This window comes from Castor canadensis, chromosome 3, assembly GCF_047511655.1.
Source record: "Castor canadensis chromosome 3, mCasCan1.hap1v2, whole genome shotgun sequence".
NCBI lineage: Eukaryota > Metazoa > Chordata > Mammalia > Rodentia > Castoridae > Castor > Castor canadensis.
Window position 1 is genome coordinate 7,146,897 of NC_133388.1, and position 135,656 is coordinate 7,282,552.

At 41.1% G+C, this 135,656-nt stretch overlaps 1 protein-coding gene and 2 non-coding genes across 14 annotated transcripts; 1 reads left to right on the top strand and 2 right to left on the bottom strand.

The window, feature by feature from the left end:
* Nucleotides 1-1,221: 1,221 nt before the first annotated feature.
* On the bottom strand, nucleotides 1,222-120,799 carry Mark3 (microtubule affinity regulating kinase 3). 12 transcript variants are annotated; one of them, XM_074067085.1, is made up of 19 exons: nucleotides 91,911-92,569; nucleotides 71,685-71,876; nucleotides 56,702-56,755; nucleotides 44,143-44,191; nucleotides 40,919-40,984; nucleotides 34,749-34,819; nucleotides 29,807-29,863; nucleotides 26,987-27,223; nucleotides 26,684-26,803; nucleotides 25,099-25,198; nucleotides 24,689-24,801; nucleotides 23,979-24,132; nucleotides 21,767-21,984; nucleotides 17,096-17,199; nucleotides 10,951-11,112; nucleotides 10,056-10,313; nucleotides 5,994-6,020; nucleotides 4,363-4,407; nucleotides 1,222-2,156 (listed from the first exon to the last, which is right to left on the bottom strand). In XM_074067085.1, exons 1-19 carry the CDS (start codon nucleotides 91,959-91,961, stop codon nucleotides 1,811-1,813), a joined length of 2,424 nt encoding a protein of 807 aa, XP_073923186.1. In that variant the 5' UTR covers nucleotides 91,962-92,569; the 3' UTR covers nucleotides 1,222-1,810. The 12 variants fall into 12 exon arrangements, with proteins under 12 accessions (XP_073923186.1, XP_073923194.1, XP_073923188.1 ...); XM_074067093.1 differs by lacking the exon at nucleotides 91,911-92,569 and adding an exon at nucleotides 61,573-61,629 and having other exon boundaries at nucleotides 71,685-71,819; XM_074067087.1 differs by lacking the exons at nucleotides 10,951-11,112; nucleotides 91,911-92,569 and adding an exon at nucleotides 120,637-120,799.
* LOC141421971 (U6 spliceosomal RNA) lies at nucleotides 98,741-98,847 on the top strand. Its single transcript, XR_012446640.1, has one exon. It is a non-coding gene; the product is annotated as a U6 spliceosomal RNA (small nuclear RNA).
* Trnav-aac (transfer RNA valine (anticodon AAC)) lies at nucleotides 117,041-117,113 on the bottom strand. The gene has a single exon. It is a non-coding gene; the product is annotated as a tRNA-Val (tRNA).
* Nucleotides 120,800-135,656: the final 14,857 nt, after the last annotated feature.

A 135,656-nucleotide genomic window follows, 5' to 3' on the forward strand; every position in this document is an offset into this window, starting at 1 on the left:
AATCAGAGGGCATAAGTGGTTGTCTTTTATTTCAAAATATATCCAGAACCCAACCAGTCTCTGTAGGGGGCGCACCCTCACTTAGCCAGCACAGTCTCTTGCCTGTTACTAAGAGCCTTTGCTGGGCTTTCCTGGCTCCTCAGTGCTCTTTTACAATAAGTTTCAAACATAGATGCCAGAGTGACCCTTTGACAACCTGAGACGTGCCACTCTTGTTGGAACCCCCAGCAGTTCCCAAGTAAGAGTGTCGACAACAGCCTGCAAGGCCTGGTGAGCTACCATCATCACATCCCAACCCTGCTCTAGGCTTCAGGGGCTCCAGCCTCTGGCCTCTACAAGTACTTTTTAGCAGTTACCTGTGGATTCTTCCTCCTAGACAAGCACCCGTCTCCACCAATGGAGCTATTTAACAGTTTCCCGAACCTTTTACCCTCTAGAATCCTTAACCTGCTCTGCAATTTTTTCCCTTTGTAGTAGTGGTGATTGAACCAGTGTCTCACACATGCTAGATAACCGCTCTACCACTGAGCTCATTCCTACCCTATGAGCCCTTTCCCTGCCAACTTTTTTGGAGACAGGGTTTTGCTATGTAGCCCAGGCTGGCCTCGAACTTGCAACCTTCCTGCTTCTGCCTCCCAAGTACTGTGATTACAGATGTAGGTCACCACGCCCAGATTCTGCAATTTCTTTCATAGCTTTTCTCACCAGTGTCATACCAGGTAATTTACCATTTCCAGTTTACTGACCACCTGTTGGAATGTAAGTTGCAAGGAGACCGGGATTTGTGTTTTGTTCACTCGTGTGTCTTACATTAAGTGTTTCTTGTGATTGACATTAAAGCATCAAAGAGTGTTAAGTTCATTATCCCCTCTACATAACTATGTAGGTGTTGGAAAAAAGCTAAATGTCTGATTGTGTGTGGATCATAAAGGAGGAGAGAGGAACACTGCACGAAAAGCTCAACCCACAAGTGTCAAGGCCTGGCAAGTGCGGTTCCTGGCTTGAGCCACCTGATGCTCTCCCTCCTCAGGGCAACAGAACGGCTGGGAAGAAAAGATGCTGGTGATCCAAAAGGCTGGAATTCACGCAGAGGACCAAGTGGCTCTGAGTTTACAAACACATGCCTTTGCTTCTGTTCAGCTTGATGATGGAGGTAACCAACATGCCTTAGGAGCTACCTTAGGCTACGTTTTAAACACAGCATTAGGAGACAATGCAAGATTTACTGAGAAAAAGTGAATTTTTAATTATCTGTGAATCTACTTAGAAAAACACACAAGCAATGTTCACAACTATAAATTTAAACCTTTTGCACTAAAAAAACACGAAACAACACAAAACCACAGGCATGAACTGTAAACCTGTATCATCAGCTAGTCATAAGGTTAATTCTTAGCAGTAATTCAATATTTTCTTCCTTGGCAATTTTTTAATGTTTTAGCACCAAATGATCTCCCAGAGAGGTACTAGTAACAATGCTGGCTGCCAGTGTCAGGAGATGGTTCAGCACACACTACTTCCCACACACACCGTCCACTCACACCACACACAGGAGGCACGTGCAGATGGTGCCATGCGCTGACTCCCAGGGCAATGGAAACAAGACAGAGGCAAGGGTCACACGACTTTAATGTAGTGCATTCGTAGAAAAGGCCAGCTTTCGCTCCCAGGTGTGCTCTCGTCCTCAGGCTTTAAATGTCATGATTTAGAAGATGCAGACCGTTATTGCCTAAATATTACTCTATACATTTCCATCAGTGTTTAGGAAAACACTTTAAATTGCTACTTAATTTACACCATAATTACTGGATTACAGCTTTAGCTCATTGGCAATTTTGGAAGCAATATTTTTGAAAGCTATGGATGTCCCTGATATCCGTTTAAACCGGACTCCGTTCAGAGACAGTCTTGGCAGCTTACAGACTTCCATTTCCCACTGCACCAGGTTCTCCGCATGTCCGTCGCCGTGGACGCAGAAGAGCAGGAAGCGCTCCCTCTGCTCGTAGTCGCAGTTGTTGGCGTCTAGCACTTTGCGGATTTCCCGCATCATGTCACTGGGATCCATGGAACTAGTGGTTTTCATGCTCCAGGTGAAGCGCAGAGAGCGAGGTTTCGCTTCTTTGTTTTCATCCTTTTGCTCAGAAGATACATTGCGACTGAAACGCACAGTGGTGGGTTTATTTTTAATTGCACAGGAAAATGAACTTTTTCCACTTTATCAAGTTCATCAGCATCTCCAGCACATAGCTGACAAGTGACCTCCACATTTTCTCCATGCAGATTCATATTTACTAAGAGGTGTTCATGTGTAATCCCACCCCCAGCAGAAGCCATGAGCACAAAAATCCACCTGGCTGCAAAATCTTCACCAGACACCTGTACCAACTAAAATTAAGAAAACAGTTTGCTCTGGGTGCTGGTAACTCATGCCTACAATCCTAGCTACTTAGGAGGGAGGGATCAAGAAGATCATGGTTGGAGGCTAGCCCAGAAATGATTCCAGAGACCCCATCTCAAAACTAACCAACACAAAAAAGGGCTGGTGAAGCACAAGCATGAGGCCCTGAGTTCAAACCCCAGTATAGACAACTGTCCCTTCCCCCGCCCCCCAGAAAAAAAAGGAAAAAAAAATCTGTTACACATTATTCTTGGAAATCAGGCAAAGTAGACAAACATTCTTGCACTTGGATTGTCAGCCACCTGCCTCCTGTTCTGTTCACTGCGTAGTTTCTCTGCTAGTCATGTCCTGACACTGTGACTGCCACAGATATTGGCACTTAGGATGACTGGGGCCTCAATGTTCACAGCTTAAAGTTGCTCTTCCCAGCAAACAGCACACCGAGTGCATGACCAGGTCAGCCATTTTCTCACTCACCTCTACCCACCTCACTGTTTTTCCTTCTATTTTGTTAAATTCCCAGTTTCATAGTATATATATGAAAAATTTTGGTGGTGTGGTCCTATAGTGCCAGCTACTCGGGAGGCTGGAGCAGGAGGGTTGCTGAAGTCCAGGAGTTCAAGGCTAGCCTGGGCAATAGTGAGACCTTATATCCCACCACCCTCAAAAACAAACAAACCAAAACAACTCAGATGACAATCATACTAGTGAACAGATGGAGAAATGGAATGTTATGGTTCATTTGCAGAGAACCGGAATGACTGGTCTGTATGTCAGGTAGATTCAGAGCACAAGCTAAACTGCTGATACTCAATAGGTTAAAAAAATGAGCAAAACCACTCTACCATTTTTGGGATGGAGAAATCTGAGGTGAAGAAACAGTGTCAGCACAGGGAAGGTAGGCATCTGCTGCAGGGTCAGGGGTGGGGAGCCACCCAGGGAAGAGAATGAGGAAGGTGGACAAGGACGAATGGCCTCCTGAAGAGACCACTCCCCCCCCAGCATTTCAGTAACAGACATCGGAGCCAGGGAAGTACGCAATGGGCTGAGGGCACAACTGAGTACATGGGACGAATAGAGGGGCAGAGTGGCACCCCCAATACCTGCTGGTCCTTACTGAGCACTTCCCACAGCAGGCCTTGTCTTGTTCCACACTAGAAAGCATGTTCCATCATCGCCTTCCTGTTGTGGGTAGGACAACAGATTTGGACAGCCTGCTCTAGGCTAGGGCAGGCCTGGAAGGGAGGCTGCCTGGTGCTCACCCCAATTCCGCCTCAGCAGTGCAGCCTACATAGCACTCAGGGCCTCCTTTGCAGAGGCCAATGAAAGTTTTTACTGAGAACAGCCATGTCATCAGAGACTGTGTTGGACAGATCAGAGGAGTGCAAAGGGGTTAGCGAGGCCCTGAAATAGCCTGGTCATGACTGTTGTTAAAGAAGCCAAGTGGAGACCTAGCACTACAGTCTTGAGCTTATATGTGATCCCACAGCCACATATCAATGGTTACCCAAAACAGAAAGGCAAAAAATACAACTTTTAAAAATCACCTTGGAAGAAAACATATCTAGATTGAAATATGAAAATTCTACTAAACGTCTTCCAATTGTACCTAGAGAACAGAACCAAGTGAGGAATCAGGGACAGCAAGGTCCATGAGCATCATACTGGCTCTAGCCCGCCCAATCTCATTCAAGGAGTTTATTATATAAACACATGAAAAAGGCTCAGCAAGGCGCTCATGGCATGCTGTCGCCCTCATGTGGCCACTGGGGTGCATGCAGCCTCCTCACCAGGCCAGTAGGAGGCAGCAGCAACAGGAACAGAATCAGAACCTCTGCTGTGCACCAGATCCACTACATAACATATCCTACAGGAACAACAGTATTATGGTGCAGAAAATTCAGAACACAGAATTCCCCCTGCCACAAAAATGAGGTAAGTAAAGAAAAAATCATTTCCCTCACCTTGAGCCCTCATATCTCCCGTTCCTCTCATATTCAGTTGGAAGCCTCAGTGAACAGAATGGAGAAGCAGAGAAAGTGGGAAAGAGAGAAGAAATCTTACACACTGGTATGTAACCACCCACGAATAAGCATGCACATCACACAGTGAACTAAGCACTCTTGGACACCACTGTGCTATGAAAACTCTTCCTCCTCCCAATGTGACTCAGCTGGTGCTGTGCTCTCCTTCGTGAGGACACAGGAGCGTGCAGGGACAGGCTGCACATCTACTTGGGGCAGGTGTTCAGGCCGGCTCTTCCAGCTGTGCACATCCGTGGCCTTGGACTGGAGCTGTTCTGGCTTTTTAGCACTCTCCACAGTATAAGGGTTTTGAATTAAAAGGAGACGAGGCTACGTTGTTCAACTGTAACATTTTCTGTTCAGGAAAAAATTTGACAACTGGGAAGATCAATTGAAAAATGATCAAGGAGTGGAATTTCCAACAGGAAGAAGTACTTTTCCCATAGATTCTGACACAGAGCTCACATGTAACAGAGCCCTGAAGTGACCCACTGGTCTCATAAACACAAAAACTCAGAGCCTGGCCTTCCAGTGACAGGACAGACATAGGCATTCTGTGGTTTTTTTTTTTTTTTTTTTTTTGGTGGAATTGGAGTTGAACCCAGGGCTTCATGCTTGCAAAGCAGGTGCTCTACCACTAGAGCCACACCTCCAGCCCATTTTGCTTTGGTTATTTTGGAGAAGGGGGACTCTCCGAGCTGTTTGCCAGGGCTGGCCTCAAACCATGATCCTGCTGATCTGAGTCTCTCAAGTAGCTAGGATTACAGGTGTGAGCCACCGCCACCTGGCCCATTCTGTGGTTCTTAATGGCAGATTTCCTGCCTCATACGTGTGCATTCCAAGGACAACAGTATTTTTGGTCCTTTGACTGTTTTCCCTAAAAATATTAATAAAATTGAAATACCACTTACTGCTGTGTTTTAGTAAAAACAGTGAGACATGCTTTCTTCAGTAGGTGGTGTAAAGTGGCTTTTAGATAGAATACTATTTACTCTTCAACACTCCAAAAATACTAAAACATTTCTGCTATGCAATTGCTCACATATGAATTTCTGAAAAAGCCAAACCAAATGTGGCTGGAGGTTGGAATTTTATGCTTGTCTCCAATATCAGAATATTAGCTAATTTCTGTCATTTAAAAGCCTTTGCCAATTTAATCCTCAGTAAAATAAAATGAAGACCACCACAATTACCACTTACCTTTTGCATGCTTGTAGCTGATCATTAATTGTGTGTTAATGTTATTACATCTCACTCTTCAAACAGGAGCATGCTAAGTGTTATTAGTATGAAGACAGAATTATTTGGATGCTAAATAATTCTCCCAAAGAAAGAAAATGCATAGAGCATGCATAGGCCTTTTGTTGCATGGGTGCCACAGTTCCTTTACAATGCCTGACAGAGTTAATCTATCCTTTTCCAGTTTCCTTTCAAGGAAACAAGTATTTAGTTCTCAGCAGAAAGCTTAGTTTTTAAGGAAAAAAAACAGGGCCAGAAAGCCAAACCTGATGTTAATTGCAGGAGCCATTGGGGGTGAGGATATAAAATAAATGTGTATATATAAATCCTACCTTTTGATAAACCTGAATGACATGTTTCTAAAAGAAATTAAGCCAAAAAAAAAAAAAGTTAACAAAAGGGATTGGCACAAATTAAATAGAATATCTAATCAATTATAGAGAGAAATGAAAAAAGACAAACAGGGCTCCTCTTCTGGCCAACAGTCTATAAAACACTGACATTTGTTGAAAATGTAAAATTACAGATAATTAAATGAGTGATCTTTTAATTAGAAATTTTAAAATTCTGTACTTGTAAGAAAAAGTTTAGCAGTAATTACTGATTAGCTATACCAAAATTCATTTAAAGTTCTTCAGATGGATAAACTTTTAAAATTCAGTGTCTTATTGTTAAAGAAACAGTAAGTCATTTGAATGTGCTAGTAATAAATAACATTTCTCAATTTTCTTCTGAGTATGAATAAAAATCTTTCCTTTTTCTACATGAACATGAAAAATGTCATTCTCATTTCAAAATACTTAACCATTAAAAGGATTATTACTGATTTTAAAAAGATGATTTCAACAACAGAATTCTGTTACAGTGGTATGATATAAACCACTTTAAGGAAAAAAAGTTATTGGGATTTAAACTGAAGTAAACTTTTCAGTTTTAAATCTCAAAATGAATGAAAAACAAGTACCAAGACAACAATATGGATCTTATATTTATGTAGTAAACTGGAATAACTCTATTTTAAGAGGGAAGTATGACCACCAAAAGAAAAAAAATTAAGAGCCGGGCTCATGGCTCATGTCTGTAATCCTAGCTACTCAGGAGGCAGAGATCAGGAGGATCATGGTTCAAAGCCAGCCCTAGGCAAACAGTTCTCAAGACCCTATTTTGAAAAAAACCCTTCACAAAAAAAGGGCTGGCGGAGTGGCTTAAGGGGTAGGCCCTGAGTTCAAACTCTAGTATCACAAAAAAAAAAAGAAAAAAATTAAGGCAACACAAGGGTTGTGCTGAACAGAACCTGACAGATCTTTCAAATTGTAGAAAAGGTTTTTATGATTAGCTTCCCTAGGAAAGTGAAGGCTGGTAAAGCCCTATGTTCACTGAATGACTGCACTAATGAAATCCTTGGATTTTTTAATTACCTAATTTGGGGTTAACTTTGACATTGTTTTAGATAATAACTGAAAAATTTAAAAATTACCTACTATATACAGCTGCCACCACTTCATACAGATCAAATGTAGTACATAGCAGATAATATACCATACAGAAGATTGTGCATGTGAAATATTTTATTTTAAATATTAGGGCTGAGAATGTGGCTCAAGTGCTAGAGAAAGTGTGAGGTCCTGAGCTCAAACCCCAGTACTACCAAACCAAAACATTACATTAATATAAGGTGGTATTATTTGAAAAATTATTTTTTAATGGAAAAAAATGACTGCAAGGTCTTTTTCTTTTCTTTTCCTTTCCTTTCTTTCTTTTTTTTGTGGGGCTGAAGATCAAACTCCCAGGCAGGGTCTTGTGCATGCTAGGCAAGTGCTCTACCAGCAAGCTACATTCCCAGCCCACAACGGCTTTTTTTTTTTTTTTTTTGGTGGGACTGGGGTTTGAACTCAGGGCTTCCCACTTGCAAAGCAGGTGCTCTACCAATTGACCTACACCTATAGTCCATTTTTGCTCTGGTTTTTTTGGAGATGGGGTGTTGTGAAGTATTTGCCTGGAAGTAGCTAAGATTACAGCTCTTATAAGTCTTTAAAATACATTTTCACCTGGGGGTGTGGCTCAAGAGGTAGAGCACCTCCCTAGTAAGCATGAGGTCCTGGGTTCAATCCCTAGTACCACCCTAAAACAAAACAAAACAAAAATCTTAAAAGTAAAAATACATTTTCATGTTCTAGCTTTTCTCCCTGGAAGTCACAGTTACTGTCAAATACTATGGAAGCACGTTTCTTAACTTTTCCTCCCTCAAATCCCCTAAGGTATCATGAGGAGGGAGGACAATGAAGGAAAGAAGACTTGCTCCCTGTCCAGGGCTATACAGACACCTGCACCTGGGCTGGGGCTATTTCTCCCTTGAGGGTTGGGAGATTCTAAAGCATTCTGAGCAGGCCAAGCCTGAACCAGGAGAGAATGTCTGCACTCTCTTCTGACTATAGAGGGCCCTCAAGCCTTCCCTTGTAGCTTCTAAGTGCCAACATCTTAGCCTTTCAGGCACCACAACTATAATCCTCACAATTACTGCTAAAGGGAGGAAAGGAGGTTTAAGTTGCAGTGGGAAGGATTTAGATTATTTTTAAGAACAAACTATAATTGAAGATGACAGACCTCAGTTTGTAAATTTTCACAAAAATGGAATAAAAGAGTTAAGACTGAGAGTAGTAATTTGTCAAAAAAAAAAAAAAAAAAAAAAGAGCCAGTGGCTCACACCTGTAATCCTAGCTACCTGGAAGGCTGAGATTGGGAGGATAATGGTTTAAGGCCAGCCTGGGGAAATAATATGTGAGACCCATTTCCAAAATAACCAGAGCAAAATGGGCTTGGAGCGGGGCTCAAACACTAGCGCACCTGCTTTACAAGTGTAAAAGCACTGAGTTCAAACTCCAGTCCCACCAGAAAACAAACAACTGCCCCCCACAAGAGAAAAAACATTGAGGGTAGAAGGCTGGATGGGGTGTATATGCCAGCACAAGGCAGGCTAGGAGCTCAAGACCAGCCTATGCTATATAGCAAGACACCCGCCTCAACAAACAATTCACCTGGGAGATACAAATAGCCTGGAAATTGTAAAATAAGATGACTGCCTTTACTATCTATCTTTCACAAGAAATCTCAGGTATCAATTTTAATTCAAACACTAAATGCATGAAGTAAATTTAAGTAGAAAATGAGAGCAAAGGACTTGTGCCCACAGCAGCCCTTACTAAGTTTTCTGTGGGGGGCACAGGCAAGGGCTTGAAGGGTCTCTTCTGGAGCCAGGCAGACCTGGGTCTTCTGAATCTGAACATGTGCTTCAATCTCTCTGAAGCACACCTTAGTTTCTTCTATGGAATGGGGAACATCACTCCACAGGGTGGATTGGAGGGATGAAATATGAGACAGAGAAAGGGGCAGGGAATATATCATCCATGTAACTATACTTTTGTACAGAAATATTTGTATATGTTATTATGTACAGGTAATAGTCATATAAATGTGCAAGTAATATAAACATGCACATAATGTACATACATTTATGTGTGGAAGATGAGTTATACGTATTTCCACAGACATCTATCTGTATGTCTTAGCACACAGTAAGAATTCACATAATGACTAGTTGATATTTTTATGAATGATATTCTAAGGATGTCAAAAAGCACAAAGGAGGTAATTAAATAAACGAGGATTTTAATGATGTGCCAAGTCTTAAGCAGCCCATTACAGAACAAAGTGTGTGTATAGTTACAGCTACCTGTTCTGAGCTTGACAAACCTGACTGCCACACATTATTCCTGCTAGGGCTCAGAGGGTATCCCGAGACCCATTCCTTTTTATTTTTAAAGAAAGTTTCTTAACTGGGGTTTGAACCCAATGCTTTGAGCTTTCGAGGTGGAGTGTCCTCAGCTCAAACTCCAGTCCCACCAAAAAAGGTAAAGCTGAAGCACTTAAGAATGTTACCTTGCTCCAAAGGTAACTTACTGAGACCAAGAGGGAGAAGATTTCAAGATTTAGACTCTGAGATCCTTAACATCCATTACTGAATGACAATCAAGAGAAGAGGAAATGTTTTTCTCTTCTGAAAGATCATTCCTTGGTGATTGCTATGGTGCACCAGGTCCCTGCTAAACTGCAGTGAACATGTGTCATAGATAGATGTGTGATCAACAGACAAAGCAATTAAAGACTAACAAAAACCACCCAAGTGCTAGGCAATTTTTAGGGCTGCACTCTGTATTTTGAAGATTGTAAAGACTTTGTGTGTGTGTGTGTGTGTGTGTGTGTGTGTGTGTGTGTGTGCGCGCGTGCATGCATACTAGAAACAAGCTAAGAGCAGAATAAAAAGCATCCAGGTAGTAGGTTTACACAATAGGAAAGACATTTCTCCCTTAGTACAACCAGCATCACCAGGCACTTACCTCCTTGTGAGTTTTGAAGTTAATTTACTAAAAAGATTAGTGGAGCCTCGGCTTCGAGTCTGGGACAATGGTGTGGCTTCGTGGGACAGGCTGGGCGAAGCAGGCGGGCCATTATATGTTGCAGTTCGCCGCTCCCGGGGCTGGCCATGGAAAGTGCTACGACTGGCTGTGCCTCTTGGGAAGCGGATGCGATCAGGGGTAGTCGCACTACTAATACTGTGGGTGGAAGCAACTGGAGTTCTCTGATCAGGAATAGTGCTAGGGAAGCAAAAAATAAGAGATGTCTTTGTTCAAAAAATCATGGCACATAGAATTTACAATCATAATACACAGTGGAGAAAATCTGGTATAATGAATCCAAATCCAAGGAACATTTTAAAGGACACAGGAGCAAAAATAAGTTAAGAGGAAAAGGGTACTAAAGGAACAGGACATGAGACAAAGCCTCACAGAGCTTAAGGGCATAGTACATGTATATTTTCAAGGACAAGACTAATGCAGGGAAATTCTAGGACAGAGAGTGGCTAACTTGAGCTTTCCCTCTCAAACTGCTTACACGCAGAGAACCGTGCCAAAAGGAAAGAAAGAACTGCAGGTGTAATTGAACAGGCAACCAAAAAATTTTGGAAGCACAAAAATGGTATGAGTGTAAAATTCCACATGCTGAAAGCAACTTGGGGCAAGAAAGGGTATCTTACACCCTCTGTAGATAAAGGCATGAAGACACAAAGACAACCACAGACATCATGAGACAGGGTGTATTTAACCAAAACCACATGGAAGAAGGACACCTTGTGGACAACTTTAACAAAATCTTGGACTATAAAATCCACAGCACAAAATTAAGCAGCAGTGGGTACACATTAGTTTCACAAGGAATGTGCATTTTTCTTACATAGCCTTGAAGTTATCTCCTTCACTGTCTATTGGAGGTAACATCATCTTGGGGTGCCCAGAGGCTGACATGGACATCGACTTCTGATGTCTCAGCCGACAGGTAGAAGATGTGGCACAGACTGAGGCAGGGCTAGCTGCATAAGCGAACACTTCTGTCAGGCTGGGAGGGGGTTTGGGTTCAGGCAGAGGCAGAAACAACAGTGTGATGGAGCAGAGACCAAACAGCAGCCTGCTGTCTAAAGCACACAGCTTCCTCCCCAGATCCCCTCATATTGCCAGAAAATAAGAAGCTCTTAAACTTGTCTCTGGGATTCTAGGGCAAATGTTAGACTGCAGCTACTTTTTTCAAATAGCCATTTAAAAAGTTTATCACCTTAAAGGAAATGGCAGCCTAAAATGTTTGAATTATTTGTGTATGTGAGAGGGATAGTTTTAAGCTCTGCCTAAATAAGGTCCGTTCTAAAAGTGATGTCTCAACACAAATCTAGGTGGTAAAACAAGTATGGACACAAGCAGACTGCTCTCAACCTGTTCCCAAAACACACTGACATTTTAAATGGATGGGATGACATCATGGGTATAGAAGCTAGTTGTTATACATCAGAGAATCCTATGTGGTTTAAACAATATTGTTTAGAACCTCTCTACTCAAAGGACATTTGTACCTTCATAAAGACCAGTCAACATTTCAAATGGGTCAACAGAGCCCCTTTTTGAAGATGAGAAAACTCAGACCCCTGAGTAGTTTACAGAAAGCCAGCGACAGGGTGGTGGAGGCCTGCAGTTTCACCTGGTATGGACAGCTCCAGGCAAAACTACCCTGTAGGTCATGAGAACCACATGCTTCTTCATTTCCAGCTCCGACCTCATGTCCATGGGAATTCTGAACGGCAGCTTTCCTTTAAGGACGGCAGAGGCTAGGACTCTGATCAGTGTCTTCCTGCAGGCATTCTTCTTGAGCTTGAATCCTGGAAACTGGCAGTGCTTCCTTTACCCTCTTCCTTCCATCTCCTGGTCACTGGGACATCTTGCTGGTGTCAATTTTCAGGCAGGTATTCAGAGGCTCCTCTACTCCACCTCTAACTACACCTCCAGGGTTAGTGCAGGCTTCACCCTCCTCTTTACTTGTGTCCCTTGTCTTGCCTCCATATCTCCAATCTAGGTACTACTCAGCTGGGAACTTTGTAAGACACAAACTTAACCTTGTCACTTCCCTGCTCATACCATTTCTAAAGGGTCATCAGAAAGAAGCTCAGACCCTCATTCTGGCAGGCACGTGCTACAGTCTGGCCCCTGCCATCTCTCCAGGCTTTACACTTCTCTTGTTCCCTCCCGGACCTCGACCTTCTGGCTCTCCTGACTATGTGTAGTCCCTTTGTCAACCATTGGGTGGGAGCTATTCTCTCTGCCTGGAGAACTGGCATCTTTCCAACCCCTCTTCAAACTTCAGCTCCAAGGTTGCCTACTCCATATAGTCTTCCCCGATGTACTCACCAAGAGTATAGTCACTTCTTGTCTTTAGCTTATGCTCACACACTGCACTGTAATGGAGTGGCCTTTCCCTGCTGGAGTACCATGCAAGCATGACCTATGTGTCATCAGTGTGTCCCTAGTGTCACCAGAAGGCCTCAGGAGCAGGTGCTTCACACATGTTCTCCTGAAAGGCTAATCCATTAGCCACAGCAGTTGTGACAGCCCCAGTAGGCCATCACATCACCTTTGAAATGAACTGGTCAGAAGAGCTGCTGTCCCTGAACTTTGGTTTGACAATTTCCCACTCTGCCTTGGGAGAGTGGCAATATGTAGGCAGAGAAGGAAATACATTCTTCTCTAAAAAGAATAATTTATTCAGTGTCCTCCCCACCCAATCCATTCTCTTCCAATGGAAGCAATATCTACAATTTTGCTTTGAGGGAAGCATCTCTAGGCACCTGGGGTCCAGATGATGCTGACCCAACCCCACACTTTCCTAGCTACCTCAGCCAGCAGAGGCAGACCCCACAGATTGAAACCTTCTCCATCAGAGTAGAGTGCATGTGGGAAGACGTCAGGTCTGTAGCTGTGCATCCCGTCATTGAACCACTAAAGAGGAGGCAGAACTAAGGAGGTGAACCTGATTCTAGCCTGGAATTTTATATATATACATATATATATATATATATATATATATATAATATTTTTTTTTTTTGGTGGTACTGGAGATCGAACTCAGAGCCTTATGCTTGCTAGGCAGGCACTCCACCATTTTTTTTTTCCCGGTACTGGGACTTGAACTCAGGGCCTACACCTTGAGCCACTCCATCAGCCCTTTTTTGTGAAGGGATTTTTCAAGATAGGGTCTCACAGAACTATCTGCCTGGGATGGCTTCTGATCTCCTGGTCCTCCTGATCTTGGCATCCTGAGTATAGAGGATTCCAAGTGTGAGCCACTGGCGCCCAGCCTTCCCATTCCTTCTGAATAGCTTATTATTAGTAACAAAAGCTACAGTTTGTGGGCACTATGTGTCAATGTCTGTGCTGAGTGATTTCTTGAGAGAATCAAATCATACTACTCCTAATGAGTTCATGCCAACTGCTGAAACTGGGAGACCATCATTAGAAGGTGGAGTGATTCCCAGGAACACTACAGCAGAGTAGGCAGGCTGTCACCATACCTGGCTTCAAAATGAGGCTCCCTGAAAACAAGAATGAGTGCTCATTCCAGAGCAACAATCTGTCAAAAGCCACACTATCCCATAGACTCCAAGGATTAATTTCATTTTTCACACAAGAAAGCTGATAAAAGAGTGTACTAATAAAAACAGTACATAAAGCTAATTTTGAAAAGAAAATACCTATATATTAAAAATCAATTACTCTTCCCTGTGGCAAAAGGACAAAATCCATATTTGGTCAGCCTTTAAAACAGTACCCCATGTTCACAGTAGGTTTCGAAGGTAGTTAGGGCTTGTTAAGACATGTACAGCCTTTGGTTTAAACCTTCAAAGCTTCACAGTTTTTATCAGCCATGATCCTTCTTATGTTGGAATTCTGTATAAATAGTTGCATAAGGAAGAGAGTCCAACATATTTAAGGCTAAAAATGGAACAATGTGCTTATTTCAGAAGTTAACAGGCCTAGGCATTATATAGCTCACTTGTATCTTAACTTAGTGAAGGACTAAGATATGCAGGTGGGAAAGGAGAGAAAAAAGCAGCAATCTCTCTAATAAATCACCTGTGCAGAGAGAAAGTTCACCGAGGACTTAAGCATCAATTTTTTTTTGTTTTTTGAGGTACTAGGGCTTGAACTCAGGGCCTTCACCTTGAGCCTCTCCACCAGCCCTTTTTTTTTTTTTTTGTGAAAGGTTATTTTCAAGGTAGGGCCTTGCAAACCATTTGCCTGGATGGCTTCAAACCCTGATCCTCCTTGACCTCTGCCTCCTGAGTAGCTAGGGTTACAGGCGTGAGCCTCCAGCTCACGGCACTCAAGCACCAACTTTAAGGGACAGAAAATTTTCACATTTAGTACCTTAAGTGAAAGTAAAAATATGACCACCAGGTCAGTCCTCAAATCCAATACTTTTTCAGTTTTTCTCATTAGTTTTCAATGCAGAAAGAAAAATAAAATGCAGGTATTATTAAAACTACAGGCCCTGTCTTATAGGGTGTGGGCACTGAGGCTCTCTCTGACTAAAGATAAAGACAACATCTTCAAAAAACAAAGTATTTCAATGACTGATGCTGAGAGAAGCAACACACACAGTCAAAGTAGGAGAATGGGGAAATCAGCCCCAACAAGGAAGGTGTCTTCAGGGAGAATGCAGAAAGGAAATGACTCCAAAGGAATTCAAGAAGTCTTCAAACTATTTCCAAAGACAAATCAAATGATAAAAGGTGAATTAGAAGACCAGGGCATGTGCATGTTTTTGCACGCACACATGCACTTAATGCACGCCACTGGTATGCAGACACAGGGGGGAAAAGACCGTGTCTGAATGCCAAGGTCTACATTCTACAAATAAACTCCAGAAGAAGCCTGACAGAGTACTTCAACAATGTAGAAGCATTTCTAAAAAAGGAGGAGGCCATGAAACAAGTTTTCTAGTCCAGTAGAAACTTCAGGTAATCTGTTAGTTTTTATTAAGCCACTTACAAACTAGAACAAATCTGATAAGAGTTTAGAATGGAACTGTAAGAAAATCTACTAGACAATAGACTATTAAGAAATAAATATACCAATCATTACCTGTGAACTACTTAGCCCTGTTGCTATACTCAATTATGTTCTAAATAGTTTTGTTTTTTTTTTTTGTGGCAGTACTAGAGGTTGAACTCAGGGACTCCCACTTCATAGGCAGATGCTCTACTTCTTGAGCCTTGCCCCCTACTCTTTTTGCTTTATTATTCTTTCTTTTCTTTTTTTTTTCTGGTTGTTACTAGGGTTTGAACTCAGGGCTTCATGTTTGCAAAGCAGGTACTACGTGAGCCAGTGTGTCAATTTTTGCTCTGGTTATTTTGTAGAGGGGTCTCACGAACTATTTGCCCAGGCTGGCCTTGGACCTCGACCTTCCTTACCTCAGCCTCCCAAGTAGTTAGGATTACAGGCACAAGCCACCAGCACTTGGCTGCTTTATTTTTCAAATAGGGTCTCACGTTTATGCCTTGGCTAGACTGGACTTTGATCCTACTTTGCTTTCAGTGTAGATGGGATGACAAGCACACACTATCACATCCAGCTTTTTACTGGTTGAAATGGGTTCTCACTAACCTTTTCTGCCCTAACTAGCCTCGATCTGTGATACTCCTGATCACTGCCTCCCAAGTGGGATTATAGCTATGAGCCACCAAACTCAGCCCAACTGTTTTTAGGACCAGGAGTCAGAAAAGAGAATACCAGAGTATAAATAGTTCTAAAAATTCATAAAAAATATTCATTAAACATTCACTAAAAATTCAGTTTTACATTACAAGCTTAGTCTCACATTAGTTCAACCCTAAGTGACCTCTGGAACAGTGACATGCCACATAGGGTTTAACAAGGGAAGGATCTTTCTCAAGAAGTCACAGAGATTACTGGTTATGCATGTTGCCTAACTAATAGGATTTAGTGGAGACAGACCTTCAAAACAGTTTCAGAACGTTAATATGACAAGAAAAAAAAAGAAACCACTTTTATGCTACACATGGGTAGACAATGCTCAAGCTGGAAGTCCAGGGGACAAAATAAAGATGGTATGAATTCATTTCATGGATTGCTACTCCAGGACTCACTTTGATCTTTACCTCCTTACTCAGAATTTAGTTTGTATATTACTCTTCCAAAAATAAAGATGAAAAATCCGTATCAGTCTAAGAAATATGTTCTGTATGGAATACATGTTTAACTACTTTATTCTACCAAATAAACTTCTCTCTTTTTCTTTCCCCTCAAATTAACAGTACCTCATGGTCTCTGGATCTACTTTTCTGACTATTGTTTCTTATTCCATAATCCCAAGAAAGTTGTTATGATGCTTTCCATACAGACATATGACCTTGTTAGTATTTTAAACCATCGATAATGTTGGCTTCTCTATTTCTGCTTCTCAAGAATCTCTGATGTAGAGGTACACCACAACTCTACACTCTACACCTTTGTAGCAAACTGTTTACCTTTCACAGAACATTCAGAGCCCTACATTATGCTCATATCTAGAAGTGTGGCTCCTTGCCTCAGCCCTCCATTGCACCCCTCCACTTTTCATTTCTGTTCAAGTTGTTATTATTTTTGCAGAGCTGGAGATGAAACCCAGGGCCATGTGTATGCTAATGTGGCAGCATTCTGCCACTGAACTACACCCCAGCCCCTGTGCAAGTTATTAATGTGCACAAAATCACCACCGTTTCCGTACTTACTCTTCTACAGTCCACCATCTAATCCTGAAGTAAAATCCCCTGGTTTAACTCAATCCTTTTCTCATCATACACAGCAAGCCAGGAATAGAATGCTCTGGACAACAAGAATTAGGAATCCTTGCTTAAAATTAGTATTCAATGTTAACTTACCTTCAGAGAAGACTTATTATTATTTGAATTTTAATTATAAATACTAATAAGTAAATAACATTACTTATCATTTCTCTTGGAAAAAATTTTTTCTTGTTGACAAGTAAAATTTCATACCTGTTTTCTTTGCCATTCTGAATCACTGAATGTCTGTCGGCTGTAGTTCTCTCACTGCAAACGTAAGTATTTCGGCGCGTCATTCCACCAGATGCTGTGTTACTCTGTAAGAAAAGGGCATTTTTGTCTTAAATTATTTGGTAACTACAGTCCAATGAGGAAAAATAGCTTATCTATATAAACATGGATACTCAATCTTTAAATAAAATTATGCTAAAATATCAATAGCAATGGCCAAAAGATTGAAAATGGGTGAGAGCTGAGTGCTAGTGACTTGCGCTTATTATCCTAGCTATTTGGGAGGCTGAGATTGGGAAGACAGTGCTTTGTAGGCAACCTGAGCAAATAGCTCCTGAAACTCACATCTCCAAAATAATCAGAGCAAAAAATAAGTGGTAGAGCACCTGCTTTGCAAGTATGAGGCACTGAGTTCAAACCCCAGGCCCACCAAAAAAAAAAAAAAAAAAAAGCCATCAGGGTGACCCACTATTTTAAAAGCAAATACTTTCAAAATTAAAAGGCAGGATTATAAGATAAATATATACACAAATAAAATAAGAAAATTAAGACATAAATAGCTGCACAATGCTGTATTTGACAATGGATTCATAAACACGACACCAAAAGCATGAACAAACAAGAAAAAATAAAGTGGACTTTATTTTGGGCAAAAGACATTAAGTAAGTGAAAAGAAAACCTTCACAATGAGAGAAAATATATGCAAATTCCTATATCTGACCATATTCTAATACTTAGAATACATAAAGCTGGTATGGTGGCATATTCCTGTAAATGCAGCTACTGAAGAGGCAGAGATAGGAGGATTGCCACTTGAGGCTAGGCTGGACAAAATTAGTGCAAGACCCTATCTGAGAAACAAACTAAAAGCAAAAGGAAGCTGGGTACTGGTGGCTCACGCCTGTAATCCTAGCTACTCAGGAGGTAGCGATTAGGAGGATCGTGGTTAGAACTCAGCCTGGGTAAATAGTTCATGAGACCCTATCTCTAAAACAACTCTTCACAAAAAAGGGCTGGTGGAGTGGCTCAAGGTGTAGGCCTGAGTTCATGACCCAGTAATGCAAGGGAAAAAAAATCTAAAAACAAAAGGACTTGGGGACAGGAGGGGGCTGTGTGGCTCAAGTGCTAGAGCACTTGCTTGCCTTGCAAGTGTGAGGACCTGGGTTCAATCCCCAGGACTGCCAGTGAATAAATACATAAACAACTCCTACAATGCAACTACAAAATGACAACCCAACTTAAAAACAGATGACTCAGCTGGGCGTGGTGGCTCATGGCTACAATCCCAGCTACTTGGGAGGTTAAAGCACTGGTTCAAGGTCAGTTGAGGGGATGGGAGAGAAAGATAGTGAGACTTTTTTTTAACCAATAAAAAGTTAGGCATGGTATGCAAGAGGTATAAACAGGATCATGGTCCAGGCTGGGGGAAAACTAGAGACTCTTATTTTGGAAAAATAACAAAGCACTGGGCAGGAGGTGAGGCCTAAGCAGTAAGAGAGACTGCCTAAGCAGGAAGCCCAGAGCTCAAACCCCAGTACTGTCAAAAAAGAAAAAAAAAACACCTAAAAAAGACCCCAATAATTATCCCTAGATTGTAGACACTGGTGTGTATAGTCTTAATCTTTTATGATTTATACTGTAAAATGAAATACTTACAATAAAACTAATAATTGAATGTGGAAAGAAAGGAAAGGGGAAAGGGGAAAGGGGAAAGGGGAAAGGGAAGGAAAGGGAAGGAAGAAAAATAACCAAAACAGAGTGAGTTTGGGGGCATGGCTCAAGTGATAAGAGCACTTGCTTAGCAAGTGTGAAGCCCTGACTTCAAACTCCAGTCAATCTCTAGGATGCCACTTCAGACCAACTAGGAGATAGTTTAAATAACAAAAGAAGATGAGAAGTGTTCGGAAGCATGTGGAGAAACAGGAACTCTCATATACTGCTGGAAAGAATCTAAAATGATGCAGTTGCTGTCGAAAACAGTTTGGTGATTCCTCAAAAAGTTAAAACACAGAATTACAGCAAAACCCAGCAATTTTATCCCTAGGTATATATCCAAGAGAAATGAAAACCTAACCTAAATCCACACAAACCTGTACACAAACATTTGTAGAAATAACCTAAATGTCTATCAGTGAGTGATCAGATAAATTGTGGTCTGTACACACAACAGAATATTACTGAGCTTAAAAAGGACCAAAGAACTGCTACATGCTATAATTTGGATGAACTTTGAAATATTATACTGAATTAAAAGAAGTCTTACACAAGGGCTGATGGAGTGGCTCAAGTGTCAGAGCGCCTGCCTTAGCAAGCCTGAGGCCTGAGTTCAAACCTCAGTAACACACACACACAGAGTCATATATAAAATGTAGTCATACTGCATAATTCCATTTATATGAAACATTCAGAGCAGGCAAATTAGACAGATAAAAAACAGAGTAGTGGCTACCAGAACAGGAATGGGAAATGATTAATTAATTACTGAATGGATGTAGGGTGTTCTGCCATGTTGGAAAGTTCTGAAACTAGAGAAAGATGATGGTTGCACAACACTGTGAGTATACTAAACACCACCAAGTTGTATACTTGGTTAATTGTATGTCATGTGGATTTCATATCAATTTAACTTTCAAAATAAAAAACACTAAACTGCAAAGAGCAAAAATCATAATGAAGGATTTTATCAGATAATTGTTTTTATTACAATCTTTTTTTCATGGTGCTGGAGATGGAACCCAAGACCCTGTACATGATATGTAAGATCTCTGCAACTGAGTCCAAAGATAAAGTAGCCTTTAGTACAGCATGAGTGGATACTGTAGACTGAAACTCTGCACTAATGGGAGAAAATTACAGTAACGCTGTTGCTGTGCTTTGGACAAATGTCCCCCAAAAGTCCATATATTAAAGGCTTGGTTCCTAGGGTGCAGCTATCGGGAAGTTGTGGGACCTCTGAGGCCTAGTGGGAAGTTCTTAGGTTTTTTGGTGGCACTGGGGTTTAAACTTAGGGCCTCACACTTGCTAGGCAGGTGCTCTACTGCTAAAGCCACTCCACCAGCCCAGGTATTCTGTATTCTGTTATAGTAACTTCAAGCTAACTAGTACAGTTGCTGATTACTCCTCTCTCTTGTAAAAAGGCAAATATGGGTGACTGATAATGCTCAGGACATACTTTCAGAAGGGCAGCATACAGAAAAATAGGGATGGAATGTCAAAGGCAGAGAATGAAGTCCTTATCTTTTCTGATAACTGTCAAAAAGAGTTGGAGACTGAATTTAAATAGGGTTATGGAATGACAATTCCACTTTATGGTATTCAGAAGCCAAAATACAAATACAAATACAAATATTTTAAACACAGGGTTTATTCTGACTAGGCAAATAGACAAAACCCCTTGGGATCCTTTATGAACCCTTGGTCCCAGATGGACACAACCAAGGGCTCCCAAAGGGAGCAGCAGGCTTCCCAGGGGGCTCCTCTCTAGGGAGTGGAGGAAGGACTGTACAACTGTTGATTCTATAGTGAAAAAATGCTTACAAAACAACCTTAAGATTTGCTCACATCTCTGCAAATTCTTTCCAAAGTTACTTGTATAAGTACTATGAATAATAATTACTATATTAGGTCATATAGAAGCACTTTAATCTATGGAAAGGCTTCTTTGAATAGATTCAATTTAATTTAACAAGTACTATCTACTCACTGGGGACATTTTATTAAGGATAGGGATTAAGAGCTAGACTCAGGTCAGCTGTATGACTTCAGGCAATTATATAGCTTTCTTTCATTTTCTTTTCCTTACAGTTTACCAAGTTCATGGTCCTTGCCACACAGAAGGTTTCAGTGCAAACTCACTCTCCCTGGAACAACGTGGTCAACTTCCTGGAGTTGTGCACAACAGCTTTCTGCCTGTTGTCACCTGTTTGCATTGCCACTGTTTTTAGTGACTTCTGTCTCTCCATCTGTTAGTACTGACATGACCTGTATCAGTAGATGAATAACTACACAGAGCCCCTGACATGCAGAACCTGGCCATTCACTTAATTTGGGAGGTATACTGTAGTTTGCATGCTTGTGTCCTTCCAGAATTCATGGTGAAACTTAATACCCAATGTAACAGTATTAAGAACTGGGACTTTTATGGCATTATTAGTGCTTTATAAAATGCTTTATAAAAGGGTATGAGGGAGGGCTAAGGATGTGGTTTAGTGGTAGAGTGTGTGTTCAGCATGTGCAAGGTCTCAGGTTCAATTCCCAGCGCTGTCAGGGAGAAACTGCCCCCTGCTGTTTGAGGACACAGTGTTCCTTCCTCTGGAGGATGCAGCAACAGGGAAACAGCAGCCTCTGGAAGCAGAGAACAGCCATTATCACAGGGTAACCTGCTGATGCCTTGACCTTGGACTTCACAGCCTCTAGAACTGTGAAATAACAGCTGCAGGAAAGACCCCAGACAGAGAGGTCAACAAGAAATACAATGTAGCAAGCAGAAGTTGTATAGGCTGAGAATGGGCATGGTGGTCTAGTGGGAAGGGGATGCAGACAGAGAACAAAGAAGTGAAATGGATGGACTCCTGGAAAAACAGGTGACAACCGTTTCTAGTTGGTTCCAGCCCAACAACCCTAGGATTGCTCCACAGATCAGTAACACTTACACTGGGGACAGCAGGGCTCTTCTTGCGTTCAGGAATATCTGCCTTATTGGGATTACTTGCATTCCCAAGCATGGGACTGGCAGGAGCAATTCCTTTTCCTCCTACAGCACTGCCACTTGGTTTCCGGGAGGGAATTCCATCTTCTTTGAGGTCACTATCTGCGGTGCTGGTCTGACTCCTCTTTGGATATACCACAACTGAAGGTATAGCTGGTCCAGCTACAATAAAGAGTTCACTCTTGGGGGTGAATTCAAGTATGATACAGTTGATATATTGTAAGAACATTTGTAAAGGTCACAATGTACCCCCACCCAGCACAACAATAAAAAAAAAAACAAACATAGCACAAATAGCACCACAATGAAAACAAGAAAAAGAGTTTACTTTTTAAAAGACACAACAGTTTCACATTTTATTCTGTGAAAATGAACATATTTTGTAAGATGACCTAAGACAACTGTTCATCTAAAAAGTGTAGATCACCTAAGATGTTTTCTATTTAGATGTTTACCTTATACTATAAAATAAATCTAATATTGAAATTTTACTCATTCACTAAATTTCTACTTTTCTAAAAGATTTTTTTAAATAGTCACTAAGTCTAGAATTATCCTTTGGAAATAACTTAAGGGGGATGTCACTGTATAGCCATTGAAACTAACGAGATGCACACCCGGTACATCTGAGCATATTCCATCCTTTTTGAACAAGAGATGCCTTCACCTTCTAGAACAGAACAGTACAGATTTCCTGCATGATTTTTTTTTTTTTGGTGGGACTGGGGTTTGAACTCAAGGCTTCTAGCTTACAAAGCAGGTGCTCTATCGCTTGAGTTATACCTCCAGTTCATTTTGCTGTGGTTATTTTGGAGATAGGGTCTTGAGAACTACTTGTCTAGGCTGGCCTCAAACCGTGATTCTACTGATCTCAGTCTCCCAAGTAGCTAGGATGACAGGTAAAAGTCACTGGTGCCTGGCTTCATGGATCATTTCTTTTGCAATTTTATCTTACATTTAAAAAAAAAATTCACTCATATCTTCTACATAAAAGGGAATATTAGTAGACAGGGGAAGGTGGTAGAAGCAAAGAAAAACACCTTCCTCCTGCAAGCAACAAGGAGAAAGCAGGCAGAGGTTCCTGGTCATATCCAGGAGATTGCCCAGAGATGACCAGAGTAGACAATTTACTGGTGTCCTGCAGTAAGCCATCTGGAGACCCTGAATGGTATCACAGGATGTCTGGAGTTCAAAGAATTTGGAAAAGAACATGAAAGCTAGAGTATCAGATATGGTACCTAGCAGTAATCTTAAAAAATCAGCACCAAAGCCAACCGTGTTGATAGACACCTGTAATTCCAGCACTCAGGAGGCTGAAGTCAAAGGGAAAGGAGTTCAATGAGACCTTGTCTCAAAAAAAAAAAAAAAAAACACCAGCTGGGCACCAGTGGCTCATGCCTGTAATCCTAGCTACTTGGAAGGCAGAGATCAGGAGGATCTAGGTTCAAAGTCAGCCTAGGCAAATAGTTCATCAGTCCCTATCTCAAAAATAACCAACACAAAAAAGAGCTGAAGGAGTGGCTCAAGCAGCAGAGTGCCTGCCCAGCAAGTGTGAAGCCCTGAGTTCAAAACCCCAGTACCACAACAAAAAAGAGGGAGGGTAGCTTAACTACACCAACAGCAAGAATGTGGATATGAGTGACACAGTAAAAATTTGATCCTATTAAGGCAAAACTGGGGTACTACATATTCTCTAGGGCTACCCTGTTCAGTGATAGTAGCCACTGTCCACGTGTTTATCTTAATTGAAATTAAAAAAACCCTGCAAGTCACTTTCTCAGCTCAAATGCTCAATAGCCTCCTGTAGCTCTAAGTTATCATTCCAGACTGCACAGATAGAGAACACTGTCATCAGCACAAACAACTCCACTAACAGTGCTGCTGCAGACAGTGAACCCAAGGCACAGGTGAAGAGATGAGCAGAACTACAGACTGTGGTAGGGTGTCAGAGGATGAAGGGTGAGGTTTTCACTCTGCTGAGCCTTATCCAGCAAAAAGCCCACTGAATGTACCAAGAAGGTCAAAGCCTGAATCATGCCAGTACTGGTAGGAGTCCCTAGAAATGTTAGGAAGGAACATTGAGCTAACTTCCAACCTCCTAGGCCCTATGCAAGAAGACACTTTCAGAGAAGTTGTTGGAACAGTATTGGACCTACCATGGTCACTGTACCGTCTCTGCTTTTGGCTTGAAGAAACGCTTCTCTGTACTTTGTGGTGAGGAGACTGGCCAGTGCTATTGCTGAGGTCACTGCTTGGCCGCACTTTAGCAAGTGAAAGGTTGCTGCTAGAACTGGAGTCACTAGCGTCCAGCTATGGGAGAATGAGAAGAGTGGCAGGAGAACAAGAACAGCAGGCATATGGATCCCAGTGGTGTGTTAGGAACTCAACTTGTCAGGACACATACAACCTCTCATGAACATGATGTACAGAAGGACAACTCTAAACTCAGGCAAAAGTATTTTTCCAACTGCTAGGAAAACGCACAAAAGGTTATGTATTAATGATCTTGTTTCTAGGCTTTTTCAAATAACTAAAGATGCTCTGTTTATTTTGATACTTTATATCCTTTTCAAATTTTTAACAACTACATGTTAATTTATGAGTACTCAAGTTTTTGATAATATCAAGTTTTTGATAAAGGGTTATTATCTGGAAGTTAAAATACTAGCTCATAATGGCCAAAGGAGTCAGATTTGTTAATTGCAGGTAGATTTTTAAAAAGAGCTGGTGGAGTGGCTCATGTGGTATCATGCCTGCCTAGCAAGTGTGAGGCCCAAAGTTCAAACACTAATACCACCAAAAAAACCGAAAAATATCAAGTACGTTTGTATGTGTGTATATATTATACCTTTCTGATTCATCTTACCTCTGAAGATTTTCTTCCCAACAACAAATACGTAGCTGTGATTTCATCATATTTCATTTTACTAAGAGATTCTTGAATTTCTTCTTGTGAGTATCCCATTCCCACCATAATATCTAAAAGAAGAATAAAGTGAGATTTATATGGATATGAAATAATTGTGCTACAGGGTAAAATAATTTTATTTGACCTAAAAGATTATCCATTTACTAACATAAATGAACAGGTGACTATCTTTCTGAGCTACTGCATGTTGGTATAGGAAACTGCAGGTACTAAGCTCCCAAACACTATGAAAAAGAACAAATCTGCAAATTCTGTGCTTAACTTCCCTTCATTCCCATTTGCAAGATACACACAGGAGTCAAAACAAATACATTACTTACACAAACATGCAGATACAGAGTAATTACCTATTCTTTTCTGGTCTGAGATGTCTAGTTCTGGTTCGACGAATGGCTTAAGCTCATCTTCCTCATGCCCTGCATTGATCCATCTGTCCTTCATGATTTGCTGAAAAGGGGAGCTGTTCATTAGCAGCATAAAATAAAATGCCCCAATAATCACAATGTTTAGGAGAAATCATTTTAATCTCTGTCCTTGTATTTAAAAACTATGCAAGATTTGGAAACGAGACTGTACTAAACACTGGCCAAAGAATAATTGTCCATCCTATACCTTTTTTTTTTCTCTAACTGTTGTATTGGGTGGGGGTACATTGTGGCATTTACAAAAGTTCTTACAACGTTATGAAGTATATCGTACTTGAATTCACCCCTCTACCATTCTCCTTCATTCCTCCCCTCCCCATCCTATGCCTTTTGTCTGGTCACTCAGAAATATGTTATCAGCTATGACTGTTGTTTGTTGCCTCACATTATTTCTATCCATATATTTACCATAGCCTACATTCTCTTCCTCCTAGATTAGAGACCCCCTGTCACATATGGATATATCGCATTTCTTTTTTTTTTTTTTTTTGGTGGGGCTGGGGTTTGAATTCAGAGCTTCACACTTGCAAAGTAGGCACTCAACCACTTGGACCCCATCTCCAGTCCATTTTGGTCTTGTTATTTTAGAGATGGGTCTCATGAACTACTTTCCTGGACTGGCTTTGAACCATGATCCTTCTGATCTCAGCCTCCAAGTAGCTGGGATTACAGATGTGAGCCACCAGTTCCTAGCTGAAGATTTTCTTGTGGGACTGGGGTTTGAACTCATGCTTGCAAAGCAGGCACTCTACCACTTGAACCATACCTTCAGTGGATAAGTCACAGGTCAAAGGCCTGGTTGGAACACTGATATTCTGTGCCATGTTTTTGACTGGTAGCATCCATTTGGTATACTTTGCTGTACCCATACTTCATTTGCTGCTAGAGAAAATATTGTGACTGATTTTTTTCCTTCCACCTATCTCAAGACAGAGTCCTATTTGTCCATATAACTACATACGAGGTTAGAGTGCCTGCCTAGCAAGCATGAGGCCCTGAGTTCAAACCCCAGTGTCATTAAAAAAAAAAAAAAACCTCATTATTCAAGTAATTACATGATTCAGAGATCCAGAACCAAACTGCTGGCTATTTCAGAACATGTCTTACAAACTGATAAAGCACCTGTAATACAGATCCTCAAAACATGGCTTCTATTTTCTTTCTTACAGTGTCATCTTTAGTAGGATTTTTCACTGGGATGGGTGGGCATGCTTTCCTAAAGGTGGCACTCCTACCCAACAATGTAGGGCTGGGAAGAAACCCTGGCGTCTCCACATGCCATCTCCAGACCCAGGGTCGTGAGCATGCCACTCAGCATGTGACTAACGTACTTCCTTCTTCAGTAATACTTATTTTCAACATTTCATTGATTCTAGCTCAAAAGGTAACCTAAAAAAGTTGTTTTTGGTTTCACTTCCTGCTTCAAAAGCCCCAGGCAAGCCTTCTGTATGTCATGCAAACCAAGCAAAGTTCTGCAAATACTCTTCCTTCCCACTGGTGTGGGTACCTCCAGAGTGCCACGTTTAACAGGGTTCAGCACCAGGAAACGTTTGAGAAGGTTTTCACAGTCTGTGGACATGTAGAAAGGGATTCTGTATTTCCCTCGTAATACTCTCTCTCTCAGTTCCTTTGGGGATGTAGACAAGAAAGAAAACTAGTAAGTCAACCCCCTTCAGGCTTTAAAAAAAAAAAAAAAAAACCATGAGAGCCCACTGAAACCCCCATACTGATCAAACATTAAAAATATTAATCCATGCAATAAAAATCCTCTTAGTTTTATGAACATCATAGCTGCAACTGCTTCATATACCTTCAGGTTTTGCCCGTCAAAGGGAAGTGACCCACTGACAAGGGTGTACAGAATGACGCCAAGACTCCACACATCGACTTCTGGCCCGTCATACTTCTTGCCCTGGAAGAGCTCTGGGGCTGCATATGGAGGACTACCACAAAATGTGTCTAGTTTACTGCCAACAGTAAATTCATTGCTAAAACCAAAATCTGCTATTTTAATGTTCATATCCGCATCTAACAATAGATTTTCAGCCTAGAGGGAAAACATCAAGACAAAAATGAAACTTAACTAAAATACATTCATAACTATGATAGGATTAGGCATTTCATAAAAGTTTTTGCTACAACATAAAGCTATTGTCTCCTGATTAATGAGAAAACTCTTTCTAGAGAAAAAAACAGGAGATAAACTAGGACTACTAGTTTTGCAACACTAACAATCACAGACATTAAACACAGATCAATTATAACACAAATTTAAATATCAGATACCCCAAGGTAAAGAAAAACTAAGCCTTTTCACCTAGTAAGGAGCTTCCCTAAGTATTTGAGGAAAAAAAAGAAAAAGAGTAAGGGGCTTTTAAAAAATATAGGTATTTGCTTTAAGTGCAGAGAACATTTCATAAAAACTGTTAAATAGCTATAAAAATGGGTATTAACAGGGAGGGAGAATACCTAACCTCATTCAAGAGACAAATCAGAGACATCTTCATTTACCTTAACCAACAGGTACTAGGTGGCTTCCACAAAGCAGATGTTAGATGGATGTCTGGATGTACAATGATGAGTGAAACAGGGCTCTGCCCTCAGGAACTCACAGTGTAGAAGGGGAAAGGCAGAAAAATAAGCAGCTGCCCTGAAAGTCGAGCACTGTGACAAAGGAGTCACAAGCCATGGGCTAAGCACTATAAAAGACAGGGCAGCTTCCTAGAGTAAGTAAAGTTGAAGCCTGAGAAGGCGCAGCTGATTGCAAGGGATGTTTTCAGGCAGAATAAAGAGTTTAAAACCCAGAGTAGAAAGGGAGCACGTTTCTCTGAAGGACCTGAAAGAGAGAGATGGCTGGGGAGGCTGCCGGGACCAAACCAAAATAGACACTGAGTGAGCTGTGCTCAGAAGTTTGGGTTTTCATACTGAGGGCAAGAAGTCATTAAAGAGTTAAGCAGAAAAATAACAATCTCTCTCTTTATTTTTTTGTTATTTTGGTGGGATTCGTGTTTGAATTCAGGGTTTTACATTCGCAAAGCAGACGCTCTACTGCTTGAGTAACACCTCCAGTCCATTTTGCTCGAACTGTGATTTTTCTCAATATTAGCCTTTCAAGTAGCTAGGATTACAGGTGTTGGCCACAGGCACCTGGCTTCTTTTTTTTTTTTTTTTGTGGTACTGAGGTTTGAACTCAGGGTCTACACCTTGAACCACTGTGCCAGCCCTTTTTTTGTGATGGGTTTTTCTAGGTAGGGTCTGGCAAGCTATGTACCTGGGCTGGCTTCGAACCGTGATCCTCCTGCCTCCTGAGTAGCTACGATTACAGCTCCCAGCTTCATTTGTGTTTTTAAGGCAATTCTATAACACAGGAGGAAGAGGTAAAATTGGAAGCAGAGGCAAAACATTAGTGCTGTAATCAAGTATGAGGTGATAGTGGTCTGGCCTTGGAGAACAGGAACTGGGTAAAAGAGACATTTAAGAACAGTAGCAAAAGGATGGGGTGAATGAGTGGAATGTTAAGTAGAGGCCTCTGAGGAATATCAGTCACCAGAAAGAAATATGCACTTCAGTTTAGGTAGATGCTCTGGCTTTGAACTGGCTGTACCTAAGGTGCCCAAGGGACACTCAGTTCAAGATGCCCTCTTTTTTCTTTTTGTGGTAATGGGGTTTGAAGTCAGGGCCTCACACTTGCTAGGCAGGAGCTCTACCACTTGAGTTACTCCGCCCACCCTGAAGATGCCCACTTGCTAGGGTTTCTGGGTGAAGGAGAACTCTAGCTGCAGGAACGGAGTGGGGGCCATCAGCACACAGAAGGTCACTGTAGCTGCTAGAAAAAGCGTATGCGCTCATCACTGAGTGCTGAGAGGAGAAAGTGAGTGCACAGTAATCCCATGAGGAGAGCACAGAGGTTTAGAGAATGTGCTGTGAAGGTGGAAAAAGGGTGGGTCTGGAAGGGCTGGGCTGGAAAGGTTTTTTTTAAGAGACAAAAGATTTAAACAAATAGAACTGCCGCTGAGTAAAGGAAGAACTGTAGCAGATATACAGCAGATAGAGCGCAGGTCCAGAGGGAGCCAGGGGCCAGACACAGGGCAGGGGCAGCAGAGGTGTCTATGCTCCTATAACAAGAAGGAAGTGAGGAGGGGATGGGGGCAGGGGGGAGAAATGAACCAAGCCTTGTATGCACATATGAATAATAAAAGAAAAAGAAAAAGAAAAAAAAAAAAAAAGAAGGAAGTGAGGGCTTGCCTGTGGGTGCAGCTCACAGAGGGCCTGCTCTGTGAGCCCTACAACCTCCTCCACCTTTGAGGGGAGGCAGAAGTGTAGGCCAGGAATGCCTATGTGGGGACAGAAACAAGTGCCCACTACCCAGGTGTGCAGTACATTTCTGGGGGCCCTCCATCTATTTGGCTGTCAGAGATTAACTAACTAGTAGTCACCTTTACTGAACTATTAAATATTTTTAATGAACTTCATAATTCTTTATCTTTAATGCTCTTTACTATTTAATGTGATGAAAAGGATTCAATTATTTTAAGATTTATTTTTTCTTATTTAATAACACAATCAAATCTATGCCTCATTTGTGGAAAAGAGAACTGAACAATCACTTAGCAAATGCACTTGGACTCACCTTGAGGTCTCTGTGAACGATCCGCTTTTGGTGGCAATATTGTACTGCAGACACAATCTGGACAGAGGCAAGGGTTAGTCACCACTGGTGCAGATTCATAATTAAAATGAAAGACTTCATTAATGTTCCCACATGCAAAATACTCAGAAAGCACTTGAATGTGTGGATTTCTGTAAACAACTTTCTTATGCTTTGAATTTTTCAATCTGGAGAAATTTAAGGGTGAAAGCAATAAAGAGAGCAGTGAGGCCAGCCTACATAGTGAGACCCTCTCTCAAAAAATGAGACAAAACAAAACAAAACAAAAAAAGGAAAGTGAGGATTTCTTCCTGCTTTCTCTGGTTTTAACTGGAAGTCTCTTCTTGGATCCTACCTGCTGACATTCCATTTATTTTTCAGTGGTGCCAGGACCAAATGGCTCTGGGACAACTTTCTTTTCTTTTCTCTTTGCTTTCTTCCTCTCTTCCTTCCTTTTTGGTGGGACTGGAGTTTGAACGAAGGGCTTTGCACTTGCAGAGAAGATGGTTTACTGCTAGAACCACACCTCCAGTCCATTTCACTCTGGTTATTTTGGAGATGGGGGGGGGTCTCATGAACTATTTGCCTGAGGCTGGTTTCGAACCATGATCCCCCAATCTTGGTCTCCCAAATAGATAGGATTATAGGCATGAGACACTGCATCCCAGAATGGGGCAACTTTCAATGCCTGTGAAATCAACTCACAACCAAACCAGCAGTTACAGACTATCCAAGCTGCATTAGCTGATGTGGGTCTGAGGAAAGTACAAGTCACTTAACTTCTTGAGGGTCAGTTTTGTTCTCCTTAAAATGGACGAACTAATATTGTTCCTTATGTGAACTATAAACTTTAAAAACTACTATGCACATTCTTAATAAGGATTCCTTCTATTTTCAGCAAGTAATTTGCTTTTATTTAGACAATTTGCAATGATTTCTGTGATTTACATTGTTAAACAATTGTTTTATTGAAATTTCACAATTACTAGTAACAGAAAAGCCTCTTTTTCTATTTATAAAAGTTTTACATGCTCATTAGAGAAATTTTAAGGAAATGCAGAAAAGAATGTATAAGTATATGCCTGTATTACCACCAAGAAGAGATAACATCTCATGTTATTTTGTCCTATTTGGTCTAGTTTTTTCATTAGCATTTTGTGTGTGAATTTACATGGATATGACTATGACTATACAGACCCGGGGTACAATGAGAATATTGTTTGTTTTTTCCAAATCATCACCAGCCCTTAATCATAAACCATATGAACCCACCTACCCTGGTCATAAAAATCTCAGAGAGGTCTATTCTATATTTTGGTCGAAAATCAGCAGCAAGGAAAAGCTGGGCCAGGGTTAGAGTGGAATGATGCCCAAATCAGAGCTTTACCAAGCAGCTTCACTACTTTATTTAAAATGAATATTTAGAATATGAGACCCACTCATAATCAATTAAAGGCACAAAGATTCCAATGCCAAAATATGGGTTTTAGAGCATCTGTTACTTTAATACTACTACTGCTGCTGCTCGATTCTGTCAGTGTGAAAACAGAAAAAGTGAAATAGCTTTTGTTTTCCTAAAACAAAAATTTACCTAGGGCACAGGTAAATGCTACCTTGCTCTAATCATTTCTTCTTTTGCAGTCAGGACTGCTATGACTTTATCCCTCTGATTTTGTTTTCTAATATTAAGATTTCTCTTGTAGTTTATTTTCAAATTCTGGTTTTGGATCACATTTGCAAATTTCCCGAACTTTCCCAGATCATTTCTCTTCGTTTAGCAGTAAATATCTCAAAGCTAACCTGATGTCACAATAACCTGAAAATATTCACCTTAAAAATATTTTTGTGTGTGTATGTGTTCTGTCATTAAGCTAGGAGCAGTTACTTCTAAACAAGGTGGAGTCTGGATGTTTTTAGGTTAAAGAAAGAACACTAGCCTAATTCTCTCTTGGTCATCCAGAAAACAACAGAGGCATCATCATTATTAGTCCACCAAGACTGAGGCAATCAAAGAAGGTGGAGTCAGGAATCTGTTCTTTTTATTTAAAAAGAACAAGAGCTCAACCAAAAAAATTAAAATGGCATAAGCAGTAAGAAGGATGGGAATGATGAAGGAAGAAGAGAAAATGCTATGTGCTGATGAAAATGGAATAAAGGGCCCATTTGTGGCATAAATGGATCACAGTCAGTGAACTTTGTGTGCAGCATACTTTCCTCTTTGATATAAACAGGAAACCTTTTCTTTTTAAAAATCAGCGTGATGACTTATAAGCTCCTAGAAAGTATGGTATTACAAACAGAAAAGTGGAAACAATATTATGATTGATTCTTTCAGCCCTAAAGGAGCCTTCTCCACAAGCAAGGAGAACGGATAACAATTTTATTTATTTATTTTTCGGGTAGTACCGGGGTTTGAACTAAGGGACATGCCATTTGCTAGGGAGGCTCTCTACCTCTTGAGCTATGTCACCAGCCTGGGATGACATTAATTTTATGTATGACAAATCAAGTCATTAGTTGCAAGGGTGCACACACATAAACCATCTTTCCTGGTCCAACTAGTAGGTTCCTCGAATAAAGGCTTCACTATTTCTGCAGATCCTTACAATAAAGGATCTAAGTAATTTCCACAAGACTGACAAGTCTGAGCTAGGGGGATGGTGGAGGATGGGAATGTGTTCCAGTCCCTGAACTGCCATCTGGGGAGGGTTCAGGAGTGGCCTGCTCTCTCTGGCTGCCACCAGTCCTTTCCTCATGGTTTAACAGACCACATTCATGAAAACAGCTCCAAGTCAGATTCTTCTGGGGAAGAAATTTAAACTGCACAAGGCAAAATATTTTGGCTTTTAGATGGTCAATTTATAAAAATTAAGAATATTATAGGGGCTGGAGTTGCGGCTCAAGAGGTAGAGCACCTGCCTCATAAACAAAAAGTCCTGAGTTCAGACCCTAGTACTGCTCCCCACCTCCCAAAAGAATACAGTTATAGAAGAAGTAAAGCAGACGTATTTTCTAATAAGAATTTGAGTTTCCTTTCATGGACCATAGAATTAAATGATATTTGGAATGGAAAGAACTACAAAATTCATCAAGTGTAATTCCCTCTTTTTTACAGCTAAAACTTGGGGATCAGAGAAGTTAAATGACAGTTTCAACTTTGCTATTTAATAGATTTTTTTTAAAACTCAAAGTACTGTTAGTATTTAAGCATTTAGATTAAATCTAAGCAACAACAGTTAAACCGATAGATGAGTCCTTAATTATAAGTATCAAACTGAGATGATCGAGGGAGGTACACTGTTAAGAGAAAACTTAAAAATCAGCTGAAACTGCCTTTCCAAACATGTGAAACTATGTTTCTTGGTTATTTTGAGAGAAATGAGGCCATCGAAACGTACAACTTTGAGGCCAGGCACAATATGACTTATGGGCTAAGTTATACGTCTCTCTGTTCTTCCAAATCAAAAAAGGTTTTATTAGCATACCATCACATTCATTTGGGCAGTATTACCTGTCTTATGCTATAAGAGCAGAGATAAATAGCTGTGACAGAGACCATATGGCCCACAAAGCCTACAATATGAGCTGTCTGGTCCTTTTCAGAAAGAGCCTGGTAGCCGGTGCTGGTAGCTCATGCCTCTAATCCTACCTACTCGGAAGGCAGAGATCAGGTGAATGGCAGTTTGAAGCCAGTCAGGGCAAATAGTTCGTGAGACTCTATCTTGAAAATATTCAACACAAAACAGGGCTGGAAAAGTGACTCAAGTGGTAGAGTGCTTGCCTAGCAAGTGTGAGGCCCTGAGTTCAAATCCCAGTTACCCCGACACACCCATATACACACAAAGGAAACAGTCTGGTGATTCCTAGTCTGCATAACAGCACAATGCAATCATTAACAGATTTAATTTTCGAGTCAAAGCACCTAGGTCTCAATCTATGGCACACATGAAAGTTTGGGTAAGTTATTTAATCTTCCATACCCCAGTTTTCTATCTTTAGAAATAGGCTTAATACTCCTTAACCCCCAAGGCTGCTGTAAGATTTACATTAATATAAAGCACTTCTTCCAGTATCTGGCAAGTAATGATCAATCAATAATTATTAAGGACTGGTGGAGTGGTTCAGGTGGTAGAATGCCTGCCTAGCAAGTGGGAAGCCCCAAGTTCAAACCCTAGTACCACACACACAACAAAAAATAGTATTAATAAAGACAAAATTACATCACCTTTGTGCTTAAAACTAGCATATTAAAATGAGTCTTTTTAAACAATGGGTAAAGACTTTAAGTCAATAACAGATTAAATTATATTTGGTCTTGGCTTATGTAGGACAAATCTAAGTGAATTTTGGGACTGTAACACTCCTCTTGCTAAAAGCTCTGAAACTGTTTTTTTATGTGTGCATGTGAGACTGGGGTTTGAACTCAATGCTTTGTGCTTTGTCACAAAGCACGCACTCTACCACTTTAGCAAGGCCTCCAGTCCATTTTGCTCTGGTTATTTCTGGAGATAGCCTCAAGAAGTATTTGCCTAGACTGAATTCAAACTGAAATCCTCCAGATCTCAGCCTCCCAAGCAACTAGTATTAGAGGTAGGAGCCACTTGTGTCTAGCTGAAATGGTTTTAATTAATGCAATCACAGGTATCTTTGAAAGGCTCTAGATTTTTAACGTTCACCTATCAAAAGCCAAGGTTAAGAGTGAGACTGATGTCTCATTTACAATGCTTGAGGAGAGCCCATGGCTATCTGAAGCATAGTGCATAAGGCATGAAAGGTACTTAATAAATTTTTGTTGAACTGAGTAGCCAACCCAAGCTCCATCCAATGGACCTTATGAACATTCACAGAAGCAAACCCTTGTTTCCTTAAGAGTTTAGCAAGTAACTTTATTCAATTAACAAATTAAAGACATTTGAATTCATACCTGTCTAAATTTAGCTCTTGCTTCTTTTTCCTTCATTCGTCCATGTGCAACCAAATAGTCAAATACTTCACCTACAATTGAGAAAAATAAAAGTAAGCAGAAGTCCTACTTCTGAGCATTAGCCTTCTCTTAAATTGATAATGTTTCACTTTTAGCAATGATTTAATTTTTATTTTTTAATATAGATATGAAGTTAGTCAGGATTATGTGAAACAGGTTAAAGTTTAAAAGCATTTAAATTCACCAATATAATCTTTAAGCTGAGGAAAAGCCTTAAAATTTAAATTGTGGAGCTAGATGTAGCAGTACACACCTATAATTCCAGCACTCAGGAGGCTGAGGTAGGAGAATCTCAAGTTCAAGACCAGCCTGCGCTACACAGTAAGTTCAAGGCCAGCCAGGGGTATATGGTGAGACCAGTCTTTTAAAAAATTCGCCTATGCTTGTAAAGTTTTCATTTTAAAGGACATGTGTTTTCAATATGCTTCAACAAAAAATGAGCAATTTCATATTCTTTATTTGTGGAACCTAGACCTAAAGCAACGGTGATGATGATAATGGGACATGAATGTAAATGGGGTACTGTCTGGAGGGGGACAGCAGGAGAGGGAAAGGAAAGGATACTGAGGGGTGAACAAGATGGAAATATACTTTGTAAATGTACATAAAGACAGCATGATGAAACCCTCCAGACATTGTGTGGAAAAGGGAGGAGGAAGTTGAGTGCAGGAGACTCACGCCTGTAATCCTAGTTCCTTGGGAGACAGAGGTCAGGAAGATCATGGTTGGAGGCCACCCTGGGCAAACAGTTCATGCGACTCTATCTCGAAAACACCCAATATAAAAGAGGGCTGGTGGAGTGGCTCAAGTGGTAGAATGCCTGCCTAGCCAACTTAAGGCTCTGGTTTGAGCTCCAGTGCTCAAAAAAGTAAAGAGAGGAGGGAGAGGAGGAGTGGAAATATAATAGAGAGGGTAAACTTGTTCAAGGTACACTGTATGCAAGTAAGGAATTATCACAATGAAATAAACAGTTAAATAAATAAACAGGTAAAAAAAATCTTGAGCAATGAAATACAGTTACAATGGATTAAGTTATTTGTGTTAAGAGGATGTCTTTCCTGTAGGATTATGACCACATGGCATTTCCTAAGTACATTCATTCATTCAATAAGTATTTACTCAGTGCCTATTAACTGCCAGGCACTGTTCCTGGCTCTGGAAAAATGCAGCAGTGAACTCATCAAAGCCCTTTTCCCCATGGAGTTTGCCTTCTAGCAGGGGAGAAAGACAATGAACAAATATGCAGTATGTCAGGACTGTGGGCACTGTGCAGGAAAAGGGGGAAAAAAACCAGGAAGAATGTGTGTCAACCTGTTTACTTGCACTCTGCTGACTACCTAAAGGAGGGGACAATGTTGTTCAAATGGGAGTCTACAGTAAGTAAAAGAAAACAGCAAGGGAGCCATGGGGCTGGAGAGAGCAAGAGGCAGAGTGGCAGGCAAGGATATCCTGAAGAGTCCTGAAGGCTTTAGGAAGGGCTCTGGCTTTACTCTAAAGGAAATTAAGTAGAAAAGAGGAGGAGGCCAGGTGCTGGTGGCTCACACCTGTTACTTAGGAGGCAGAGATCAGGAGGACTGCAGTTTGAAGCCAGCCTGGGCAAATGGTTTTCAAGACCAAAAAAAAAAAAGGGCTGGTGGAGTGGCTCAATCAGTGGAGCACTGTCTAGCAAGTGGGTTACTGCCCCCCAAAAAAGGGAATGACTAACTTCTTGAAAGGATCACTGGCCACTAGAAGAGACAGTAGTTAGGATGAAGGAAAAGGATAGGGGGACCCACTAGGAGACCTGTGCAATAATTAATCAAGCATGCAAGTGACTGGGTCAAGTGTGGGATGCTCAATGGTAGTGAGCAGCGGGCTCAGGACAAGAAGCTGGTGATGCCAAAAGAAGTATGCTGATTCTAATTAACAATTCACACAGTATTGCCCAAAAAGAAAAGAGAAGGGACACCTAAGGGAATATAGTATTGGTGTGGCTGTTTATGAACTTAGAATAAAGAAACATCATCTCTGAAATTCACAGAAAACTATACTCATTTAGAGAATTAGATGGAAAATGTTTTTGGGAAAGAAACACATCTTTATACAAGTAAGAAATATGTATTCATCAGCTTAATGACAACATTAAACTGAAATATTCTGATACTTAAAAATTCATTCTGAATTACATATATCTATGAGTTTTACTAAACTTTTTTTTTTTTTTTGAGACAAGGTCTCACTATGTAGCCCAGGCTGGCCTCAAACCTGTGATCTTTCTGCCTCAGCCCACAAAGTGCTAAAATTTCAGGTGTGTCACCATGCCTGGCTCTGACTTTGAAACTTTTTTTTTTTTTTTTTTTTGTATTACTGAAGCTTGAACTCAGGCCCTCTTTGTGTGTGTGTGTGTGTGTGTGTGTGTGTGTGTCTTTTTTCAAGGTAAGGTCTTGTGAACTATTTGCCTAGACTGGCTTCGAACCTCAATCCTCATGATCTCTGCCTCCTGGGTAGCTAGGATTACAGGCATGAGCCACTGGTGCCCGACAAGACTTTTAAACCTTAACCCTAACTCTGAATAAATTTTTAAAAGTTTTTTAAACCTGCACTGTAAGCTATTTTGAATAAATAAATTTTAAGTAATGAATGGGCAAAAATATTTCCATGTATCACTTGATTGTACAAGAATCTTTAAAAACGCACTACACATGTTAATTTACCCTACATGGTACACTTAACTCTGATGAATTATGAGATAAACTGTCAGCTCAGTAAAGTGTTAGCCTTTTCTTTTAATTTTATTTAGAGACAGGGTCTTGCAATGTATTCGATGCTGGCCTCAAACTCTCAATAGTTCTGCCTCTACCTCCCAAGCACTAGGATTACAGGTGAGCACCACCACACCTGGCTTACTGTCAGCGTTTTCTAAGTGAATAACCATTCTACTGCAGGAAAGCAAGCAATGTAAAACAAGTGGTTAATAAGTGAAAACAACTAAAGATGTGTGCATATTTACAGAAAGTAGTTTGACTTGAAAAGCACTAGTGGATGTAAAGCCCATTTATTGTTGTAGAGAACATAGATAATGGTGTCAATCTCCCAACATAATTAAACTATTTTTATACATTCAAATGCAATATAAATCTCTTACAAGATGTGTGGGACCATAAAGCAACTCACAATTACTAAGTTATAAACCAGGAATCCAACTTATAAGCTAGGAATTCAACCCAGATTTCTCTCTTCTATTAAAAACATTAAAACTTAGATTAAGCAGCTAAACTGAAAACCCGTAAAGGTTACTAAGAGAAAAAAAAGAGCAGTCAGGGTTGAATGCAAGGGCAATTAGAAAGTACCTGGTTCTAGTTCAGGTCCTACAATCAACTGAGCCTTTGGCACATGACAACTTTTTTTGTGCTTTAATTTCATTTGTAAAAAATAGACAGCTGCCTTGGATAATTTCTAAGGAAGATTTGTTTGTAATTCTAAAATTCTACAACTATAGCAAGTCAAAAGGTACCTAGCTAGGAAGGAGGGTAATCAATTTAATGAAACTTTTGTCATTCCTATGTGCTGTAGATAGTATTTTGCTGAGCTGATTAAAACACACAGCCCATCCCAGGCAGTAAACCACCACCCCCATCCTTAAGTTATAATGCTGAGAGCTAGGTAAGCACACCCACTATAAAGCTCAGTCAGCCAAATATATTATTTGTCAGGTCACACAGCCAGTTAGGGCTAGCTGTATTCGCCCCATGTCTGTCTTTTCCAAATCTCATCTTCTTTCTACTAAATCTGGGTAATCCTTAGATGTTTTTGTGTTGCCCCTATGTAAGAGTAATCTCTAGGACTTGGTCCCCTAAAATAGATAGTAACAGAAAGCAGTGACAGACTGACAGATCAGAGGGGCTAGATGCTATCAGAAGGCTGGGCTCTATGACTGGCAGCTGTAGACCACTGTGAGTCTTCTTGGCCATTCATTCCCTCAAAAGTGCAAAAGCCACATAACAGAGACATTGTGAAGACCATGGAGGCTAGGCAGAGCAAGCACCTCAAACACTGGAGGCCACACAAACCAGGAGGTTATGAACAACTGTGTTGTTTGCCCATGGGATGACCAGAGTATTGGAACTCTGTGAAGATTTTGGTTCTGCATTAACCCTCAGCTCTTCCTACTGCTCCTTAAGTTTGAAAATCCCAACTAAATTTCCAAAGTAGACATTTAAAATATTAAACACACAACTAATGATCAATTAGGAGTATGAAAGAGTGGTGTCAGCGGTGTACATACTATAATACATTCTTTCCCATGACAGGCTTACAGCCTTTCAATGGTTAACTCACAACATGAGGTTTTGATTAAACTTTCTCCCTCCAGGTTTTGCAACCTGGATCAAAGAACTAATGATAAAACAAAACTAGATCCTGTAGAGTACAACAGCGTATGTCTCCAGGAGTTTATAACTTCACAAATGTAGTATAATTCGTATTTGTCGAGTGTCTGCTATGCACCCGCATGGTGCTAGAGGCAAGGAACATGAAAAGATGACCAGGAAAGCTTCTGTCCTCCACAGTAAGTGAGGTCCCAAACTAAAAGCCCAGCCACCCTCAACACTCAAGTGAGAATCTTTATGAAAGAGAGTAACAGCCAGGTACCAGTGACTCATATCTGTAATCCTAGTTACTCGGGAGGCTGAGATCAGGAGGATCACTGTTCAAGGCCAGCCCTGGCAAATAGCTTGAGAGACCCCATCTCCAAAATAACCACTGCAAAACTGACTGGAGGTAAGTACCTGTTTTGCAAGTACAAAATCTCGAGTTTAAACCTTAGTCACAACCTTAAAAAAGAAAAGCAGCTATACATGCACTTCAGAAAGTATCTAACCAAGTGGAATGGCTTTAGCCTATAATCCTGGCTACTCAGGAAGCAGAGATCAGGACAGCCAGGGTTTGAGACCAGCCAGGGCAAAAAAAAAGTTCACAAGCCCCTATATCAACCAATAAAAGTTGGGTGTGGTACCGCACTCCTGTCATCCCAGTTATACAGGAAGCATAAATAGGATTATAGTCCAGGCAGGTCTTCGCATACATTCTAGATCCTATTCCTAAAATACATAAAGCAGAAGGGCTGAAGATATGGCCCAAATGGCACAGTGCTTGCCTGGCTATCATAAGCCTCTGTGTTCAAACCCCAGTACCGCCCCTCCCACTTCCCAAAAAAAAAAAGAGAGGGAGAGAAAGAGAAAATATCTATATTTTAACAATCTTGTAGGCAAATAACTATTAGTTGTTAATCTTTGTTTCAAGGAAAATACAGTTACATGTGTTACAACACATCATTTTTGGCCTTTGGAAAGATGGACATCAATGACATTAAAATTTGATAAAGAAAAGCATCTAAAATGCAATACACATTTATTTTCAACACACTAAAACATTAATCTAAATACTTGGGATAAACAAAATATATACACACACACACAAATACATACAAACAATGGAATAACTTTGAAGATGTTATGCTAAGTGAAATAAGCTAGGCACAAAAGGACAAATACTCTATGATTCCATTATGTTTGGTATCTAAAGTAGTCAAATTCAGAGACAGAAAGTAGAATGGTGGTTGCCAGGAGCTAAGGAAGAGGGAACTGGGCAGTTAGGGTTTAATGGGTACATAGCTTCAGTTTAAGAAAATTTCTGGAGATGGATGGTGATGAGGGTTGCACAACAATGTGAATGTGCTTAATGCTACTAAACTGTATGCCTGAAAATATTTCAAATGGTAAGTTTTCTGTGATGTCTATTTTACCACAATGCAAAGAGCCAAATACTTAGGTATTTTCAGTTAATAATAACAACAGTGAAATACTACAACCCACAGAATTGCTAAGAATCAACTTTTCTGACTCTTACCTAGTGTATTATGACTCTGGATGTTAGGGATTTGTTTTTGCTTTTTGGTGATACTTGGGGTTGAACTCAGGGCCTCACACTTGCTAGGCAGGCACTGTGTCACTTGACACAGCCCTGACTATGGATGTTAAATGAAACCTTAACAATTATCCATATGGGTAATTTGGCTGTGCATTCTTCTGAAAGGAAAAAAAAAAAAACCCAATATAAATAAATGTGCTTACCTCCACTTGCATATTCCATGATTAAGTAGAGTGTTTTTTCAGTTTCAATGACTTCAAACAACTTCACTGGGAGAGCAGAAAGGATACAAGAAAAACAAGAAACAAATGTCTATGCACAAACTATGCACATAAAAACTCTATGAAAAGCAACTTTTTCTCTGTTAAAAACCTTTGAAGTGCTAGCCCTCCAAAAAATGTTTAGGGATTTTTTTTATAGTATCTTACAACAACAGAAAAGATTTTATAAAAGCAAAGAATTCCATAAAAATAAAGATTATTTCTTGGTGCTCAGCATGCTGTTTGCATTCTAGCCAAGTGTATTATGTTTTCACTTTCCCTATCCTTGCTACTGCCCTTGATGGTGTCTGTGTTGGCAAACTGCCCTCTCATCAGCTCACCGGTCTCTCACTTCTCTCAGCTGGCAGAGATGGTCCATATCTATACAAAGACTCCTGCAAGTACAAGCCCATTTACTCATCACCATAGCTTTAAGGGGGTGATTACCTGAGACCTTTGTTGTTTGGAGAACTTATTACAACTCTCAAAGAACAAGGTTCCTTTGTTACTATTCTGAGTGCAGAAATGGAAGGAATTAGAAAGGATTATATGGCAACTAGTTGGAAAGAATTTTTGTGTGTGGGACTGGAGTTTGAACTTGGGGCTTTGTACTTGCAAAGCAGACACTACTGCTTGAGCCACATCTCCAGTCCATTTTGCTCTGGTTATTTTGAAGATGGGGTCTTGTGAACTACTTGCCTAGGCTGGCCTAGATTCTCGATCCTTCCAATCTCAGCCTCCCAAGTGGCTAGGATTACAGGCATGAGCCACTGCCAACCAGTAAGAAATATGTATTTGATTTTAAAATGAAACTGAAGTGAATTTCTGAAGCTATCAAGTCGCCATTTTGGTTATCTATTTTATTTTGTTAATACTTCCTTTAAAATTAAGTTTACCCAGAAAAGGAAGGGGTTGCTAGTCCTTTACACTGTAGATGGTTTTCTAATGCTTTAGTAGAGTATTAGGTCAAACAAAGCACTTGGCACAGTAGTCAATAAATGTTTGTGATGAACTGGTAAATAAAATTCTCAGAGGATTCCTCAGACTCTATGTTCCTACTATCAAGAAAAGCTACTTAAGAAAGTTAAGGCATATGTGTTGGTAAACTAGCAACATAAAAATGAAATCCTTCTAATATTCCAGAGTAAATATTAGCTCTTCTAAGAAAAAATTTCAATGCAATATGATTTTTTATGTGCATGTGCAGTTCTGGGGTTTGAACTCAGGGCCTTTGCTTGCCAAGCAGGCACTCTACCACTTGAGCCATGCCCCAACCCCTTTTTGCTTTAGGTATTTTTCAAATAGGGTCTCTCATTTATTCCTGGGCCTCCAGACCTGAACTGAAATCCTATTTATGCTTCCAGCATAGCTGAGATGACAGATGCAAGTTGCCATGCCCAGCTTTTACTGACTGAGATGGGGGTCTCAAGAACTTTTTGCCCTGAGCCGACCTGAGACCAGTCTTCCCAATCTCCACTCTGCAATCTGGATTTTTAAAAATTTCAATCAATATTAAAAAAAAGACATTTATTAAGTATACAACTCTGAATCAGGGTACAATTGAAATAATTAAAAGATAAAAAAAATGTTTAGCTAGTTCTAGGGCTCAAGGTAAAGCATTTATCTAGCAGTCTTTGGTTCAAGCTCTGGCACTGCATTAAAACAAAAAAAGTTCTAGAGGCAGAGGTCAGGAGGATCATGGTTAAAAAAACAGCTCCAGCAAATAGCTCATGTGACCCTATCTCAAAAAAAAAACCAACAGGAAAAAAAAAAATAGAGCTGGCAAAAAACCCCAGCACTGCCAAAAAAATCAATCAATCAATCAATCTATCTAGGACTGGAGGCATGGCTCAGGCAGCAGAATCCCTGCCCTAGAAAGTGTGAAGCCCTGAATTTAAATCTGAGCACCATCCCCCCCCCAAACACAAAAATGAAAAAAATTCTAGAAAGTAGAGATAAAAAAAAGTATTTTTTGGGTGAAAAGTTGTTGGAACTCTAAAATCTAGAGTTGGCAGACTAACCTCAAAGGGCTGAAATGAAAAGTAAAGAAAGAAGGTTTTCTTCCATTACATTTCTTTTTTTTTTTTTATTGTTGTGCTGAGGGTACATTGTGGCATTTTCAAAAGTTCTTACAATATATCAAATATATCATAACTGAATTTACTACCCCTTCCATCATTCTCCTTTATCCCCCGACCCCCAATCATTATTATATTTCTTTTTGTCTATCTTTTCCTCCATTTTATTTAATATACCCTGATATCAGAATGATGGCTTGGTAGCATTTTTCTTCATACTCGTACATAAAACAATAATGTTTTTTAAATGATGGGATGAAATAGGGTATAAGCTCTATTTAAAAGCCTTTTCCCTCCTGTGGTTGCACATTATTCTTCTATTCTTGTCCCTGAAGAATACCCCTCTCATTTACTCTGGAAATAATATTTTCAGAATGCAGTAACTATTAACTATAACTTTATAAAAATGCAGTTATATTAAAGAGCCCTATTATATGTGAGATCATAAGTATTCATTTAGATAAATTACAACAGGGTCAGTATTAAGTAACTGATATTTCATCTTTGTCCTACAATTAGTGTAAGGGTAGGACCATGTCTCTTCCTCATCTTCAAACACCTAACACAAAGCTGTGCACACAGAGGACACATAAAACAAATCAAAACTTTAAATACAATTCCTATAAAAATTCAATTTGATAGCAAGTATCCTACCTTTTAAATGCTGCTTTGTACAAGTATTTCTTAGGAACACAGTCACAGCAAAAAGAAATATATCTTTGAAAATTTTAACTCTGACTGGGTATATAGTTCCATTCTTTGTATCTACTAATGAGATACAATTATATTTTCTAATACACTAAAAAATTAGAAAGTTATATTCAGTCTGATTGTAGATGTTTCTACGGCATTAAAACTTTAAGTTCAAATGCTTAATACCTAACCTTTTGACTGGGCTTCAGTAATTTCCGAAGGCTAACACAAATGATCAATAATGTGAGTGTACATGCACGTGTTTTATTAAAAGTGTACCTGGACTGGGGGAGGGAAGGAATATCCTTCTATCACCTCAAGAATACATATTTAACTTTATGACATACTTTCATGAATACATTTAGACCCCAAATTATTTAAGAAAGCAGAAAGTACCTATGTTTGGATGATTTAAAATCTTCATTATTCTTACTTCTCTGAAGAGCTAAAAAAAAAAAAAAAAAAAAAAAAAAAAAAAGACAATCCCCCCAACATAAGTTATTATACAATATACTCCACTGTTAACAACATAAATTAAAATTTTCTCTTAGATAACTGGTTCACTGCTAATGTTTATTATCCCATTTCTAAGAATAACATCAAAGTCTGTAGTAACTTTAAAGTAGGTTTATAACCTATTACCAAATAGTATTCCCAAAATGATTCCATTTACAGAAAACAGCAGTGGTTCCAAGGAGGAAAGTACTGCACTCTGAATTTTATGTTTTTTATCTTAAAAACATAGGCATGTGAAGAAACCTGTCTACACTCTTTAAGGATGAGAGATAGTATGCACAAAAGAGAGACCTGCTGTCCATGCCAATCCACCAGCTAATTCAGCTTTATTAGCCAACTCAGGTGAGACTTTAGGATGAAGGGCCCAACGAGGATAGGCAGAGTTGCCCAGCCACCCCACAGAGTAAGAGAAGAAGTAAAGTTCAGTGGCAGAAACACATGCTGGCACTTCAGAGGGGAAGATGTCTGTCATTACAGCCTGGGTTAACAGAACCCAGAAACCAGAGTTGTAGAGGTCATTTCATTCAGCCTCTTCCAAGGAAGTGCTATCTTTCTGGGGAAAATAAGCCAGAACCCAGTCTTTTAGCACCCTGGATACTACAGCATATAGGAAGCAAGAACTGTGAAAGGCTTAGAAGAGAATCAGTAGACACTGTGGAAAGGTAGTTGGTGAGAACTCCACAGGCATTTCACCACACCTATCCTGTTCTCTTGTCTAACCAAGAGTTGAATCAACAGCGAGGGCAGATGGCCATAGGCAGGTTTCGACATATAACCAAATCACAGAACTTAAAGAGACATAAATCTGAATACCCTGTCCTACCTAAAACGTTGTTGTTGTTTTTGATGGTACTGTGGTTCGAACTCAGGGCCTCACACTTGGTAGTCAGTTGCTCTACCACTTGACCCACTCCGTCAGCCCATTGTTTTTAAAGGCAGGTGCGCTTTCGTCTCCAGCGTAAGTACTTCCTGTTGTTACCGTGATTATTCTTACATTTTGTGTTTTGAATTGATAAGATGGCACCCACATCCCTGACAACCATTCAAGCTTGAGGGGTTTTTTTGGCTTTCCTCTGTCAAGTTAACATAGAAATGGCATTTTCCAATCCACTATAGTTGAATCTGTAGCTGTAATTTGGATCTCCCAATTGTTTTGACAGTGACTAAATTAGAAGGCCTCCAAGATGGACACCGTATCAATCCACTTTAGAAATCTCCACTAAGAATGAGGCCCTTACCATGGTCTGGAACCATGCAGCCTCTACTTGATCCCTCCAACATCAGCCAGGCACCTTTTCATTACAAAGACATTCTGAGTTCTTTTAGGTCTCTTCTTTTTATCCAAGTCTTAGACAGGTTTTCAGAAACAATCTAAGTAAATCTCTTTGTTTTATATCACACCTATCTCCTCACTTCTTCCATAGGAAGTCATTCAAGTAGTGTCAATATATTTTTGTGTACTTACTTATTATCACCCTGCCATCTACTGGACTTGAAACCAAGCCTGGCATACATAGGAAAACCATTGCTTGATGAATGCCTGCAGGAAAGTACTAAACTCCTACAAAGTATGGTTTGAGCTAACTTCCTTAGCATTCTAATTACCACAGCTGCTTCAATCAACTTGACAAATAGCTTGTGAGAGCTGAAGTTGTTCTGCTGGCAGGAAAGCAGGTCAAATGAAGGCAATCATTTAAAAAAATCCCTCCTAGCAGTGCAGTAGAACTGAAACAAAGTGAATTAAAGCCAACACCAGTAATATTATAGAATTCAAGGGAAGGCGAGCCCATTTCCCTCTAGGAACTTTCACAGAAACCTTAAAAATAAAAGGGGGGGGGGAATGTCTACTGTTAAACATGGGGTACATGCCCTGTGTATGTGAGCAAAAATGGAGAGTAGCAACCAGTGAAGGCATTTAAAGAAGACCAAGTTGACACATTCTAGATCAAGCAGTGTGTTTCTGGGTGGGGACTTTGGGCCACCTGCACCAGTCATCAGTGTTTGTGCAAAGTACAGGAACCTTGGTCCTACTTATCATCCTTTTTTTTTTTTTTTGTGGTACTGGGTTTGAATTCAGGGCCTACACCTTGAGCCACTCCACCAACATTTTGTATAAGTGTGTGTGTGAAGCATTTTTTTAAGATAGGGTCTCACAATCTATTTGCCTGGGCTGATTTCGAACCATGATCCTCCTGATCTCTGCCTCCTGAGTAGCTAGGATTATAGGTATGAGTCACCAGCACCCAGCTACTTTTCAATAAGCACCAGGTAATTAGTTTTTAAAAAATGTGTTCCCAAGTTTTTCCTCTTCAACAGAAGGCTGAGCTTCGTGACTTGCTCCTTACCAACAGAATATGCCAGAAATGATAACAGAGCCTTCAGAAGCCAATGAGGTTTTTAGATGGCACTGCATTCCCTCCTTGCTCTCAGATTACTCATGAGTGTCTTAAGGACATGGGAGCACTTCCATAGACAGGCCCGCGTGCAAGGCAGCAAAATCATATGCCCACAACCAGCAAGAACTGCAGTGACAATGGCAGCTGTTGGAAACAGATCTGCCAGTCCCAACAAAGTCTTTGGATGACTACAGATGGGCTGACATGTAACCAAAACCTACTAAGTCAAAACCATGCAGACTATCTAGCTGTGTCACTTCCGACTCAGAAACTGTGAGTTTATCAATGTCTTTTTGCTTTAAATTGCTAGGATTTGGAGTCATTTGTTAGATAACACATTAAAGCTTGAGAAACCCTGGGTTCTAGCAGAGGTTATATCAGGGATCCACTGTGAAAACACAAGGGAAAAGTGAATGGGTACAGAGAGAGGTGACTTGTACAGCTTAGTTATGTGGATACAAAAGGAAACTGGACATGTGGCTCAAGTGGTAAGAGTGCCTGCCTAGCAAGCATGAAGGCCTGAGTTCAAAACCCCAGACTGAGCTGGGTGCCAGTGGCTCACTCTTATAATCCTAGCTACTAGGAAGGCAGAGAGCAGGAAGATCAAGGTTCAAAGCCAGCCTAGACAAACAGTTCACAAGACCTTAACTGGAAAATACACAACACAAAACAGGGCTGGTGGAGTGGCTCAAGTAAGAGGGGACCTGCCTAACAATCATGAGGCCCTGAGTTCAAATCCCAGTACTGGGAAAAAAAGACTGCAAAACAAAAACAGAAACAAAAAACAAAAATAAGGGCAACCAAAGAGGCCCTAGTAGGGCCTCACAATAATTTCACACTGTTACCTCACAGAATTATGTACTAGGCAGAAACTGGTAGTCAATACTGAGTATGTTAAATTACACAAGGAGGAATGGGAGGAGGCAGCAGCTAACAATTATCAAGGGTCTCTGTGTCTGAATCAAGTGTCCCCGTGTGGGAAGCAGAGCTAGATATTTCATGTCTCTGATCAAATCTAATTAAATTTCCACAACTTGATCAGAGAAATACAATTATCTCAAATTTATAGATAGGGAAGACTGAAAAGGTTGAAAGTTGTCCAAAGACAGAGTTTTGGACTCGAAGGTTCTTGTTCATCCTAGGAGCCTTGGAAATTTATGACCAAAATAATCAACAAATTATAACCTGCTGATAAACCCTAATTAATTAACTAATTAAAATAAAACAGAGCAGTGGCTAATACTCCTAGCACCTGGGAGGCTGAGGCAGATGATGAATCGATTGGGCTCAGCATTTAAGACCAGACTGGGTAGCATAGAAAGACCTTGCCCTAGTCTCAAAAAAAAAAAAAAAAAGTATTTGAATCTTACTCAAACATTCTTTACTAGTAGGTTAGCACCAACAACTTGGAAGGATGGGTTTCCATTCAAAGGTTTTTATCCTTGTCTTGTTGAATATTTTAACTGGATGAAGACATTCATATCCAATTCAGACAGCAGCAAACTAGAAATGACAGCTAACACAAAAGACTCACTGTTCTAAATAATGCCCCAACAGGGCTGGAGATACAGCTCAGCGGTAGAGAGCTTGCCTGGCATGTACAAAGCCCTCAATTCAATATTCCAAGCACACACATACATACACACACATGCATGCATACATACATATATAAATAGCAGGCCCCAATAGACTGGAATTATGTCAAAAAGCCAATTAAATGAATTTTCTTGTCATTAAACACAGGTAAAGAAAACAATCCTGTTTACTTGGATCATTTTTTTGGTGCTGGGGTTTAAACTCAGGGTCTTCACCTTGAGCCACTTCACCAGCCCTATTTTTGTGAAGGGTTTTGTGAGATAGGGTCTCTCAAGCTCTTTGCCCAGGCTGGCTTTGAACTTCGATTTTCCTGATCTCTGCCTCCTTAATAGCTAGGATTATAGGCATAAGCCACCAGTGCCCAGATGAAAACAGTTCTAAGTAACTAGACCTATGTTGAGGACATCTCCTGTGAGTGGTCAAAAAGCTGGGTATTTACTCTGGAGAAAGGAAAATCAAGACCCAAAATAACAACCTTAAAGGGCTGGCTATGGAATGGTTTAGAGTGGTAGATTTAGGATCTATAGCTCTATGTGGCAAAAACCAGAGAACAGTGTTATACAAGTTTCTAGCAGATGCTAGTCTAAAACAAGTGGGGAAAACTGTCTGACTGGAACAAGACACTGTGGGAAAGAGCCATCCCTGGATGTGCTTAAGGGTGCACAAACCATTCATCATGGATAGTTTTTTTTTTTTTTTTTGGTGGGACTGGGGTTTGAACTCAACGTTTTGCGCTTGCAAAGCAGGCACTCTACTGCTTGAGCCATACTTCCAGTTCATTTTTGCTCTAGTTATTTTGGAGACAGAGTTTTCATGAAGTATTTTCCCAAGCTGACCTTGATCCACACTTCTCCTAATCTCAACCTCCCAAGTGGCTAGGGTTACAGGTATGAGCCAATTGTCACCTGGCTATGTATACATTTTTTAAAAAATTGATTATTTTAGGCTGGAGTGTGGTCAAATGATAGAGTGCCTGCCTGGTAAGCACAAGGCCCTGAGTTCAAACTCCAGTAACACTAAAAATTACATGTTACTTCTTGTTTCTAATTAGGTGGTTGCAGTTTAAGAAAAAGATGATACTGCTTAAATTGGTTCTATCACAGTGTGGTGACAATTAAGTTTCTATCATGGAGAAGCTGTAATAAGGACCTCTGAAGCTGGCCACTGGTGCACCTTAGGCTAACTATGTAACCCCTCCTCCAACATTTACTGAAAATCACCGTGCACTGCAGTGAAGTCTGCAGGGTCTTTTCTCTTTTTTACCTGGGAAGATTCTTTAGGTCATCAAGGCCTAGGTAGAATTTTACTGCACACCACATGGGTTAACCCAGGGTCAGCTGCACTAATCTGATGCATCAATGACTCAAAAAACTTGGTTCAGGCTGGGTGCCAGTGTGTCACACCTGTAATCCTAGCTACTCGGGAGGCAGAGATCAGGAGGTTCATGGTTTGAAGACTGCCCTGGGCAAATAGTTCTGAGACCCTAGCTCAAAAAAACTCTTCACAAAAAAGGGCTGGTGGAGTGGCTCAAGGTATAAGCCCTCAGTTCAAAGCTCAGCATCACAAAAAAACGAAAATGAAAAAAACCTTGGTTCAGGAGGACAAGGATGTTTCTGAAATGAATTACCAACAGGATGCCCCTACTTTTCAGTTCAATAGATGACAACCACTGAAAAGACAGTTTCTTACAGTTCCCAAGAGGAAGGGACCTACCACACTACACAGGGTCAAATAGTCAGAAGGCAGTGGAAGAAAGGGAAATGCAAGGACCAGGGCCTTTATTGTAATTTCCATGGGAAAGCAAGGCAATGTAAGTAGGTTCGGACTATCTACTTAATTTCAGCAGCTCTGGGATACAAGTAGCTCTCTCTAGTTGGCACTTAACCCTGGGGTGCTAAAGGCAGAGAAACAGTGCCTCCTGGAGTGTCAGAGCTAGATAAAGCAGGTGGTTTCAAGTATGGACTCTGACTCTGCTGGTCTGAAAGGCACATTCACAGGGCAGATGTTATCTCTGGAATTAGCTCACCCTGGGAGGAGCCAAAAAAGGCCCAGATACCAGAGCATCAAGATGACAGAAATTTTTCTTTTGAAAATATACTCAGTAACATTTTGCTTTACTTCTCTCTTTCTTTTATTTTTTACTTTTTTGGCAGCCCTGGGGCTTGAACTCAGGGCCTTGTGCTTAGTAGGCAGGCACTCCACCACTTGAACCACACTCCCAGTCCCTTTACTTTTCTTAATAGCACTTAATGACGTTATATGTTTATTGCTGCTTTCTCCTAGTATGTTAATTCCATGAAGGCAAGAACTTCACTTGGTTCAATGCTGGTATCCACAGTACAGAGTAGTGCCTGACATACAGCAGGTGTTTAATAAGTGCTTATTGACTGAATGAATAAACAAACTTGAATAAAAACATGGCTTTTGTAGTGTTTTCGAGTCAGGATACAAGGCCTACTTCTCTTAATTACTTGGAATATTTCCTCAAATTTGAAACTACTGGTCAACTTCTTTACACCTACCTCAATGGGAAGCCTTGGGTCCGTTCCTATCCAGGATTTTGTAAATCCTCAATTAGGGAAATTTAATTATAGAAAGGCAACAAAATGGAGTGGAAAGAGCCAGTATTTTGGAGTTAGTCCAAGATTTATATTTTTGCTCACCACTTACTAGCTGGAAGGCTTGACTATATCAACTTCTCAGATTTTGTTTGCCAGTGGAAAACAAAGATGGCAATAAAACAGAGTGCAAAGATGAAAAGATGTCTACCAGACGAGCTAATGTGAAAAGTTCAGGGCCTATAAGCGTAAAGGGGTAAAGAGGAGACAGGGGGCACACTCTAGTATCTGATGACAATGAACTCCTATGCTGACTAATAGACAACAGTGATTCTAGCGTGCTGCTCACCATCAGTCCTTTCATCTGAACTGTAACAAACCTGCTTACATTTAGAGTTTGCTGATACTCAACTCATGCTAACTACACCTATCACAGGATGACTGGCCAAGTATCCATCTTTTATCAGTCAAGGCAGATTACTTAATCCTCCTGGCTCTCTTTCCTTAAGACTAGAATCTACCTCATGAAGTTGTGAAGGCTAAATGAGCAAACAGGTAAATACAGCAGTGCTCAGCACACACACAGACTAAATGCACAAATATTAACAACTATCATTATCAGTAGTAGTCTACAACAATTCCTATTCATTCCTACAAAAGAGACCTAGCTGGAATCTACCATTCAATAATTAAGCTTTACTCATTTCTTATGAGGGGAAGATTTTTTTAAACAAACAAAACACATTTTTCATTCCACACCCCCAAATAAAGCAAACATAAAACAGCTATTAAGTTGAGCATATGAAAATGGTTCATACAGTTCTTAGCATGTACCAGAGATTCTTCTTCTTCTTCTCTTTTGGCTGGCTGGGGTTTTAAACTCAGGATCTTGGGCTTGGTGACAGGTTCTCTACCACTCGAGCCTGCACCTAAATATTAACTTACTAGCTAGATAACAGTGGCTCACACCTGTAATCCTAGCTGCTTGGGATGTTGAGATCTGGAGAATCAAGGTTCAAGGCCAGACTGGGCAAATAGTTCACAAGACCCCACTTGCAAAATAACAAGAGGAAATGGACTGAAGGTGTGGCTCAAATGGTAGGGCATCTGCTTTGCAAGTGCAAAGCCCTGAGTTCAAACCTCATCTCATCAAAAAATAAAACAAAATAAGCTTCACTACCACCTTCTAAGGTACTGTGAGGAAGGTTAAATGGTTAAGTAACTCATCACACACCAAGGCAGGGGTGAAGCCTGGATTTTAATCCATGCAATCTAGCTTCTCCATGTTTCTAGTATTACTCTTATGTTAACAGTCTACTCCAAAGGATGAACGAGAATATTACAAACTTTAGATGGGTTACACTTAGTGTACTGACATGTCTTAGTAAACTCTAGTAGTTTTGAATAGGTAGCACCTTTTAAAAAAATGAGCCATAACTTGCTTCTTAATAACAGATTCAAATTTAACAATCTTTTAAGAGACCTTATCTTTTAAGACAAGATCTAGCAAGACTATCCGGTACCTAACCAAACTGACAAAATGACTTTGTAAGACCAGTAAGAAGACGAACATGTTTGTTATTCCTGCTCTTTTCAAAACCATTATAGGTACAACAATACAGAGTACCTCAAAAGCTGATCAAAACTCCCAGGAATAGTACTTAGAAGTTCGAAAGTACAAAACAATGAACAAAAATCTCTCCTAGAAGCCGCTGTTTACTAACTCAATAGTTGGAAAAACACAAAGGGAAAATGAAGAGACTTATCTGTGAAAGTAGTATCAATTTGCAGGTTCATTTACATAAATTTGGTAAAGGTACATGACTTAATGTGCCAACATGAATATCATGAGACTGACACCATTTTAACACGTGTGTTCAAACATTGCCTGAACAAGCCAGCGCAACTCTTTTGGTAGTGGCAATATAAATGGACTATATAGTTGACGGCAGAATGTTCCTTAAAGTGAATATAAAGCTTCCAGGGCAGCTCCAGGGCTTTAAATCGCTATCTAAAGAAAACCATTTTGTATTAAGTGTGATACAATTGTGAATGGTGCCAAGAAGAAAAAAACCTGTAAGGCTAATGCTCCAAAGATGGGTAGTATAAGTTGCTGTAAATACTCTACCTAGTCACCAATTTCCCCTGGCAAATAACTTGGTAAAAAATAATTTGAAGCTAATGTATAAAGAATGCTTTTGATTAACCTTATAAGAGAAGACTATGTACTTAATACACATGATTTTAAATAATGCCCTATAAATTGAACATACTATACTTATCAAGTTATTTAGCTTAAATACATCTGCTACAAGGGGATTGGACTATGAGCACATGATAAAAGTGAGCACACAAGGGAGGGGTGAGGATAGGTAAGACACCTAAAAAATTAGCTAGCATCTGTTGCCCTCAACGCAGAGAAACTAAAGCAGATACCTTAAAAGCAACTGAGGACAATAGGAAAAGGGGAACGGGTACTAGAGAAAAGGTTAGTTCAAGAAGAATTAACCTAGAAGGTAACACCCACGCACAGGAAATCAATGTGAGTCAATGCCCTGTATAGCTATCCTTATCTCAACCAGCAAAAACCCTTGTTCCTTCCTATTATTGCTTATACTCTCTCTATAACAAAATTAGAAATAAGGGCAAAATAGTTTCTGCTGGGTATTGATGGGGGGAGAGGGAGGGAGCGGAGTGGGTGGTAAGGGAGGGGGTGGGGGCAGGGGGGAGAAATGAACCAAGCCTTGTATGCACATATGAATAATAAAAGAAAAAGGAAAAAAAATACATCTGCTTTGGGACAGTCTTCTGTGGATGCTTCACAGTTGAATGACACCACAAACAAATCTTATTAGATTATTATAAAACAAAATTAATAGTGCTGCAAATATTCATAATAACATTATTGGCTAACAAGACAACCTATCATGTACTGAATTAATAATGCTGTGGTCAATAATTTGTAATAATAATGATAGTAAACAATAATTACAAAGATTAGCAGCAATTAAACACTATGACAGCTGGGCACGGTGGCTTATGCCTGTAATCCTAGCTATTTGGGAGGTAAAGATTGGGAGGACCATGGTTCCAGGGCCAGCCCAAGCAGTTAGCAAGAACCCATATATCAGTGAATGAAGAGGTGGGCATGGGAGTACATGTCTGTCATCCTAGGCAAGCAGGAAGCACAAATATACAAGGATTATGGTACAGTCTTGCCTAAGTATAAAAGTGACATTCTATTAGACCCTATTAGCCAGGCACCAGTGGCTCATGCCTGTAATCCTAGCTGCTCAAGAGGCAGAGATCAGGAGGATCGAGGTTTCAAGCCAGCCCAGGCAAATAGTTTGAGAGATTCTATCTCAGAAAAAACCATCACAAAAAAAGGACTGGTGGATGGCTCAAAGTGTAGGCCCTGAGTTCAAACCCCAGTACCACAAAAAAAGAAAAAAGAAAAAAACCAAGCAAAAAGGGCTGTCTTCGTAAGTAGTAGAGTGCCAGCCTACCAAGTACAAGGCCTTGAGTTCAAACCCCAGTACCAGAGGAGGTAAAAAAAAGAGTAACAATTATGACTCAAAGTAATGACAAACAAAAGCAAGCAAAGAGAAAGAAAAAATTGCAGCAAACCTAAAACAGAATAAAACTTGTCCTGGAAAACTGCTGGAATCCCAGTTATCTCTAGAGAGGACTGGCAGAAGATTGGTAGCACTACAAAATACTGAATTACAGCAAACTTTGTAACTGAGTTCTGAATACTCATTTTAGTCTTTTTTTTTTTTTTTGTGGGATTGAGGTTTGAACTCAGGGCTTTGCACCTGCAAAGCAGGTACTCTACCAGTTGAGCCACACCTACAGTCCATTTTGCTCTGGCTATTTTGAAGATGGGGGTCTCTCAGAAACTGTTTGCCTGGGCTGGCCTTGAACTGTGATCCTCCTGATCTCAACCTCCCAAGTAAGTCACTGTGGACTGGCTTTTTAATAACTCTTAATTTATTTATTAGTATTAAATTCTTAGATATATAAAGAAATAAAATTTGGAAGAAGGAAAAATTTATTCTTCAAAAAACAACTAGAAATTTGGGATCTGTTGCAGGGCCACCTTGGGAAATCTGGGCTGCAGATTACAAAGAGCCACTTGTTTAAATAACACTTCTAGTGTAAAATAAAGTCTCTCTCCTTCCCTACCTTCCACACTCATTACTAGGATATAAATAAACATTAGGAACACATTAGTAATATACATATTGGGCAGTATAAACATCAAAATATCTTACAACTGACCGTATACTGCTTGCAGTTTACAAGGCTCTTCTGCATGAGCTCATGAATACATCCATCTTGAAGAGGTGAAATTATAATTCTTTTTTTTTTAAGAGACAGGGTTCTTGATATGTTGCCCAGACTAGTCTCAAACTTCTGGGCTCAAGTGATTTTCTTGCTCCAGTAGCTGAGACTACAGGCTGTACCATGGCACTTGGCTTAAATTATCTCCATGTTAAAGAAGAGAAACCCAATGTCTTGAACAGTTTTTTGCTCAAGGTAAAGAAGCAGAGCCAAAACTTAAATTCAGAGCTTCCTATTTCAAAGTTTCTGTAGCCCGCAACTACTACAGGCTGAATCTAGAAATCAAGTGAAGCACGTAAAAAGGCTTTGCAAAACCAAAACAACTAACATGATTTTACAATGATTATTATTCACTGATCCACCAGTGAAATACCTATGCCCAGGTATTACCTGAACAACTTAAATCTCTAATGTGGTTCAGGAAGCAGTATTTTCAAAATCTGCCCAGGATTCACTCGCTAAATAAATCTGCCCAAGTGATTTTAACATGCATTAGGGTGGAAACCCTTTAATCTGAGTTCAATGATACAAATAGCAATAGTGCTTTACAAATATGTTTTTCCACTGGGTCAGTTTTTATACATCCTTTTTATAGTAATTAATCATCACTCCTTAATTAGACATGGTATATCAAGAGTTTAATGAAAGAAAAAGAAAAAAGAGTTTAATGAAGCCAATGTTGACTTTAGTTTTTATCTGAGTCGGAATCTTGCTATGTTGCCTAGGCTGGTCTCAAATGCCTAGGCTCAATCGATCCTCCTGCCTTAGCCTCCCAAACAGCTGGGACTACAGATGTGAGCCACTATGCCTGGTCAAAGTGCTAACTTTGAAGACTTCAGTAGTAACTATAAGAAAGGTATAAAGGTTAGGTATAGACATGCACATCTATAATCCCAGCACTCAGGAGGTGAAGCAGAAGAATCTTGAGGCCTGCCTAGGCAATGAAGCAGGACTTCAAATGAAAATATTTTTATATTATTTTCAATATATTTTTGTTATTTCTTAAAAACACTATTCTAGGGCTGGAGGTGTAGCTCAAGCAGTATAGCCCTGAATTCAATCCCCCAGTACTGCCAAAAAACCAACCAAACAAAAAACTCTATTCTAGCCACTACTTAGAACATTCTAGTTAAAAACAAAGCCTTCAGTCTGTTATTAAGAACATCTAAAATCATTACCTGCAACTGAAGATAACCCAATTGTTTTTATAAAACACTCAATTTAAATTGCATTCTTTTTTTTTTTTTCCTTTTCCCTTTTCTTTTGAGACAGACCTCATATGTAGCACAGGTTTGCTCAAACTCACTAGGAAGCCCAGCCTAATCTCAAATTTAAGATCCTCCAGCCTCTGCCTCCCTCCCAAGTGCTGGGATTACATTCATGTACCACAACACCCAGAAAATTGCATTCACTTAAGGAACAGAAAGCTTTACTAAACTAAACATAATAAATAAAGTAACTGTCAAGATATTAAAGGGACACATTACCTAGTAATTGAAAACAAAAATCATTTAAAAAAATACTATATATTAAGATCATCCTTACCTTTTGTAGACTTGTTGGATTCAACTGAGTTTTGTCAATTATTTTTATTGCAACCTAGAAAAAAATAAGTATTTATGGATTTTCAGAATTTGGGCATTATAAACTAACTGGTAATAGTTTTGTAAATGCCAACACATATGGCATTGCTAAATAGCAAGCAAACAAGCAAACCTTTTAGAATCTAAAACTCAGCTGGCTACAAAAGCAATTCTAACTTTCCCTTTCCACCTCCTACACCCCCCAGAAAAGATTATAAAATGAAAACACTTTTAAACCACATGCAGCTGGGCACTGGTGGCTCACACCTATAATCCTAGCTGCTTGGGAGGCTTAAACCAGGAGGATCACAGTTTGAGGCCAGTCTGAGCAAACAGTTTGTGAGGATTCCCCCTCCCCATCTCCAAAATAATCAGATCAAAATGTACTAGAGTTGTGGCTCAAGTGATACAGTGCCTGATTTGCAAGTGGGAAGCCCTAAATTCAAATCCGAATCTCACCAAAAACATTAAAATAACAAACAAAAAACATACGCAATGTAGTAAATCTCTTTTCTTTTTTGGGTAGAAGGTAATGGGGACTAGAACCCAGAGCCTAATGCATACTAGGCAAGTACTCTAACACTGAGCTATATCCCCAGCCCTCTTTCTCACTATTTTTGACACTAATTTCAAGGGACTCTGGGATCCTGAAGCAGGAAGTATGCTCTAGAGGCATATACCTCTAGAGTATAGAGGCAAATACCTCTACAGTGACAGTTTAAGTAAGTCTACAAAGGTTGGTGTTGAATCTGAAAACTTTAAAAACATTTGATTTAAAAAAATAGAGAGTTGGTGGAATGGCTCAAGTAGTCGAGCACCTGCCAATAGGGTACATGATACGCATGTATGGAAATGTCACAATAAAACCCCTTATAAAACTATTAAACTAATGAAAACTAAAACCAAAACCAAACCAAACAAAACAAAATAGAAGGTCTGGCAAGGTGGCATGCACCTGTAGTCCCCAGTACTCATGAAGTTAAGGTGAGAGGATTGCTTGAGCCCAGGAGTTCAAGATCAGACTGGGCAAACAATGGAAAAACCCTTCAGGCAGTTAAAGAAAGACCAATCTGTGGCTTAACCATGTGAACTGTGTCCAGAGGCAACAAATGTGTCACCTGGTAACCTTTGTTCAGAAAGAGGTAAATATATCCCCAAACAGTATTAAAAAAAAAAAAAAAGCACTAGGATACATGATGGAAATAAGTACAGCTTCTATTTATGTGCAATGCTCACGTTTGAAAAAGGAAAAAAATCAGTTTTACTAATATTTACTAAATGAACCTCAATCAGCATTTGGCAGGCTCATTACGTACTGCATAAAAATGATTTATACTGGGTTGGGGTATAGCCTAGTGATAGAGCACACGCATAGCACAGGTAAGGCCCTGAATTTTATCCCCAGCACAAAATAATTTTCTTTTTCCTATAGACTATGAATATCCAAAATGGGGGACTATTTTAGTTTCCTTTACCTATTAAGGGTTACTAATGACCTCAACTGTGGGTTTTATCTATGGATATTTGCCACATTATAAATAAAAACAGAGAAATTGTAAAAATAAGCAATTAACCATTCATTTCAAAATAACAGTAAGCCCATTTCATTAACATGTTTTAACAAAACTTTCATGGGTTTCTGCACTTAATATGTTATGATACATGTCACATGTCCTCTGGAAAATTCCATTCTCCATTTGTGACCAAGAGTAAAAAAAAGCAAATGTTTAAACAGTATTAGAGAACAAAATTATTTTAGAAAAGCTTCTGGGGTCCTACCAAACCATACGCTGGTAATAGCCACCCCTATGCACATTGTGTGTTTGTTTTGTTTTTCTTTTTGGCAGGACTGAGGTTTAAATTCAGGGCTTCATGTTTGCAAAGCAGCCACTCTACCACTTGAGCCATACCTCCAGCTCATTTTGCTCTGGTAATTTTTGGAGATGGGATCTTGTGAACTATTTAGCAGGGCTGGCCTCGATCCTCAATCCTCCTGATCTCAGCCTTCCAAGAAGCTAGGATTATAGGGTTGAGCCACCAGCTAATACTAAACTTTAAAAAAAAAATGCTTATAACTGGGTCTAAAGCCTCCACCTTCTCATGTTATCCATTCCTCATAGACCTGTTAACCTTCAGAGGAGCTACAGAGAATACTACAGCAAAGGCACCTATGATTCTGACCCCAGTGATGAGGCAAATCAGAAATGGAAAATGAATAACATATGTGCTTGAAAAAAAGTAGTCAGAATTCTTAATGGAAAGTACACTAATAAGAAAAAAGAAAATATTGGCTGTTGGAATAGGCAAACGCTGATTACTTATGCATATCTTAATTGGGGGGAGCTTGTCTTATTCATCTTTACAGCCTAGCACACTGCACAGGCACATCACTCAATGTTTGTTAAGTTGATCCAAGGCCTTGAGCACTCAGCATCAGCATGGAAACATATATTAGATAGGACAGTGAAGAAACAGGGTTTCTGGTGTCTTAACAGATAGCAATGTGGCTTTTAAGTTTTTACATTATTTTAAAATTTAATTAATTCATTTTCTTCAAACCCTATTTTTGTAAGTAATTTTATGTTGTATTCTTGGATCTCCCAATTGCAAAGAAACCCCCTTAGCTAGACTGTTCTTTTCTGGTCACAATTCTGTTTTCATCCTCTTTGGGCCAAACAGGGTTAGCCCTGTTGCTCTTCCTTCTGATCTTTTGAGACCTGGTTTCTAGGTTCATGACTGGACTCACAATTACTAGTTATTTCTAGTTATGCACAATATCCTCCTATTTTAAAGACGACTGTTAAAAAAAAAAAAAAACTTCAAATATGTTGGATTCGGTTTCCAAACTACAGAAAACAATCATTCTATCAAAGTCATGGTATTCCCAGAGTGAAACACTATCATTTAACATGATGAATGTATGTGAACCAATGATGCCTAAAGGTGAAGTTCTTAATCCCCATTTTTTCCCTGCTCCCTGCTAGAATGACTCAACCACCAAATTAACCTAGGCCCAGATCTGGAGCCTGGAGAACTGAGACAGGTGAGATTCTTAGGTCACTAAGAGAAGACAACTGTGAGACATTATTGTTTCAGTGCCTCAGACTGGAGAGGAAACTACCCATTCTCATTCCCATAGTTGTAGATGGTATAAGGTGGGGGATAAAAGGGTCACAGCAAAAGCCAATGGGGTTTATAGGTGAGAAAAAAGTGTGCATGCCACTTGCCACGTAAAGTTCTGGGAATTCCATTTGTCTACCGATGCCAGAAACAAAGCAGAAAATTACAAAATAGGGATAAAGACAGCTCTTGCAAGAGAAGAGCTTCCCCACACAACTCAACAGAATAGGCCCAGCAGCCTTGGAGAAAAATGTTTATTTTGTACTTCCTTCAAGTTTCCTGACTTTGAAAGGTGTTAAAGCATCCACAGCTACTAAAAGAGCAGGTGCAAAACAAACAAACAAAAACCTCCAAGTTCCTTAAGGGGACAGAACAGCCTAAGGAATGGTGTATTAGTCTACTCAGGGTGCTATGACGAAATACACCCTGACAAATAGACTAGGTGGCTTAAACAACAAAAATTTATTTTTTCACAAATCTGGAATTTGAAAGTCCATGATCAAGGTACCAACAGGGTTGGTTCTGAAAAGGGATTCCTGCCTTGCAGACAGTTTCTGTCTCACTATGTCCTCAATCTCACTGTGTCCTCACACAGAGGAGAAAGCCAATTCTATGGTGTTTCTTTTAATAAAGATACAAATCCTATTGATACATGGCTCAAACTTCTTTAAAGACTCTATTACCAAACACAGTAACACTGTAAGTCAGGGCTTTAATATACAAATGTGGAGGATATGATTCAGTCCATGGTAGCTGAAGACCAAGCCAAACAACAACATCTGGTTACAAAATAAAACTTCAAATTAAAACTTAAATGACACATAACATGCAAGAATGTCACAAGCATAAAGTAAAAGCAATAGATACAAAGTAATAATCTGCACGATTTCATTAGTACAATGTTTAAAAGCCAGGCATTTCAGTAGAGTTTATTTTTATTTAATTTTTTTGGTTGTACTGGGGTTTGAACTCAGGACTTCACACTTGCTAGGCAGGAACTCTATCACTTTAGACACTCCACTGCCCGTTTTTTTTTTTTTTTGGGGGGGGGGATGGGGTGGGTAATTTTGAACTATTTCCCCCAGGTGGCTTCAAACCTCGACTCTCCTGATCTTTGCCTCCTGAGTAGCTAGGATTACAGGTGTGAGCCATGATCACTTAACAGTTTTGTTTTTTTTTTTAAGTCATTGATGCTTTTAAAAAGTCAAGAGTTAATACCTAAACAGGAATACAAGCAAGTTATTATAGGTAAGAAAATAAAACCCAAAGAATCAGTTTAAAAAATTAAAAGTAGCCATCTTAAGAAACTAGGAAATGGGGACATCTAGAACACTACTATTTTTTTGCAACAAGTCTAGATTCTTTAAACTGTGTAGAACAGAACTTGAGTAAAAATTACTAAATGACAAGTTTTTCCATAACCACAGTAAAGATGTTTGGTTAAAGATGGCATACTCATCATATGCATCTCTCTCTTCTCTCACCTGAAAGGTCACTGAAGTATAAAGACATATTGACAAAGAGAATGGAAAAGATGCCACTAGTAGACAAACGACTTCAAACAATTTCTAGGAAGATAAGCTTAAAGTGCTCCAGGAAGCAGAAACTTAACTGTCCAGAGAAAATAACTCTGTTGTGTAGTATATAGAAGATGACAGTGGAAAGGCTAATGCTCCTCTCAGTCATCTTGAGCTAAGTCCAGCACTCACTCACCAATGAACAACACACAGAATACTTTCAATTTCCTTCCTTGGGCTCCATTCTGAAAAACTAACAGAGAGAGAAAAAAAAAATCACAGGACAAATGAGAAAAGCCTATGATATTTCATAACACCATCTTTCATGTATGTGATGTTAAGGGAAAATACCAGAAACTATTAACCTTCTTCTTTCAAGACAGGTACAACAGGGCACCAGTAGCTCACATCTATAATCCTAGGGAGGCTGAGATAGGGAGAATAAGAATCTCAGATTGAGGCCAGCCCAGGAAAATAGTTTGTGAGAGACCACCATCTCCAAAAAATAGCCAGAGAAAAATGGACTGAGCTTTGTCTGACTCAAGTGGTAGAACGCCTGCTTTGGCCCTGAGTTCAAACCCCAGTCCCACCAAAAAATTAAAATAAAGAGAGAGAGGTATAGTAAATTTTTATCATTGACAGTAACATTCTATGAAGTTGCTGTGAACCCAACTTAGTGAATACTAAACTGGTGCTTCTAGGGGAAAACACAAGGTCTGTGATGAAAATGCAACCCTTTGATTATATTTTCACCAACTGATCAATATACAACATGTTTTTGTTTTGTTTTGTTTTGGATTTTTTTTGAGACAGTCTCACTATCTAGCCAGGTTAACCTTGTATTCATGATCCTCCTGCCTCAGTATCTAAGACCTGGTTTTGTTTTATGGGAGTATCTCTTTAAAGACTTTCTATACTGTATTTGTTGGTCAACAAAATTCACAGCTCACAGCATCATAACTTATGTCTGAGTGAAGCTTAACTGACATATGCATTTCCTCTGCAAGGCACATCACAGCCTGGCACTAAGGACTAGACAGCACCCTCAGCACTATGACTGGGAATGGCATTAAGCAGGAAAATTAGCAACAAAAATCCATAAAAATGGGGAAAAATATAGCACTAAATAGATAGTAAAAAAGGCATTTTCTCACAGTATGAAGGCTGAAACAAAAAGGCAGTATCACCTTGCTGGCCTTGAGCTGAAGATGTGTACATTTTTTCACAGCTGTGTATGTTCAGAAATTATTGCTGGATTGTGAGGGATGATTTTGGGGTGAAAAGTAACTTTTACTGAGTAGATAAATTTACAAATATGAAATTCACAAAAAATGAAGACTGTTCTAAAGCAGATGGTGGTAATGATTGCACAGCAATGTGAATGTATATAATGTTACTAAACTATATGCTTAAAAAATGGTTAGGAGGCACTCAGTTAAACCCTCAGTAATGCCAAAAAAAAAAAAAAATTAAAAATTGTGTATCTTTTGTTATGTATACTTTACCACAAAATTTTTTTCCAGAGCCAAGCATGGTGTTGCAAGGTTGTAATCCCAGCTGCATGGAAGGTATAAATACATACAGTGATGTCCAGTTCAGCCCAGGCAAAACTTGACAGCCTTATTTGAAAAATTAACTAAAGCAAAAAGAGTTGGGTTTGTGGCTCAAGTGGTGGAGCACCTGCCTACCAAGTACAAAGCCCTGAGTTCATCCCTAATACCACTCTGAAAAGGAAAAAAAAAAAAAAAATTCCAGTCCCCGTGTGGTACATTTGTAATTCCAGCACTCAGCACAGGCAGGAAGATCATGAGTTTGAGGTCAGCTGGGACTGGGACCTTGTCTCAAAAAAGAAACATATGTGGAGTGGCTCAGTGGTAGAGTGCCTGCCTAGCAAGCAAGCATGAGGCCTGCAGTTCAAAAACCAGTATCATTAACAAACACACTAAAAAACAAAAACAACACAAGTTTTCCCATGTGTGTAATGCAATAATTGTTAATTTGTAGAAACCGAGTTTGCATGGTAAACTCAGGCTGTACCTCAGGCTGTAGCAAAATCATGCTAATCAGCGGATACCTTTGAGTTGTATCTGCTAATACTAATTTTTCAGTCGAAGCAAACTGTTCTGAGGATTAACTTTTTGTCAGTCTCTGAATAGCTGTTTTGAATAGAAATTCAATTAATCACTGACTCTTCTACCTCAGGAAACTACTACCTACCTGCTGAGTTTTGGCATAGCATCAAAGAGCAAAATCAACAATAATCTAAACAGTATTAAGAAACTCCTCTCTTTCTAGCCACGTATTTCTTCATACACTTCAGCCAACACAACTTACCCAAGTAGTTTGAATGCAAAGGAAATATTAAGAACCTAACTTATTAAACCAGACAGAAAAGAGACTTGCAAAAAAATTCAAACAATATCATTCTTCAATTTGTTTTGGAAAAGTTGTTTCTCACAAAAAATGTTTTATAATAACATGCAGTAGAACTGTGATTATATTTTAAGTTTCTTAATGTTACCTTCTAGTATAGTAAATATCAATAGCAACAACCTATACACAAATGAAGGCACCTGGAAGTTTTTAAAAAATTTTTTCTTTTATTCATATGTGCATACGTTTGGGTCATTTCTTCCCCCCCCTGCCCCGTCCCCCAGTCCCCTCGTTACCAGGCAGGAACTATTTTGCCCTTATCTCTAATTTTGTTGGAGAGACAGTATAAGCAATAATAGGAAGGACCAAGGGTTTTTGCTAGTTGAGATAAGGACAGCTATAAAGGGGGTTGACTCGCATTGCTTTCCTGTACATGTGTGTTACCTTCTAAATTAATTCTTCTTGAACTAACCTTTTCTCTAGTTCCTGGTCCCCTTCTCCTATTGGCCTCTGTCGCTTTAAAGTATCTGCATTAGTTTCTCTGCATTGAGGGCAACAAATGCAATCTAGTTTTATGGGTATCTTACCTATCCTCAGACCTCCTTAGTGTGCTCTCACTTTATCATGTGATCAAAGTCCAATCCCCTTGTTGTGTTTGCCCTTGATCTGATGTCCGAATATGAGGGAGAAAGCACTTGGAAGTTTAAAGGAGTTTTGAGACAGAAAAGTTTGAGAACTGTTTTTATCAATAGCATTGCACATAACTATCAAAATGGATGGATAATTATGATGATCATGAAGCAACCCTGAAAACTACTTAAAATTCAGAGGGGGAAAAAAACTAAGATTCAAGATCATGACCAAAAATATGTGGAAAAAACATGCATATGACAATGGCATACATACAAAAATGAAAATGGCATTCAAAATGTTATGACTGTGGGGTTTTTTTCTCTTTATTCCTGTGAAGCCCATCAAAAAACTGAGTAAAATATATAACCACTTATTTGAAGGCTCAAGAAGTTTAGCATACCCCAGGATCACAGTTTTATCTTTCTTATAATTGACAAAAAAATTATTTAGTATTTACCATTAGAGGCTGAGAGAAATGAGGTTCAAGACCTAATCCTCCCGCCCTCCTCTCTGGAGTGTCCTATATATACTATAGGCACAAGTCACAAAGGAGAAGAGATTAGGATCCATCCAGTGAAATGCAGAGGACTGACAGTAACAGGACATAGAAGTGAAGGTACAAGTTGAAAAGACAACAAAGAGAAAGTTGTGTCAATAATTTTGTTAACAGAGTGAACGGAGAGCCCAGGAAACTATATGGAGAGACAATGTGATCTGTCCAGCACCACTGGGAAAAGGCCCCAGACTCAGAGGCTTCAAGTATAAGAAAGGCTGGGCTAACCACAGGTCAAAAGTTACAGAGAATGTTTGCAGCATTAACCCCACCAATAACCACTGGTTCTTAAGAGGCTAGAAACTTATTCTGTGGAAAAAGACAAGGCTTTGGACTCAAGGTCAATGGTCCTACCAGGTAATAGGAGTGAACCATGGAGATGAAAAGAGAGAATTGAGTGACAAGACTGCCACCACAGACTGGGACAAGCAGCTGTCTGCCACCCCCACTCCAGGCAGAAAAGAGGATTCTTACCTGGATAAACCAAATGTTCCCAGAGAAAGACCTAAACATAGATATCTGGGATTCCCCCATAACAGTACCAAATAACTCCCAATAGGCAGCAAGCTCAGTGGCCACATGCCCTGTACATGCAAACACAGTTTCAAAGTATCTTTGTAGGGCTCCACCTTAAAACGCAGACAAACCACAACCAAAGATGAGAGAGGGGAGAGGGGAAAGAGAAAAGGAGAGATTTTTTTTGCACAGAGCAAAAACTACTTTATAAAGTGGGGGTGGGGGAGCCTTTATTATCCTCAGGGAGTCAACAAAATAAATGGAATTCCATGATTCCAGAACTGGACGCTACAAAAGCAGTAACAAACAGATGAAAATCAGCAGAGAAGACAGACCTGGGGTATAAGGGTCATATCCTCACACGCCCCACAGAAAAATTACAAGATAAAATTAAAGACAATTTCCTGAAACTAAAAATAAAACACATTAAAAAAAAAAAAAAAAAAAACAACAAAAAAAACCAAGGCTCCATTCAAGAGTTCCAGTCTCTGATAAGTAAGAATTTCAGGGTGTAGTTCAGTGATAAGAGTGCTTCCCTAGCATGAACAAGGTCCTGGTTTCAAACCATGGCACTGCAAAAAACAAAAACAAAAAGAGAGAGAGAGAGAGAGAGAGAGAGAGAGAGAGAGAGAGAGAGAGAGAGAGTGTGTGTGTGTGTGTGTGTGTGTCTCTAGGAGACAAGAGATTCTCCACAAATGAAACACAAAAACTCATACTGAAATGATCTGATAAGCACTGAGAACAATGAATGAAGACCTTGCTGTGAAATTTCTAAAAACAGAGGATAAATTTCCAGGAAGGAGAAAAAAAGTTCCATCCTGAAGCCACCTAATGGTTATACTCCATCTGCGATTACCAATCTCTGAAAACATTCTGTGACCTCAATGTCGAGCTTCCCAGATCTCTAACCAACTCCTACTTTTTCCTGCTTGCTCTGTGCAATATTCTAACCACTGTCTGGCACAGTAGGATCCATTGATCCCACCACCTTCTTGTGGTCCACCTCTTCCCTCAAGTTCCCACTTCTTGAATCCATAATTTCATTATAAACATGCCCATGTTTATGTTTCTTGCTCCTTCCTCCATTTCTTTCTCGCTGTTTTTTTTTTCTTTGTGCTACTGGGCTTGAACTCATGGCCTTCACCTCGAGCCACTCCACCAGCCCAATTTTTTGTAATAGTGTTTTTCAAGATAGGGTCTCACCAACTATTTGCCCTGACTGGCTTTGAACTGCAATCCTCCTAATCTCTGCCTCCTGAATAGCTAAGATTACAGGTATGAGCTACCAGTGCCTGGCCATTTCTCATTTTTATGTGACAAAATCACAACTCTGCAACTGTCCTGTCTACAGTCAGTCAACTGCCTGTGTCTGGAGAATGACATGCACACAGCTAACTCTGCTAACTTTCATCCATGGTCACCAACCTCAGGGAAGCCTGGAGGCTGCCTGACAATATACTGTATTTCTCTAGTGTATTCACTCTTCTGTTTGGTAATTATTTTACCCATCTTGGATCTCTAATGCTATTTCATCAAAACTCACAGTCTTAGCTGATGATCTGGTTTTATATTTTACAAAAAAAAAAAAAAAAAAAAGAGAGAGAAAGAAAAACCTGCACTCAGAAAATAATTTCTACAAGCTCCCACCAGCATAAGGAACCCCTTACCTGCACCTAAATCAGACCTCTTGCCATCCTCCTGTTTCTATGGAAGGACTGTCCCTGTTATCTAAGACCAATGCCTCCACCATCCCCTTTCACCGCCCCCCCACTATCTCTTCATGATACCACTGCCCCCCTTTTTGTTAAGATTATTCCCATTAGCACAGAAACATCGCTTTGTAGCAACCATCCTATTTTTCTATGCCTTAGAAAGACCTATCTTGCTGTCCCTAATTTCTACTTTTTGGTTTTTAGACAGGGTCTCACTATGTAGCTCAGGCTGGCCTTGAACTAACATCCTCCTGCTTCATGGGTGCTAGGATAACAGGCATACACTATACCCAGACTCTATTAATTCTCTCTTAAACTAATATATTACACACTATGGATAGATACTCCAAGATATTTGGATCAATTTGCAGTAAATAATAGAAACTAAGGAAGTTTAAAAAAAAAAAAAGACAACTATTAATCCTTAACAAAATTTTTACAAATTATATAACAAAAATAAGGTCAGTCATGGTAGCCCAATCTCAGGCATGATGGCCTATACTTCCAGCTACCTGCAAGGCAGAGGCAGGAGGTTAATGAGTTTGAGGCCAGCCTGGGCAAAGGTGGGGGCAAAACTGTCTCACAAACAAAATAAAAACAAAAGGGCTGGGGATAGAGCTCAAGTGGTAGAATGCTTGTCTAGCATGCACAAGACTCTGGAGATTGATCCCCAGAATCCCTGGCCCCCTTAAAAATGCTTAGAGTGGTTCTACTCATAACTGCCAAGTCCTGGAAACTCAAATGTACCTCAGTGGGGGAGTCGAAACAAACTGTGGTCCAGCCATACAACAGAATTCTCAGCAATAAGAAGGAACTATCCAAATATACAACCACCAACATGAATTTCAAAGACATGATGCTGAGTGAGAATGTGATCCCATCACATATGGGATCACATACTGTATGATCCCATCTCCATATTAAAAAAAAAAATACCACTATGGGGATAGAGAATAGACAGGTGGTTACTGGAGGTTATGGCAGGGAAGGGGCAGCTATGAAGGGCCAGTGTGGAGGAATTTTTTGGAGTATGTTACGATGATGGCAACATATCTATACATATGCTAAATTTCATAGAATTGAACACCAAAATAAAAAATATGTGTAATTTTAGCTAGGCATGGGTACACATACCTATAATCCCAGCACTTGGGAAGCAGAGGAGGGAAGGGCTTGAGTTCAACTACACCCTGGGCTACAAAGATTCTGTCTCAAAAAATCAAACTAAGCCAGGTGCCAGTGCCTCACCCCTGTAATCCTAGCTACTTGGGAGGTAGAGATCAGTCAGGAGGATTGTCATGGTTTGAGGTTCCAGACAAATAGTTTGAGAGACCCTACCTTGAAAAAAACCCAACACAAGAAAGGGCTGGTGGAGCGGCTCAAGTGGTAGAACACCTGCCTAGAAACTGTGAGGCCCTCAGTTCAAACCCTAATACTGCCAAAAACAAACTCAAACAGCACCGAAAGTCCTCCAAAATAACCAGAGGAAAAAGGATTGGAGAAGTGACTCAAGCAGGGGAGAACCTGCCTAGCAAGTGTGAGGCCCTAAGATCAAAACCCCAGTACTGCCAAAAAAAAAAAAAAAGAAAAAAGAAAGAGGGAGGGTGACTTAACCACACCAACAGCAAGATACCACCCCCTCAACCAAAAAAAAGAAAAAGATGGAAATAATTTGCTACATAAAAACTTAAAACTTCTCCAAAGCAAAAGACACCAAAAGCCAGGCAAAATGGGATCTACCTATAATCCCAAACACTCAGAAGTTAGAGGCAGGATGATGGTGAGTTGCAAGCCAGCCTAGGCTATACAGTGATGCAGGCAGCTTGAGCTACATAATGAGGCCTTGTCTCAAAAACAAAACGAAAGGCATCATAAACAGTTTAAAGTGGTACCAATCTACAAAAAGAAAAAAAAAAATCACAAACTATACAATAGATCAGACTGAAATGTAAGATTTTAATTATGAACATAAAAAAATGGATAAAGGATGTAATCAGGAAACATTTAAAAAATGAGTCAAGGCTGGAGGCATGGCTCAAGGGGTAGAAAACCTGCCTAGTAAGCACAAGGCCCTGAGTTCAAACCCCAGTACTGGGGGAAAAAAAAGAATCAGAGGCTTGAGGCATAGCTTAGAGGCTTGAGATGGGCTGCAAAGCACTGAGTTCAAACCCCAGTGTCACTGAAAACTATAAATGATGAAAATATCATACATCTAAGTAATTATCAGGGAAAAGCAACTTTGTTTTTATTACTTTTGCCCATCAGTTATGGTTTAAATGTTTGTTCCCTCTCAAACCCATGCTGAAATTTAACTGCCTTTAGGCCAAAACAATGAAGAGAACAGATTCAGCTGTCATCACAGGAGAGGGGTTCAATATAAAAGGAGGAATGCAGTCCTTTCATCTTGGACTTCTCAGCTTCCAGAACTGTCGAGAAATTTTTTTTCTGTTCTGTTTTTTGTTACTACTGGGGTTTGAACTCAGGGCCTCTAGCTTGCTAGACAAATAGGTGCTCTACCACTTAAAGGCATGCCCAACTCTTTTTTCTTTATAAAATATCATCTGATATTTTGCTGTAGTGGCAAAAGAGGACTAAGATGATAAGACAAAAGGTGTCTATACACTATAGCAAGGGTGTATGAAAATGGACAAACATTTGCATTGGTAGGATAAAAAGTAGGTACCAGCTTTTTGGTTTTCTTTTAAACTGATTTAGCAATATCTGTTATAATGTTAAATATTCACCCACTTTAATCTAGGACTTTCATTTTTATAACTTTGTCTTACAGTAACATTCTTAACAAAAGCACACAAAATGAAGGACTGTTTACTACAGATCTGTTTGTAACAGCAAAAACAAACAAAAAACAAAAAAACCCAAGCAACCCCTATCCTTACTATGGTGCCACTGTACACTGAAAACGATGATGCAACCTTTAACTGAATGTGAGATCTATAGGTGACAAGACCCAGATAACGTGGCCAGGATACATCACCACAGTGTCCTGTATGTGTCTCTTTTTATTAAATAAAAAATTAATGTCTATATTAAAAACTGGAATATATACCAAATTGCTAAAAATGATCATATTTAAAGAGGGAAATTTCAAACTTTCTACGTAACAAGTATCTATAATGTTCACATATAGGATTCTGAGTCATACCTTCAACAGGGGGAAAAAACCAAGAGTAAAATGATTCAAAGTTTTTAAAACCTGAGAAAATTTTTAAAATATGCCACTATGGAGGTCATAGGCAAGCACTTTGGAAAACCTACTAGTAAGTAAACACGGTAGGCTAGACTCCAGAGGACAGGGTTGAGTAACCACAAAGGATTGGAAGATTAGTGGGAACTAACTTAGAGACTCTATTCCTGTTTTCTTTTTTTTTTTTTTGGAAGTGGGAAGTGGGGCTTGAACGAGACTTAGTGCTTCCTAGGCAGACACTCCACCACTTGAGCCTCCAGCCAAGGCTTTTATTTCTTATCTTAAAAAAACTTTGGTCAATGCTGGACACTGGTGGCTCATGCCTGCAACCCTAGCAACTCAGGAGGCAGAGATCAGGAAAATCTCGGTTTGAAGCCAGGCTGGGAAAATAGTTTGAGAGACCCTATCTCAAAAATACCCATCACACATACACACACCACAAAGAGCTGGTGGAGTGGCTCAAGGTATAGGTCCTGAGTCCAAACCCCAGTACTGCCAAAAAAAAAAAAAAAAAAGCTTTGGTTGGCTGGGTAGCTCATGCCTGTAATTTTAGCTACTTGGGAGACAGAGATCAGGAGGATCGTGGTTCAAAGCTGACCCAGGGCAAATAGTTCTCAAGACTCTATCTGGAAAATACCCAACACAAAAATGGGCTGGTAGAGTGCCTCAAGTAATAGAGCGCCTCCCTTGCAAGCGCTGAGTTCAAGACCCTGAGTTCAAACCCCAACGCCACCAAAAAAACAAAAGCAACCACAAAAAGTGGGATGGCTCTGCCTACTTTCAGACTCCAAAAACAATCCAGGCATCTCCACAAGGAATCTCTGGTTGCTACTGTAAGATTCCAGTACAGATCAATGTTTCCCAACCTTCTTCAAGTCGCAGCACACACAAAACCAGGAATACATAGGGCACATGGTAGTAAACAGGATACTTTTTCCTGCAGCAGCAGCCCTGGGCCTGGTAAGCTGTGGACATCAATGCCACAGCATACATGTCATGTAGTGTTGGCACATAAATCAAGAGAGTGTGGCATTAGGAGAACATTCATTTTAAAAGTTTCCCTCAATCATATTATTATAATCACTTAACAAATAATAATTAAGACCACAACAGACACCTTTCAGACAGGGGGAGACAAGACAATTCCAATACAATGTAATGGAAAAGCAAAAGAAATCCCAGGTAACTATCATGTGTCATGCTATTTTAAAAAATTCAGTTAGTTTAGAAATAACCCCAAATACATACATTCTTTTCCTCTTTTCACCGAAATCAACATGACAAGCACTACAACAGAAATAAACACAAATATTTACCTCTCTGCCTGTAAGGATGTGTCTTGCCAATTTCACTTTTGCAAAGTTCCCCTTGCCGATTGTTTTCAACAGTCTGTAGTTTCCGATGTGAGGTTGTTCATCTGCACAGGAAGCTATGGAGTTTCTACACCGAGCTCCAGAGCGCCCAGTGCGGGAGGTAACTTCTTGCCTCCCATCTCCATGTGAGGTGTGCTACAAGATAATATACACAAAGACAAGGAAATGAGAACATGCAGTGCTTGCCAAGTTTTAAGAGCTTCTAGTTGAAGAAACAAAACATTAAGGCTTTAATTTTAATCTTAAGGTATCTAGCAGTTCAAAGAAACTTAACCACATGATATAAATTTACAAGGAAAACAAGAAAATGCTAGAAGAAAAATACCAAATTTTGCAATTCAATAGGATCTACAGAGTCACACAGTATCCAATCCAATTTATGATTTTTTTAACTTCACATGGTGCTATAAATCAATACACATTCAGTAGAAACTGTACTTCCAATTTTGAGTTGCTACTTTTCTGAGGTTACTGACCCACAGCAGCATGACACACTCAGAGCACTCCCAGTCAGCCATGATAGGGAGTAAACAACCAAGACTCATACAGCAACACTGTGCTGCCAGCAGTTTTCCGATACAGATACTCAATTAAATTATATGCAATAGTCAACACTTTCTCATGAAGTAGGCTTCTGTTAGGTTACTGTGCCAAAGTGTAGGCTAACGTAAATATTCTAAGCACACTTAAGGTAAGCTAGACTAAGTTATGACATTTCGTAGGGTAGAGTTGTATTAAGTTCATTTTCAACTTAAGACAGGTTTACTAGTACGTAACCCATCATAAATTGAGGAACATCTGTATTCTGAATATGCTGCTGTCGTGTAAAGTACAAAAAGACTGTCTTCTGGTCACACAGAGTTTAACTTTTCTACATGCTAGCAACTGCATGTGCACATCTAATCCTCACCAAAGCCTGTGAAGCAGAAAGCACTGTCACAATTCATCAGATGATAGGACCACATAAACATAACTGCTTAGTGAGAAATTTAAAGAGAATCAGTATTTGCAGTTTCTTTCCACACTTTTGCTTTTTGGTGTTTTTGTTACAGAGTTTCCCTATATAGCTCAGCTGCCCTTGAACTTACAATCCTCCTGCCTCAGTTTCCAGAGTATTGGGATGCATGGGCCACCACATCCAGGGCTTACATACTAGTTCTTAAAATTCTGTCCTATTTAGAAGAGCCACAGATTATAATTCATTATAAATGTAACCAGTAGATACAAATTAAGACATTCCTTAGACATACACATAAAAATCTTTTAATTTTGTTTTAATGTAATAAATACAGTCCCAAAATTGTTTTGCCTCTGAGTATAAGGAGAGAGCCAACCTGAAATGTGAGAGGCCTACTGTTGGTTTGAATATGAAATGGTTCCCAAGGCTCATGTTTTGAAGGCTTGATACCCAGCTGGTGTTGCTATTTTCGGGAGGTTTTGGAAACTTTAAGAGATGGGGGTCTAGCCAGAGAAATAGGTCTTTGGAGATGGGCCCTTGGGAGTATTTTGTCCCTGAATCCTTACTCTCCCTTTCTACTACGTCCAATCCACCATGAGGTAATGGTGAAAAACCTCCTTCCACTGCATATTCCTGCTACCATATAGTCCATGGAGCCAAGGGACCACGGACTTGAACCCACTGAAACTGTCAGCAAAGTTAAGTAACTCCTTCATTAAATTGTTTGTCACAAGGACAAGAAAGATAACTAATACATCTACTTAAGTACCTTCTACTTGAGAAGATAATCATGTTTATAACATCTTTATGTAATGTTTCAACTCTTCCTGAACAGTTTAGTTTCTTCCCTAAAACAGAGATATGTGCTCATATACCCTTTCTAATCCTTAAAATAACAAGCTACCTCCTTAACACATGGGCAGGTTTTCCAAATATAAAAGCCAAATTGTGACAGTAAGTGTCCATCTTCTAAGTATTTTTGTACTTCAAATTTAACTTTAAAAACAGCTAGGGGGGAAAGGGGGCGAGGCAGGGAGGAGAACTGACCCAAACAATGTAAGCACATATGAATATATGAATAAAGAAAAAAATTTTTTAATTAAAAACAAAGAAAGAAAGAAAATCCCTACAGAGCAAGCTGCTTCCTTTATCTTTGGTCTGTGATTCTTCAATAACTGAATTAACCTGGAGGGGATGATTTTATCTTCCTTTAGTAGAGTTTCCCAGCTCCAAAAGAGATCTGTCAACTGCTGGGGCCAAAATTTGACTTGTAACAAAATATCTCCCATTATTATTCAAATCAATTAGAAAAAAAAATAAAAGTAGCTAGGAAATTATCATACTCGCTACAGAAAAAGGAGTTAATAAAACTAAAGAATTTTAAAATTTTAAAAACTGTTTGCAAACAAGGGTTACAGTGGACCTTCCTGGGCTGAGGAGTGGCTCAAGCAGTAGAGCACCTGCCTAGCAAGCATGAAGCCTTCAGTTCAAACACCAGTGCTGCAGAAAGAGAGAGAGAACGTATCTTCCTTAGTTTGATAAACATCACAAACACCCCCTCCCCCCGGCAAAAAAAAAAAATCTTCAGCAATAGGGAAATTTTAGAATCATTTTTTTTAAGAAACAAGGCAGTTGTGCCTAATACATGTTGAGCAGCCCGAATCCAAAAATACAAAATCGAAACTGTACACTCAAAAAGTTTCAGATTTCAGAGCATTCTGGATGTGGGATTTTTGAATTAGGGATGCTCAATAGGTAGAGTCTGCACAAATATTCCCAAGTATGAAACACTTCTGGTTCCAAGCATTTCAGATAAGGGATAATTAGCCTAAATTACTATAGAACAATTTGGAGGTCATGGCCAATGCTTTTAGGAAAAGAAAAAGTTAAAAGATGTGAAAATTAGTCAAATGTTGGTGGCTCACACCTGTAGTCCTAGCCACTTGGGAAGCTGAGATCAGGAGGATTGTGGTTTGAGGCCACCCCAGGCAAATAGTTCACAAGACATCATCTCCAAAAGAACCAAACCAAAATGGACTGGAGGTGTGGCTCAAGGAGTAGAACATCTGCTTTGCAAGCACAAAGTTTGTAAACCCCAGTTCTACCAAAAAAAAAGAATTAACAGCAAAGACATATAACTGTCATTACTATACTACTTTTTACAATTTTTTTGTAAGTGTAAAGTTATTTTAAAGTTTATTAAGTACACAGATACAATACAAAGTCACAATACTTGAACAGAAACCCTTCAAATACTGGTACAAGAACAGAAAAACAGAGCAATGCAACAGGAAAACGAAATGACATGAAGATACAGGGACATAAAATACAACACAGGGAGCACTTTTATTTTTTTAAGTATCTTAAAAATATGTATAGGAAAGGAGAACTGCTGTTGTCTTAGAAGTTCAGTTTAATTGGTTTCAATTATTTTTCTTTCTTTTTTTTTCGCTATATAGCCTAGGCAGGCCTTAAACTCTCTACCCTCCTGCCTGTGCCTTTCAAGTGCTGGGATTACAGAAGTACATCACCAGACCTGCAAGAATTTCACCTTTTAAAAAAAATAACAGTTATTGTTATAGTGTCTGAACACTGTAATGTGATATACTGAAAATTAATTTACTTATCTAATCCTCAGAAGAAAGAACTCAAAGACACAAGTTATGGCTAAAGAAAACTCTGATTTAGTCATTTTGGGTCAGTTAACTATTTGCTAGGCACCTATTAGATACCAGGCACTACCAGAAGATGGAAACCTTCAAAGAGGGTATTAAGGGTATTAGCTCAGTGGTAGAACACTTACCTAGCATGCATAAGATTTTGGGCTCGATCCTCAGCATAACCCCCCCACAAAACCCCCCCAAAAACAAAAAAACCCTCACAACCTAGGTGGGGCACTAACAAAGGAAATGGTAACTAAAATAAGGAACAATTTCTGCCTCCTGATAAAATCAAGTATGTAAAGTGAATTAAAAATAAGTAATTTTCAATCTTCTAATACTCAAAGTAAACGAAATTATAAAAGGAAAACAGGTTGGATTAATTTACATACATTTTATTCAACTCAATGCATACCCCAAATGTTTCAACATGGAAAAAACGTTTAAGCTTTTATATTTTAAAAAAAGAAAATACATACATTTCATATTTACAGAAATCTTAATTTGGAATGGTCACATTTCAAGTGCTCAACCACATGTGGCTATCGGCTACTGCTTTGGATTATGCAGCCCTAAGCACTCAAGAGGACATGATCCCATTTGGATGAGATGAAGAAAATAAGATGTCCTAGAAGTCAAGGGATGAAGTGCTTGAATGACAAACACTAAGGGGAGATGTCAGCACAAGAAAAGTTAAGAAAGCTTGGGGACAAGAAAGCAAGACATGCTGGGTGCCAGTAGCTCACCCCTATAACCCTAGATACTTCTCAGGAGGCAGAGATGAGGAGGATTGCAGTTCAAAGCCAGCCCAAGCAAGTAATTCAATACCCAACGGAAAAAAAGGCTGGCAGTGGTGTTCAAGTGGTAGAGCACCTGCCTTACCCAAGTAAAAACCTGAGTTCAAACCCCAGTATCACTAAAAAAAAGATGACTACCCTGGCACAACCCCTACCTACCATTAGTCAAACTTACCATCAGCTTCTCAAGAAGACTATAAATCTTACTTTGTTATTATGACCATTACTAGGCAAAATTTTAAAGCGATATATGGTATTACATACATATGTAATCCACTTCTGGTTGAAGATCATGACCAAATTTACCTTTTTTTTCTCCCCAAACGCCATCAAAATGACAGAAAAGAAAAAAAGAAAAAATTTAAGACAAAAGGTAAAATTCCCACTACAAAGAGAATAGGTAACAAAACATTTAGAAACTAGGAAAGTGAGAAAATGTCTTAACACATACAAAAAAGATGAATTTCTAGTCATCTTTGGCAATAAAAGGGGAAATTCTGATTTGTACTATTCAACCCTCCAAAAGATTCAGGAACTGGCAGTACCAAATGCCTCTGAAGTAGAAGTAAAGGTAAGGTTGAAATGGAAGATTTGATAGTCAGTGAAATAACTGTTCCCCTGAATCTGTTCTCCTACTTTGGCAAAAAACAAAAAACAAAAAACAAAAAAAAAAAAAAAAAGAAAAGAAAAAGAAAACCCAAAACGACAACAAAAACTAGAGGTTCTAGGAAGTACAAAATGGGCAACTGGGAGTCTTGAGGCAGGAGGATCACTTGAGTACTTGAGTTCAAGATCAACCTAGATAACATAGCAAGATACTTTCTCTCAGAAGGAAAGAAAAATAGAACAGAAGGGAAAAAGAAAGAAAAGGAAAGGGGAGGGGAGGGGAAGAGAAGGGAGAGGAGGGACAAGGAAAGAGTAGGTGGGAAGAGAAGAAAGGGAAGGAAAAGGAGGAAGCTCTCATGTGCTTGGGGACATATGCACAGAGACATATGTGAGAACATATTCCTTTGCTGAAAACAGAAAAAGAAGCAGAAAGTCAGAGAACTTTCCTCATATCTTCTTCCCTAACTCAGCTGCCCAGAATATGGACAGCTAGGGTTAAACTATATTGGGATCTGTCCAGCCCAGAGCTAAGACAAAATATATGGAGAACAGGGGCTCCCCACAGGACCCCTACAGTGAGGACCACAGAGTTCAAGACCCATATAAATGCATGAAACTTCAGTCTTCTTTTCCCTCAGTCTTATGGGCAGAAAATAAGTAAGACTCAAAATGTTATTGATCACTCAAAATTGCACCATCAGATACCACATAAGATAGCAAATAAAATTCTAAGAGACAAGAATATTCAAAGTACCAATCAAGTGTGAAGACAAAATAAAGATGTTTTCAGACATGCAAGGGTTTAAAAAATTTACCTCCCAGCAACTTTCTCAAGAAATCACTGGAGGAACTGCTCCAATAAGACCTGAGAATGAATTAAGAAAGGGGAAGAGAGATGAACAGCAACTAACAAGAAAGGCAAAGGGAATGCCTAGGAAAAGAGTGACAGGAAATTCCAGGATAATTGCTGTCACAGACCTCACTAGCAAAAGGCCAGCCTAGAGACATGAAAGTGACTGAATACAAAGGAGGAGATTTGGAAAGGTACAAGTCACAAAAATCTAAGCAAACCAAAAAAACAATGCACTAACTCCAAGGGAGGACAGAAAGTACAAAGGAGTTAAAATCATCATGCCATGCTATACAACTCAGCTGTGAACAGCTCCACATGGCCACTAATGTGCAGACTGAACAATGATCTAACCACAATGTTACACAACTACCAGGGGAGGAAAGGAGGCTAAAAGACAGATGGATGACGAAAAGGAGGGGGCAGTGGGCTAACAGGCAAAGCCATCATCTTCCTTAGCAGTAAACCAAGAGAAAAATGCCTAAAACTGAAGGGAAGAGGGGGCGGAAATCAAGTAGCAACAGCAGTAATATGGGTTTTTTTTTTTTTTTTTTAGAATAATGGGCACATATGTCAAAACAAACAACTAAAGAATAAAAAATAGTAGCTTTTTGTTTACCATAACTTGACTCTTTTAACTATGTCTATACATACATGAATAAAACTTTGATAAAAACAAAAACTTTGCCTAGCAAGCATGAGGCTCTGAGTTCAAATGCCAGTACCAAGTGTAGGAAAAAAAACCATAAAAATGAATTGCTAACTAATGTACAACATAGGCCTACTTGGAACTGTCACAATGAATCCCTCGTGTACAACGAATATATCCTAATAAAAAAATTAATGGGAAAAAAATGAATTGCCAGGTGCTGGTGGCTCACACCTGTAATCCTAGCTACTCAGGAGGTAGAGATCAGAAGGATTGTGGTTCGAAGCCAGCCTGGGCAAATAGTTCACAAAACCCCATCTCGAAAAAACCCTTCACAAAAAAGGGCTGGTGGTGTAGGCCCTGAGTCAAACCCCTGTGTACACACACACACACACACACACACACACACACAAAAGATTAAGAAGGAGTCAATTATATTAAAAAAAAACAAAAAAAATCAAATGACATTCTGGCTATTAGTGATAAAATATTTTTCTGAATATTAAATATATTCATAAGCCCCTTATGAAACTTTAACTTTAAAACAATTTAACATTCCTTTAACTGAAAGTTAATCAACCAGAAAAGCAAAACTCTTTAATCAATCTTTTGAATTGATCACTCGGTATATTGGCTTTGTATGAATTGGCTTTTTTGGTAAACTGACTTCCAACAGATTTTACAAGATGAGGGTTTACTTTGAAAAGAGCAATGGGTTTCAACCAGGGGTAGAGTGATTTTGCTTCTAAAGGGACATTTTGGCAATGTCTGGAGACATTTTTGGAAGTCACAACTGAGGGGATACTACTAGTACCTGGTGAGTAGAGGCCAACGATACTGTAAGCATCCCACAATGCACAAGACATCCAAAGTTGGGTACAGTGGTGCATGCCCACAATTCCAGCACTCAGGAGGCTGAAGCAGGATTCAAGAGTTCAAGGTCAGCCTGGGCTACAGAGTGAAACTCATCTTAAAAAAAAAAAAAAAATAGCAGCCATCCACAACAAAGAATTGTCTGTTCCAAAATGTCAAGAGCCAAGGTTGAGATAACCCATGCAGGGAAATGAAACTTATTGAAACTTACTATTCCCCCCCTCCCCAAACTTGATCCTCTGCTTTTTCTTTAACCTGAACATCTAAGCCAATTTTACCACTTACAACTTATATTTTATGTATCACTAACATTGAAAAACAAATGGCGGGTGGGGTAGGGGGACAAACAATGTATACCAATGTGAGTAAATGTAAAACAATCAAATTTTTTAAAAAGGTAAGAAAAATAAAATTAAATTCAATGAAAGAAAAACAAATGGGTTTATTTCATTAACGTCATGATTGTAGCAATTTCTTGTCAGGATTTTTTTCACGAGGCTGTTCCTTCTGTCTTGATCTCCCTCTCCCATCATCATTTAGTTATTTCTACACTAAAGCACTGAACAATGAGTTCCTCATGGGCAAGCAGTACATAGGACTTGGCATACTAAAAAACTTTAAAATGTCTAGATGAATAAATGGCCCAGCAGACTTGTCTGTCTAGAGTATTAAGTTTACACAGGTGAGTAGTAAAACATAACAAAGCAATAAAAGGTAGGTCAAGAATTTGAATACTAGGGGCTGGAGATGCAGTTCAGTGTTACACTTGCGCGACAAACTGAAAACTAAATCAAAGACTTTATGTTACCCGGTGTTCTACACAAGAATATATTTTACCTAGAGTAACACTGCAAAAGTTATCTTTACATGGAATTCACATTTACAAAGTCCCCATAATGTGGAGTGGACAGGGCCAAGCATTTTGTAAGTATTACTTTCTGTAATCATAACAATACTGAACAGTAGATGATGTTATTCTTTTTTGATAAATAACAAAATGAGGTAGACCTTAAATTTGATGTCCTGTTTTAAGTCTATAACTCCAGATCTCAATTTCTCCTCTTCTGTGTCGTTGGCTCCTTTTTTGTTCCACCATGTGCCTATTTGTGCTGGTGGAATGGCTCAAGTTGTAAGAGCACCTGGCTACTAAATGTGAAGCCCTAAGTTCAAACCCCAGTGCCACCAAAAAAAAAAAAAAAAAAAAAAAAACAAACAAACCCAAAACCAAAACACATCTACCTCACAGGTGTCCAGATTCACTCAACGAGTCTTAGGCTCTCATCCTTCTCTCACCTCCAGGTCCATACTCTTTACAATACACTGCCTTTTAAGAAAGCAACATGAGGTGTGGCTCACATGGTAGAGTACTGGCCTAGTAAGCCAACCCCAGTACCACCAAAAAAGACCAAAAAAAGAAAAAGCAGTCTGAGGTTGCATACAATGTACTTTGATCACGAGAGTGAATTATAGGGGCACAGGGCATAGGACCAGGATGAGACAATCCTTAACAGACCATTTGTATCAATGATGGACAACATTTACATGAGACACTGTTCTGAATACTTACCAATTTGTCTCATTAAGTTCCTCAGTAATGCAACCAGTTATTTGTTTTTTGGTCACCCACAATAAATAAATGGCATATTCCATATGCTTGAAATAATATCAATAAACAAGCTTTTAGTATATTGCAGGAAACTGACAAAACACAATAACCATAAACTTCTGCTGCTATAAAAGGCAGGCCTTGTTTGCTGGAACAAACACACTAGAGCCACTGTGGATATGTAACAGCACAACAGAAATATAACCAAGTTATGGCCTGGTATCTACACAGCTCCTCTGGACAAGAGTCCCAGCTGAACCCAGTCTTCTAACCATACTTGCCAAGGTACCAACAGAGGAGCCTCAAACCAGTATAGAATGTGGGTGACCAGCCTAGCTGGTCAGGATCCCCTGTAACTGAGGCCCCAGACTTGTTGGAGCAGAGATAAGCCACCTCTATCAGAATTCCCTCCACATGATCTGTGATCCTAAGAAGGTTGTTGCTTTACACTACAAAGCTGAGAAGTGGTTTGTTCCACAGCAGTAAAACGCAGAACAAAAACTGTTTGACTAGCAAGAAATAAATGTTAAGAACCTGAACTAAGTTAACAAAAATGGAAATAGAAACTGGAATACATTACCATAGTATATGGAAGGTTCTTTATCATTGAATATTTTCAATGTCTAGATGGCAACCTTCTTTTGATGATTTAAGAGAAGAAAAAATAAACTCCTAAGTCTACTAGCAAAGCAAATAAATGCCTATGGATAACCACTGGCAGGCTTATGATAGGTAAGGACTAGGTGAGGTTAAGGGAAGTCAAGGAAAAAGTTGGAGAAAGACTATAAAAAGAATGTCATAAGAAAACCTAAAATGCCTTCCACAACAAAAGGTGCTTGCCTTCTAGGTAAGTCTAAGGTAAATGAGAAGTAGATTTAGGTCTACTGTTTTCCAGAATTCTTATTCTAGAATCTGCTATTATAGACAATGCAGTCATAAAAGTACTGACTGCATAAAGAACGGTTATATAAAAATCTAGGATCCAAACTTTTGGTTCAACTTACACGAATTTTATATTAAATTCTACTATATAGTTTCATGTAAAATGTTTACACAAACCCCACAATATTTAGGCTCTACCCAAAAGCAACTGCCTAGTTATTAAAAATACAGACAAGGTTAGCCACTGGTGACTCACACCTGTTATCCTAGCCACTCAGGAGGCAGAGATCAGGAGGATCGAGGTTCGAAGCCAGTCCAGGCAAACCTATCATAAAAAGGGCTTAAGGTATGGGCGCTGAGTTCAAGCCCTAGTACTGCCAAAACCAAAAACAAAATGCCTGCTTTGGGCTTCAACTTTGGGCACCAAGATCCCACATAACCCACAGAAAACAATGCCTTATCTAGTCTACATAAGATTATATAAGACTAACCATGGGTGAGCAGGTCAGATGCTGGACTAAAGAATGCAGTCCAGCAGTTCAGTGCTGGAGTAAAGAACTTAGGTTGAAGAAAGAGTTGGACTCTGTTAGTAAGCTTTTCATCACTATAATGAAATACCTGAGATGATTAACTCATGAGAGAAAAGGTTTGTTTAGCTCACAGTTCTGGAGACTCCAGCCCAAGATCAGGTGGACTCTCTGCTTTAGGCCTCTGGAGAGGGGTGCTAGATGGCAGTGACAGCAAAGGCAGAGCAAAACTGTTCACCTCATAAGCCAGGAAGAAAAAGAGGCCTGAGAAGAGGCCAGGGTTCCACAATACCTTTTGAAGGCATACACCCAACAACCTAAGGATCTCCCAATAGCACCAAGCTGGGGAACAAGCCTTTAACACACAGGGCTTTGAGGGACATTCAACACCCAAGCTAGAGCAATCTCCAAAAAAGAAAAGTTCTTTCCTTTTTTATGGGAAAAGTCCTCCCATGCCAACTTCTACTTTCCTCATCACTCCGCAAATGCATACGGGTCGGCAGATCAAGTACAAGCACGTTCTTCAACCTCTTGTGTCAAGACATTAAAGCATCCCACGTAAGAGATTTATTTTCTCATTCACGTTTGATCTGAAATTGTAAGATGGATATGAGACGAGTAATGTCTACCTTAGTCCTGCAAAGTGGGGGTGATAAGGGCTGCATTCCCTGACTCTTACTTCTAGCCTCAGGACAAATTTCAGTGATAAAATCTGGCCGTATCTTAGAATGATAAAATTCAGAACATTTTTTTTTTTGAGACAATATCCTGCTATGTAGCCAGGCCTCCAATGCCTGGACAGAACAATCCTCTTGGAAATAAAGATAACAGGTACAAAAATGTGTATAAGTGATTATAACTTAAACCAGGTGCTATGTAAGTCTCTAATAACTACAATATGAGCTACATAAATAATTAGGAATGACCAAAAGCATGGGGCATAATGGCTCATTCCTATAATCCTAGCACAATGGAGGCTGAGGCCTGCATAAAAAAATCCTTTCTTTAAAAAAAAAAAAAGAGCAGCTATGGTGGCTCAGTTCTATAATCCCAGCTACTTGGGAAGAGGGTATCAGGAGGCCAGTCTGGGAAAAAGTTTGAAAGCCTCCATCTCAACCAATAAAAGTCGGATGTGGTAGTGCACACCTGTCATCCCAACTATGGGGGAAGTACAAACACGAAGATAGCAGTTCAGGCCAGCCTAGTCACAAACTGAGACCCTATCTCAAACGCAACCAACATAAAAAGGGCTGGCATTTGACGCAAATCAATTGAAAATAAAAGAGGGAGGGACTAGCGGAGTGGCTCAATACTAGGTGGTTCACCTACCTAGTATTCATGAGGCCCTGACTTCAACAACAGTATTAAAAAAATCATTTACTTACTGTAAGTTTCAACCTTTACCTAATTTACATATAGAAGATTAAATCAATCCTTTCCTTGAATATCCTGACCCAATATGAAGCAAATGGACTAAGGATACTAGCACTGCCCTGGGGCGTTATTCAATAACTAGTTGTGCTTACAGATTAAAAAGCAGATTAAATGAAACCATATATATGTATTTTTTTTTCTTCTTCCAGTTCTAGGAATTGAAACCAGGGTCTCACCCATGCTACCACTGTTGTAGACCTCTGGCCCTTTAAAAAATTTTTATTTTTAGACAGGGTCTCACTAAATTGCCCGGGCTGGCCTCCAACTTGCAATCCTTCTGCCTCAGCCTCTGAGTGGCTAGGATTACAGGTACAGGATTACCACCCCCGGCTCATAGTACATTATTTTAAATGAGATATTACATAAAGTATTTAATACTGTTGCCTGAGATACAGTAAGTGATCAGCAAATGTAACTATTCTTATTTTCCACATTTTAGAAAAATAACCAGCTTTTTAAAACTCAAGGAAATATAGCTAGGTGACAGTGGCTCACACCTGTAATCTTAAAATACTTAGGAGACTGAGATGGGGAGGATTGTGGTTCCACAGTTGAGACTAGCCCGGGCAAAAAAGTTTGTAAGACCCTTTCTCAATGGAAAAAAGCTATGCAAGCATGCACCTTTCATCCCATTAACTGCAGGAGGTGGAAAATAGGAGAATTGAGGTTTGAGGCCAGCTTAGGCAAAAAAAAAAAGATACCCACCCGGGTGCTGGTGGTTCACACCTGTAATCCTAACTACTCAGGAAGCAGAGATCAGAAGAATGGAGGTTCAAAGCAAGTCCAGGCAGATAGTTTATGAGACCCTATCTCGAAAAAAACCCACGACAAAAAAGGGCTGGTCGAGTGGCTCAGGTGTAAGGCCCTGAATTCAAAATCCAGTTCTGCCAAGAAAACAAAAAAAGAGAAACACCTATCTCGTGTTTTTTATGCTTGCTAGACAGGCACCCTACCACTTGAGCCACTCTGCCAGCCCTATTTTTATTTTGGGTATTTTTTGAGATAGGGTCTTACAAACTATTTGTCTGGGGTGGCTTCTAACAGAGATTCTCCTGATCTCAGCCTCCTGAGTGGCTAGGATAATAGGTTTGCACCACCAGCACCCAGCTCCATGATTTTGTTTTTGTTTTTAGGGTTATTTTTGGTGGCACTAGGGTTTGAAGTCACAGCTTCATGCTTGCAAAGCAGGTAATCTACCACTTGAGCCATGCCTACAGTCCCCTATCTTCAAAATTACCAGAGCAAAAATGACTGGAGGCATGGCTCAAGCAGTAGAGAGCCTGCCTCGAAAACATGAAGTTCAAACCCCAGTACCACCAAAAAAGAAAAAAAAAAAAAAAAGATTCATGGAAATATTACTGGAAGTCTTTATTTTAAAGGTACAGTACAATCTAAAAAGTATATATAGTCAAGTTAGCAAGCCTTCACTGACCACTAAGACAGTGATTCTTATTTTTTGTTTTTGGTAGTACTAGGGACCTTGCACTTGCTAAGCAGCTGCTCCACCACTTAAGCCACAACCCCAGCCCTTTCTCCTTCAGTTATTTTTTGAATAGGGTCTCACATTTACACCTGGGTTCGTCTACACTTCAACCCTTCTATTTATGCTCTCTGCCTAGCTGGGATGACAGGAACATGCCATCACACACAGCTTTCATTTGTTGGATGGGGTCTCAAACTTTTTTTTTTTTTTTTGGCCTGGGTTAGTCTTGAACTGATCCTCAGCCTCCTATAAGTAGAAGTCACCATGCCTGGCCTAAAGCAGTGGTTCTTAAAAGTGTGATCCCTGGATATGCAGCATCAACATCACCTGGGTACTTGTTTGAAATGCAATCTGGCCTGGGAGTGAGACCCAGAAATGAGCACTTCAACAATACTCCAGGTGATTCTAATGTTTGCTCAAGTTAGAGAGTTTACAGACTGGTTTCAAAGAGCTCTAGGTACTTTGCTCTACAGACAAACAACTCCTAAGGAACAGGAATGATCTGGTTCCAGGTATACAGTATACCTCTATAGCACCCAGTAAATGTCACAAAGTTGGCACTCCAATTTTCTCAGTAGGTTCAGTTTATTATCTATTTCACAGGAGTAAAAAATCTGATGACTCTGCATTAACTTAATAAGTACATGATGTACCTATGTGGAGCTATAACTGGCAAACACCTGGTCCTCTGGTCCTTGGGCAATTAACCCAGGCTTACAAAGTGTCATATTCTTTGAAATTTAAGTGAGAAACACATTTCTGATTTTGCCTGTAATCTCAACTACTCAGGAGGCAGACTGGTCTGGGCAAAAAGTCAACAAGACCCAGTCTCAACCAATAGCTGAGTGTGGGGCATGCATCTATCATCCCAGCAACAAGGAACTGTAAACAGGAGGGTCGTGGCCCAGGCGAACCTGAACATGTAATTCAAGAACCTATCAAAACAAATAACTGAAGGGGACATGGCACAAGTGATAGAGTGCTTGCCTAGCAAGCATAAGGCACTGCATTCAATGCCCCTTTACCACTGCCCCCCTCCCAAAAAAAGAGAAACAGCTCTCTATACTAGTTGACTGTAGAATGTAAATTAAAATGTAAACATTCTTGGTATCTTTCCCTTCCTCTTTTTTGGTGGTACTAGGATTTGCACTCAGGGCTTTATACCTGCTAGGCAGGTGCTCTACCACTTGAGCCATACCTCCAGCCTAAAGTGTAAACTTTTTTGTTGCCTTGAAAAAGCACCCTATTTTACACATACAGCTTTAAATTGGATTCTAATTTGAACAAAGTTTAAAAATTAGACAAGCAACCAAACACGGCCCATGCCTATAATCCAGGCACTCAGGAGGCTGAGGCAGGACAATTCCAAGTGTGAGGCCAGTCTGGGTTATGTATCGGGTTCCAGGCCAGTGTGGGCTACAGTGTAATCCTACCTACTCAGGAGGCAAGAGATCAGGAGGTTCGAAGCTCCAGGCAAAAACTGTAAGAGACCCTATCTCGAAAATACCCAACACAAAAACAGGGCTGGTGGAGTGGCTCAAGTGGCAGAGCTCTGGCCTAGCAAGAATGAGGCCCTTAGTTTAAGTCCCAGTACCACCAAAAAAAAAAAAAAAAAAAAAGAATAAAGAAAAAAATTAGGGCAGGCCTGTAACTCCAGCTACTCAGAAGGTGGGGATCAGAATACTGGTTCAAGTCCAGTCCAGGCAAAAAGATCCTGAGACCCCATCTTGACCAGTAAGTTGAGCCTGATGGTACAAGCCTGTCATCCCAGTTATACAGGGTGTAAATAGAAGGACCCTCGTGCAAACTCGTATGAGCAAAAATGCCAATCCCTATCTGAAAAATAACTAAAGCAAAAAAGGTTGGAGGCATGTTTCAAATAGTAAAAGCATCTACCTAGCAATCCTGAGGCCAAGTTCAAACCCCAGTACCACCAAAAAAAAAGTGTGTATGGTGTATGATGGTGGCTGAGGGTGTAGCTCAGTGGTAGAGCACATGTTTAACATTTGTGAGAACCTGGTTCAATCCCTAACACCAGAAAAACACACATAATAAAAGCACTTATTATTTTTTAAGAGGCTTTATTTCTTCTAAAAGTTTTAGAAATGAAATGATAAATTCACAGAAGAAACAATAAATGAAAGACTTGTTTTGAGCTGTTGAGTACATGAGGGCTCATATATACTAGGCTGAGTAACTCTGACATCCTGAGTCAGGTAATTCTTAATAAGGGAAGTGAGACCATCTGTGTATTATAAAGTATATTGCAGAGGGACTGGTAGATATAGTACCTATATATAGCAATATAGTACCTATCTAGCAAGCTTGAAGCCCTGACTTCAAATACCATTACCACCAAAAAAAAAAAGAAAAAAAAAGTTTAGCAGAATTCCTGGTCAGCAGCACCAACCCCCTAGTTGTGACAACCAAAAATGTCTAGACATTGTAAATGTCCACTGGAGACAAAACTGCCCCCAGATGAGGACCACAGACAAATACTATTCTCTTCTACTTGTTTGAAATTTTCCAAAAAAGATATTTTTTAAGGTTTTACTTTATACTCTTGGTATTGTTACAACTACATCTGCTAGTTGAATAATTAGTAGACAAGCTCTTGAGAAACATCCAGGTACAGCAAAAAACCACAGACTGGGCTGACGATCTGGGGCCTAACACAGGTTCTGCTCTCTGAGCCTAAGCATCTTCACTGGATCAGACTGTTTAACTAGTTCTTTTGAGCTATAAAATGATGTGATTAACAGTGAATTTTTTTTTTTTTTTTTTTGCAGTACTAGGGTTTGAACTCAGGGCTTTGCGCTTGCTAGGCAGGTGCTCTACTGCTTGAGTCATACCTCCAGCCCAATAGTAAAACTTTTATATACCCACCCACTAAAGGTGAATATTGACATTTAGAAATCAAACAAATAAAAATGTAGTAGTAAACAAGGATGAAAATGATATTCTTGGGGTGGGGGCAGGGGGGAGAAATGACCCAAGCATTGTATGCACATATAAATAATAAAAAAATAAAAATTAAAAAAAAAAGAAAATTATATTCTTGTTACTTCTGCTATTTTCGGTATCTTCTAATTAAATGATTTTCTGATTCGGGAACAGCGTGTACATATATACCACAGAAAATCCAGTGTGAAGAGGTACTATCACCAATGTTATTCCTTATTGGTCCAAGATCCACTGTCTTGTCTGGAGCCTAGGGATTTGAGGGAAACTCAGCCATGTCTTTGCTCACCTCCAAGTTGCAGTTAGAGGTCTGAGGAAATAACAAGGTACATATAAATGCAGTGTATGTCTTGGAGGCTGGAGGACATCAAAAGGGGAATCTCAGACCTTATACAACCTAGATGAAGTTAGCATACTGTTGTTTTCATTTTCCTAATAAACTGCTTTTCTTCTTTTTTTTTGGGGGGTGGTACTAAGCTTCACACTTGCAAGGCAGGGCACTTGAGCCATACCTCCAACCCAAAGTTACTTTTTTTGGGGTATTTTAAAAATTTATTAATTTACTTATTTATTCAGTCATTTTTTGTAGCACTGAGGTTTGAACTCAGGGCCTCATGCTTGCTAGGAAGGTGCTTTTATTGCTTGAGCCACTCCACCAGCCTTCAAAGCTACTTTAAAAAATAAAAATACTCCTGTTGCAAATTACCTATTTATCTATTCGTTCATTTTTGCAGTGCAGGAGAGTAAACTTAGGGCTTCTGAGTGCTAGCAAACACTCTACCCCTGAACTCCACTCTCAACCCTATTTATTATTCTTGATTTAATAAGCAGCACTCTTCACACAAGTGAATACAATTATTTAAAATTTAAATAAGTTTTCTAGGACAAGCAAAGTAGAATCTCTTTACAAAATAGAAAAAAAAAGAGCTATTCCTATAATAGCCATATCAATCAACTGCTGAATTTAAAAAAAAAATGTGAGAAATTCAATGAAATACTATTTAGCAATAAAAAGGAATGAACTACTAATAGACATGAAAATACAAATCTCAAAAGCATTAGGCTAAGAAGTCAGACGAAGCCAGGCATGGTGGTACATGCCTGTCATCCCAGCGCTCAGGAGGCTGAGGAGATCTAGAGTTCTGGGCCAGCATGGGCTACATATTAAGACTCTGTCTCAAAAAACCAAAACCAAAACAAAACAAAAGTCAGATACAAAAGATTATATACTCTATGACTACATACTCTAGAAAACTACAGGGGAAAAAAACCAGATCAGTGGTTGCCCAGGGCTGGGGAGGGAAGAGGGTTAGAAACCAAGGGCTCTTTCCGGATGATAGAAATGTTCTACATCTTGAATTTGGTGGTGGTTATGTGACTACTTATTTATCAAACTCATCAGATTGAACACTTTTTAAAAAAAAACCATGAATGTTCTATCTCAATAAACGTGACTTCAACAAAAGTGTTTCTCACTAAGCACAGGTAGCTCATGCCTGTAATCCTAGCTAGCTACACAGGAGGCAGAGATCAGGGAAATGGCAGTTCAAAGACAACCCAAGCAAAATAGTTCAAGAGACCCTATCCCAAAAATATCCATCACAAAAAAGGCCTGGTGGAATACTTCAAGGTGTAGGCCCTAAGTTCAAACTCTAGTACCACAAAAAAAAAAAAAAAAAAAAAAAAAAGCTTCTCCACAAACGGAGAGCTACATTTCAGTGAGTGTTCACCTGGCAGAAGTCTAACAGTCCTGCGGTCATGACAGACAAATACTATGGGTTATGCCAAAAGTGAACCTGAGGTGTCACACTGACACAGACGTTCCAGTGGGAAAGATCACTACCTCCAATATCATGTCAACAGCAGAGTTAGAAATAGATTAGGGAAAGGTGAATTAATGCAACAATATGCTACAAACCTCTGATTTTAACACTGTCCAAAGTTCAAATTTAGGACCGTGGAGTGGCTCAAGTGGCAGAGAGCTGCAGGCTCTTAAGCTGAATTCAAACCCCAATCCCACAGGAAAAAAAATTCAAATTTAAATACATTACATGAGAATAAAGAAAAGACACACAGGGCTGGCGGCATGGATCGAGTGGTAGAGCACCTGCCTAGCAAGCATGAGGTCCTGAGTTCAAACCCCAGTACCGCCAAAAAAAAAAATCAAGAAAAGACACACTACATACCCTAGGTTTTCTTTTGTTTTCTGCCCTCTGTGGTACTGAGGATGGAACCCAGGGCCTCACAAACTCTGTACTGAGCCACAACCCCAGCTCCAACCTCTAGGTTATTTTTAAAGAACAAAGGTAGTAATTCTAACAACATTCAAAAATTACAATACAATTCAACTAATTAACCAAAGAACAAATTAAGTCAGTCTATAATAATTACAAATACTACCCAAACCAAGCATTCCTGACTGAACATTGGCTATTTCTTCTCCCCATGTCCCTCAATGAATATACTGAAGACCCAAATGAAATCTTTCATTATCACAAATTTGATTATTTCTCACTCCATTTTAGTGTAGCCAAAGAACAGGTAAACCATTAAATCAGGGATAGTTTTCTTCAAAAGGACCATCAGAAAAAAGGTCATAGTACACCAGGCTTGATAGCATGTGTCTGTAGTCCCAGCTACTGAGGAGACTGAGACAGGACTGCTTAATCCCAGGAGTTCAACACCAGCCTGGACTACATAGCAAGACTCCATCTTGAAAAAGGAAAAGGATCTAGTCTAAAATTTTCTATTACTGTATGTAATTTTCTAATCCATCTCAAGTGGAGAAATATACACCACTGCACATTAATAACATTACAGGGATGCTTTGGACTAAGATTAAAGCAGATAGCTATCCAGCAACTAAATGTTATTTTGAAGATTTAAAAAAAAAGGAAGACATCTGATATCACTACAAGGTCTCAGGGCGGTATTAAAAGCATGAAAACACCCAGACCAAGGAAGGTTTTCCTGAGAGATGGCATTTTCTTGCCAGCAATTACCTCATAATCCTTATAATGAAAGGCCAGTGAAGTTTCGTTACAAGTTATTTGCTAGATGTTTTACAAAAGATAACTAACTGAATTGGAACATTTTGAACCTAATGCTGGAAAAGAAGTTAAGACGACACTTAGACATTTCTTCAATGGAATTTCTACTACAAGTTGTCACTCCCTGACAATGCTGTTCCTGGCATTTTTTTTTTAAAGGTCCAACATGAAGGAAACCAAAGATTCCTTTTATAGAATCACTGGCTGTGAGTACTGGAATGGACCTGAGCGCCTCTAGATCAACCTTTCTAGGAGGGGTAAAGCGAAGCGCCCAGCGGGTGTCCTCAGCCGTACAACGAGAGCGAGGCAGAGCTCCCACTACACATGTGCCTTCCAAAACGCTCAGCCAAACTTCTTCAACCAGATTTGCAAAGACGGGAAACTAGCCCTTGATAAAGGCTACGCTCTCTCTGAGAACAACCCTTCCGAAGCAGAGTTCTGGAGCTCCTAACGGGGACGCAAAGATCTCTCGGTGGACGCTTAGTCTTAGCGACTGTCATTAAACTTAGTTCCCGACCATCATAAAGAAAGAGGCAGAAAGGACAGTCTACTAGAACCGGTCCATTCCTATTAATCTGCACGGAGGTCATTATGTTTTCAACCTGCTGGGTGTAGGAGAGTTGGGTTCAGACAAGCACTGCCCGCTGCAGCGATCCGACACACGCTCAGACTAGGCAGCGACCCGTAACGCTCGTCCAGACCGTGAGAACACCGTGCGGGCTGCACGCGGGCGGCGGGACCGGGTTGTTCCGTGACCCCAGCTCGGCGCGTCCGAGCCGCCCACCCCCATCACCATCCCAAAGATCGGCCACCCAGCAGCGCAGGCCACTCACGTTTTCAGTGTCTCGTTCATTCACCGTTGGCAAGGGGGTCCTAGTGGACATCTTACTGCGCTTTGATTCTGCACAACGTGAGCGCGAAAGAAAAAAAAAACCGCCAAACCTGGGCAGCCGGCGAGCAGCGGCCGCGAGTGTCCGGCCCCACCGCGGCGACACGGACAGGGCTGCCCTCCCCGGCCTAGTTCTAGATCCGGGGCCTGGCCCGGGCCGTGCCCCGGCGGGCCCCGGGGCTCATTCTCTCCCTGCCCCGGCGGCCGCGGCCAGGAGCCCGGCGGGGGCGGGGCGGCCGGTCAGCGTCCCCGCGCCTCAGGGCGCCCCGCGGGCCAGAGCCCCGTCGTCTCCTCCGCCGCTCCCGCCCGTCGCGCCGCGGAGCTCAGCCCCGGGGCCTCCACACAGAGCGGCCGGCAGACCCAAAAGAGGAGGAGGCGCAGGGGGATGTGAAAGAGATGGACCGCAAGACAGGCCGCCGCGGGTTGCGGGCGCCGACCATGGAGGGAGCCGTGAAGGAGGCGCCTACAACCCGGCTGCTTTCCCCTCTCCTGCTCGCTTTCCGCCTAAGCCTCCGCCCTGCCGGCCGACGTTATGCCGCTCCCCGGCACCTCGGAGCCTCACGGACCCAAGATGGCCGCCCCTCTGCTTCCTCCGCTGCCTCCGGATACCGGAAGTGACGACATCGCCGTCTCCTGGAGTTCCGCCAATCGGCGCGGCCGGAGAAAGCCTCCCGGCTGCTGTTGCTAGGGGCGACTTGGTCCTGTCGGGCCGGAGGGGGCGGTGCCGAGAGTTGGGAAGGGCTGGTCGGGTCTCCTCCGGCTCTCGGGGGCGGCGGGTTCCCACAGTGCCGAGATCGCTGACATCCCCAACAGAGCCAGGGAACGGCCCTGGGCGGAGGCCTGCGCTTCTCTGCTGGGTTGGCATATGCAGATTCCAGGTTTGGATTGGCTGGATTACAAATGAAGCTCCTACTGTGTGCAAAACTTGAGGTCCCAGGTCAGGCGCCAGTGGCTCACGCCTGCAATCCTAGCACCTTGGAAGGCTGAGATCGGAAGGATCGCGTTTCGTAACCAGCCTGGGTAAATAGTTTGTGGAAAAAAAAAAATCTTCAAAATAATCAGAGCAAACTGTACTGGAGGTGTGGCTCAAACGATAGAGAGCCAGCTTTGCAAGCGCGAAGCCCTGAGTTCAGCCCCAGTCCCACCAAAAAAAAAAAAAAAAAAAAGTTAAGGTCCCATTCCCTAGGCTGCGCTGCACAGATCCATGGCAGCAATTTTAATGTGGAAACTGCGGGAAGGAGCCGGGCTCCTGCCACACTGAGTCCGGGCATCCAGCATCCAGTCAACAAACCTTCTTGCCTGTAACACTGGTCCGCTGGTGTCTGGGCTGGCATTCTGAGGACAGCAGGCGCATCTTGCTCTCAAGGAACTGACTGTCAGCAGGAGCACAGACCCAGCGCCAGCTAACCGCCATCAGATAGAACAGTGCAATGACAAGATGTCACCAAGGGAATGGGGAGCGCGAGGCAAACCCATAGATTCTAAATACCCAGTGGGTGGGTTTATAACAAGGTTCTTTTTTTTTTTTTTTTTTTTGAGACAGTCTCTCACTATCCTCTCCTGCCTCAGCCTCCAGAGTGGCTAGGCGTATGGGCATGCACCCCCATGGTCTACCAGTCAGTGTGCAGCTGCTAGGGGCAGGAAGTATCCCTAGGGGCCAGCATGGGGACCAGGCTCAGTGGACGCCTGACCTTGGAACTTTGGAGACATTCTCCCTCCTGGAAGCTTTCCTCACCCTGTCACCTCTTCATATCCTCCGTGGATAGAATAATTTCTTGTGCAGGGTTTCAAGAAGGAGGACCTTGTGAGCTGGTATAAGGTGAACTGTTACTGAGTGTCTATCTTGTGAGCACATTAGTTATTCCATTAAGCCTCGGGATGACCATATAAGATAGGTGGACATGCTGAAGTCTATACAAGTTAGTGACTTGGTCAAACGGTTTGGTTACTGAGAGAGGTGGGATTTGAACCCTGTTTGTATAGCTCTGATAATAGGCAACTCTTGTGACAGGTGATTATGCCTTGTTTGCTTTTATTTCTTTTCTTCTTTCTTTGTCCCCCAGCATCCCAATCATCTTGTTAAATCTGGGACATTTTCTGTTCAGTGAAACATCTTCAAACATCAGAATCAAGCCAGGGCGCAAGTGGCTCCTGCCTGTAATTCTATCTACTTGGGAGGAGAATTGTAGCTTGAGGCCAGCCTGGGCAAATGGTGAGACCCCAGCTCCAAAACAGCCAGAGCAAAATGCACTGGAGGCATGGCTCAAGCAGGAAGCCCTGAGTTCAGACCCCAGTTCCACACACACACCACCACCACCACCAAAATCACTCCCAGAGAGGCCAGATGTTCCCGATATAAAAACACCAGAGGACTCACACCAGGGCTCCCATCTCACTCTTTCAGGGGAGTCCAGCTTAGCTCTATATAAAATGTTACCCTTTCTCCCTCTTTGACCAGCAGAGGAAGTGGAATTCCTGTGAGTTCAGTGTGTGCTGCATTGAGCGGAACTGTAGGTTATGATGCGTGGGGTGAGCACTAAGGTTGTGGGACCAACAGTGGCTGGGTCAGGAGAAGCTGCCTAGAGAAGAGCATGTTCATGCTGGGCCCAAAAGCTGAGTAAAGTCAGCCCAGTGAGGATGGAGGAAAGGACAATCCAAGTAGAAAATGGCTGCACAGGGGCACGACTGTGAAGGAGCAGGAGCCATGAAGGTTTGGATACAGTGATGCTCCATATGATCCTGACGAACTGGGAAAACCCCAACAAAAGTGACAGGACTGTAAAGAAAGCATAGGACAATTTGGAGCAGTCTGCACTGGTCAGAGAAGTAGCAGGGGTGAGATTCTACCCAACGGCTTTTCTCCCTAATGCCACACATAAGTATTCATGAGCTGCAGGTGCAGCTCAAATGGCAGAGCACCTGCCTAGCAAATGTAAGGCTCTGAGTTCAAACCCCAGTACCACAAAAAAAAGGGGGATTTATGAATTATGTAACTTCAGGACACGAGAACATAAAATAGCCGTGCACTGGTGGCTCACACCTGTAATCCTAGCTACTCAGGAGGCAGAGATCAGAAGGATGAAGATTCAAAGCCTGCTTGGGCAAATAGTTTCATCTTTTTGTTTTGTTAGTGGATGTAAACAGTACAAAAGTAGAAAATGCAAAGGGATATACAATTCACCTTTTAGCCATTTCTGTTTTTCAAAAACACCACAAAAGGGGAAAGCATAAGCCTGAAACTGGGAGAAGCTATAAACAATAAGGATTCAAATCCAAACTATCTGAAGAATGTCTACTTCTTTTTCTTTCTTTTTTTTTTTTTTTTTTGAGGCAGAGTCTCACTCAGTAGCCCATGCTGCCCTCAAACCTCAAACTGATCCTCATATCTATCTTAGCCTCTGTAGTGCAGAAATCACAGGCATGCTGGGCGCCAGTGGTTCACGCCTATAATCCTAGCTGCTCAGGAGGCAGAGATCAGGAGGATCAAGATTCAAAGCCAACCTGGGCGAACAGTTCGAGAAACTATCTTGAAAATACCCTTCACAGAAAAGAGCTGATGGAGTGGCTTAAGGTGAAGGTACTGAGTTCAAGCCCCAGTACCACAAAAAAAAAAAAAAGAAAAGAAAAAGAAAGAAACTACAGGCATGTACAGCCACGCCCAGCAAGGATGTCTACAATGTATAGAAATATGGGCAAAGGATAAGAACCGGCATTTCACATTGGTTGATAAATACTTAAACCCATTTGTTATCACAAGTGCAACCTGTCTCAGGCCATTTGGGCTGCTATGACAAACCACAGACTGAACAGTTTATCATCAACAGGGATGTATTTCTCACAGTTCTGGAAGCTAGGAAGTCCAAAACCAGGCACCAGCAGATTTGGTGTCATGGCGAGAGGAAAGGGACAGGGAAGTCTCTGGGTTCCTTTTATAAGGGCACTAATCCCATTCTAGAGAGCTCCACCTCGTGATCCAATAATTTTTTTCTCTATTCATTCATCTATTGGTGGGCACTTTGGTTGACTGTGCATTTTGTCTACCATGAAGAACGTGTAATAAACATGGAGGCACAGACATTTGACATAATGACTTAAATTCCTCTGGATACATGCCTAGAAGTAACACTGAGCCAGTCATTTTCCAGCCTACTACACTCAAACTGAATGGGGCTAGCTTCCCCAAAGATCACCAACCGGAAGTGACAACATGAACAAGAGAGTGTGGCTAAACCATGCAGGCAGTTTGTATTGACCATTTTTAAGTTTTTAAAGAAAGGCAGGCAAGTCTTCTCTTGCTGGTAATGGATTTAATGTAGTCTCAGAGCTGGAGTTGGTACAATAGGGCATAGCCCACAGTGTCACCACCCCCGCCCCTCCTCATTACTGTTCCACTTAGGGAGCTGGTAGAGAGAGGGTCAGGAGACAGAGTTCTACCCACCTGAGCACTTCACTGCCACAGTGGCCTTGTCTAAGCCCCTTCCTGCCTAACCTGACTTTTAGCATCCCCACCTGCCCAGCACTAACCAGCTGGCACCACTGCACCCGGATGATATTTGCTGCCACAATGATTTCAGGTCAAGGAAAAGGACAGTTGAAAGAGCATGGTGGCATATGCCTGTAATCCTACCACTCAGGAGACAGTGGCAGGGAAAATCACAAGTCTGAAGCCAGCCTGGGCTATGTAGTAAGTTCCAGGACAACTTGGACTATACATACAGCCTGTCTCAAAAGCGTGAGGGAGGGAAAAAGGAAGAAAGGAAGAAGAAGAAAGAAAGAGCCAAACCCTCAGGGTGTAACCTTTCAACTGATAAATCCCTGATCTCACATGGACGACTCATGAACTGGGCAGGCAAGGCAGCATGGAGCTAGGGAAGTTGTTAGAACAAGATCCTGTTCTGGAGGCTCCAATGCCTCCTCTCCCATGGTGCGACCTCAGACATGAGCTGTCCAGGGCTGGCCCTCTGACTCAACCCTGACTCCCACCTACACGCCTTCCCTGTGGGGTGCTTGGACTCAAAGCCTCCTTTCACAAAGAGAGCAGTAGAATGGATGACTTGGAGTGTGTAATGAGTCCAAGTACAGATGAATAATTGATGTGCTTGAATATTAATTAGCAGGAACTGACTTTTGTAGCCAGGCTACCCCAAAAGAGATTATCTTAGAGTAAACAAACAATCATAAAACATACTAACAACAAGAAAATCCTCAAACTTCTAAATCTTCCTAACAGAAGCCTATTTGGAAAAAATTCTGTGTTTGTAACCATAGTACTTTTAAAGTGATAATTTCAGGGTTGATGGCTTCCCACCCCTCAGGCCAGAACCTGAGCAACGGGTACCCTTGTCTCTTTCCCTCTCTCCCCTTCTCCGATTATGCCTTTCCCCATCATGAAGACCAAACGGCTTCACTAATGAATCTCCCCAAACATTTAAAGGAGGATTAGTACCAATTCTTCATAAACTTTCCAAAATTTAGAAGAGGAGGATGCACTTCTCAACTCAATTCTATGAGGCAAGTATTTCCGAAAGAAAACAAAAAAAACAGTAACTCTTATGAATATAAGTGAAAATAATGAACAAAATACTAGTAACTAGAATCCAACAGTGTAGAAAAACGATTATGTACTATAACCAAATGGGTTTTATGCCAGGAGTTCAAGAGTGGGTTAATATCTGAAAGTGAACTAATTTGATACACTATATCAATATGATATAAGTTAACCATATAATCATATCAATAGACCCAGAAAAAGCATTTAACAAAATTCAGCACCCTTTCATGATAAAAACACCTAACAAACTAGGGATGGAAAGGGACTTTGTCAACATGATAAGAGACATGTATGAAAACTCCAGCTCACATCCTTACTGGTGAAAATTTGGATGCTTTCTCCCTAAGATTATGAACAAGATGTCTGCTCTCAGTACTTTTGTGCTAGAGGTTTTAACTACTACCATTAAGCAAAAATATGAAATTAAAAGATCCAGATTGGAGAGGAAGAAAGGAAAATGATTTCCATTTGCAGATATCATGATCTTGTGCACAGAGAACAGTAAGGAGTCCGAGGAAACCTAATAGAATAAATGAGCAAGACCGGCAGTGCAGGGTACAAGATCGACATGCGAACACCGACTGTGGCCCTGTGTGGTAGCAATGGGCAAACTGAGAAAGAAATCAGGAAAAAGTTCTATGACCCAACATTGTTACATGCATAGGATACATTTAACAAAAAAGTGCAAACTTGTACTCTCAAAGTACAGAATATTGTTGAAAGAAATTAAAGAAGACCTAAGTAAATACAAAGACATTCCATGTTCGTGAATTGGAAGACTTGATGTTGGCAAGCTGACAATACTCCCTGAATTGATCTGAAGATTCAATGCAATCCTTATCAAAATTTGAATTGGCCAGGAGCCAGTGGCTCCAGCCTGTAATCCTAGCTACTCTGGAGGCAGAGATCAGGAAGATCAGTGTTCAAAGCATACCAGACCCTATCTTGAAAAACCCATCACAAAAAAGGGCTGGTGACTGGCTCAAGGAGAAGTGTAGGCCTTGAGTTCAAGCCCCAGTATCACCAAAAAAAAAAAAAAAATCAATTGACTTCTTTGTAGCAATAGCAAGCTGATCCTAAGATTCTGGACTGGAGCTATACATCAATGGCAGAATGCTAACCTAGCATGTGTGAAGCCCTGGGTTCATCCCTAGCACTACAAAACAAATAAAACATAACTCCCAGTGATCCTAAGATTCATATAGTAATTCAAGGGATTCAGAGTGCTCGCTTCGGCAGCACACATACTAAAATTGGAACGATACAGAGAAGATTAGCATGGCCCCTGCGCAAGGATGACACACAAATTTGTGAAGCGTTCCATATTTTCGAGAGCACACAAGGGAGGGGTGAGGATAGGTAAGACACCTAAAAAATTAGCTAGCCTTTGTTGCCCTTAACGCAGAGAAACTAAAGCAGATACCTTAAAAGCAACTGAGGCCAATAGGAAAAGGGGACCAGGAACTAGAGAAAAGGTTAGATCAAAAAGAATTAACACGTACAGGAAATTAATGTGAGTCAACTCCCTGTATAGCTATCCTTATCTCAACCAGGAACACTTGTTCCTTCCTATTATTGCCTATACTCTGTCTTCAACAAAATTAGAGATAAGGGCAAAATAGTTTCTGCTGGGTATTGAGGGGGTGGGGGGGAGAAGGAGGGGGAGGAGTGGGTGGTAAGGAAGGGGGTGTCGGCAGGGGGGAGAAATGACCCAAGCCTTGTATGCACATATGAATAATAAAACAATAAAAAGAAAGCTGGACCCAAAAAACAAAACAAAACAAAACAAAACAAAAACCAAAGGATTTAGAATAACCAAAAGAACCTTGAAGGAAAAACAGAGATGAAGGATTCACACTTCCTGATTTCAAAGCTTAATCCAAGGCTAGGAGCGTGGCTCAAGTGGTAGAGCACTTGCCTAGCAAGCCCTGAGTTCAAACCACAGGACAATAAACACATAAGTAATTTTAAATATGTATATGTAATTTTAGTGTCTTTATTTATTTATTTTGCAGTACTGGGGTTTGAACTCAGGGCCTACCTTGAGCCACTCCACCAGCCCTTTTTTGTGAACGATATTTGGAGATAGGGTCTCTTGAACTATTTGCCCGGGCAGGCTTCGAACTGCAATCCTTCTGATTTCTCCCTCCTGAGTAACTATAAGTACAGGTGTGAGCCATGGTACCTGGCGTAGTGTCTTCATATATACTACTTTGGTTTATTTCTTAGACAAAACCCAAATAACAACATTAACAAGTTGATACCATCAGAATGAAATTTTTTTGTGTGTGATGCTGGGGATTGAGCCCAGAGCCTTGCACATGATAGGCAAGTGGTCTATCACTGAGCTACATGCCTAGCCCCATGAAAACTTTTGTGCTTCAGTGGTCACTGGCGGCTCACGCCTGTAATCCTAGCTACTCAGGAGGCAGAGATCAGGAAGATCACGGTTCAAAGTCAGCCCAGGCAAACAGTTAGCAAGATCCTATCTCCAAAAAAACCCCACAAAAAAAGGAGTGGTAGAGTGGTTCAAGGTGTAGGCCCTGAGTTCAAATCCCAGTAACACACACACACACACACAAAGGTCATACCCAATGCTCCACATAGTGAGTGACATTTGAAGACACCAAGGACAAAGAAAAAGCTGAGTGCTGCTTTCTGCCAGTGATGGCTTACATGGTGATCGGAATGGCTGCAGGGTAATTAGACTGTGGGTAGCATCAGTCTTGTATTGTTGGAGATAAGGTTAAGATGTTTCAATTTAGACTCAGTGTGATGGTTAATCCTTTTGTTTGTTTTTCTTTCTCTTTTGGTAGCACTGGGGATTGAATCCAAGCTTTTTGCATGCTATGCAAGTGCCCTATCAATTGAGCCATGTCCCCTATCCATCCCCTCCCCATTTTTATATTTTGTTTTTGAGATAGGGTCTCACTAATTTTGCCCAGGCTGGTCTCAAACTCAAGATTCTCCTGTCTCTGCTTCCCAAGTGGTTAGGATTATAGGTGTGCACTACCACACCTGGCTATGATGGTTAATTTTTTTCTTTTTTGACAATGCTGGGGTTTGAACTGAAGGCCTCATGCTTGGTAGGTAGGTGCTATACCACTTGAGCCACTCCACCAGCCATTTTTTGTGTTGGTTATTTTTTTTTCTTTTTCTTTTATTTTCTTTCTTTCTTTCTTTCTTTTTTGCAGTACCAGGGCTTGAACTTACACCTTGAACCATTTCACCAGCCTTTTTTGTTGTGGATTTTTCAAGATTGGGTTTCTTTTTTTTTTTTTTTTTTTTTTTTTACTTGATAGCATTTATTATTTTTTTTTTCATTTTTCTTTTATTATTCATATGTGCATACAAGGCTTGGTTCATTTCTCCCCCCTGCCCCCACCCCCTCCCTTACCACCCACTCCACCCCCTCCCGCTCCCCCCCTCAATACCCAGCAGAAACTATTTTGCCCTTATCTCTAATTTTGTTGTAGAGAGAGTATAAGCAATAATAGGAAGGAACAAGGGGTTTTGCTGGTTGAGATAAGGATAGCTATACAGGGCATTGACTCACATTGATTTCCTGTGTGTGGGTGTTACCTTCTAGGTTAATTCTTTTTGATCTCACCTTTTCTCTAGTTCCTGGTCCCCTTTTCCTATTGGCCTCAGTTGCTTTAAGGTATCTGCTTTAGTTTCTCTGCGTTAAGGGCAACAAATGCTAGCTAGTTTTTTAGGTGTCTTACCTATCCTCACCCCTCCCTTGTGTGCTCTCGCTTTTATCATGTGCTCATAGTCCAATCCCCTTGTTGTGTTTGCCCTTGATCTAATGTCCACATATGAGGGAGAACATACGATTTTTGGTCTTTTGAGCCAGGCTAACCTCACTCAGAATGATGTTCTCCAATTCCATCCATTTACCAGCGAATGATAACATTTCGTTCTTCTTCATGGCTGCATAAAATTCCATTGTGTATAGATACCACATTTTCTTAATCCATTCGTCAGTGCTGGGACATCTTGGCTGTTTCCATAACTTGGCTATTGTGAATAGTGCCGCAATAAACATGGATGTGCAGGTGCCTCTGGAGTAACAGTCTTTTGGGTATATCCCCAAGAGTGGTATTGCTGGATCAAATGGTAGATCGATGTCTATCTTTTTAAGTAGCCTCCAAATTTTTTTCCAGAGTGGTTGTACTAGTCTACATTCCCACCAACAGTGTAAAAGGGTTCCTTTTTCCCCGCATCCTCGCCAACACCTGTTGTTGGTGGTGTTGCTGATGATGGCTATTCTAACAGGGGTGAGGTGGAATCTTAGTGTGGTTTTAATTTGCATTTCCTTTATTGCTAGAGATGGTGAGCATTTTTTCATGTGTTTTCTGGCCATTTGAATTTCTTCTTTTGAGAAAGTTCTGTTTAGTTCACATGCCCATTTCTTTATTGGTTCATTAGTTTTGGGAGAATATAGTTTTTTAAGTTCCCTGTATATTCTGGTTATCAGTCCTTTGTCTGATGTATAATTGGCAAATATTTTCTCCCACTCTGTGGTTGTTCTCTTCAGTTTAGAAACCATTTCTTTTGATGAACAGAAGCTTTTTAGTTTTATGAGGTCCCATTTATCTATGCTATCTCTTAGTTGCTGTGCTGCTGGGGTTTCATTGAGAAAGTTCTTACCTATACCTACTAACTCCAGAGTATTTCCTACTCTTTCTTGTATCAACTTAAGAGTTTGGAGTCTGATATTAAGATCCTTGATCCATTTTGAGTTAATCTTGGTATAGGGTGATATACATGGATCTAGTTTCAGTTTTTTGCAGACTGCTAACCAGTTTTCCCAGCAGTTTTTGTTGAAGAGGCTGCTATTTCTCCATCGTATATTTTTAGCTCCTTTGTCAAAGATAAGTTGCTCATAGTTGTGTGGCTTCATATCTGGATCCTCTATTCTGTTCCACTGGTCTTCATGTCTGTTTTTGTGCCAGTACCATGCTGTTTTTATTGTTATTGCTTTGTAATATAGTTTGAAGTCAGGTATTGTGATACCTCCTGCATTGTTCTTTTGACTGAGTATTGCCTTGTCTATTCGTGGCCTCTTGTGTTTCCATATAAATTTCACAGTAGATTTTTCAATCTCTTTAATGAATGTCATTGGAATTTTGATGGGAATTGCATTAAACATGTAGATTACTTTGGGGAGTATCGACATTTTTACTATGTTGATTCTACCAATCCATGAGCATGGGAGATCTCTCCACTTTCTATAGTCTTCCTCAATCTCTTTCTTCAGAAGTGTATAGTTTTCCTTGTAGAGGTCTTTCACATCTTTTGTTAGGTTTACACCTAGGTATTTGATTTTTTTTGAGGCTATTGTAAATGGAATTGTTTTCATACATTCTTTTTCCGTTTGCTCATTGTTAGTGTATAGAAATGCTAATGATTTTTCTATGTTGATTTTATATCCTGCTACTTTGCTATAGCTATTGATGATGTCTAGAAGCTTCTGAGTAGAGTTTTTTGGGTCTTTAAGGTATAGGATCATGTCGTCTGCAAATAGGGATATTTTGACAGTTTCTTTACCTATTTGTATTCCTTTTATTCCTTCTTCTTGCCTAATTGCTCTGGCTAGGAATTCCAGTACTATGTTGAATAGGAGTGGAGATAGTGGGCATCCTTGTCTGGTTCCTGATTTTAGAGGGAACGGTTTTAATTTTTCTCCGTTAAGTATAATGCTGGCTGTAGGTTTGTCATATATAGCTTTTATAATGTTGAGGAACTTTCCTTCTATTCCTAGTTTTCTTAGAGCTTTTATCATGAAATGATGTTGGATCTTATCAAAGGCTTTTTCTGCATCTATTGAGATGATCAAGTGTTTTTTGTCTTTGCTTCTGTTAATGTGGTTTATTACATTTATTGATTTTCGTATGTTGAACCACCCCTGCATCCCTGGGATGAAGCCTACCTGGTCGTGGTGGATAATCTTTTTGATGTGTTGCTGAATTCGGTTTGCCATTATTTTGTTGAGGATTTTTGCATCAATGTTCATTAAGGAGATTGGCCTATAGTTCTCCTTTTTGGAGGTGTCTTTGCCTGGTTTTGGGATAAGTGTAATACTGGCTTCATAAAATGTGTTTGGCAGTTTTCCTTCCCTTTCTATTTCATGGAACAGTTTAAGGAGGGTTGGTATCAGTTCTTCTTTAAAGGTCTGATAGAATTCAGCAGAGAATCCATCAGGTCCTGGACTTTTCTTTTTGGGGAGACTTCAAGATTGGGTTTCACAAACTATTTGCCCAGCCGGCTTCAAACCATGTTCCTCTTGATCTCTGCCTCCCGCATAGCTAGGATTACAGTCATGAGCCACTGGTGCCTGACCTGTGAGAGCTGATCTTGATTATCAGGTTTATTTGCTGGTGTGTGCCTGAGCCAGTAGTAAGGCACATCTCGGGGACTAAGGGGGAACAGATCCTGAATGTGGACAGCATCGTCATATAAGCTGGGAGTCTGGGCGGAATTAAAGGAGAAAAAGGAGAAAGCCAGTTAGCACAGGCACTCTCTCCCTCTGCTTCCTGGTTGCCGTGTCATGAGCTGCTGTGCTCTGCCACACCGTCCCTGCCATGATGGACTGAAACCATGTGCCAAAATAAGTCTTTCCTCCCGTAAGTTGTTTTACATAGGCATTTTATCACAGCAATGAAGGCCTGAAAGTTGGTACTGAGAGGAGTGTCATTGATGTGACTATCTGACCATGTGGCTTAGGAGGATCCTTGGAATTGGTTTGTGGGAAGGATTTGGAAAAGTTTGGAGTTGTGGTCTAGAGAAGCCATAAGATGCTATATGGAGAACTTAATGGGTGATTCTGGTGGGAGCTCAGATGACCAGAATGATGATAGAAATGCTGACAGTAAAGACAGTGTTCATTCATTTCAGGTGGAAACAAGAAAGGAACTAGAGTCCACTTGGTATTGTGTTGTGACAAAGAACTTGCCTACATTTTGTCCATGCCCTGAGACTTTGTGGAAGGCTGAGTTTAAAGGTAATGGACTAATTAATCTAGAGGAGGACATTTCAATGAAGCCCAGCACTCAGGCCATCACATGGTTATTGCTGGTGGCTTGTAGCCAGGTATGTATAGTGAGAATTGAAAGTGAAAAGCAAAACAAAGGGTTTTAAAAATGTGCGGTTTGGCTGGAAAAGAAGCCCACATAAAGTTGGGGCCAAGGAAGGTGTGGCTGCTAAAGACAAGAGAGCCATTAAAAATAATTTGAACTACATTGGGAAGACAGCGCCAGGGCACCACGCTCACACAGGACCTCTAGGGAAATGTCATCTACCCCCCACCCCCACCCCTGAATTTTTTGTGTGTGTGGTTCTGGAGTTTGAATTCAGGGCCTATACCTTGAGCCACTCCACCAGCCCCTTTTTTGTGATAGATTTTTTGGAGATAGGGTCTTGGGAACTATTTGCCCACACTGGCTTCAAACTGAGATCCTCCTGATATCTCTGCCTTGTGAGTAGCTGTGATTGTAGACGTGAGCCACAAGGTCTGCCTCCCCTTTCCCTGTTTATCCACCCAAGCACTCAGAGGCTCCCACAGACATGGTCCCAAGGGGCCCAGCTACTCTTTGAGCTGGCAGCAAACCTTGGCATCTCAAGCCCTTGAGAGCCCACATCATGACCCATGTGCCCTGGACTCCAGACATGAAGCTACAGGACTTGTTTTCCCTGCTGGGTTTAGATTTGCTTTGGTCCAATCCTTCCTTTCTATATACCCATTATTCTATTTTTGGAATGAGAATGTTTGCTCTGTGCCATTATGTTTTGGGAGTATATAGTTTTTTTTTTTTTATATATAGGAGCTCACAAGCAGGAGTTTTCTTTGAATCTCAGGGGAGACTTTAAACTTGGACTTTTGGACAATGTTGAAACTTTTTTTGGCAGTATTGGGATTTGAACTCAGGGCCTCATGCTTGTTAGGCAGATGCTCTGCTTCCTGAGACACTCCACCAGTCCAGTGTTGGAATGTTGAAACTGTGGGGACTCCTGGTGATGAACTGAGTGCATTTGGCATTTTGAGGTGGCCATGAGTCCCTTGGGAGCCAAGGGTAGAATACAGTGCAAGGAGATATGTTTGGGTAACAAGTTGACAAGGAGTGGACTTGCAATAGCTAATATTGATTGTCAACTTAGTTGGATTGACATATGCCTAGGAGATTAGTAAAGCACACCTCTGGGTGTGTCTGTGAGGGCGTTTCCAGAGAGGATGAACCGAAGGGGATAGACCCACCCTGAATGTGGGCAGCCCATCCCATAGGCTGGGGGCCTGGATGAAATAGAAGGAGGAAAAAGAGAAAGTCCAATGGCACAGGCACTCTCTCTGCTTCCTGGCCACCATGATGTGAGCTGCTCTGGTCACCACGCTCCCCAACACTGACTGAAACTTCTGAAACCATGAGTCAAAATAAATCTTTCCTCCTTTAAGTTGTTTTGTTCAGGTATTTTTGTCACAGAGATGTAGGTCTAATACATCTAGTTAATTTAAATATGCACAATTAAACTATAAAAATGCAAATTTAAACTTTAATAAAGCAGGCAGTAGAATGCCTGCTTTGCAAGTGCAAAACCCTGAGTTCAAACCCCAGTCTTACCAAAATAAATAAATAAATAAACTTGAGGCTGGAGGAGTGACTCAAGTGGTGGAGCACCTGCCTAGCAAGCATGATGTCATGAGTTCGAATCCCAGTACCGCCTAAATAAATAAATTGACACTAAAAGAATGAAAAGAGAGCTGGGCGTGGTGGCTCACACCTGTAATCCTAGCTACTTAGGAGGCAGAGAGGTGGAGGATTGTGGTTCAAAGCCAGCCCAGGCAAATAGTTCTTGAGACCCTATCTTGAAGAAAAAAACAAAAACATAACACAAAAGGGCTGGTGGACTGACTCACAGTGTAGGCCCTGAGTTCAAACCCTAGTACCACAAGGAAAAAAGTAGAAAGATCAAAAAAGATATTCTGAAAGTACTAACAAAAAGAAAACTATTGGGTTTGTGAGGCTCTCTCTTAAAAAAAAAATCAATACAAATAAGGACGGGTGATTGAAAAGACAAAAAAATAATAAAATAAGGACTGTTGGAGTTGCTCAAGTGGTAGACAGTCTGCCTAGCAAGTATGAAGCCTTTAGTTCAAATCCCTCCAATACTAAAACCAAAAAAGAAAGAACTATTGTAACCATTTTTATATCAGGTAAATTAGCCTTTAAGAAGAAAATAGTTTTCAGGGATAAAAAGTTTCATTATATAAGGCCAGGCACCAGTGGCTTACGCCTGTAATCCTAGTTACTCAGAAGGCAGAGAGCAAGAGGATCAAGGTTCAAAGCCAGCCCAGGTAAATAGTTCATGAGACCCTATCTCGAAAAAAAAAATCAGAAAAGTGCTGGCAGAGTGGTTCAAAGTGTAGACCCTGAGATCAAACCCTAGTACCACATACACACACACACACAAAAAGGTGAGGGCTGGGGCTGTGGCTCAAGTGGAAGAGCACCTGCGCCTGTCTAGAAAGCAAGAGGCACTGAGTTCAAATCCCAGTACTACTAAAAAAAGAAAAAAAGAAAAGAAAGAAAATATAAAGAGTAAGTACAAATGTTCAGAGATTTAAAAATAAGATAATACTATAAACAACTTTGTTATCAATAAATTTGAAACCTATATAAAACCAATTAATTCCTGGAAAACTATAACATCAATAACAGTCCAAGAAGAAATAGAACATGTATAGACCTATAACTATTCAAGAAATCAAAGAAGTCCAAATAGTTTTATGGGTGAGTTCTACCAGATTGCCAAAAAAGACATTATTTCAGCTTTACCCAAATTCTTCAGACAAGAAGAAATGCTGGAAATTCATGAACTAAGCAAATATTTCAGAAAGCTTGAAAAGGAACAGCCAAGAAAGTATAGGCAGACCAGAGGCCTGGCTAAAGTGGTAGAGCACTAGTGCAGACCTGAGTCAATCCCCAGTACTACGAATAAAAGTATACGATAGGAAATCATAACAAGGAGAAAATTAATGAAATAGAAAACAAACATATGATCAAAAGAATCAACAAAGTTGAGTCTCAGCCCCAGTGAGATTGATCAAAGAGAAAGAAAAGAACACAAATAACAATGTCAAGAGAACAATGGTTTAAAGCCAGCCCAGGCAAAAAGTTCTTCAGACACCACTTCAACCAATAAAGGCTGGGTGTGGTGAGTTTGTCATCCCTGGTAAGCAGGAAAAGTAAACAAGAGGGTTGTGATTCCAGGCTGGGCCTGGCATAAACCCAGCCCCTATCTCAAAAATAACAGCAAAAAGGGCTGGGTGCGTGGCTCAAGTGGCAGAGTGCCTGTTTAGCAAGTGCAAAGTCCTAAATTCAAGTCCCAGTATCGGAAACAACAACAAAGAAACCTATATCAAACAGCATAAGCATTAATGTAAAGATGTTTCTAGCTGTCAGCTAGGTGTGGCAACACATGCCTGTAATCCCAGCTACTCAGGAGGCTGAGGGAGAAGGATCAAAAGTTTGAGGCGAGGCTTCGCAATTTAAGTGAGATCTTGTCTCAAAATAAAATGTAAAAGTGCTGGGGGGCGTGGCTCAGTGGTAGAGTGCTTGCCCAGCATGGGAAGGGAGGCCCTGGGTTTAACCCTCAGTAGGGAGGGAAAAAAATGATATTTCCAACTGTCTCTTTGAGACAGGAAAATACAAGGAAGCCTGTTTTTGCTTCTTTAACTCAAGAGTGGGTGGAATTTTTTTTTTCTTTTTTGTGGTACTGGAATTTGAACTCAGGGCCTACACCTTAAGCCACTCCACCAGCCCTGGTTTGTGATGGGATTTTTCAAGATAGGGTCTCCCAAACTCTTTGCTCAGGCTGGCTTTGAACCTTGATCCTCCTGATCTCTGCCTCCTGAGTAGTTAGGATTGCAGGCGTGAGCCACTGGCACCCAGATGCTTGGAAATTCTTAATACATGCAGACAGGGAACAAAAACAAGTAAGAAATGGACAGCATAAATAAATAAGGATGCCATTGATTAGAGATGATAGGTTGTGCATAGAAAATCTAAAACAACATGTGGATAAGTTATTCCAGTCAATAAATGAATTTAGAAAGGGTGCTGTATGTAATATCAAAGTATTGAAAAGAAGTTATATTTCTATGAAATAGCTGTAAAAGGCTAGAGAGTGAAATTTTGTAAATAAGTAAATAAAAATACTGTTTATATCCAGGTGCCAGTGGCTCATGGCTATAATCCTAGTTACTCAGGAGGCAGAGATCAGGAAGATTGCAGATGGAGGCCAGCCCAGGCAAAAAGCAAGACCCCATGTCAAAAATACCCAACCCAAAGAAGGGCTAAAGGTGTGGTTCACGTGGTAGAGCACCTGCCTAGCAGTAGTGAGCTCCTAAGTTCCAACCCCAGTACTGTCAAAAAAAGGAAAGAAAAAGAAGCATTGCATTTGTGTGTGCATGTGTCTGTGTAACCTGAGTTGCTGAAAGAAGAGAAATAAAGCAGGACAATTGCATGACTGCATATCAAGGCTTATAAAGTACAGTAATTAAAGCAGTGTGGTATTAGTGTATAAATACAAAAATCTTCCAATGGAACAGCAAGGGAAGCTCAGAACAACACGTGTGGACACTGGACTTAGGGCACTGCCGAGTAGAGGTCAAATAACATGTTTGTAAGGAATGGTTCTGGAACAATGGATATTCTTATGAGAAAAATAAAAAGAAACTTGATCCCTACTTTACAACATACACAAAAATTAATTATAGATCTAACTGCAGAAGATGAAAATATAAGCAAAATGGGCTCAAGCAGTACAGCACCTGCCTAGCAAGAGGGAGGTCCTGAGTTCAAACCCCAGTAATGCCAAAACAAATAAACAACAAAACCAAAAGAGAAGAAAAGAGCAAGCTGACAAATAACAAAACCCAAGCAAACACCCTGGAGAAGATATTTGCAGCATACATAACTGACAAAGGCCCCATTCAGAATCTCTTAAGAACTTCTACAAGTCCTTAAGAAAAGGCTAAGCAAACCAATCATAAACTAGGCAAGAGACTTGAGCAGGCATTTCACAAGGAAGATGTCCAATGGCCAACAAAAATACTTAAAGATGGGGGTGGGGACATGGCCCAAGTGGTAGAGCACAAGACACCGAGTTCAAACCCAGCACCACAAAACAAAACCTTAAAAATGCTGAACTTTGTCAACAACCAGGAAAAAGCAAATTAAACCCATACTGGGATCATAAAGCAGCATAAAAAGTTGGAGAACACATTTCCATGCACATAATAAACAAAAGATTAATATTGTATCCTGAATAAATATGAAATTCCCGTAAGGAGCTAAGAAATGGCGAATGACCCAAAGCTGAACAATAGTCCATACTTTGTTCATCAATTGGATGTTTGGGGAGTGTCCACGTTTTGATTATTATGACTAATGCTACTGTCATGTCAGTGGACAAGTTATTACTTGGACATATATTTTTCATTTCTCTTGGGTATATTCTAGGAAGTGGAATTAGTCACTCATATGGTAATTCTGTGTTTAATCTTTTTTTTTTGTGTGTGGTTTTGGGGCTTGAATGGTTTTTGGGCCATTCCACCAGCCCTATTTTGTGAAGGGTTTTTCAAGATAGGTTCTCTGGAACTATTTGCCCAGGCTGGCTTCAAACCTTGAATTGGTGTGAGCCACTGGCACAGGCTTCTATGTTTAATCTTTTGAGGAACTACCAGTCTTTTTCTCAAAGCTGCAGTGCCATTTTACACTCCCATATCAGGGTTCCAATTTTATCTGTTTTTTTCATTACAGCCATCTGTATTAATGACCTGTGGCTGCTGTAACAAATAACCACAAGTCGGGTGGCTCAAAACAACAGAGATTTATCCTTTTACAGTGCTGGAGGCTAGATGTTCAAAGTGAAGTTACCAGCAGCCAGGCTTCCTCAGGAGGCTCTACTGGAGGTTCTGGTCCATGCTGTTCCATGCCTCTTGTGACTGTAGTTAGCATTCCTTGGCTTGTGGCTGCATCACTCTGATCTCTGCCTCTGTCTTCAAGTGGGCTTCTCCTCTGTGTGTGTGTCCCTAAAGGTCCAGCTGCTTCCTTCTTATAAGGACACATGTGAATACATTTAGGTCCCCTCCAGCTGATTCAAGATAAGCTCCTGCTCTCAAGGTCCTTAACCACACCTTCTTGCAACAGAAGGTAGTATATACAGTTCTAGCCACTTGCCATGGCTCTCATTTAGGGTGTATTTGGTGGCCTAGCACAATTCTCTTGTGGATGGAAAGTGGAATCTCATTGTGTTTTTTTTTTTTTGGCAGTTTGAACTCAGATCCTACACCTTGAGCCACTCTACCAGTCCTTTTTTGTGATTTTTTTTTTTTTTAAGATACAGTCTCATGAACTATTTCCCTGGGCTGGCTTTGAACCGTGATCTTCCTGATCTCTGCCTCCTGAGTAGCTAGAATTTCAGGAGTGAATTACTGGCGTCCAGCTCATTATGGTTTTCATTTGAACTTTCCTGATGGCTAATGATGCTGTGCTTATTATCTGCTTATATGTTTTCTTTGGACAAAAATGTGTATACTGATCTTTTGTCTGTTTTTTAATTGAGTCATCTGTCTTTTCATTTCTGAGTTGTAAGTTGGCTATGTAGCAGTGAAACCCTGGAAGATGATGGAGTACAAAGAACCTGCCTCCCCAACAAGACAACAATCTGGCAAAATCTATCTGCTCTGACTCTTTTGGATCTACAGAGTCCATCAGAAGGCTTGCAGCTTCCAGGCCAAGGCTTGCATCTCCGTCCTGTTTGTGCTGCTATCACAGAAGGTTGGGAAATTTATAATGAGCAGAAATTTATCAGCTCTCATTTCTGGAGACTGGGAAGTCCAGGATTTCGGGGCAAGATGCCTGAACTGAGAAAACTTTATTTGCCACAGACCCTTTCTTTGGAAGTTTCTTGAGATTTGAGAAGACAGAGGAATGCACCCAACTATCTAGAGTACCGAAGGGAAGATCTAGGTTATGGCGACATCAGGCTTAGATTGGAGCAGGAGGACAACGGCACTTGCAGGAAAGCAGGCAGAAAAGGGATCCCATGGGTTCTGGTGCATCCTTGAGATTTTGGAAGAGTCCAGAGAAGCAATAATGAAAGACGATGCAGCAAAGAAAGAAAAGTAATTTGAAACTCAGAGGAGAATTAAGAGATAAATAGAGAAAAAAAATACCCTGAGTTTTGACAATATGAAAAGAACTGTAAAGACAACATAAACTGGGCAGGGAAGGTGGGAGTTGAAAACCCAAGGAGAGAGGAAGAGATATGGGCGCTCAAGAGCTGCTCTATGAAGATAGAAAAAAAAGCAATACAATTATAAATATTATTTTTAGGCTTATAGAAGCAACCAATAGAAGGACTAAAGATAATAAGCACATTGGTGGTGACACAGTTCCTCATGTGTCCCTTTAAGACATCACTGAATTATGTAGCAACCTGCAGCAAGGTAAAACTATTACTTAGCACAGTCATGCGCTGTGCAGTGATGTTTAGGTCAACAGCATATGACATATATGACAGTGGTTCCTATCACCCAGTGACATGGCAGCCATTATGACATCACCAGGAATTGCATTCCTCTGTGTTTGTGGTGACTGGTGTCAGCAAGCATACTGTACTGTCAGTCATGGAGGTACAGCACATACGATTATGTACGGTGCATCTTACTGGACCATGACAATAAGTCACCATGTTTATGACTGTAGGCATTTACTATTCTATATTTGTAATCATTATTTTAGAGCACGTGCCTGCTATTTATAAAAAATAATTTACCATAAAGCAGTATGCTCATATAGGCAGCAGCCTTGTATAACGAGGGCTTGCCATATCTCTTGACGGCATCGTTTTCTCTTGTGTTAGGCTGAATCTCGTAATGCTTTGTTCATTGTGACCCTAGGAGCAATCGGCCATGCATGACATGTATGTCATGTAGCCTGGATGTGTAGCAGGCTACATAAGTCACCTAGGTTTGTATAAGTACACTCTATGATGTTTGCCCAACGAGGAAATCGTCTAATCTCTCAGAAGGTGGCCCATCATTAAGCAACTCATGATGCATGATTATAATTAGATGTTAGTCACCAGAAAAACCTCAAACAGAAAGTTGAGTTGCCATTGGTTGCTTTGAGGTGGGGGGCAGGGCGCTGTTCCTTTTCAACATATGCTCAGGGCTCCATTTGAGTTTTTAACTATGTTTCCATATGGTTTATTTTAAAAAGAAGGAGAATATCCAGACTGATCCCAAAGTTTGTCCCTTTACCCATTGTATTAAAAGATAGATACATCCCCCCACCACACACACACACACACACACACATGCATGCACACAAGGCAGATAGATTAGGGAAAATGAGGCATGGAAATCAAAAGCCCCAAACTCAGAGAAACATTGTGTAATGTATGCATGCCTTTCCCTTGGGTCTCACAGCAGAACAGCAGCACCTCTGACCTTGCTTGGATGATTACTGTGCTCTGGGAGCTGAGCAAGGACATCTTGAAGAAAGACACTATCCTGGGAATGAAACATTTGGTGCAATTGCTCCTTTATCACAGAAAAGCTTACAAGGAAAAAATACTTATCCTTAAAAAGGACCTGGCTTAAAAGGAACATCTGATGAAACCCATCCTTTGTTTAAAGGGATGCTCAAGGAAAACAGACATCTATGTCACAATGTAAACTGAACAGACTTGATATCTCTGGCCCCAGCTGATAAGTTCAAAACAGTGTAACAGTAAAAATGACTGAAGCTAGGCTGGGTGTGGAGGCTTGTATCTGTAATCCCACATACTTGGGGGGACTGGAAACAGGGACGATCTTGATTCTAGGCCCGCCCAGGCAAAAAACTAGTGAGACTCCATCTCAATCAATAAACTGGGCCTGGTGGCATGCACTTGTGATCTATGCAGGAGGCTGTAGATAGGAGGATCTCAGTCTGAGGCCAACACTGGGCAAAGAGACCCTACCTGAAAAATAAAGCATAAAAAAGGGCTAGAGGTATGTCTAAAGTGGTAGAGCACCAAGCACATGGCCCTGAATTCAAATCCCAGAATTGCCAAAAAATGTTTAAAGTATACCAGGTCCCAAGAACAAAGGGGGGGATTTATCCTCAGGTTAGGTTAAACCAAATCCCAAACCCACTTTTTTTTCCCCATAAATACCCCTAATGTTAGAATACTCGTGTCCACACCATGTCTGGGTATGCACTTTTTTCCTTTGCTCGCTTTGGGTCTCAACTTGAAATTCTTATTTTGTGATTCAAGACAAGAACCTGCTGAGTCCAGGTCCCCACTGGCTCCCTCTCTCTCCAGGGACTCCCACTCACCCAGTGACAACACACACAAAGAAAGACACAAAGATAAAAGGAGAGGGAGAGATTGCCCCAGATAGCTGACACCAGAGGTCAAGAGCCTGGGGTTGGGTAGATGGTGGATAGTAGGGTTGTGTTGGGCACCTGGGGGACACAGAGACCCAGAGGTCATCCTTGCAGTATGCTAGCCTTGGCCAATAAAGTCACAGTTTCAGAGCCTCTGCACAATTCTTGGACACACCAGATCTCTGGGCCAAGAGGGTCCCTGAGAGAGCAAAAGGACCTGGGTGCCAGCCCTGCCCACCCTGGAGTCCTCAGCCATCCATCCATCCTTTGGAAAGACAGCAATTGACTCCTCTGGCTCAGGCATCTGCTGAGTCCTGGCCGGGGTTGGGGAGGGGATTTGTGTGGCCCCTTCAGACACAGGGCAGACAGGGAGGGAACAGAGCAGAACTTCTGGTGGCCCTGGAACCAGGAACCAGGAGGCCAGGGAAGTTGGCAGGGATGGACAACCATCCCAGCTCCTGGGAGCCATGGACCAGGGCTCAGCCTCCTAGTGTGCAGGACCCAATGTGGCTGGCCCAGCTGAGGGGAGCCCTGTCCTGCACCCACTCCAGGATGTCCTCACTCCAGAAAGTTCACAGGCCTCCCCCATTCCCTCCTTGGCCTCCATTCAGTGCCTCAGCTAAGTTTTATTTTATTTTATTTTAATTTACCCAGGCTGGCTTTGAACCACAGTCCTCCTGATCTGTGTATCCTGAGTAACTAGGATTAGAGGCTACCATCACCTGGCTTTTCAAAAAATTTTAAATTAGTATCTTAAAGTGCAGGATGGGTGTGCTAGCTTTGGCCAATGCTGGGGGCATGGCTCAAGTGGTAGAGCACCTGCCTAGTAAGTACAAGGGTTCAAACTCCAGTACACCTTCACCCCCCCAAAAAGACACAGAGGGGTGCTAAGGACTTGCAGCAGAGCTGAACAGTGGGGGCACCAGTGGGGCTCTCTTTTGGGCCTCACCCATTCTAAGCACCAGGTCTTCACCACTCCCCAGGTCAGACAGCTGATCGGGAAGATTCTTGGGATCACAGTAGGTTCAGGTGCCCACCCAGGCATGCCATCTTCTAGTATATCCTGCTTGAGATCCCCACTCTGGAGCTGCCAGCCTCTTTAGCATTGGAGCCACACATGATTCTCAAAGCCAGGACTTAAGGTCATTTTTTTTTTTTTTGGTGGTATTGGAGTTTAAAATCAGGCCTTGGTTCTTGCTAGGCAGGTGCTTTATCACTTAAGCCATGAACCTGTCCCTAAGGTCAAATCATTGTGATGATAATACTAGAATGCTGTTTGCCTTCTTCAAATTCATCCTGATCTAGACTCCTCACTGTAAGTAACCTTTAAGAAATTTGTCAAGTTTAGCTGGGTGATGGTGGCTCAAACCTGTAATCCTAGCTACTTGAGTAGAGCTGAGATTGGGAGGAACCAGGTTCAGGTCCAGCCTGGGCAAATAGTTTACAAGACCTCATATCCAAAATACCCAGAGCAAAATGGACTGGAGCTGTGGCTTAACTGGTAGAGCACCTGCTTTGCACTCATGAAGCCCTGAGTTCAAATTCCAGTCCCACCAAAAAAAGAAAAAAAGAAAGTTGTGAAGTTTAGGTGTAGCATCAAATAAGAATATCCACAATTATGTAAAGCTATTAAAATATTACTTCCCTTCAGTCAGTGTAAGATTAGGTTTTCTTTATCCTCTTCCACCCTCAAAGCAAAACAACAGAGACCACAGCAGTTGAAGACTCCAGAGGTGGGTTTCTGGTATTCTCATTGCACTGACTGAGAAGCGAGGTGCAAATCAATCAAGAGACTGCCCAGCAGCTTTTAGAGAATGACCAGCTGACCGTTGTATCATAGAGCATTGGAACAAGGGCAGAAGAATGAGTTTGTTTAGTGGGAATATATATTACATGGAAATCCTATTTATCAACCTGGGCGTGGTTGTACATGCCTGTAATCCCAGCACTCAGGAGGCTGAGGCCAGAGGGTCAAGAGTTTGAGGCCAACTTGGGCTACACAGTGAGACTCTGTCTCAAAACAAACAAATAACAATAAGAGAGAGAGAGAGAGAGAGAGAGAGAGAGAGAGAGAGAGAGAGAGAGAGAGAGAGAGAAAGTATCTCTGATTGAAGTGCCATTGCAGATGCCAGCCTGAGGGGTACTGAATGTAATCCACCTCCTATGACATGGAGAAAGAATCTCTACTAGCTCAGCTGCTTAAAACCTGAATGAAACTTCTGTGATTCTTTTAAAAATGTGAATGAAGAGAGCTGCTATCTTAACTGTATTCTCAATGTAAATATCCATTTTAATAATTACACAGATCTCTCAAGTTGGCCCCAGATGTCCCTTCCTGAAGTGGGATGTGTGTTTGGGTAACAAACACATGTAGGCATCTTCAAGACTACTTTTTGGATTCAACTTGAAGGAGAAACTGAGTAGGTGTGAGGCAATCAGCAGGAATTGGTGAGACTCCCTGTGGACAACCTTGCCAAATGGACAGGTGTCTGTGTGCTCCCTGCCACACTGTTAACGTGATTTCCCGAATTCTGTTCTCAGGTTGCTTTGAAATCAAGCTTGGTTTTCCACCAAAGAGCAGTGTGGAGGCACCGAAGTTTCCATGTAATAAGTGTTCCATTGGGTTCCTCAAAAACTGCAAGGAAGCCTGGGGATGTATCTTAGTGGTTAAGTGTTTGCCTAGCATGCACAAGACCCTGAGTTCTATCTCCAGTACCACAAAAACAAAACAAAACAAAAAACCTGTAATGTAAGGAGTCGTGCCTTGGAGGCTCACGCCTGTAATCCTAGCTACTCAGGAGGCAGAGATCAAGAGGACCATGGTTCGAAGCCAACCAAATAGTGTGAGACCCTATCTTGAAAAAACCCTTCACAAAAAAAAGGGCTGGTGGAGTGGCTCAAGCAGTAATAGTGTCTACCTAGCAAGAATGAGGTCCTAAGGTCAAACCCTAGTACCACTCCCCCTGCAAAAAAAACCCAAAAAAACCAACTGTAAGGAATTAATAACTGTAAGATGCATAATAACAATACCATAGTCATTGCTAACAAAACTAGTAGTGATTCTTTGTTCCTTTTTATTTTTGGTGGTACTGGGATTTGAACTCAGGGCCTCATGCTTGTTAGGCACGTGCTCTACCACTTGAGCCACTCCACCAACCCAGTGATTCTTAGTATCTAATATCTGATTATAAATAATGTGTAATTTTTCTTTTAAAAAACCCAAACAAGAAATAAAAGAGAATCCTGCTGTGTTGCATTTTAGAGAGATATGCAAAATTATAAGTTTTTAATTTTAATTAATTTATTTTGTAGTATTGGAGCTTGAACTCAGGGCCTTACGCTTGCTAGGCAAATGCTCCACCACTTGACAATAAGTTTTTCTATTTTTATTTATTAATTTTTTTGAGATAGAGTCTCCTTAATGATGAAATGCCACCATTGTTAGCCCAGGCTGACTTCAAACTTGCCATTCTCCTGCCTCTGCTTCTGTAGCTTTGGAATTCCAAGTGTGTACAACCATATTTGGCTTTGCTTCTGTCTTTTTGAGATGGGGGTCTTGTTATGGTGCCCAGGCTGGTCTTGAACACTTGTACATAAGTGATCATCCAGCATGATGGAATTGCAGTCATTGCCACTGCACTTCTCTGTAAGTTTTGTTTTTTAATGCAATTTTATTTTGTGGTACTGGGGTTTGAACTCAGGGTCTCACACTTGCTAGGCAGGTGCTCTACCACTTGACCCACTCCACCAGTCCCCCAAAATACAATTATTTTTATAAAAATATATTATTTGTTAATATGTAATAAGCTTATTATCACTTAAAAACGAGTTAATAAATATTTTTACAATCTCAGTTTTCATTCTAAAACTATAACTATTGATATAACAACAAATGTAAAAGATCTTTGGGGCCCTCAGTAGTTTTAAGAGTTAAAGGGGTCCTGAGAGCGAAAAGTTTGATAACTGCCACATTAGACAAAAGCCAAATGCCCCTGCCCTGGCACAGAGGTGTTATTTCAGAAAACACAAGTTGAGGTAGTCCACGTTTTTGTCACAGGTGGGGTGCCCTGCCCTTTGCATGACCCACCACTATAGCTGCAGCCTGTTCAGGCACTGGACAGTAGGGGCTTTTCAAGCCAGGAGGACACTGGCCCTATGAGCCATTGCGGCAGGTCTCTCCTCCACACAGGGCTTCAGGATCCAGGAACTGCAGGTCATATGTAGCCTTCAAGTTCCTTTTCACATCCGCAAGGACACCTGAGCCACATTCATTCCATGGGTCGTAGCCACTGTAGCAATCATCAGCTGACTTTTTCTGTGAGGCTGCAGTGCGCACACACGCATATGATTGGACCTTGTTGGTTCTTTCAGAAGTCCCCTCGAGGCCTCCCTGCTGCATATACTTGCATTCTCTTATGCAACTGTATCCCACCATGTGTTTAACTGTGCTTCAGTATTTAAGTGGGTCAGGGCTATCCCTTCTCCGTTCTGGAGTTTATGATGTTGATAAATCCCTCCACTGGTGGCATTTCATCATTAAGGAGCATCTCCCAAAGGCTCATAGCTGCTCTGTTCCTTGTGATAATAGTTCACATCGAGCTGGGCACCAGTAGCTCATGCTTTATAGTCCTATCTACTTGAAAGGCAGGCAGCAAGAGGATCTTTGTTTGAAGCCAGCCCTGGGCAAACAGTTCTTGAGACCCTATCTCGAAAAAAAACGACATAAAAAATGGCTGGTGGAGTGGCTCAAGTGGTGGAGCACCTGCCTAGCAAGCGTTAGACCCTGAGTTCAAACCCCAGTACCACCAAAAAAAAAAGTTCATATTGGAGAAGTTCTCCCTGTTACCTTTGTATTTGAATGATGACTTCTTGAGGCATAATACTTTGGGGGGAGGGTCACACTTCTGTTAGAGCTGTGTGACCATTTATTGGCTTGTGCCTGCTGGCATGAAATGCTATTGTGGACAAGGCGCAGGCCAACCTAGTATCTACAGATGACCACATATTTCTGGCTGGTCACCCAAAAAGTCTTTATTTTTGATGTTCACTAACTCTTTGCCTACTGATCTGTATCAGATTTTCTTGGCATATTTCTTATTTCTTTCTTTGGTTGCTTTTCACCTGGCATGCATTGTTTGGGGGGATGGGCATTGTTTGAACTCAGGGCTTGAAATCTATTAAAGTTAATGTTCCTAGCTACTTAAGAGGTGGAGAGCAGTTTGATTGGAGCTATCCCAGGCAAAAGTTTGCAAGACCCCATCTTAACCTATAAGAAGCTGGGTGCAGGACCCATTAACTTGGTGCATGCTCATTCCGGCTATTCAGCACAAATAGGACCTCAGTCCCAGCTGGCCCAGGCATCAGCATGAGCCCCTATTCAAAAAGTAACTAAAGTAAAAACGGCTGGGGCATGGCTCAAGTGGTAGAGCATCTGCCTAGCAAGTGCAAGGCCCTGAGTTCAAACCCCAGTGTTGAAAGAATGCAGTCAGTGTCCTGGTCATCAGTCATTCCTGCCCTGTTTTGCATTGAGCTTCCATGCCACTGAGCTGGCTCTGACTCTCTGTCACTGAGTCATCTCGGGTCCATTATGTGGAGATGCAGGGGAAGTTTCTTTCTCTCTGCCATGGATCAAGTTCCTCCACCCTGGTTTGTTTGTACACTCTCTTTTGTTTGAGAAAATATTGCCATATTTTCCTTTGTAGACTAAAAAAAAAAAATTCCAAACAAGGATCACACACTGTATTTAGTAGGAAAGTGTCTTTTGTCTACTCCAGCTACCTTAACAAAATACTGTAGGTTGGGCAGCATCAACAACAGAAGTTTGCCTTCTCGCAGTTCTAAAGGCTGGATGGTCCAAGATCAGGGTGCAGTTCTGGTGAGGGCTCTCTTCCTGGCTTGCAGATGGCTGCCTACTTGCTGTGTCCTCACTTGGTAGAAAAAAAGAAAGCCAAGGAGCTCTCTGGTGTCCCTTGTAAGGGCACTAATTTCATCATGAGGCCCCCCCGCCTTCTGACCTCATCTAACCCTAATTACTTCCCAAAGAACCTACCTTCAAACACTGTCACACTGGGGTGAAAGACATCCATGCAGGAATTCAGGAGGACACAACCTTCAGTTCACCGCTCCCTCCTTTAATCTAGGAGACTTCCTCAACCCCTGGCTTTCTATTAGTCTTTCACAACACTGACATTTGCACTTCCCTTTCAGACTCCCCATGTCATGCTTGCACATCTGCCATGGTGTTTCTTTTCATTGGTTCATGTTTATCTTAAGCTGCTCTGCTCTGCCTTCTATTTACTCTGATGTTAGGTGAGGAAATTCTTCCAAACCCTTCCCATAATATTTACTTACTTTTTTGGTGGTACTGGGGTTTGAACTCAGGGCCTCAAGCTTGGTAGGCAGGCACTCTACCACTTGAACCACTCCACCAGCCCTTTTTTGGGACGGGTATTTTTCGAGATAGGGTCTCTTAAACTATTTGCCCAGGGTGGCTTTGAACCGTGATCCTACTGATCTCTGCCTCCTGAGTAGCTAGGATTACACTTTTGAGTCACCAGTGCTCAGCACCCCTCCCATCTTAAGTGGAAGTATTTATTTTCCCTCTGTATCAGTTAGGATTAGGTTTAGCTGCATGTACCAGAAAAAAATATATATACTTAAATAAGAAAGATAGATACCTGTTTGCCTCCTAGGAGAAGTCTGGAGGGCAGCAGTGTGAAGTGGGCACGGTGGCTTTGCTGCAGCATCTGAGCCAGGCTCTTGCCTTTCTGCCCCACTCAGACCCACCTTCTTCTCACTACAAGACCACTCTGGCCAGGGGCATCTTCTCTAAGATTCTTTGGGTTACACTTTTCCCCTCTTCTTTGCCTCCTCTTCCTTCCCCGACTCCTCCTCCTCCTCTTTCCCTCCCTTCTGCTTCCGCCGCCTTCTTCTCTGAGTTCCTCTCAGCCCAGCCAGCTTTGGTAGGTGGCTCACATGCCAGGTGGACTCTGAGACTCTGGTTACCAACTCTGGTTCCCTTGTCAGGCATTTTTGCTGTGCTCACAGAGCAAGCTGAGCAAGAGGGCACAAATCAGCTGCACAAACAAGTGGCTTCCTCTCTTCCTCCATATACGGCCTCATCAATGATTTGGGCAATTACCCAGATTGAGTCTTTGCTACAAGAAGCCCAAAGTGACCAGGTGGCAGGAGGGGCTTAGGTCTAACAAAACTTGACTGTCTCCCATGGTATAATCACTGGCTCACACAACTTGACTTCAGACCCACCAAGGCTGGAGAAGCCTGTTGGGTGAGTGGCCCAGTGTGGCGGTCATGGGTTTCTGCTTCCACACCTTGCTCCCGACAGTCAGCTCTCTGAGTAGCTCTGATACAAATACCAGGTGATATTTGGTTTACATTAATAAGGAAAACCAAAATAAAACAATGAAGATGTATGTTAGAACTTCCTCGTGCATCAGTGATGTGGATGACTTCTTATGGAACTGGATAATAGTTTCAGAACAGTGGAAAAATACCTTTAAAAGAAAAAGAATAGGGTAGAGCCCCTTCCAAGCAAACTCATGGACCTGAGTTCAAACCCCAGTACCACCACCACCAAAAAAAATTTTCTTCATGTTTTTGAGCACAGTGAACAAAATAATGGTTTCAGGCAATCCATTACTTCCTTAATTCTAGGCAACCCACAGAAAAATAAATAAGCAAATCATATGTAGAAACCTGACTCACAGTGTTTGTCAATTTTCCCAGTGTGAAAATCCCCAGCCCAGTCAATGCATGCTACCAATTTGCCACCGCTGACACACTGGGTCTTAAGAGGTGTACAGTGATATCCATCGATAGCATTTCCACTTCACAAGTATTTTTCCTACTGTCCCTGAATCAATGCTCCTACTTGGACCATTTCTCTCTCTAGAACTGAAGTGGCTGATGGATTGCTGGAAGCTCTGCCCTTTGGAAGAATGTGTCTTTCAGACAGCCATGAGTGGGGCCCTAGTCTATTTGCTCCTGCTTCCAAGTGCTGAACCCCTCCATATCTAATTCAAGCTGGAGTTTTCCTCCCCTCATAGCTGACACCGAGAATCTCCCTGAAGGCCGTAGGTGTGAGTTGAGAGCCAGGTATGAGAGCAACTGTTGCAGGTGACCTGGGAGTTTGGTCCACCTGTTTTGTGCAGCCTATTTGGGCCCTCTGGACCTGCTGAGCCATGTCCCAGATGTGGCATTTCCACCTGATGGTGGGTTGCTGCTGGACCCACCTGACCTGAAGCCTTGGTGGAAATTCTGGCCACTGGCCACTCACTGTCTCATTGGACACTCAGTTTCTAAGAAATAAGGCTGGCCTGCTTTGTTAATAGTTCACTGTTCTCCAGTGACTTTCTCCAGAACCTGAGGGGCTGCACTGTGGTTCTCCCATAGGGGCTCACCAGAGACTTTACATAGCATCTTCTTCAACCATAGGACTTTTAGTCCATTTTCTATTGCTATAGCAAAACACCTGAGACTGGGTAATTATTAAGAATATATGTTAGCTGGGCGTTGGTGTCTCATGCCTGTAATCCTAGCTACTCAGGAGGCAGAGATCAGGAAGATTGCAATTCGAAGCCAGCCTGGGCAAATAGTTTGTGAGACCCTATCTCAAAAATACCAATACAAAAAATGGCTGGTGGAGTAGCTCAAGGTGTAGGGCCTGAGTTCAAGCCCCAGTACTGCCAAAAAAAGAATATATATATATATATGTGTATATATATATATGTTGCTGGGGCTTCAGCTCCAGCATTAGAGCACCTAACCTACTGGCCCAATACACCAAAAAACAAACAAACAAACACATATTAGTTTATTGAATTCATGATTCTTGAGGCTGGGAAGCCCAAAAAGCATGAGACAAGCAAAAAGTGAGGGCCTTCTTGTCATATCAGAACATGGTGCAGAGCATCACATGATGAGATGGAGCCAACTGCCGACATCTCTCTTCCTCTTCACTAAAGCCACTAATTCAGTCATGGGGGCCCCACCCTCATGACCTCATCTAATACTAATTACCTCCACAAGGCCCTACTTCCAAATAGCATTCACAAGTGAATTTCAGGATTAAGCTTTCAATGTGTGCGTTGTGGGAATGAATTAAAACCTAGCACTTCTGATTCCATCACATCTGCTGTGTCAGGTGCAGCTGTCCAGCCTGTTCAGAGCCCTTTTTTGTTCTTGACCCAATTCAAGTTGAATATCTTCCCTGTGATTTGATGAGTAGGTTGGAACCACATTTCCAAGTGAGGAATATGCTGCCTCTAAAGCCCAAAGGGGCCCAGAAAGAGCTGTACTTCCTCCTAGTGGTGGGAGGTGCCAGTGCAATAATTTACCTTTTACTTTGGGAGGGATTTCCCATCAGGCCTCAGGTCAGGGACTGTCAATATTCCACCTACCACTGTTTATAGCATCACTTCTGGCAAAATGTCATGGGAACAAAACCCCAGTGGATATCCGGATGACCACCATCAGTTGGATTGTCTCAATCTAGGCCTCAATGTACTTCAGGACAAAAAGGAAATATGGTATTCTCACCCAGTCAGTCCCCCCCACAGGAACAACTTTTGCAGCACTGGGGTTTGAACTCAGGACCTTGTGCTTGCTAGGCAGGCACCCTACCGCTTGAGCCATACTGTCACTCCTTTTTGCTTTGATTATTTTTCTAATAGTTTCTCTCTTAATGCCCGGGCTGTCCTAAACTGCCATCTTCCTATTTATGCTTCTTGCCTAGCTGGAATGATAGGCTCTCACTGCTACACCTGTTTATCTGTTGAGATGGGGTCTCTTGAACTTTTTGCCTGGAGTGGCCTCAAACCTTGATCCTCTGGCTCTCTGCTTCTCAAGTGGCTAGGATTATAGGCATGCCCATCCAGTTTTATGAGTTTCAACAAATGCATATAGTCATGCAACAACCACCATGGCTATTAAAGTAGAAAAATTTCATTACCTTCAAAATTTCCTTCCTGCTGCCACTTTCGTTCTCCCAGGTTCTGGTACTCACTGATCTGTCTTAATCTACTTTCTTTATAGTTTGGCCTTTCTAGGATGTTATATAAATGGAATCATACAGTATGTAGTTCATGGATTGAGTATAATTTGTGTCCCCTAAGGATCTATTGTGATTAAATGTTCAGTCCCCAGTGTGATGCTGTTGGGAGACAGGGGTCTTATGGTAGGTCCTTAGGTCATGGGGGGTCTGAGGTATTTCTGTAGCAGTCCCTTTGGTAGCTATAAAAGGGTAGTTATAAATGCCAGAGTGTGGTCCCACCACAAGTCTCTTCACTCCAGATGTAGTCGCTTGCTTGTGTACACACACACTCTGACCATTGACATTTGTGACACAGCTGAGGACTGAACCAATGCCAGTGCCATGCCCTTCAGCCTCCAAAACTGTGAGTAAATAAACCTTCTCCTTACTTCATAAGTAACCTGACTCAGTTATTTCCTTGTAGTAATGCAAAGCTCACTAATACAGTAGCCTTTCAAGTCTGGCTGTTTTCACTGGGGTTTATTTGAGATTCTTTCGCAGATACATGGATAGTTTGTTACTTTGTATTGTGGAGTAGTACACTATCTTATTAATGCCCTGCAGTTTGCTTATTCCTGCATCGATTAGAGGACATCTGTCCTGCTTTCAGTTTGGGGCAGATATGAATATAGCTGCTATAAACGTTGATGCATAGGTTTTTGAGTGAATGTACATTATCATTTTTCTCGGGTAAATACCTAGCAGTGGGATTGCTCCGTCACATGGCAAGTGTATGCATAACTTTGTAAGAAACGGATCCAGCAGATAGTCCGTGTTGGGGAGCGTGATTGTGCACTTGAAAAGGATGTGTGTTCCTTGGCTGTTAGGGGGAGAGTCCTACAGCTATGAATTAGGTTGTTATCTGATATATGAACTCTGTGTCTAGACAACATTTCTGTCTGATTCTGTAAAGGACTGAGTCTATTTTTGCTTCAAGTATTTTGAAGCTCTGCGAACCATTCACCTGCTGTATCTTTCTGATAAACTGATCTTTTATCATTAGGAAATGTCTATGGTTTCTCTGGTAATATCCCCTGTCCTGAAGTCTACTGTGTTTGACGTAGAGCCACTCCAGCCTTCTTGTGCCATCTCATACTGTCAACCTCTCTGGGTCTTTATATCATGTAGATCATGTGGATCACACATAACTGGTGGTGTGGGTTTTGTTGTTTTTTAATTCACCTTGAGAGTGTCTGCCTTTTAGTGTTTAGTCTAGTCACATTTAATGTCATTATTGATATCTACATCTTGTCTACTGTTGTTCCACTTTCTGTTTGTTCTTTCCTTCCCTCTGTTCCACCTTTCCTACCCTCTTTTGGGTTAATTTCATATTTCTTTGAATACCATTTTAATGTACCCAGTAGGGCTAGATTAGCTTAAACTCATGTATATATATTTTTAATGGTGCTGGGGATAAAACCCAGGGCCTCACACATGTCAGGCAAGCACTTCACAACTGAGCTCCACCTCTCTTCCCATAATCACATTATTTTTATTAGTGGTTATTTAATTTTTTGGTCTCTCTTTTTCTTTTTTTTCTTTTTGGCAGTAGTAGGTTTGAACTCAGGGTCTTGCATTTGCTAGGTAGGTATTCTGTCACTTGGGTCACTTTCCCAAGACCTTTTTGCTGTAGTTATTTTTCTGTTTTTTTTTCTTTCTAATCCTACAATAATAACTATTTTTATTTATTTTTTAGGCAGTACTGAGGTTTGAACTTAGGGCTTTGCACTTGGCAGGCACCTGAGCCATGCCACCAGACCTAGTTAGGGTCTTCTGTTTTTGCCAGGGGCCTTTCTGGACTGTAATCCTATTTATCCCTCCAACATAACTGAGATGACAGGGTCAGGCCACCATACCCAGCTTATTGGTTAAGATGAATTCTCTTCAACTTTTTGCTTAGGCTGGCCTTGAACCCTGATCCTTACCATCTCCACCTCCTGAGTAGCTGGGATTACAGGGGCAAGCCTTTGCACCCAGCTCAACTTTTCATATCTTTGAATCTCAAATGTGTCTCTTTTATTATTATTTTTTGTAGGGCTGGGATTTGAACTCAGGGCCTCATACTTGCTAGGCAAGCACTCTACTGCTTGAACCATTCCACTAGCTAAATGTGTCTCTTTTAAATAGTATATAATGAATTTCTAAAAAATCAAATCTTATAATCTTTGCTTTTGACTCTAAATTTAGTTTCTTTGATGATATGTATGGGTTTAGATCTACCTTTTGTGTGTGTGTGTGTGTGTGTGTGTGCGTGTGTGTGATGGGGAGCCGGAGAAGGTTTGAACTAGAGCCTTGTGCCTGCTAGGTGGCTCTCTACCACTTGAGCTACACCTCCAGCCCCTTGCCTCTTCTTTTCCACCCATCTGTTGTGTGTCTCTTTCCTTTCTTGCCTGCTGTCATCCCTTTCCCAGGTTCACTATCATTTTGGTGGCTACTGTGGCAATCACACATGCCACCTCTTCTTGTCATGGTCTAGTGCAGCTCTGTGGTTCTATACCCTCCTCATGGCTGCTGTGGGTTCCCTGGGCAACTCTGTCCACCACCACCACCACTGCCTATTCTGTCCCAGCTTTTATTATTATTTTGATTTCTGCTTTCATGGTTTAAAAAGTAACTCTTATGGTGTAACTGTACACTCCCCAAAACAAGGAAGATGACTGTACATAACACCTACTTCAACGCCTGGGTATAGTAATTGTCTTTCAGTAAGAGTGTATCCTTTTTGTTTATTAACAAAATGAACCATCTCGAAGTAGACTATGCCATTCAGCACATGCTCAATCTTGTGCAGCCCCCACCTCTCTCTAGTCTGAAACAGTTGGGTCATCCTAAAATGAAACCCCATGCCCATTAAGCAGTCCCTCCTCCGCAGGCCCCTACAGTATTCTGTCTGTAGATTGACCTATTCTGGTTATTCCACATCAAAGGAATTATACAATATGTCCTTTTGTGTCTGGCTCCTTTCGCTTAGCATGTTTTCAAGATTCATCTACATTGTAGCATAATTATTAGTATAGCATTCCTTTCTATGTCTGAACAATCCATATTGCATTGAATGGATGCACCACATTTTGCTGATCCATTCATCAATGGACATTTGGGCTGTTCTCACCTCATAACTATTTGTGAATAGTGAACAGTGCTGCTATGAACATTTGTGTCTGTTTGTTTGTTTGGTGGTACTGGGGTTTGAACTCAAGTACCTGATTGCTAGGCAGGTACTCTACAACTTGAGTCACTCCACCAGCCCTATTTTGCTTTACTTATTTTTCAGATAGGGTCTTTTGAAGTTTTGCCTGGGCTGGCCTTGGACTGCAATCCTCCCACCTATGCCTCCTTCAAAGCTATGATCACATGCACTCGCCACCATACCTAGTTCTCCGTTAAGATGGAGTCTTGTGGACTTTTTGCCTGGGGTGGCCTAGAACTACTATCCTACCAATCTTTGCCTCCTGAGTAGCTGGGATTACAGATGTGAGCCACCATGTCCAGCTCCCAATATATTTTTTTGTTTTTTGGTGGTACTGGGGCCTGAACTGAGAGTTTCACACTTGCTTAAACAGGTGCTGTACCACTTGCCGTGGGTATTTTTCATGTAGTGTCCCACTTGATGCCTGGGTGGGCTGGTATTGTGATCCTCCATTGCCACTATGCCCAGCCTATTATTATTTTTATTGCTGGGGTAAACCCAGGGCCTTGTATATGCTAGGTTTACCACTAAGCTATACCCCCAGTGCTATTATTTTTTTAAAAATTACTATAGTCATGATAGTGAGCGTGAAGTGGTAGCTCACTGTGGTTTTGTTTTGCATTTCTCTACTGACTGGTGCATCCGTCCATGTGCACATTGACCATTTGTAGATTCTTCTTTGGAGAAATAGCTGTTCAAGTCCGTTGCCAATTTTTAAATAGGGTGGCTTGTGCCTTTGTTGTTGACATGTTATGATTTTTGGGGGGAGGGAAAGGGAGGGTTATACTGGGGTTTCAACTCAGGGCCTCACATTTGCTAGACAAGCACTCTACCACTTGAGCCACCTGGCCAGCTCTTTCTTGTGTTGGGTTTTTTCGAGATAGGGTCTCTTGAACTATTTGTCCAGGCTGGCTTGGAACTGAGATCTTCCTGATCTCTGCCTCCTGAGTAGCTAGGATTACAGGTGTGAGCCACCGGCCCCTGCATTAATGTTCTTTATCAGCTTCACACAAAGCCTGACAGGATATGCTGGGACCCAGATCTCTCCCAGCCCTAGAACCCAACCCCACCCATGATAAAGCCAGTCCCTCCTCTCACCTTCCTGGAGTGTTCTGCCCGCTGGCTCTCAAACAGATCAACTCTCCAAAAACTTCTCTCAGTGGAAGAAGAAACCCCTTGTGCTATCACCTGCCTGCGGACAACCCAAATCCAGTACCTGGTACAAAGTCCAGCTTTCTTGCTCAAATTCAGTATACCCTCTGCAGGGTCACCCCAGCTCCAGAGATCCCTGTAGGTCAACTGAGGCTTCAGTTGTGACTGTGTCCCACCTCAGCCTCCTTCTGGCCATCCCTCACTTCCTCACTAGTGTGGATATCAAGAAACTGCCTAAATGCAAATCTGTGTCCCAGAGTTGGCTTCTTGAGTCCCTTGACCTACAACATCCACAGAGCATTATTTGGCAGTATTGGAGTTTGAACTCAGGGCCTCACACTTGCTAGGCAGGCACTCCACCACTTGAGCCACTCCTTCAGCCCTTTTTTGAATTGGGGCTTTTCGATATAGTGTCTTGTGAACTATTTGCCTGGGCTGGCTTTGAACCGAGATCCTCCTGATCTCTGCCTCCTGTGTAGTGAGGATTATAGGTGTGAGCCACCAGCACCTGACTACCAATCTATCTGTCTTGGATGCATTTCAAAGATAGTTACAGACATCAACATACTTCAGTCATAAGCACTTTTACATGCACCTTTTTAACCAGAGTGCAATACTTGATTCTTTTTAAAGGTAAAATTCACATGCAATGAAAAGAACAAATTTTGGAGAAGGTAGCCCAGACTTCTATCAAGACACAAAATACCGGGCTGGGTGCATGGCTCAAGTGGTAGAGCACCTACTTAGCAAGTGGAAGACCGTGAGTTCAAACCCCAGGACCACACACACACACACACAAAACAAAAAACAAAACAGAAAAACCCCACGAATTATCTTTGTCATCACAGGAAGTTTCCTGACAATCTATCAATCCCCACCCCACCTATCAGCAGAAGCAATCTGTCTCAATTTTCTCACCAGAGATTAGTGTAGCCTGTTCTATACCTTCATATACATGAGTTCTACATATGTATTTCTTGTAAGGCTTCTTTGAATTTTTTTTAAAAAGTTTATTTTTTGGGGGTGGTACTGGGGTCTGAACTCAAGGCCTCACACTTGCTAGGCAGGCATCACTTGAGCCATGCCACCCAGTCTGTATGGCTTCTTTTTTTTTTTTTTTTTGAAGGGAAATATTGTAATTTATTGGCTTTTTTTTTTTTTCATTTTTCTTTTATTATTCATATGTGCATACAAGGCTTGGTTCATTTCTCCCCCCTGCCCCCACCCCCTCCCTTACCAGCCACTCCACCCCCTCCCGCTCCCCCCCCTCAATACCCAGCAGAAACTATTTTGCCCTTATCTCTAATTTTGTTGTAGAGAGAGTATAAGCAATAATAGGAAGGAACAAGGGTTTTTGCTGGTTGAGATAAGGATAGCTATACAGGGCATTGACTCACATTGATTTCCTGTGCGTGGGTGTTACCTTCTAGGTTAATTCTTTTTGATCTAACCTTTTCTCTAGTTCCTGGTCCCCTTTTCCTATTGGCCTCAGTTGCTTTAAGGTATCTGCTTTAGTTTCTCTGCATTAAGGGCAACAAATGCTAGCTAGTTTTTTAGGTGTCTTACCTATCCTCACCCCTCCCTTGTGTGCTCTCGCTTTTATCATGTGCTCAAAGTCCAATCCCCTTGTTGTGTTTGCCCTTGATCTAATGTCCACATATGAGGGAGAACATACGATTTTTGGTCTTTTGGGCCAGGCTAACCTCACTCAGAATGATGTTCTCCAATTCCATCCATTTACCAGCGAATGATAACATGTCGTTCTTCTTCATGGCTGCATAAAATTCCATTGTGTATAGATACCACATTTTCTTAATCCATTCGTCAGTGCTGGGGCATCTTGGCTGTTTCCATAACTTGGCTATTGTGAATAGTGCCGCAATAAACATGGATGTGCAGGTGCCTCTGGAGTAACAGTCTTTTGGGTATATCCCCAAGAGTGGTATTGCTGGATCAAATGGTAGATCGATGTCCAGCTTTTTAAGTAGCCTCCAAATTTTTTTCCAGAGTGGTTGTACTAGTCTACATTCCCACCAACAGTGTAAGAGGGTTCCTTTTTCCCCGCATCCTCGTGTATGGCTTCTTTTAGTACAATGTTTTTGAGATTTGTGAATTTTGTGTGTGCATCAGTGATCTATTCCATTTTACTGGTAATGTCCCAGGGTTACGAATACGGTGCAATCTGTCCATTCTCCTGTAAAGGGTCATTGGGATGGATGGAGGTGAGGATATTATGAAAAGGCTGCTATGACTATTTCTATAGGAGTCTTTGTAAAAATATATGCTTTTGTTTCTTTTGGATGTAGAATTCTCTAGAAGTGGAATTGTTGGTCCCTGAGGAAGATGTATGTTGTTTTTTGGTAAGAAACCACCAAATGTTTCCTGAAGTGTTTGTACCATTTATACCCCAACCAACAGTGCGGAAGACTTCAGTTTCTCCAACAGATCTGGTGGTGTCAAGTTTTTATTTTAGCTCTTCAGGTGGGTGTGTAGTGGTATTTTATTGTGGTCCATTTACATTTTGGTATTTCATCAGGTGCATTCAAACTATTTTTTATTATTTTTCTGTCTTTTGTAGTGCTAGGAATCAAATCAAAGGCCTCATGCATGCTAAGCATATGCGCTACCACTGAGTTAAATCTCTTAGGTAGAACAATTTTTTTTTCAGTACAGTGGTTTGAACTCAGGACCTTGTGGTACCATTTGAGCCATAGCTCCAGCCTCCCCTTTTTTTTTGGTGGTACTGGGGTTTGAACTCAGGGCCTCACGCTTACTAGGCAAATACTCTACTGCTTGAGCCATTTCACCAGACCCACAGCCCTTTTTGATTTAGGTTATTTTTCAGACAGGGTCTTAATCTTTTTGACCAAGGTCAGTCTGCACTCCTCCTACTTCTGCCTCCTGCATAGCTGGTCTTACACATATGCACCACCACATTTTTTTCCCTTTGGCTTGTAACCATGATCCTCCCATCTCTACCTCCTACACAGAACTGTTATTTCTGATTGAGCAGAAGTACTCCCTCTCCATCATCTCCCTCCAAGCAGGGTATCTCCAACCACATGTGAGCCTGCATTGACACGTCACCATCACCGAGACCATAGCATACACTAGGGTCCCTCTTGTGTTGTACATTCTATAGATTTGGGCAAATGTATGACATGTATCCATCACTGTGGTATCACACAAAGTAGTTTCACTGCTCTAAGAGTGCTCTGTAATCTTGTGTTCACACCACATACATACAAAAAGTTGTGAGGTGATGGAAGTAGCTTGACTGTGATAATTATCAAAACCTATATATAGCACACCCAAAGTCTTCTGTGTATCACCTATTCATTCATGTCTCCTTCCCTGCTAACCCTTATCACCATGATCTTTTAACTGTCTCCATAATGTTGCTTTTTCAGAATGTTCTAAAGTTGGAATTACACAGTACATACCTACAAGCCTGGACATGCTGGTGTCTCTGGATCCTTACAAGGCAGGTTTGTATAGCAAGGTTATCCAATGATTTCATTATCATATGAATCCTTGGCCAATTGTTTTCTTCTCAAATGGCTCTGTGACTCAGGGTTACATTATGTTTTGTCATTAAAAAGAATTTAATTTGAACCAGTATGTTGTAGCACACCTATAATCTCAGCACTTAGGAGGGTGAGGCAGGATTTTGAATTTGAGGCCAGCCTGAACTACATAGCGAGACCCTATCTCAAAAGAACAAAAGCTGGCTGGTGGAGTGGCTCAAGTGGTAGAGTGCCTGCCTAGCAAGTGTGAGGCCCTGAGTTCAAACCCCAGTACCACCAAAAAAAAAAAAGTGTCATTCATGTAAGTATGTATATATGCTGTGAGCCAGTGACTCATGCCTATAATCCTAGCTACTCAGGAGGCAGAGATCAGGAGGATTGCAGTTCGAAGCCAGCCCAGACAAATAGCTCGTTAAACTCTATCTTAAAAAAACCTTCACAAAACCAGGGCTGGTGGAGTGGCTCAAGGTGAAGGTCCTGAGTTCAAGCCCCAGTACCGCAAAAAAAAAAAAAAAAAGCTGGGGGGTATAGCTGCACTAGGACCTGGATTCCATACACGCACACACGCGCACGAAGGCTGGTGGAGTTGCTCAGGCAGTAGAGTGCCTGCCTGCCTAGCAAGCATGAAGTCCTCAGTGCCACTCACCCCCACACCACCAAAAAAAAAAAAAAAAAAAAAAAAAAAGCTACACTATTTTTATTTTTGGCAGTACTGGATTTAAACTCAGGGCCTATGCCTTGAGCCACTCCACCAGCCTCTTATGAATTTTTAAGAAAGGGTCTTGCAAACTATTTGCCTGGGCTGGCTTTGAACCGTGATCCTCCTGATCTATGCCTCCTGAGTAGTTAGGATTACAGGCGTGAGCCATGAGCATCCAGCTCCACGTTTTCAATTATACAATTTTATAAAGTTAAATTGCTTGGGTAGCCCTCTTAATTTCAGTTTTTGATTGCTTGCTTTTTAACAATGCCCAATGACTAACTTAACACAGAACTGTGATCGCATCTAAGGACCCCAAATCTGCAACTGCATTATGTTGTCCTGACTTAGGCCACTTAGAAAATCTGGGGCCACTCAGACACTGAACTTCTGTGTATCCTGTAGGCAGGTTCTGAAAAGGAGGTCTTTTATTTTTTGGTGGGACTGGGGTTTGAACTCAGGGCTTTGCACTTGCAAAGCAGGCACGCTACCACTTGAGCCATACCCCCAATTCATTTTGCTCTTTTTATTGTGGAGATGGGGGTCTTGAGAACAATTTGCTGTGGACTGGCTTCAAACTGCGACTCTCCAGATTTCAGCTTCCCAAGTTGCTAGAATTATAGGTATGAGCCACTGGCACCTGGGCAAAGAGATCTTGGTCTCCAAAGGGAGGTTCCATTGCTCCTAAGGACTTGATTCTGCTGCCTGTGGGACAGGGACTGGGCCTACTCATCTTTCCAACCTGGACATTGTGTCCTCAGGATGGTGAAGGATGTCTGTGGACTCATCCTGCCCAGGTTCAAGTGCATGTCCATCTGGTCAGTCTTCCACTACAGCTGCTGTCAGCCACACAGCAGCTCTCTATTCTCCCTTTTCTCAACATGGTAGATTCGCTTCCCTGGCAGCAGGGGGATGGCAAGTGGGAGCTTGCCCATGAGGGGCTGACCCTCCTCTATCCTCATCCCTACCACCCACCAGTCAGTCTCAGGTCAGTCATGGGAGTAGCTTCCACTTTCCAAGAATGCCTTTCTCCCATACTTCCCATTGTCAGCTTTTTACCACAGAAAAAAATACCTGAAATAATCACCATAAAAGGAGAAAAAGTTTATTTTGGCTCAGTTTCAGAGGCTTCAATCCATGGTGACCTGGCTTGTGCCAAGGCAGAACATAGCAGGAATGCACAGCAGAAAGGTAGGTCCTGGGCCTCAATGAGCTAACTTCCTTCCACTAGGCTCCACCTCCCAATATCCACAGATTGGCCACCAAGCAAGCCTTTAGCACATGGCCTTTGGGGGACAGTTAAGATCCAAACTCTTAAAACCCAGGCAAATTTACTCACTTTTGAGAACCAGCTCTGGTGCTCTTCTGATGCTATCCTCAAATCTCTCCAGTTTTCTCCTTCCCCTTAGTATCCCCTAGCCTTTTGTCTCTGCCACGAAATCAACTCCAGGATGTGTGTGGGTGAATTCGGGAGTCTGGTGTGAGCCTGTCCAAGGCCAAGTACATGGCAGCTCAGGGACCCACGTGATGCCCAAGTAGCTGGCACCCGGCCTCTCTCTAGGATCATCCCAGGCTCCCTTCAGATGCCTCCTGGCCTCTACTAGTTCCAACCTCCTGAGGCCCCTCTAAATGCTACACTGTCTTCTCCCCACTGTGTAACCACTTGAAGGACCATATAGTTCTCTTATCACTAACCTACATCCTTCCTGGTATAGGCAATGGCCATTCAAGGGACAGTGCCACTTTGGGAAGAAGCCATCATGTAGGGGGTTTGCTGTGGGTCCCTGGGCAGGGCACCTTCTTCTTTGGGCTTGTTTCCTATGAGAAGCATCAATCTTGAGCCGCCAGTCAGTGTGTACTTTTGGAAGCATCCCTTTGCCAAGCACCTCACCCACTGACTGACCTTGTACAGTCTTCCATCTCTCACACATCATTCCATTCTTTACCTAACCACCTTGCAGGTGTTCTTCCTGGGAAGCTCCCTCAGCTGCCAGGGCAAGCTGACTTCTCTTGTGGTTAGTTCCTGGGATAAGGCCACCACTGTCAGTTTTTGGGCCAACTTTCCCACCCAAGTGACACATGGGAGTCATGGACTTAACGTCTGCAGCACAGGCCTCTAAAAGTCAGCAACAGAGTGGACTAGCTATGGCTATTTTGCCATGTTTGCTATTTATTAAGGAATCCTATGAAGGCATGGTCTGCTTATAGCCACTAAGCTGGCTTGGTCTGGACATCACTGCAAATTGAGAGTTGCTGATGACATAAGGGCTACCTAAGGCAGAGATTGTACCCAGCAACGAAGGCTTCACAGTCAAAAGCAGCTTTTTCCTTTCAGCTGCCCACTGCCCTTGAGTTTGCTGTGGCACTGGCTCCAGTATCTTGAAGGTCTAGCATAAGACAAACTTGTTTCCTCTATTGCCCCCATCAGGCACTGCACACTCCAACCACAGGATCTTCCAGCAGGGCTTCAAGTGCTGCATGTAGGTTATACTCATCCATCAACCACATGATTATCCCAGTTTTGCAGGGAGGGCCCTTGACAGAATCCAGCTGATTCTGAAGATCAACCATGTAAAATCATTGAATAACTAAAGGGCAGGCCTAGTATCCATTGGGTTCAGATACTGAGGATAAATATTCTGTAGTTATCAAGACTCCTGAAAGGACCTCTGCTGGGCCAGGACCACAGTACAGATCCCTACTGTAGAGACACAAATCCCAAGCTCCCAATGTATTAGCAAAGGCTCACAGGGTCAGACTCTAGTGTACAAGATGGTGATAAGACCTTTGGCTACTCATTTACCCTTCAAATGATAGAGCACCTGCCTAGCAAGCACAAGACCCTAAATTTGAACCCCAAGTGAGGCTCACACCTGTAATCCTAGCTATTCAGGAGGCAGAGGCTTGGGAGGATTGCAGTTTGAGGCCAGCCCAGGCAAAAAAGCTTAAGACCCCATTATCAAGCCAGGTGCCAGAGGCTCACACCTGTAACCCTAGTATTCACAGGAGGCAGAGATGCAGAGGACTATAGTTTGAAACCAGCCTGAGCAAATAGTTCTTGAGACCTTATCTCAAAA

Bases quoted from the DNA above. Each gene is read 5' to 3' on its own strand.
- Mark3 (XM_074067085.1), bottom strand. From the start codon at position 91,961: ATGTCCACTAGGACCCCCTTGCCAACGGTGAATGAACGAGACACTGAA. The intron at 24,802-25,098 runs GTAATTACTCTG...TTCTTCTTTTAG, and splicing joins CTCAGACCAGAAAAGAATAG to ATATTATGGTGGGAATGGGA. The intron at 17,200-21,766 runs GTAAGTGTTACT...CTTTTCTTACAG, and splicing joins AGAGCCCTGCTGTCCCCAGT to AGTAACACAGCATCTGGTGG.